Here is a 141,220-nt window from a genome sequence, read left to right as displayed (position 1 = left end):
AGCACAGTACCTCACACCTATAATCCCAGCACTTAGAAGGCAGAAGCAGGCAGAACTCAAGTTCAAGGTCACCTTGGTCTACATATCAAGTTCCAGGCCAACCAAGGTTAAAGTTGACTCTTTTTAAAAGACCAGAAAAGATGGTCCCACACCTTTGCACACATGGTCAGCACTAAATAGATCATTAAAAATGGTGGTAAGAGAAGATGCTGGAGAGGATTATCTAGGGAGTTGGAACATTGCATACACCCATTCAAGTATCGAAGAACAAAAACTCAAATACTACATTGATAGGATGTAACAGACAATTGTGCTTAAAAAGGTAGAAACCACCTACTGCACTCAGAGCACATGAGAAACTGATGAAGGGTACAGCAAGGGAGCTCCTCACTGTTTTCATTGTAATGACAGCATTCGGTTTTTATTACACAGAGTGTTCCTCGCCCCTCAGTAAAGAAGAGCCACAGAGCAAACACAAAGAAGACTGTCGTTTCAGCTCATGGATGTGCTGTTAACCAATACGAATGCTTCTGGAGTAAAACTGAATGCTGCCTGACTGGGTTTCCTTTTTGACTTTTTAAGAAGGTTTCTCTCTGTATCCTTCCCTGGCTGACCTGGAACTTGTTAGGCAGCCCAGGCTGGCCCCGAATTTACAGCTATCCTCTCCCTTAGCGTCCAGGGTACTGGGATCACAGGTGAGCCACTCCATTCACTTCATCCTCACTGGCTATCTGAGTCGTAATGCCCGGTCACGTCTGGAGTGACAAATCCTACTAGGCAGGATGAACCCACACTCAAGCAGGCAGGCACCAGCACTGTGACACCAACATTTTCAAACTCTGAGACACACTCCTCCAGAGAAACTGACAAGTGAAAGTCCTTCCAATGAAGTAGTTTTATTTATGCGGAGCGACAGAAAAGGCTATAGAAAAATCTCTTTCTAACTTCTCAACTCATCTTCCCTCACACATGGCAGATACTCTAACAGAAAACTTAAATTAAAAAAAAAAAAAAATGAAATCTAAGCCAAGCACACCTTTAATCCCAGCACAGGAGGATCTCAGTTAGTTGGAGGCCAGCCTGGTCTACAGACCCTCCAAAGCTAGAGAAACCCTGTCTCAAAAAGCCAAAAATCAGATCTAAAGTAATCTTCACATTTTTTTAATATAACGATTAGCACTTTGTGCTTCAATGTCAGTATGTAAATAACTAAAAACTAGTATAGCTCATTCCTTTATTACACAGGATTGAATAATTCAGTATTAAGAAAAATTACTGGTGAAGTATGCACTTGCTGAAAGCTCAAAGTCATTCTAGGCTCCACATAAGAGTATCTCAAAACACAAAAACTTAACAATTAAGAACACCTAAGAGCCAGGCAATGGTGGTGACACACACCTTTGATCCCAGCACTTGGGAGGCAGAGGCAGGCGGATCTCTGAGTTCCAAGGCCAGCCTGATCTACAGAGCTAGTTCCAGGACAGCCAGGGCTACACAGAGAAACCCTGTCTAAAAGTTAACAGAAGTAACTCATTAAAATCCTGTATGACATGCTTACATTTATTAAGATGGTACTCCAGTACAGAATGAGATTTCCACATTGAATACCTACTGTTGCACAGACTAGCATGAAAACCTCTCAGATGTGTACTTGGCTTTTAGAGTGTTTGGTGTGTTGTATGTATACACTCGGTACAGTGGCTGTGAGAGAGGTAGGAGCTGTGTCATCTCTTCAGCTCCTTAATCTAGCCAGCTTCTTAGGGACATGTAAGATCACATGTCCACACATAGAGGCAGGTGCCTGCAGGCCCAGCTCAGACAGCTGAGCATGAGGGTCTAAGTGGAGGCTAGCCTAAGCTTCCATACATAGCATAACCCTGTCTCAAAAACAAAACTTGCATCACTGCATCGTCATGGCACTAGTGATGGAGCTTGGTGGCCCAGTGCTTCCTGTTCAAGTATGAAACTCTGGGTTAATCTCCAGAGCTATAAAACAACACCCATCTGAAGGAAGCAAACCAAACCTACAACCTCTGATGCAGTTACACAAGTCTTACTGCACGACTTGCAAGTTTATTGTTGACTATTGAAAATCTCTTTTGAAATGACTTTACGTGTGTGTGTGTGTGTGTGTGTGTGTGTGTGTGTGTGTGTGTGTGTGTGTGTTCTGAGACAGTCTCATTATGTAGTTCAGGCTGGTCTCTTTACAAGAGATCTGCCTGCCTCTGCTTACTAAGTGCTAGGATTAAACTATGTGCCACCAGGTGGATCTCTGAATTAGAGGCCAGCCTAGTCTGCAAAGTGAGTTCCAGGGCAGACAGACCTACAGAGAAACCCTGTCTTGAAAAAAAGCGTGTGCCACTATGCCTGGTTATGTTAGCTGGGATTCAAGGTATGTACCATCATTGCCTGGTTCATGTTACCTTTTTTTGCTAATGATTTATTACTTCCTATTTTATATGTGTTTTTTTTTTTAAATACTTTATTTAATGTGCATTGGTGTAAGGATACCAGGTCCCCTGGAACTAACTGGAGTTACAGGCAGGTGTGAGCTGCCATGTAGTGCTGGAAATAGAACCCTGGTCCTCTGGAAGAGCAGCCACTGCTCTTTAACCACTGAGCCATCTCTCCAGCCCCTTATATGTGTTTTATAATACAGAACTTGCCGGGTGGTGGTGACACATGCCTTTAATCCCAGCTCTTGAGAGGCTGAGGCAAATGGATCTCTGAGTTTTGAGGCCAGACTGGTCTACAAAGCGAGTGCCTGGACAGGCTCAAGCTACCCTGTCTCGAAAAACCAAAAGTAATAATACAGACCTGGGGTTAGGCAAAAGCCAAGCTCACCCACCAATCATCTTCAGTTTGAAACAAGCTGTAAGCAGAGAAGACAATTCCTAACATCGATAGCACACTTCGACAAAAACTGCTAAGAATGCAAGTGTAGCAGGGTGAAGAAGTTTTGCAGTTGGAGAGATGGGTCAGCATCAGAAAGAACACTCACGGACTGTCTTGCTGAGGACCTGATTCGGTTCCCAGTACACACTGCTCTCAACAACTGCCTGTAACTCCAGTTCCCAGGAATCTGACACACTCTTCTGACCTCCAAAGATAGATACCAGGTATGCTCATGCTGCTCACATACATTCAGGCAAACCACTCCGACCCAGAACAAAATAAAAATACTAATAAAAAAAATTTTATCAGGGCTGGAGAGATGGCTCAGAAGTTAAGAGCACCGACTGCTCTTCCAGAGGTCCTGAGTTCAATTCCCAGAAACCACATGGTGGCTCACAACCATCTGTTATGGGATCTAGTGCCCTCTTCTGGTGTGCAGATATACATGTAAGCAGAATGTTGTATACATAATAAATAAATAAAATCTTAAAAAAAATTTTATCTTGTTTTGAAAAGGAAGCAAGAACCTTCACCTTCAGCCTTGAAATGAGTAAGTAGCACAGAGGCTGGCCATATTAAGTAGACAATGACCAACCCAGAGCAATCACGGTAGCTATCACACTTGACATACAACAGCAGTTGGCAAAGAACTCTATAGGCATTCAGGTGTTGGTGGTGCACGCCTTTAATCCCAGCACTCAGGAGGCAGAGGCAGGTGGATCTCTGTGATTTTGAGGCCAGCCTGGTCTACAGAGCCAGTTCCAGGACAGCCTCCAAAGCAATACAGAAACCCTGTCTCCAAAATCCAAAAAGAAAAGAAAAGAAAGGAAAAGGTTCCTGAGATAGTGCCTGGGATGGCCCTTTGAGCTGCTATCCGTACCCTCGTATCCTGAGTACAATGGACATCTCACGTGATCTGGGACCGGTGACAAGCAGCTCACTGGACGCATGAAGAAGCTTCAAAGTGAAACCTGCCCCAAAAGGCCATGCTCAGATGCTCAGTTTGGGGGTCTGCTGCCAGTCTGACTGACCTACAACAAACCACACATCTGAGAAGCCCAGAAAATGTATGAGATGCACAAAAATTCCAGTCTCAACTGACACTGACCAACAGAAAGGACCTAAGTCCCCATGACAACAACCTGGCAGCATCCTATGAGCTGAACACACTGGGCTGGGAGTTTGTCCTTGTCAACTCAACTTCACAACAACCAGCTACCGCTTTTCCAAGCATCTTAGCAGTCAACACTGGCTGCTCTTCTAGAGGACCCAGGTTCAATGCCCTGTACCCACAGGGTGGCTCACAACTACCCTTAACTACAGTCCCAGGGCATCTGACACCATCTTGTGAACTCTGTGGGCACTCTGAGGCTGAGGTAGAAGATGAGAGTTCCAGCCTGGTCTATATAGAGACTTTGACTCAAAATAAATAAACCTAAAAAAGGTTTGGTATTTTTGTTGTTATGGGGTTTTTGTTTGTTTGTTTGTTTTTTAAGTACACTGGCATTTGTCTGCATGTATGCCTGAGTCAGTGTGTCAGATCTGGAGTCACAGTTGTGAGCTTGAGTTGTGATGGGACTTGAACCAGGGTCCTCTGGAAGAGCAATCAGTGCTCTTAACGGCTGAGCCATCTCTCCAGCCTCCTAAAAATGTTTTTCATGTTTTAATCATAATGGTTCCTTAATAAAAGCAGTAAAGGGGCTGGAGAGATGGCTCAGTGGTTAAGAGCACTGACTGCTCTTCTAGAGGTCCTGAGTTCAATTCCCAGCAACCACATGGTGGCTCACAACCATCTGTAATGAGATCTGGTGCCCTCTTCTGGTGTGCAAGCATGCATGCAGATAACTGTATACATAATAAATAAAATCTTAAAAAAAAATAAAGGGAATAAAATGCTTGAATACATTTATGATGAGTAAAAATGACCTATATAAACACCCCTACATTGCTGGTGGGAGTGCAAACTCATACAGCCGCTTTGGAAATCAGTACGGCAGTTTCTCAAAAAATTGGAAATCAATCTACCTCAAAACCTAGCAATAACACTTTTGGGCATATACCCAAAGGAGGATCATTCACACCATAAGGACATTTGCTCAACTATGTTCATAGCAGGATTACTTATAATAGCCAGCACCTGGAAACGACCTAAATGCCCCTAAGGAAATACAATGGAATACTACTCAGCAGTAAAAAACAATGGTATCTTGAAATTTGCAGACAATGGATCAAACTAGAAAAAGCCATCCTGAATGAGGCAATCCAGACCTAGAAAGACAAATATAGTAACTACTCACTCATAAGTGGATATTAGGCATAAAGCAAAGGACAACCAGCCTACAGGCCACAACCCCAGAGAACCTGGGAACAAAGAGGACTCTAAGAGAGACATAAATGGATCCCCCTAAGAAGGGGAAAAAGACAAGATCTGAGTAAATTGGGAGCAGTGAGGGTAGAAAGGGAGAGGGAAGGAGGGAAGTAGAGGGGGGAATGTATAACTCGGTAAAAAAAAAAAAAAAAAAGATTTAAAAACAATGACCCACACATTACTTTAGTAATATCTGACCTAGGAGATCACCAGGCCTGGCTTTGACCCCAATATATTTCAATACATCTGAAATCAGCAACTGGGCCACAATGGTGGCTCACAGGCATCTCTGACTCCAGTGCCCTGTCTTTGTAGGCACATGTGGTGTATAGTTGTTGACAAATATTCACAAATCTAAATACAAAGTTTTTTAAACATTGTTTTTAAGGAATATAAACTGGGGGGTGGGGGGTAAGGCCTGGAGAGATGGCTCAGTAATTAAGATCACTGACTCTTCCAGAGGACCCAGGTTCAATTCCCAGCACCCACAAGGTAGCTCACAACAACTCCAGTTCCAGGGGACCCGACACTCATGGCAAAACCCCAATGCACATAAAAACGGGGGGGGGGGGGGCGGGGGGGGGGGGGAGCCAGGTGGTGGTTGTCCAAGCCTTTAATCCCAGCACTTGGGAGGCAGAGCCAAGTGGATCTGTGAATTTGAGCCCAGCCTGGTCTACTCCAGGACAGCCAGGGCTACACAGAGAAACCCTGTCTCAAGGGAAAAACAAATACACCAAAAAATAGTAGTAATACAATAGTAATTTAGGAATGTATAGATGTGTAGAATTCGCTAGAAAATACTCCAGGTAAGCCTAGCAAAAAAAAAATGCTTCAGTGAATAAAGGTGCCTGCTGCCTAGCCTAGCAACCTGGGTACAGTCCTAGCATCACTCACATGGTGCCTGTTGCCTAGCCTGTAACAGCCTGAGTACAGTCCTAGCATCACTCACATGGTGGAGCAACGGGCCCACAAACTGTCCTCTCAGGTGCAACTCATCCATTCAAATGCCTTCCCCCTCAACACACAACAAATAAATGTAATTCATAAAATAAATTACAGGAGCAGACCTCCTAGACCCTAGTTGTCCTCTGACTACCACACCCGCCAGGGCACTCCAGTGATGATCACACACACAATTCCAGCAGCTACAGAATTAATTGCTTAAAAGGCAACTCAATGTGGTCAGAGGGCACAGCAGCGCAGTTAATCACTGGTTAACAGGTAGTTCAATAGGGTGAGAATAGATAATTCTTCAACTAATCAATAGGTAACAAAGCAGCTGGTGAGTGTGTCAGCACTCCGTCCGTCTGTTGGAAATCTTCACTGATAGTAATAAAAATGCAATGTCTCACAGGGAAATTAACGTAGACACAGCAAACTGGTAAACTGCAATTGTCACTGTGTAGGGGATAATTCCAAATGTTGTGTATACCTGAAATAGCACAAACCTAAATGTTAAAAGAGAGAGAGAGAGAGAAAGAGAATATATGAAATCTAGATGCTACTACACATGTACCCTCCACAAAACAGTAACAACGTTCTAGGGCCAGTGGGGAACAGCACTTCCCTGGGTTCCAGTCTCAACTCCCACAGATGTCCTCTGACCCCACTCCTGTACCCCTTTCCCAACCACCAGGGGTGTAAGGTGGTGGGGGAAGGACACCCAGTCATCAGCAGACGTCTACCCTGACACATCCCCAGCTATTCAGCCACAGAAAATTTAGACACCAGTATCTGAAGTGGCTTTCAAACAATTCTTACTGGCAAAAGACAGAAAGAAAACTTTTCCCTGGGCTTTATCATGTGTGGCTGCCACAGAAGGCAGGCCCTATACTTGTTTCTTATTTCTCACCTCAGAACCAGTGTCAACAGTAACTCCATATTGGTTTTCCCCCTTCAAAGACTGTTTTATATTAACAGGAGTAAAACTATGAGACAAACTACCTACATGTGCCCTACATTTTCAAAAAGAACACCTGATGCCAGGCAGTGGTGACCCATGCCTTTAATTCCAGAGCTCGGGAGGCAGGACAGGAAGATCTCTGTGAATTCAAGGCCAGCCTGGTCTACAGAGTAAGTTCCAGGACAGCCAGGTCTACAGAGAAGCAGACACACTCTCATTCCTCCCTCCTTCCTCCTCTCTCTACAGGGCACCTGGAGATATCGAGGAAGGGGTGTGGCTCCAAAGCACAGCTCTGCCTGGCTGGAGCAGTACATCAGAATCCCAGCCCTCGTCTGGTGGAAAGGAGTGTGGTAAACCCCGCCTGTGGGAATAGCACCAGGAGAGGCCTTGGATTCACAGCACAGCAGGTACACTCTCACAAGGCTTAAAATATCAAACTAGAAAAACACAGTTGGTCCACTAGTTTAGACAGCTCTAGAAAATACTCACGTAGTGTTCGCTTTTTTAAGAGTTTATTGGGCATGTGTGCATGTGTCCACAAGTATGCTTGGGAGCGGAAGGCAGAGGTCCACTGCAGGAAGTAGGTTCTCTGCCTCCACCACATGGGTCCCCAGGATTAAATTCATGTTGTTAGGATTAGCAGGAAAGTGCTTTAAATTCAAAAGCTATCTCACCAGCCTGAAGCATCTGCTTTTTAAAATTAATCCTCAAAAAAGACAACTTAAACCAGCAGCCCTGTTTTATTCACCAGCTCCCGATGGGCATGGCTCACACCTGGCTCACCAAAGAACACGAGGGGAACCTCTAGAGCACGGAGCCAGCACTTCGGAGTATGTGGGTTAAATGCCCTGAACTGCTCACACTCAGACAAATCCCCTGGCCGACTTAGTAAGTACTCTAGGAATACGACTGCTCACGGGTCAGGCACATGGGGAAAGAAGCCAGTGTGATGGCACTCTTCTGTGATCCCGGCCCAGGATTGAGGCTTCAATGAAGCAAGACTTCGGAGTCAAGGCCAAATGGCCCTATGTAGCCAAAAATCAACCGTGGAGACTCAGAGGCCATTCCCAACGGTCTTCTGTATACAACATGCTCGATGTAGGCTAACAAATCAAATGTAAGACAAACTTTTCGTCTAAACTTAAAATTGTCAAAAAAAAGTTTGTTTGTTTTTTTTTTCTTGGCATGCTTCTGTTTACCGTGAACATAAACAAACCCTCAAAACGTTTGTTAACTGAAGAAAACTCAACTACACACCACACGGAACGACTAAGCAGGTGTAGGGAAGATAAAGGAAAGTAGCACACACGGCAGCACTCAAGAAAACTTAGAAAGCCAGGCATGAAGGCCTTTAGTCCCAGCTCTTGGAGGAAGAGGCAGGCAGATGTGAGTTCCAGGCCAACCTGGTCTTACCTACGAGTTGAGGCCGGCCAGAGATACATAGTAACTAACACCCAGTCTCAAAACACAGATGGCCGGATGAATGTCCGCTTAAACCCTGCACTACTACACACACGGCCTGGAGTGTCAGCCACTGCGGGGCTGGCAGAAGCGCAGGTACTATACACACCGGGGCGGGGCATCTTACCCTAACCCTGAGAAGGTAAAAGGGGGAGGGAAGGACGCAGCAGGGGGCCCTCCCTCCACCTTCCCTGACTGATGACTATTCCTAGGGAACGAGTGGTCTGAAGACCTGGGCGGTGGCAGGGGAGGAGAGGCCAGTGAGAGCTCGGGTTACAGGTCGGACCGGAGGGCGACCACAGCGCCCCTCTGAGCGGCTGGCGGTCGCACCTGGAGACCCAGCCGGGCCGCGAGCCAGGGGCGACCCTGCCTGTACCCCGCGCCACCCCCAGGGCCGTTTTCTGCCAAGTCTGCCACCAGCCGCCATCGCGAGCCCTCGGGGCGGGGGGGAGGTCAGGCCCATCGACCGCCCCGGGGCCACCGTGGACCCCCGAGAGCGGCCCCGCGGCGCCCGCACGGGAGGGGGAGGGGGCGAGCGGGCGAGCGCGCGGAGGACGCGGACCGGCTGGCCGGCTGGAGGGCGGGCGGTGCTCACCAATTCCTCGTAGCTCCTGTTGTGCTCGTTGCCCTCCCAGTCCAACCTCTTCGGCAACAGCTGGAAAGAGACACGAAAGTCGCCCGAGTGACCACCGCGGCCGGGGTGGGGGAGGGGGTGGGGGGAGCGGGGAACAGGGGACGGGGACGCGGGACAGGGACGCGGGGGTGGATGACCGACCTGGTACTGCTCCAGCTCCTGCACCAGCACCTGCGGCAGAGACGCTCGGTCAGACCCGGCTGCTGCGCGCCGCCCGCCCCCGCCCGCCCGCTCGCCCGCCGCTCGCCGCACTCACCTGCGCCGCTCGGCGACACGGGCCAGCCGAGAGGTAGCGGGCGATGAGGAAGTACAGCTCTGCGGGGACAAGACAGGGACGGTCAGCAGCGGCCGCGCGGGGCGCCGGGCAGGGGGCGGTGGAGGGAGACGGACGCGCGGCCGCGTCTTACCCGACTCGATGAGAGGCACCGGGCGCCGCGCTGGCGACGGCTCCGCCATGGCGGGGCGGGGAGCGGGCGAGCGGAGCGTGTAGGCCGCGCCGAGGCCTGAGCGGACCGGCGCACCCCCACCCCCAGCTGCTCAGGCGCGCGCCGCCGCCATGCCGTGCGCGCCGACGCGTCCGCCGCAGGAAGTAGCGCGGGGCCAGACGGGCCGGCGAGCCAAGTAGTCCCTCGGCGGGGAGCGCGCCCGGCGTGGCAGGACGCGGATGTGGCCGGCGCCCCTGGCTCGGGAGGCGGGACTCGCACCCGCGTCCTGTGTGTCGTGTCGTGTCGGGGCTGTCCGGCGAGCGGAGCCGAACGGGGCAGGAGTGGGGGCGCGCGCGGCCCGGATCCCTGCGCGCGGTGAGGCGGCCGCCGGCCTTTGTGCGGAGGGGGCGGGGCCAGCCAGTGCGGGGGCGGGGCAGGCGGGGACAGGGCGGGGCAGGCGGGGACGGGGCGGTGACTGGGAGCACCGTCACCTGGGCCCGGCCTGAAGACCCCGAGGCTAGGGAGGAGCCACGCAGGAGGACGGAGGGATCCAGGGCGGCCGAGCCGCCGCCTGCCCCGGCTCGCCCCCGGCTGCCCAGTGCGGATGAGTCGGCGGGACGCAGAGGGACGAGGGCGAGGGGGCTGGGGTCGCGTGTTGTCGGTGCTCCCGGGGCCCGAAGTTTGGAGAGTCGGTCCCCTTAAGGACCTCACCGTGTCCTGGGTGCGCCGACTGAGCTCTGACGTAGACTGGAGAACAGAACTGAACGGGGTCATTGTTGCTCGTCTCGGGCAGCGAGCAGGAAAAGACTGAGCCTGACCCCAACTGGACGTCTGTTCCAGAAGAGCGAAGGGAAGGGGGGCGGTGACTCCTTAGGGTGGGGTCACAGTGTGTGCGCCCGTAAAGGGTCCAGGGTGGGTTTGCTGAGTCTCTCTTCCCAGGCTTAGGATGCAGCCACCGGGTACCGCGGGGGAGGGGGCCTCCTCCGCTTTCCTTCCTTCCTTCCTTCCTTCCTTCCTTCCTTCCTTCCTTCCTTCCTCCCTTCCTTCCTGTCTGCGGCGATCCGCAGACCGCTCAAGGTCATTTGTAGGAATCCTGTCTGGTGACCCAGACCTTCTGTCAGCCATTCTCGTGCCTACCGGCGAGCATAACCTCCACTGCCTAAGGATAAGGAGTTGAGCCCGTGCAGGAGCCACTGCCTGGACCTTGGACTGGCTGCAACTCTCAGGTGTATGGTCTTAAGCAATTCACTTAGCCCATGACTCTGGATTGGCCTTACCCTGAGGGTTTAATGAGCTAACAGTGTTCCCATCGTCTGAGTTGGCTCTCGTTCATTACGTGGAAGACTGAAAGCACACGTAAATGCATTGATGACCCACACCTGCTAAGAAAGAGTACGGCTCCCTCAGCAGACACCCAGTGATAAGATATAATGTTGGAACCGTAAACTCCAGCCTTCCGGTCAAAACAGCTTGGGTGCCCTTTAGGGGAAATGTGAACTCTAATGATAAAGATTTGGGGCGCTGGTATAAAGAGCAGCTAGCTTGAAGGAAAAGGTACACAGGACCGTGGAAAGCCAAAGGACTCAAGTTTCAGGCTGAGGATGTCGCTCCGTGGGTTTGCCTAGGTTAGATCCAAGGCACCGCATAAACTGAGCACCTGCCAATACAGGACATGCTTAGCTACATGGCAAATTTGAAGACAGCCCCATTCCTGAGATCCTTAAAGACAAGTTTTTTTCCGAAGTATTCAGAGTGACCAGTAAAACCAGAAAATTCCAGTCATGGAGAGGTAGCAATTTGAGATCAATGTGCAGAAAAATATCATTTAGTAAACCTGAAGGGGGGGAGGGGTACACTGGAACTGTAGCCATAAGGATGAAGGGATGAGGTTGGGTGCAACAGCAAATGAAAGTCATAATCTCAGGTGAAATCTAGTGGCACTTTTGCCACCACCATTGCCAAGGTCAGAGTTAATTTTTTTTAAGATTTCATTTATTATGTATACAACATTCTGCTTCCATGTACATCTGCACACCAGAAGAGGGCACCAGATCTCATAACCGATGGTTGTGAGCCACCATGTGGTTGTTGGGAATTGAACTCAGGACCTCTGGAAGAGCAGTCAGTGCTCTTAACCCCTGAGCCATCTCTCCAGCCCCCCAGAGTTAAATTGTTAAAGATAGCTGCTGGAGAGGCGGCTCAGTGATTAAGGGTGCTTGCAGCTCCTGCAGAGAACCAGGCTTGGTTCCCAGCACCTGCGAAGTGTCTCACAACCATCTGTCACTCCAGTTCCAGGGAATCTGATGCCCTCTTCCAACCCCTTCAGATGCATGCAGGCAGAACAGTCATTCACATAAATTGAAAACTTACTAAAGATACATAACTTTGGAACACCTTATTTACATTCTGACTCAAATATTCCTTTGGATGCTACAACAATACAAAGTTCCCAAATGGCAGAGAAGAGGTTGGAGGAGGCGTTACACGGAAGCTTTAACTTTGCCTTCCTATGTGTATGTGTGTGAGAGCAAATGCCGCGTGTGCGTGTGCGTGTGCGTGTGTGTGTGTGTGCCTGAGAAGACCCAAAGAGGGCGTCACATTATCAGGAGCCGGGTCACAGGCAGTTTGAGGCATCCCAGGTGAGTCCTGGGAATTGAACTTGGGTCCTCTGGAAAATCAAATGTCCTTGAGTACTGAGCCACCCCTCCAATTCCTTTAAGTGTTTAGATTGACCAAGAGTTATATATTTCATTTCATGTCAGTATCATAAAGTAAAATGTAGTTCCCAAATGGATACTAGAGTTTCCTTCCCAAATGCTGGTCATTGTCTGGATAATAATTCTAATCTTGGGTAGGCAGCATGGTAACCCTCCCATGAGATCAGAGATGAGGACATGAAAGATGAAAGCTGTTACGTAACTCATTGGAAGAGCACGTATGCACGAGGCCTGGGATTGGTTCCAGCACCTACTGGAAAAGGAAGGAGGGGTAAAATAGCCCTGGTGGGAGAAAGACAATTTACAGGGGTTGGGTCTCCCCTTACTCACAGGTGCTGGGGATCCAACTCAGACTATCAGGCCTGGCAGCAAGCAGCTTTAACCACTGAGAGAGACACACACACACATTTTGTAACAAGGCAGAATGTCATCCCCATTCAACTCAGATCAGAGACTGGATGATTCATTGCATGCCTGCCAGAAGAAGAGGGAACAACGCACTCTCATCCAGTAATGCAGTCGTGCTACCTGCCAGACAGAAGTCTCTAAACAAAACTAAAACTGTGTGTGTCTAACACAAGTGAACACAAGCTATACTGGAATTGCCCCAACAGATTACATAAAGAACTGAATTATCAAAAGATGCTTGGTTAGCAACTGGAAAAAAATCCCAACAGCAGGTAACGTGGAGAGAGTGCTGCCACCCACCTCCACTTTGAGATACCATCTCGGAGCCCATTCCTTTCCTAGGCAAACACAGAGTCCAAGCAACTGCCTCAGCTGCACCAATCTGCCAACATCAGTGAGAGAGAGCAGAAGCCAGAGAACTGGAGAACAACCCTAGGGCAGTCACAACCCCAGTGAGTGGCAGGCGGGAAGCAAATGCAGGTGAACCAGCACTACTGTGGCACTGAATAAAGCGCCACAGAATCTCCATCTGCCACAGGGAAACAGATCTGAGGAGCAGGCTACATGAAATTGCTCAGCCAGCGCATGAGATCAACAATTTGAAAGACCCAGTGTTAAGTGCAAGCATGTCAGTTATCCCACATTAAGAATGAGGAAGCCGAGGCCTAGGAAGTTAAGAATTTCCCTAAGGGGTCAGTGAGATGGCTCAGCAGGTAATGGTGATTGCTACCAAGCCTGACAACCTGAGTTCAATCCTCAGGACTCACATGAAGATGGAAGGAGAAAACCAGCTTCTAAAGTTGTCCTCTGACCTGCAATCTACACACACGCACACACAGAGCACGTACGCACGCACACACGCCCTGGGCGTTGGTGGCGCACACCTTTAATCCCAGCACTCGGGAGACAGAGGCAGGCAGATCTCTGAGTTTGAGGCCAGCCTGGTCTACAGAGCGAGTGGAGGCAAATCCATCTGAGCACAGCAACCGCAACATGAGAGGTGCTCAGGAAACAAAGGTTCTATGGTAGAGCACTTGCCTAACGTGTGAATTCAACCCTAAAACTCCCTTAACCCACCAGCACCCCCTAAAAACACAAAGAGACAGTAGGTTGAGGGCTGGACATGCCACTACACGTTGTAATCCCTCACAAAACACTGAATGTGACAGAGTTCCAAAACAGGGGCCTTGGCTCAGTCAGTGACATACCGGCATATATGAACAAGGCCTGGAATCCAATTTCCAGGACTGGCATGAACTAGGTATGGTAACACACACCTGAACACCCAGAACTCGAGAAGAGGGGGCAGAAAGGGTCACAAGTTCAAAGTCATTCACAGCTGGTATAAGTGCTTACCATGAAAGCCTGACAACTGGGTTCAAGGCCCTGATCCAAACCCAACAGCAAAGAGAGGTCGTCTGACCCCTGTAAATGGACAATGGCATAAGCACACTCACGTGTGTACACCCAATGGTAATCTTTTTTTCTTTTGGTTTTTCAAGACAGGTTTTCTCTGTGGCTTTGGAGGTTGTCCTAGAACTAGCTCTTGTAGGCCAGGCTGGCCTCGAACTCACAGAGATCTGCCTGCCTATGCTTCCCAAGTGCCGGGACTAAAGGCATATGCTGCCACTGCCCGGCTCCCCAATGGTAATTTTTAAAACAGTGTTTCTGACTAGCAGGGACTCCCTCATAGGACTGTCTCAAAACCACAAAGGAGAAGTCAAATTTTGAAATACTAAAAAATGAGATACGGAAGTCTGTAAGCAGTAAAGATCATGCAAAGAAATTCTAGGTCTAATAATAGACTAATGGAAATTAATTGGTTGTTTGGTTTGCAACAGGGTCTGTCTGTGTAACTCTGGCTGTCCCAGAACTCACTCTGTAGATCAGGCTGTCCTCAAACTCACAGAGATCCTACCTCTGCCTTCTGCATGCTAGGATTAAAGGCACCACCATCCTAAGCAGAAATTGATGTTAACTGGGTATTTTATTTTTGAGACAGGGTCTCACTTTTTATCTGTGACTGGCCTGGAACTCTATATGTAAATCAGGCTTGGCCTTGAACTCACAGAAATTCTCCTGCCTCTGTGTCTAGGAGTGTTGAGATTAAAGGTGTAGTTATATTAACTGAACTTAGGTTCATATGGCAGGTGTTGGCAATAAGCTCACAAGGTCAGTGGAGTTCTGAGGGCCATGAAGTGGGAACCAAATCAGCCCCTGTAGGTGAATTCAAGTGCCCAGAAGCCTGGGTCATTACATTCTACTGTCTTGAAGGCCTCCTCCAAGGCAGGCACCCTGTGGTCAATGCAGGCCCAGGACTTATATTGTATAAATAATAAATCCCCTGGGGATGGGAGTTAATGTCCTAACAGATGTGTAGAAGACTGAAACGATGGCAGTATCTGATATTCTTAGAGACAGCCTCGCTTAGATGGGCCTAGATGGGCCTAGAATGCTCACTGTAGTTCAGACTGACCTTAAACTCACAAAGCTCTGCCCTTCTTAGTACAAGAAATGCTCCACCGAAACCCCGTGACCTGTCCTTAGGCCAGCCTCAGCTGCTCACAGACCTTGCAGCTATCCCTGAAGCCCCTCATCCACCCACTGGTGGTGTCATCTTTCCCTCAGAGTCTAAGCCAACCAGCTGTCCCTTCACGCTACTTGTTCCTGCCTCCCTCAGCAAATTGTTTCCACATTTAATCTCCCTCTCCAAATCCTGCCTCTCCCTAGTCACTGGCTCCTGTCCCCACTTGTTCCCACTTGCAGGCATTGGCCCATGTCTATCCCCAAGTCTTTGAAATGTCCCTCATAGCATTAGAACAAAGACAGGATGGTGGGATAAGACCTTGGGAATGGAGAAGCTGGGTCCAGAATGGGTATCTGTTTGCATGTCAGAGCTGAATGGCAGCTCTGTGGGCTTGGGGGCTTTTTGACGGTGCTTGAGATCAAACCCAGGGCCTCAAACGTGCCAAAGAACCACTCTACCACTAAGCTGCAGCCTCATCTATGGAGGAGTCTACTTTTGACTGGTTGTTTAATATTGTTTACCTTCATTTATGGAATCCTTGTATGTAATTTTCATAGTCAGTTCTCTCCTTCCACCATTTGGATCCCCCAGGCATCAAACTCAAGTCTTTACCAGCTGAGCCATCTCACTATGCCTGTTTAATGATCTTTAGCTAGGCTAGCACTGCCAGGCGGTTGTAGTGGTGCACACTTTTAGTCCCAGCACTCAGGAGGCAGAGGCAGGCAGATCTCTGTGAGTTTGAGACCAGCCTGGTCTACAAGAGCTAGTTCCAGGACAACTCCAAAGCCACAGAGAAACCCTGTCTCAAGAACAAACAAAAAATAAACAAAAAAAAATAGGCTAGCACTAACTATAAATTATTTAATTTTTATGTTCTGGATACTGCTGATCCATCTACACACCATTACTATTTAGTGCTCATGGCACAGCTACCTAGGCTGTGTGTACAGAGAGTATCTATGTGGGTACATTTGCCTACACAGTCCAGTTCATTCAGGAGGCTAAAGCATGATCGAGAGTCTGAGGCCAGCTATATAGCAAGACCTTGTTTGAAAGCAAACAAGCAGGGCTGATGAGAGGACAAGCAGTCAAAGTACTTGTTACCAGTCCCGAGAGCCTGAGTTCAACCCTGGGGCCCACATGGTGGAAGGCAAGAGCTGACCCCTGAAAGTTGTCCTATGACCTCCTCTACACCCAATCAATGGCACTTATTCACACACACACAGAAAAAAAATATTTTTTAAAACTTTAACAGCCTACTTTCAGCACCATGCTCTCCTCTCCTCTCCCTCTTACACACACACACACACACACACACACACACACACACACACACTCACACTCACACACACACACACACACTCACACACAGCACACACACACACTCACACTCACACACACACATTCACTCATACACACACACACACACACATTCACACACACATACACACACACCACACACACACACACACACACACATTCACTCACACACACACACACACAACATACATATAATATATATATTCCCTAGACTTGGGATGCAGCACATTTGCGAGACTGCTTGTCCAGCAAGCACAGGCCTTAGGTCCATCTCCAGCACCCCATAAAATTAGGTGTGGTAGAAAATGTCTGCAATCCCAGCAGTTGATAGGAGGAAGGTCAAAGTTCAAAATCATCTTGATTTTGTCACAAAAACCAACCAACAGCCAGGCATTGGTGGCACACGCCTTTAATCCCAGCACTCAGGAGACAGAGGCAGGCAGATCTCTGTGAGTTCTAAACCAGTCAAAGCTAGTCCCAGGACAGCTAGGGGTACACAGAGAAAACCTGTCTTGAAAAAACAAAACAAGCCAGGCAATGGTGGTACACGCCTTTAGTTCCAGCCCCCAGGTGGATCTCTGTGAGTTTGAGGCCAGCCCTGTCTACCAAGCGAGTTCCAAGACAGTCTCCAAGACTACAGAGAAACTGTCACAAAAACCAAAAGAAAAAAACAACCAACTAACTTACCAACAAACAAAATCTGTCTTAAAATCATGCCTGGGAGATAAATTTGCTGACAAAGTCCAAAAGGAGTTTCTAAGTGATATTTTTAAAATTATTTATTTGCCTCCAAGACTTTTTTGTCATTCTTTTTCAAGACAGCATTTCTCTGTGTCCTGGATGTCCTAGAAGTCTAAAGACTAGGCTGGCCTCAAACTCACAGAAATCCGAATGCCCCTGACTCATGAGCACTGAGATTAAAGGTATGCACGCCCGCTACCTCTAGGCTTCCTCCAAGACTTAATCATTCCTCAATACAATTGCACAAAATATACTTTAAAAAATAATGCTGGTGCCAGGTGGTAGTGGCACAAGCCTTTAATCCCAGAACTCGGGAAGCAGAGGCAGGCAGATCTTTATGAGTTTAAGACCTACCTGGTCCACAGAGCTAGATCCAGGACAGCCAGGGCTACACAGAGAAACCCTGTCTCGGAAAACTACAAATAAATAAATAATAACAATAACAACAATAAGACTGGCATATGGCAGAAAGTGTCCATACATCAATTAGGAAAAACTCTTGTTATTTATTTAGTTAGCTAGTTAGTTAGCTAGCTAGCTAGTTAATTAGTTAGCTAGTTAGTTAGCCAGTTAGTTTTTCAAGACAGGGTTTCTCTGTTTAACAGTCCTGGCTGTCCTCGAACTCACTGAGATCCACCTGCCCAACTAAAACTCTTATTTTTTCGTGGACCTGTGATTAACGAATATGTCGTATGCATGTGTTTGTGGGAATGTGTTATCTGTCTGTGTGTGGAGGTCAGAAGTTGACATTGGGTACTTTCTCCTATTTTTCTTTACCTTACTTTTATTCCACACATGGTTTCTCACTGAACTTGAAGTTTGACTTTTCAGCTACAATGGCCGGCCACTGAGCCCCAGTCCACTTGCTCCTGGCTGGGCTTCCTGAAACCCTGTCCCCAAACCTGAGATCCAACCTGGCACTGTCCATCTCCTGAGTCTGTATAAGCCTTTCTTATTTCCCACAACTTGATTGGTTTTTTTGTTTGTTTGGTTGGTTGGTTGGTTTTTCGAGACAGGGTTTCTCTGTGGCTTTGGAGCCTGTCCTGGAACTAGCTCTTGTAGACCAGGCTGGTCTCGAACTCACAGAGATCCACCTGCCTCTGCCTCCCGAGTGCTGGGATTAAAGGCGTGCACCACCAATGCCCAGCTTTCCCACAACTTGAAAATCAAATTCATTGATTGTTTTTGTTGTTGCTGCTCTTTTGTTTGTTTTGTTTTTTGTTTGCTTGGTTGGTTGGTTGGTTTTTGGTTTTTCGAGACAGGGTCTCACCGTGTAGCCCTGGCTGTCCTGGAACTCACTGTCTAAACCAGGCTGTGCTGAGCTCAGAGATCTACCTGCTTCTGCCTCCAAGTGCTGGGAACTAAAAGGCGGGTGCCACCACACCTGGATTTGGACTTCAAACTCTTCAACCCCTCCCATACTCTCTCTACACTTTGGAAAGCTGTGGGGCTCTCGTCATCCAACAGGGAGCTGATGTGGAGGTAGGAGGTGGGGGAGAGGCAGAGGTTCCCCGCACCCCTCCCACTCAGCGCAGCTGATCACTGCTCCTTTCCTGAGGTTGCAGTTCACCTGGTGGAAGTGGCAATCTCCTCTGTCCCTTAGGGACTTTGGCTTCTCACCTGGGCAGCTATCAAGCTTTGAGGGAACCTGGGTGCGGTCTGCCAGGCATTGCCCACATCCTCCTCAGCAGACTTCATGATCTCTCTTCAATCATGCTCACTTAGGTCTTCTTGATTCTTTGGAACTGTCACTCTTACTGACATGATCTCCATAAGTGATGCCTGCAACTATCCAAAGCAGCCAGTGCCGCCAGAATTCACTCTGTGCTCTTCCTGGCACTTCCCCCATACTCAGCAAGTTCTCAACTTGAAAGGAGCCACCCAGACCCCAAATAAAGCCTTGATAAAGACCCCTTCGCAAGGCTTCCCTTAGTCATTTCCCTCTGGTTAAGCTCAAAAAAAAAACCTTAGGGTCACCTCCCCACTCTCCGCCAAACACCACCTGGGCAAGTTATCATAAACCAGTCAAAGCTGGTCCCTCCGGCAGAGGGCTCCTGGCCTCCAAACCCCTTCACACCAGGATGAAAGCTGTCTACACGCAATCCTGTTTCTGTCTCCACAGACAGCTCCTTCCATGTGGTGTCGACCTGCTCAGTCTGCCCCTCTCAGAACCTTTCCGTCCTACAAGGCTCCCAGTAGCCTGGCCTCTCCTGCTTCTCTGGTCCCTTCCTGGTTCTCCTTCTCACCCTCCCTCTGCATTGGTAGCAAGAAGGCACAAAACCGCCTCGGGGCCTTTTACTTGCTGTTCCTTTTACAGGCAAGCAGTTTCCCCAGGAAAGCCTTATTCACAGTGAGGTCTTCCCTAACACACCCTTATCCCACACTCCAATTCCCCCCCTTTTTTTTCCCTCTTTCCTATTTTGGGTTTTTATTATTTTGTGGAGGCTTGTTTCTGTATTTTTTGGGGGGGTCTTGGGACCCAACTACTGAGCTTACATGTGTGTGCCAGCATGCCTAGATCCTATCCTGCAAAGTTTTCCCCCATGTCTCTTTTTCTTTCTTTTATATTTATTCTATTTTATGTGTATGGTTATGGAAATTTTGCCTCTGTGTGTGTGTGTGTGTGTGTGTGTGTGTGTGTGTGTGTGTGTGTGTGTGTGTGTGTGTCTGCCTGATGCCATGGATCCCCTGAAACAGGAGAGTTACAGAGAGTTGTGAGCTGCTGTGTGGATGCTGGGGATTGAACACAGATCCTATAGAAGTACCCAGGACTCTTAACTGCTGAGCCATTTCTCCAGCCCCTCCTGCACAGACTAGAGAAAGCATGGAGCTGAGGAGAGTGAGAGTACTCGGGTTATAAAGTGAACAGCTGGGGCAGGGAGGGTCAGGAGACTGGCATGGGGCCTCTGAAATGGGCAACAAGCACTTGTAAGTAGGGATTGAGGAGGCTGGCAGCTAGCACAGAACTTAGTATGCTGATGTGTCCCTTTTTCGTTTGGTTGAGGTTTTTTGTTTTTGTTTTTTTGGGTTTTGTTGGTAGTGGGGTTTTTTGTTTTGTTTTGGTTTGGTTTGGTTTGGTTTTTCAATACAGGGTTTCTCTATCTGTATTACTTTGGAGACTGTCCTGGAACTTGCTCTGTAGACCAGGGTGGTCTCGAACTCAGAGAGATCTGCCTGCCTCTGCATCCCGAGTGCTGGGATTAAAGGCATGCACCACCACTGCTTGGCCACTCTCTAGTCTTATGTTGTCTAAAAGCAGGATACCCACCAAGTGGTGGTGCATGCCTTTTACACAAGCACTTGGGAGGCAGATGCAGGCAGATGTCTGTGAGATCAAGGCCAGCCTGGTCTGTGTAGAGAATTCCAGGGCTACATAGACCCTGTCTCAAAAAAGTATTGGTAATGATCTGAAATTAAGATGTTTTTTGACTCAAGGATACAGAGTCTTGGGCTGTGGAAATTGCTTAGTCAGCAAGCCCCTAACCAGAGCCAGCTTGCGGAAGCGGGGGGGGGGGGGTGCAAAAGAAAGGTGAACAGCTGCCTGAGGAATGACACCAAAGTTCAGCTTGTGCCTTAAATGCATGTACACACAAGAATCCACAGTCTCAGGCTTGTCCTCTTCTTCACTCACTGCCTCCCTACAGACTTCAGGTGAAAAGTCCACACCCAGAAGACCTGAGGTGCAATATGCACTCGTCCATCCCGAAGCCTGTTCCCTGGTGATGGTAATGTCAGGCACAGAGACTGAGTTCTTCACAATCAGGCAGCCTCCAAACACTAAACCCAAATCAATCCAGGCATGGCATAGCTAAGCCAAAAGCCTGGCACCAGACAGAGATGATTCCCACAAGATGGTGTAGAGCCTGTGTCTACCCAGACTGGGACAGAATTGGTGGGTTTCTAATAGGCATTTAAGAGAGCAGAGACCAGCTAGCTCATTGATAAGCTAATCAGTGTAATCATGTTTAACACTGGAATGCCAGAGTAAAGTTCATGAAATCACGGGCAGCTAACTGTCACAAGAGAGTATGTTCCTGGGGCCAGTACGGTGGTTCTGCAGGAGGAAATCTGAGGACCTGAGTTCAACTTGTGGGACCCAGGATGGAAAGAGAGAGGCAGCTTCACCAGGTTCTCTGACCCACACACACTGTGCAATACAGCTTTTTATGTACTATTTATTATTTATGAGGGGGATGTTACAGCACTTGAGGAGGTGAGAGGGCAGCATGCCTCTCTATGGTAGAGTGATATCTACTATATCACTCTACTATGGGGCTCCCAGGAATCAAACTCAGGCTGTCAGGGCATGCGTCTTCACCCACTGAGCCTTCTGTGGGCCACAAAATAAGGTTAAAAAAAAATCAAGTATGCTCATTATAATTTGGGGGATGAATTTTCTTTTCTTTCTTTTTTTTTTTTCTTTTGGTTTTTTGAGACAGGGTTTCTCTGTGGCTTTGGAGGTTGTCTTAGAACTCACTCTGTAGACCAGGCTGGTCTCGAACTCACAGAGATCTGCCTGCCTCTGCCTCCCGAGTGTTGGAACTAAAGGCATGCACCACTACCACCGCCTGGCCAGGATAAATTTTCATAACAGATAAGAGATAAAATTTGCTAGAACAAACTTCAAAACAAGATTTGTCAAAAATCTCGACTTGTGCTTATTCCAGTGGACACAAAACCTGCAGATAGCAGGCTCCAGAAGGAGCTCGTTCTTTCCTTCCTATAAGTAAGCAATTTGGGGTCCCTGCCTCATGCTGGAAAAGATACAGCTTTACTTTGAACCAGATCTTGGTGCCCCATGGCTCAGCTTTCAACTTAATATTGGAATTACTAACAAGTTTTTCAGCATTAAGAAAATTTAGCTTTCTACCAAAAGGTAGATACTAAAAATCTGGCACTAGGGAAATGTACAAGGATGACCCCAACTAACAATCTAAGCAATAGTGGAGAAGCTACCTTATAAATGCCCTTCCCCTATAATGAGATTGGTGACTACCTTATATGCCATCCTAGAGCCTTCATCCAGTAGCTGATGGAAGCAGAAGCAGACACCCACAGATAAACACTGAGCAGCTGAACTCCTGGAGTCCAGTTGCAGAGAGGGAGGAGTGATGAGCAAAGGAGTCAAGACCAGGCTGGAGAAACCCACAGAAACAGCTGACCTGAACAAGGGGGAGCTCATGAACCAAGACTGATAGCTGGAAAACCAGCATAGGACTTTTCCAGACCCCCTGAATGAGGATGTCATTTAGGAGGCCTGGGCAATCTATGGGGCCTCTGGTAGTGGATCAGTATTTATCCCTAATACATGAATGGATTTTGGATGCCCACTCCACATAGAGGGATACTCTCTCAGCCTAGACACATGGGGGAGGGCCTAGACCCTGCTCCAAATGATGTGACAGACTCTGAAGATTCCCCCATGGAAGGCCTCACCCTCCCTGGGAGCAGAAAGGGGATGGGATAGGGGGTTGGTGGGGGGCAGAGGAAGAGGGGAGGAGGGAGAGGGAACTGGGATTGACATGTAAAAGAAGCTTGTGTCTAATTTAAATTTTTAAAAAGGAAGAAAAAGTAGATACTAAGCTACCGCTCCAAGTTATCTACCATCTTGCAGCTGCTCCATAAGAAGGATCTGGGTTGGGCTAAGACCATAAAAAGTCTCCAGTTTCGAAGAACACATGGCAGTTGACTACAGCAGGAGACACAGTAGTCTGTCTACTTGTTCTCAGGCTGATGCTTTCCAGGACCTCCTCACCGTCCTGCAAGAGCTGCAGCTGCAGTCAGCAGGCCCAGAGGTGGGACAGCAAGCCGCCCTTGCTCTTCTCTGTCTTTCCTCCCCGACTCCGCCTCTGTCTGTTTCCTCTCCCCCTCTCTCCACATTCTCTCTGTCTCCTTCCCTCTCTCCATCTCCACCTGTCCATCCAGTCTGGGGGTCTGTAACTCTCCCCACCGTTTCTCACAACGTCCCTTCTCTAGAGTGTTAATCATCTTCCAACAAGTACAAAACATCCCATCTTTCTGGAACACATCTGCTGCTAAAAATCCCTTCCCCTGGGGTGATATAAACAGTATATCTAACTCTCCTTCCACAGTCCCAGTGGCAAACCAAAGCTGGCGATGAAGGGTTACTTCGTGGCGGGGGACGGGTAGGAACTCCTCCCCCAAAGGCCACACTGCAAATTCTTTACCCAGCAGACATGGTTGCCTTGCCAAAGCCTAATCGATGAAGCTCCCTCTCCCGGTCCTCCCTGGATAGACCAGCATCCAGCAGGTGGTAGGAAGTGGCTGGAGACACAGGTGGGAGTCCTGTGACCCTCCCAGGTACATAAACAATGATGAAGCCCAGCTGGGATAATCTTTTTTGAACAGGCACAGCTGAACACCCCATGATGGTGGTTGTTTGGCTTGGAGGTCAGTCATGAACGACAGCATGAAAATCAAATGAAGCAATGAAATCAAACTTCGGTGATCTGACTTGGTATCACATCTTACTGGCCTCTACTTTTTTTGTTTTGTTTTTCAAGACAGGGTTTCTTTGTGTAGTACCGGCTGTCCTGGAACTCACTCTGTAGACCAGGCTGTCCTCGAACTCACAGAGATCTGCCTGCCTCTGCCTCAGGAGTGCTGAATTAAAGGTGTGTGCCACCAATGGCCAGCCCTAACTTCATATTTTTTTTAAGTTGTGGCTTACAATATTAATTAGCTCAGCCACAGTAAGTGGATTGCTAGGCACCAAACAGACACTTGACCTTATGGGACTGCGCAAGCTGGTTAGGTCTCCACAGCCATTTATCTTTTTTTGATGGTGGGACATGAGGGCCCAGGGCAGGCAGTTGGGAAGGGAGAGAGGACCATTTAGAGGTCACAGACACCTACAAGTGCTGGAAACAGTCTCTCCCCCTCCAGCATTGAGAATGCAGTGTCTCACCTGACCCAGAAGTTACCCAAGCCTCAGGAAAACCCAGGATAGGCAGCCATTTCAGAGCAAGTTTCCAGATGTGACCCAGGGACAAACAGTCCTGAACTTGCATCCCACCAGTGCCTGTGTGCCCTGCCCTGGGCTGCGGAGTGTGAAGTGCCACAGTCTCACTCTGCTTCTGGCTCTCCAGTCTGGTGTGAGTTGTGTGTCATCGCCCTCTGTGACTACCCCACATACACAAGACAGGGCGCTCTAGGAAACAGCACCAGCTCCCGGGAATGAATGTGCCAGCCCTCGCCCTGACTGACTAGCTGTGGCGCCTCCCTCACTTAACCTCACAACTGTAGGTGATGATAGCTACTCATCAATATTCATGAGAATTACATGAAATATGCTCTGGTTACTGCGTCTAGGATTTACCGAACACTGGCCTTACATGCACACGCCACCATGCCCTGCGGAATTGTCACTTGATCACTTTATTAGAGGTTCAAAGAATGAGCTTTTGGCTGAAACTAATAAAGAGCATCACTCTGAAATGTTGATAATTATTGTAAGCCAGGCTCCATAGTAAGTGTCTGTAGTAATGCTAGCATCTGGAAATGTCAAAGCCCCAGACTCAAAAAATACAACAAAAGCAAATTAGTTGGGCATTGGTGGTGCACACCTTTAATTCCAGTGCTCAGGAGGCAGAGGCAGGCAGATCTCTGTGAGTTCGAAGCCAGCCTGCTCTACAGAGTGAGTTCCAGGACAGCCAAGACTATTACACAGAGAAACCCTGTCACTAAAACAAAAACAAAGCTCTTACAGAAGGGAGACTCTTTTCTCAGTGGTGTGGTTGCTGGTTAAGTCGCCCACCTCTCTGTAATCAAACCCTCATAGGGATACACATACACACACTGAGAGAGATAAAACTAGGAGGAGTGGTCAATTCAGCTAGGTATGATGGCTGACACATTTAGCCCCAGCACTCTGGAGGCAGAGACACATAAACCTGTGTTTCCAGGCCAGCCAGGGCTTCAGAGTTGAGATCCTGTCCTTAGTAGTTTGGATGTAATTGGCTCCCATAACTTCACACAGAGTGGCACTATTAGGAGGTGTGGTTGTGTTGGAGTGGGTATGGCCTTGTTGGAGGTAGGATTTCACTGTGGGGGTGGGCTTTGAGGTCTCATATGTGCCTAAACCACACCCAGTATTTCAGTTTACTTCCTGTTGCCTGCATGCTAAGATGTAGGGCACTGAGGCTACTTCTCCAGCACCATGTCTGTCTGAAAGCAGCCATGTTCCACCATGATTATAGTGGGCTGAACCTCTGAACTGTAAACGAGCCACCCCAATTACATGTTTTCCTTTATATGCATTGCTGTGGTCATGGTGTCTCTTCACATCAATAGAAACCCTAACTAAGACAGTGTCTCAAATCATAATTGTTTATGAAAGACCCCTGCCCCTTAGCCCTTTCTTTCTCAAGTTTGTCTCCTCCTCCTCCTGTCGGCGGCTTCCCCGATCCCCACCCCCGGCGGCCTCCACTTCCCCTGCCACCCGCCGCACGCCCGGCCCGAGAACGAGCACCAGGTGGGCCGGCACGAGGGCGAGCACCAGGTGGGCCGGCACGAGAATGAACACCAAGTGAGCCGGCCTGGAGCTCTGCCCCTGAGCCCCCGCCCAATGGGGAACACTCCGTCCCAAGGTCTCCGCCCCCAAGGTCAGCCATCTGGACGCTGAGGGGGAGGGAATTGAGTCTGTTGTACCAGACACCAGACCTTGAGAATATGCTGATCTGGAATGGCTCTGTGTCTCATTTGAACCATCCAATGGAAATGATTCTGTATTTCGCCTCATTTGAAAGACTCTATGTTTCACCTCATTTGAATAACTCTGTACTTCGCCTCATTTGAATAACCCTGTATAGCGCCTCATTTACATTGACCAATGGGAATAGCTCTGTACAATGCCTCATTAGAATTATCCAATAGAATCCCTGCTTCTAGCTTGCGCCTTTTTCCCTATATAAGGACCCCTTTCCCTTGGCTCGGCGCGCTTGGCCTCACAGAAGCTAAGTCGCCCGGGTACCCGTATCTCCAATAAAGCCTCTTGCAGTTTGCATCCAAGTCCGTGGTCTCGCTGATTCCTGGGTGCGGGTCTCCTTCTACGAAAGTACCTCTTCGGGGGTCTTTCATTTAGAGTCCCCTCCCCAGCTGCAGCCCCATGAATAGAGTTTCGGTCATAGGGAACAAGAGTTCAGCTCCTCCCCAACCTTACAAAGTCTTTTCTTTCAGCCCACTGAAAGTCTCTCTGCATGTGACCCTATTGCTTCTGTACATACGAATACATATTTAAGGAAGGTGTCCTGCCTGAGTCCCAGGATGGAGCACACATCTCCATATCATTTGTTTTCATCCTCTATTTCTGTCTTCATCTCAGTCCTTCATTTCACAAGAGTGACAGTTCTGCCCTGCTCCCTGAGTAATGGCTAACCTCTCCTAAATAGTTGTTCTGTGAGATTCCACTATGAGGAATTAGCAGGAGGGGGGCACATTTTCTTCTGACCAGTAGGTGAGGAATACTCTGCCAAAAGGAACCCTGTTCTGTCGACATCTCATTCATGGAACAAACATTTCTCCGTGGTTAAACTGTCATCTAAATTTAAACACCCGAGCCCAAGCTGGTCCAAGCCTTTACAATATTTATTTCAGAACTCCAGATGGACACAGGTCCAGCATAGCAGTGCTCTGAGAACCAATAAGTACTGTACTTTTCATCATTGCTTTGCCTTTTCTGCCCCAGTTTAACTTTGAGTGTTCTCCAGCTTGTAGATAAGCTGGGAGGATGGTACAAAGGAGTCCATATACTTTTAGATACATTTGCATATATATATATATATACATATATATATCACATACATACATACATATGTATAATAAATCAACATTTTATTGAATCACCTGGAATTGCGGGTTTTTTATTTACATTTTTGTTTGTGTGCGTGTGTGAGAGTCATGTACCACAGTGTGCATGTGGAAGTCAGACAACTCTTGGGAGTTGATTCTCTCCTTCCAATATGTGGGTCGGTCCCAGGGTTTGAACTCAGTCATCGGACTCGATGGCAAGTATCTTTACTCCTGGGTCATTTCACCAGCCCTATATTTCTTTTATCAAGACAGGGTTTCTCCACCACCTGGCTATTTTCTTTCATTAACTGATTTTGAAATGAGTCTCTCTGTGCTGTCTAGGCTGACAGCAAACTCCTAAGGCTGAAGTGATTCTCCTGTTTCAGTCTCCCTAACGGTGAGGAGCATGGACTCGTGTTATTTCTGATTCTACAGCCCAGCCTCTCAAATGCTAGGATCACGGTCCTGTGCCAACATACACATCCTGTTGTGGGGATCAAGCCCAGGGCTTCACAAATGCTGGGTAACTGCTCAGCCCACTGAGCTACATCCACAGTCACAAACTGCTACACTCCTCAGTTAAGCAGACTCCCTGAACATAAAATCAGAAACACAGCCAGGCATTGATGGCGCATGCCTTTAATCCCAGCACTCGGAAGGCAGAGATAGGCAGATCTCTGTGAGTTCCAGGCCAGCCTGGTACAGAGTGAGTGCCAGGACAGGTTCCAAAATTACACAGAGAAACTCTGTCTCAAAAAGGCAAAAAAAAAAGTTGTCATGAACTGGCAAGATGGTACATGTCTTGTTTTGTTTTGTTTTTTCAAGGTCCTGAGTTCAATTCCCAGCAACCATGTGGTGGTTCACAACCATCTAGAATGAGATCTGATGCCCTCTTCTGGCCTGCAGGGATACATGCAGACAGAACACTGTATATACTTAATAACTAAATAAATCTTAAAAAAAAGAAAAGGGGAGGGGAGCTGGAGAGATGGCTCAGAGGTTAAGAGCACTGACTGCTCTTCCAGAGATTCTGAGTTCAATTCCCAGCAACCACATGGTGGCTCACAACCATCCATGATGAGATCTGGTGCCCTCTTCTGATGTGCAGATATATATGGAAGCAGAATGTTGTACACATAATAAATAAATAAAATCTTTAAAAAAGAAAAAAGAAAAACCAAACCAAAAAAAAAAAGAAGAGAGAAAGAAAGAAAGGAAGGGAGAGGAGAGAGAGAGAGAGAGAGAGAGAGAGAGAGAGAGAGAGAGAGAAATAGAAAGGAAAGCAGGTTAGAGCTATGATGGTAATCTCAACACGCAGGAGACTAGGACTGGTGGGCTGGTGGGCAGATCAGAAGTTCAGGGCCAGTCTCATCTACATAGAGAGTTTGAGGCTAACCAGGGATGGTGGATGGCTCAGGAAAGGTGCCATGGTAAATGGTAAATGTGTTCGTTGACTGACGACCTGAGTTCAACCCCTGGGGCCCACACAGTAGATGGAGAGAACTGACTCCCCAAAGTTTTCTTACTTCCACGTGCTCACTGTGGCATTTGCAATCACACATACATACACTAAATAAATGCATAAATAAATATAATTAAAAAGACCAAGGGAAAAAAACAACACCCAGACTTAATAAGTGCATCCAGGTGGGATTTAAGTGCACTGTGTTCTGTAGGTCTCTCACTCAGATCTCGAGTACTTCCAGGTCTGAAAGCTGGCCCCTTCTAGATGTCCAGCTTCTAGGAGGTACATTTGAGATCTTGATTTCGCCTGCCTGGTAACATCATGTAAGTTACCAGGGAGCTAAAGTCAGTCACTCAGGAAAGATGCATGCTCACATGACCAACTCTACCTACTCAGCCAAACTGGGTCTGCAGGGCTAGGGTGAGATTTCCTGGATGAAGACATGCTAGAAGTCACAGGAAGAGGACATCCAGAAACCTGTGCCCAGACTCTCCAGGACTCCACCCTGAGTGAAAGCTTTTGTCTTTGCTGATTTTAATCTGTGCCTTGTCAGTTTGATGGGATTTAAAGTCACCAGGGGAGCACACACACACGGGGGGTGGGGGTGGTGTCTGTTGTGAGAATTTTCAGGGCAGCTGTGTGTGTGGTGGGACCATTCCCTGGGCTGGAGCCCCAGGAGAGCTGAGTGCCAGCATGCAGCCTCTGTTTTTAGGAGTGGTTGAGGGTGACCAGCTGCCTCATGCTCCTGCTGCTGTGCCCTCCTACCTAACTCCATAGCTCCCCTTAAGCAATTAAGTACCTTGTTACCAGGTAGTTGGTTCACCACAATGGGAAAAGTAACCTAAAAACATTGTAATAAAACATAATCTCAGCCGGATGCCTTTAATCCCAGCACTCAGGAGGCAGAGGCAGGAGGATCTCTGTGAGTTCGAGGCCAGCCTGGTCTCCAGAGCGAGTGCCAGGATAGGCTCCAAAGCTACACAGAGAAACCCTGTCTCGAAAACCAAAACAAACAAACAAAACAAAACAAAACATAATCTCAACAGAATCCTATGAGTCTTTCTGATAAATTGTCAAGCCTAAATGTTGCCTTGGGACTCCCCCCCCCAACCCAAAGGCACTTCACTCATGTAGGCAGATGGTACTTTCTCCATGAAATAGGACTCATGTTCGACTCCTATGTGAGAAAATATGGAGTGTAGAGCTTGTAACAAAACCATATGTATGTCTGAGTATCTTGGTCATGAAATCATGAGAAAATGGAAAGAACCAAGATGGCCTTCAAGTTAGAAAAGCAAAGTTGGAACCAGGGATAACTCAGTGGTAGAGTCCCTGGTTTATCCCATGTGAGGCCCTGGGCTCACCCTCAGATTCCCAGCATTGACAAAAAGAGAATGGCCTACTGATCGATGGTGGCTAAACGAGAGCTTTAGGAGGGAGGACAAGGTGTGTGCTCTGTGTTCACACCTAAGGGAGAGAACAGGTGCAGTGACAAACAGGAAGAAGCCTAAACTGGAATGTTTCACTAGATGCAAATTTTACCTCACAGGAAAAAAAAAGTAACACCATAAGCAAATATTGAACTTTAATTGAAACATGGTGCAGAAGCTGTAGGGGAAAGTGCTCTGAAACAAGGAGAGAGACAACGTTCAGCAACGGAGGAGAGAGGCAAGGCATGGCCCGGCAAGCAGGAATCCTCAGAAACACACACTTGTAAACCAGGCAATGGAGCCAGGCAGTGGTGGCGCACGCCTTTATCCCAGCACTCAGGAGGCAGAGGCAGACAGATGTCAGTGAGTTCAAGGTCAGCCTGGTCTGAGTTCCATGACAGCCAGGGCTTCACAGTGAGACCCTGTCTCAAAACGAACAAAAACAAAATTGAAGACTCTAGTTAAGGGGTATGGAGTGAGCTCTACAAAATCTTCCAACATCACTGTTTATTTGGAAATTCCGTAAGGAGTCAGGAGACGAACGCTGCCATGCAGGTTGGGGACACTTGGCGACTCTTTCCTAGAAACTTAAAGCAGGCTGTGCTGCCACGCTGCTTTATGAGTCTGACCGGTTTTCTGAATTATTCTGAAAGGCATCCCTTCCCTTCTTTCTAGCCGGCTTTCCCTAATGCTTGCAGCCTCACTCTTTCCCCAGAGCCCCGCCCTCATCCACCCTGCCATGTGGCTGAAGTCCACAACAGAGTAACTCAAATGGCATGCCCCCCACCCCACCCAGGGCCCTCTTTCCTCTCTGGGCAGCTGACAGAATTTATAGGCTCCTGCTCTGGGGAGTTTTCTTTTAAACTTCAGTAAAAATTGTCCTTGAGCTTTGAGAAGAAAGAAACTTAAATTTCAGGCAGTTTAAACTCATTTCACATTCTAGCTATGCAGCTTTCCATGTACAACAGGACCATGGTACTCTTTTTGTCCAAGAAGCAAAGTCAGAATGCACCCAAGGAGCCTGCATCACACAAGGGCATACTCTTTAGCCCAGGCTGGCCTCAAAACTCATAGTAGTCCTCCTGCCTCACCTTCCTGAATGCTGGGCTTACAGGCATGAAACAGCAAGTCTGTCACCACAGAGATCTCCGGGATCACACTGAGGACATCAGCTTGGGCTGACAGACCTGTGCCACCGGGGCCAGTTCTCAAAACTCTCTTACCTTCTGTGGTATGTTCTATATCCTAATCCTTCAGCCTGTGAAGATGTCACTACACATGGCAAAATCACAGGCATGATTAAAAACAGCATTTGGAGCAGGGAGATGTTCTCCCATGATGTGTGTGAGCCTGTGTCTTTAACGTGAGACAAGGAGCAGTAGGGTAGAGGAGACTTGGAAGAAGCCCACAAGCCAAGGAATGCAAGCCATTCCGAAAAAGGGAGAGAGGATCTGCTTAATTCTTCGTAGTGATCCAGTGAGTCGTGTTCTGCATGGTCTGAAGAATGCGCCCGTGGTTTTGAGTGTTTATTTAGCATGTGGCAAGCACAAGGAAATCAACAAAGAGCGACAGACAAGTAGCAAAACACCATCACACCCAGCACCCACAGAACCGGTACTGGCGACTGCTGCAGCAGCTACTGACCAAGAGCAAATGGGTAACATCACCAAGAGTGGGCCTCCAACGTCAGCAGAGATCAGCAGAGACGGAGACACAGGGGTGGGGGGGACGTCAGCTGCAGCTCCAGCAGGCGTTTCTATGCCACCAGATCAGCAATGGTAGCCTCTGTTGGGAAGGTCTCTGCCACCAGCTGTCCCCTTAAGGGCACAATGCTATTTTTAAATCTCTTGGGCTGCTTTCCCTCACTCCTGGTCAAGGGGTCATGGAGGACACTTCACACATGCAAGTTTGTCAGCAATCTTAGTCAGCAAGCACATGATAATTTACAATAGACAGCATATTAACAGACCAGACCTATTTTGGATTATGGACCTCCAGAACTGCTGGGCAGTGGTAGCACACGCCTTTAATCCCAGTACTGTGGAGGCAGAAGCAGGCGGAGCTCTGTGAGTTCCAGGCCAACCTGGTCTACTGAGCGAGTTCCAGGACAGCCTCCTAAGCTACAGAGAAACCCTGTCTCGAAAAACCAAAAATAAATAGGTAAATAAATAAAATGTGTTCATATTCCTTTCCTCGTCAAATCTAAGTTTCTCTTATCTTTCCGCTGTTTGTTGCTCTCTCGTCGTAGACCTGGGAAAGGGCAGTAACCAGTGACTTCGACACAGCCTGAAGGCCATGTCTGGAAATATCCTCTTACTGAGCACATTGGTCTATTACTTGGGAACTCAGCCTCATCCAAGTTCTCAGGAAATGGGCAGAACAGAGATTCTTTTCCAGAGTTAATAGGAATGTTCTAGTTGAGGTCCCAAGCCTATCCGAACCATGGGCGGTGGGACTTCCATGTGCACTTTGTGCCAGCCGCCCGCCTGAGTTAGGCCCAAATGAATACACAGAAACTTGTATTAGGTTCAAAGCTGCTTGGCCAATGACTAGGATTCTCATCTGTTAGCTCAGTCTTAATTATCATGAATCTATATAGTTTATAAGACTTATCTTATCGGCTGCCTTATTGGCATCCTTCCTTGCTGGTGGATCACATCCTGCCTCTGGAGGAGGAAGGGGAAAAGGGGCCCTTCCTGTTTCTCCTTTGCTTAAATATGAGTCTCCTTGCTATGTCACTTCCTGCTTGGAACACCACTTCTCTACTACATTTCCCAGAATCCTCTTTGACTCCTAGTTCCATCTAACTTGCTGTCTCATTGGCCAAACAGTATTTTATTTAACAATCAATAAGATAAACATACACAGTACATTCCCCATCACTGTGTGGGAGCTGGGAATTGAATCAGGACCTCTGGTAGGGAAGCCAGGGCTCTTAACTGCTGAGCTGTTGTCTCTCCAGCACCATGGTGTTGATTTTTTTTTTTCCGGGGGTGGAGTGGTGTTCGAGATAGGGTTTCTCTGTGGCTTTGGAGGCTGTCCTGGAACTAGCTCTTGTAGACCAGGCTGGTCTCAAACTCACAGAGATCTGCCTGCCTCTGCCTCCTGAGTGCTGGGACTAAAGTCGTGCACCACCACTGCCTGGCTATGGTGTTGACTTTTAAATTCTTCTGCCTCAGGTCTCAAAGCACTGAGAGTACAGGCTTGTAGCATTAAGCCAGGCCTTTTGAGTGGGAAGTTTTAGAAAACATCTTACTACATTTTTATTTTTGGGGAGGTGTGTATGTGTATCTGCGTGCTACAGAGTACATGTGCAGGGCAGAGGGAAATTTATAGACATAGGTTTTCTCCTACTATGTGGGTTTTGGGACTCAAACTCAGGCTGTGAGGTTTGGAGATGAGCATCTTCACCTAGGGAACATCTGTCACCTCACTCTTCCACACAGCACTGAAATGTCACCCTAATTATAGACGCAGTTTGTTTTTGGCTGAGCCTGTGTGGTTAGTCATTTCTTCTCTCACTGCTGTAGGGGATATAGGGGGTATAAGGAGATCCCCTTTACACCACAATTTAAAAGGTCTTTTGGAATGTGGCTGGTGAGTCTCCTCCCAGTTGTATGCTTCCATCTAAAGTTCTGAGAACCAGAAAGATGGCTCAGAGGCTGCTGCTCAACCATGAGGACTGGAGTTTGGATCCCAGCACCCACGTGACAAGCCAGGTGTTTTGCACACACCTGTAACCTCAGCTCTGATGTGAGCAGAGACTGAAGAGATCACTGGGGCTTGCTGGTTTTCCAGCCCAGCCAAGACAACACAGGCCTATCCCAAAGAAATTGTTGGACATGATAGAGAAGACACCTGACATCCTCTCTGGCTTCTGTACATGCATACAGGCACATGTAACCAACACATAAACATACAGATAAACGAATCTTTGAAGATTATTTATATACACTTACATGTGTCTGTGTGGATGTATGTGTGTATGAGTACAACAGGTGCCCCTGCAGGCCAGAGGCATGAGACTCCCCAGAACTGGAGCTATAGGCAGTTGCAAGCCACCTGACATGAGTGCCAGGAATCTGACTCTAACTCCAGTTCCAGCGAACAGGCACATTGTTCTGACCTCCAAGGGCACTAGGCATGCTTGTGGTACACACACACACACACACACACACACACACACACACACGTAAGAACACTTACACCATATAATAATCATTATTGCATTATTGGTGTTATACTTTAAATTTGGGGAGTTTGGGCTCTAGCTGGAGGGGGGGTCACTGGGGAAGCCTTTTGAGGGTTAGGGTTAATTTTAGCACAAACTCTCTGCTTTCTCATCCCCAACATGTCAGCCAACAAACAGTGCTTCTTTCTGGTTCCTGCCACCACAGCTGCCATGCCTTCCTCATCATGGTGGACTGAGGCTCTGGCTGTGAGCCCAAGTAAGCTCAGAGATCCACCTGCCTCTGCCTCCACGGCTCGGATTAAAGATGTGTGCCACCACTAGCGACTCTTCTTAAGGTAACACCTCCTTTTATAGCAAAGACTCTAGCTATGGCATACTTTTCTTTGTAAACTGTTTGGTTTTGATGATGACTAATATTAAGACCTAGCCATATGAGGGCAGGGCTTACCTCAGTAGCTATGAGGCCACGTCACCACACAGACACATTCAATTAGCTTTATTGAACTTAATATCCAGTTCACATTGGTTTCAAATAAGAAGTAAAGCAGAAAGTGAAAAGTCATAAACAATAGTTAAGGCTTAAGTACATTTCTTTTGGAACACTTACACTGGTAACAATCCTGCATATTTAAAACATTTTTGTGTCTTTAGTGTATGTGCGAGCGCGCGCGCGCGTGTGCGCGCGTGCGCGCACACGCGCATTCGTGTTTGTGTGTTTGGTATCTAGAGAGTCCAAAAGAAGTTAGGATCTCTACTTGTCATTGCTTTTCCTTGTCTGTCATTCCTCACACTGCATCTCCAGACCCTCAACACTACCCCAGCACTTACTGGGATCACAAGTTTATGCCACCAACACCTAATTCAAACAGACAAGTTAAAAACAAAAACAGAGCTTGTTAAATTGACTTTGACAAGATGTTTACTTCAAAGGTAAGTGAACATTACTATTGTAAATTTGCTGATTTTGTCTCTACAGATATTTAACCACATGCACACAAAGACTGGTTGTGTAGCTCAGGTTGGCCTCATCTGCAGCCCTCCTGGGTGCTGGGATGATGAAGGTGTGCACCTGGGTGCTGGGATGATGGTATGCACCATGTCAGGTTTATGTGCATGTCAGGTTTTGTTGTTTTGGGTCATCTAGAAGTGACACACTAGTGATGCTGATGGCTGTTGAAGTGACTGGTACACACAGGTTTTCCTTATGCTGGGCTGCTTTGGGGGATAGACGATCTAGTAAAGAGCAACTTAAAATATTGCCTGAATGTGTATATGTACCATGGGCAGCTCAGAGATGGGCATGATCACCCGAACTGCATTTGAATTCATGCCATTCTGTAATCCCGGCACTTGAGAGGCACAGTGGGTGAGGCCAGCATGGTTTACATAGTAAGTTCTAGGATAACTGAGGCTGTGCAATGAGAAGCATGAGGAACTTAGCTCGGATACCCACAACTCCCTGACTGGACAGCTTCACTGAGAAACTCATCTTTCAGGCATCTTCAGCCTCAACTCTAAGGTAGCCAGGCTATATGCTATTTGACCCAGCTGTAGGATTTCTTCCCCGACTCATTCCGTGGTGTTGGGAAGACTCCAAGGCAGTTCAGATGTTGGGCAGTCCCAGCCCAGGTATTTTCCTGTGTTCTTGCCCAGGAACATACATCTAACAACTGGAAGAGAGAACTTCCCTAGCATGCCAGGCAAGAAAAATCAAAGTCATCTATGGCTAGTAAACAAGTTTATAGAGGCCAGCCTGTTACACAAGACAGACCATCTCAATCTGTCAAGTGAGGAGCTTGTACTAATCCAAAGACCCAGTTGATCAATAACCCTAAATTTCCTAGTCATCAGCAAGTTCAACAAACATAAGTCAGATGCAGGTACAGCTGTAGACCCTGGAACTCAAGGGTCTACATCTCAAACCAAGTATGTCAATCTTAAGAATTAGAAGTCATGTGTGACTTTAGCATCCTTTTAGTTCCAGCACTTGGGAGGCAGAGGCAGGTGGATCTCTGTGAGTTTGAGGCCAGCCTGGTCTCCAGAGAGTTCCAGGCTAGCCAGGCTATACAAAGAGTTCACCATTAATTAAACCAATCAGGCACTTCCAAACTTTCACAACTGCGATTTATTGGTTGAGGAGCAGAGTACACAGACATTTCAATTCTTAACACATGCACCCCATCTCTGAAGAGTCATACATTGTGTTCTCGTACCCACGTGTTGTTTCTCTTTGAACTTATTTCAGTGATGTTCCAGCCTCACATGTGTCAAGTTTTCCCTAAGACCTCACATAAAACCCAAATGCTCACAATCCTCAATTCCACTGACTCACAATTTTATGCCACATACAGCACATACTCAAAATGTCCACCTTTCACAGCATTATTATCACAATTGTTAGGAAAATGGATGGCCATGACCATCAGAGACAGTTCTGACAGGGCAAGGACCGAGGAGTGTTTTTTTTTTGTTTTTGTTTTTTTAGGAAACAGTTCTACTAGAAACACGAGACCAGATGTAACTGAAAATACTGCAGACACAAATGCACGACCAAGACCCCAAACACTTAGTACGCTTTATGCTGTAGGATATAAAACTAGCCCCCTCTACGGAATGTTATGGTGACCCCCGAGACAGTCACAGCCTCTCCTGATTGAGCATTCTATTTTCTGGTTGTACCAAAAAATAAACAACCAGCAAATGATTTAACCTCTTAAAAAAATCATTTACACTTAAAAAATGGGATGAGGTGAGATTTCCTCCCACTTTTTAAAAATGTTTCTAGAGCTACTAAAAAACTCGCATTTACAAAATAGTTGATAAAAATATTCCTCTGGATTGTACACGAAGGGAGGCAGGAACCACTGACAGACATGACGAATGGTTAGTCGGACTTGGCTTCTTTCTCTTCTACCTCAGAGGCTGGACTCTGCAAACAAACCACAGGATACACAAACATCAAGTAGGCCATATGCCACAGCCAGTCTCCACCACTCAATACAGCATGGACGCACTTAAACATGTGCCGTCTCTCTTCTTCCTCAAGACAGTCTCTCCACATAGCCCAGGCTAGTCCCAAACCCAGATGCACCTTCCTCTGTTCCCACAGTACAGGGATTGAAGGTGTGTCACCATGTCTGCTTTTTTTTTTTTTTTAATTTAAAGACAGATAGCCCTAGCTATCCTGGAACTGGATTTGTAGACCAGGCTGGCCTTGAACTCATGGAGATCTGGTCTGGGATTAAAGACTTATACCACCACCACCCAGCTAAACTTTCTAATCAAGTATCTGACAAGACAGTCAATGCTATGTACTACAACCAGCCAAAAGAATACTACTACAGGGACTGGAGAGATGGCTCAGGGGTTAAGTTCTTCCAGAGGTCCTGAGTTCAATTCCCAGCACCACATGGTGGCTCACAACCATCTGTAGTGAGATCTGGTGGCCCTCTTCTGGCATGCACTGTATACATGATAAATAAATAGAATACTAATTCAGCTGGAGGCTGGCTTGGTGGGTAATCCTCAGCACCCACACAAGGGCCAGATGGGTGCTGCAGTCCACCTGTAATCCCATCAAAACACAAAAAATGGAGAATAACATCCACACTGACCTCTGGCCTCTATGCATACAGGGCAAATACGTATGTACGTACACAATAGTTAACATTCCAATTTGCCTTCCTAAGCTAAGCAAATATAACACAAAGTTAGAAAACCAAGAACCATATGCTTCGCTGGGCAGTGTTGGCGCACACCTTTAATTCCAGCATTTGGGAGGCAGAAGCAAGCGGATCTTTTGAGTTCAAGTCCAGTCTGTTCTATGGAGTGCCAGGACAGGCTCCAAAGCTACACAGAGAAACTCTTGTCTCCAAAACCAAGACAAAACAAAAAGAACCCTACGCTTAACAAAACCGAGTTGTTGTCAGGCACGGTGGACCATCTCAAAAGGACAAAAGAGCCAGGCTGTGGTGGTTCATGCCTTTAATCCCAGCACTTCAGAGGCAGAGACAGGTGGATCTCTGTGAGTTCCAGGCCAGCCTGGTCTACAGAGCAAGTTGAGGATAGGCTCCAAAGCTGCAGAGAAACCTTGTCTCGAAACCAAAAGGGACAAAATAATCTGTTATCAAATCTTGTATTGCAATCTGAGTCTTCCTCACAACTCATGAAAAGACTGATATCAACCTATTTTTCTGGACTGAGTTATCACTTAGCCCTAGATAAGCAGGTATTCTTCAGAAAAATGAAAACAAAACCCTCATTTTTTTCTTTTGAGACAGGGTTTCTCTGTGTTATAGCCCTGGCTGTCTTTGAACTCAAGAGATCCACATACCTCTACCTCCCAGAGTGCTAGAAATAAAAGCGACTGCCACCACTCCCTGCCCTAAAAACCATTTTTTTTTGGTCACAAGGGGAATGAATCTAATAATTTATGTACCCAGAATATGCAAACAAGGATTCCAGCACAGACCACGAAGGTGTAAAGGCAGAGAAAACCAGTCCATTTGTTCCAAGAAAGCCTTACAAAGTCATTTGGGAAAACCATTATGATCTCTGCATTCTAATCAAAATTGGCATAATCAAATCTCTAATTTACACATTGAAACGTACATTTAAATAAACCTCAACTCACTAAAAAAAAAAAAAATGTTACCTATTCATCATGGAAAACTGCATGAAATAGTTCATAAAAAAAAAAAAAAAAAAAAAAAAAAAAAAAAAAAAAAAAAAAAAAAAAAACTAATCTGAGCCACAGGTTGGTGGTGCACAACTTTAATCCCAGCACTAGGGAAGGAGAGGTAGGCAGATCTCTGAGTTCCAAGCTAGCCTGGTCTACAGAGTGAGTTCCAGAACAACCAGGGCTACACAGAGAAACCCTATCTCAAAAAAAAAGAAAAAGAAAAAAGAAAAAAAAAAAAGTAATCTGCTACATAAAAAATCCAATCTAACATGCACACAGTGCACTCTTCTGACCTGGTTCTCCGTCTCTCCGTTCTCTGCAGGCAGATCTGTAGTCTGCTGGTCAGCCGCTTCAGCCTGTTTGCCCTTTGCTCCCCTCTTCCCTTTTGTTTGCACTTTTTTGTCTGATGATTTATCCTAAAACAAGAGTAAGAGAGGATTTTAGTACACTTTGCATTCAATTTTGACCTGATACAGACTGTCCACAATGGACAGATATCATAACATACACCAGCAGGAGCCAACCTCACTCAAATAGCCCTGGTATTGGACAACTTGAGAGTCACTCCAAGTAGGAGACAAAGATCCCTAAGACTTGCCATCATACCTCATTAGCTAAGATTAAACCTAAAGCCTGTGCTGTGGTCTCCACAGCACCACGGCTCATTACCACGTGAGATTAAATGCAAAAGGCCTTGTAACCTTTGCCAACCCTGCAATTTCTTTTAAGCATGAATAATGCAAGTTCCACACAACCACTGTCCTCACAAGACTGGAACCCACAAATGTAGACCATTCACCTCAACACACAACGTTGTAAGGCCATGTTGTCTCTCCCGCTACACAGTCCCTTGCTCATACCATACAGTGAGTAGTTAAAAAGATCAACTCTGAGTTATCATTGTCACTTTGGTGTTTGCACAATCTGAAAAGCAAACCTTTACCAGTGTAAAAAAGTATTTCTGGACCCCACCTGGCTTATAGGGAAGAAGCTTAGCAATGAAACACCTAAAAACACAATAAGCAAAACAAAACTGCATTCAGGTGCAGGACCCTTTAAAAGACAGACCCTGCCCACTGATGGCAGACAAAAAAAACAAAAAAAAAAAAAACCATACATAAAACAATACATCCACTCATTATTGGGAAAACAGTTCAATAATCATTCAGGTCTACAAAATATCTTGGAAAAGAGACTCAGGGTGGTGGCAGCACACGTCTTTAATTCCAGCACTTGGGAGGCAGAGGCAGGAGGATCTCAGTGAGTTCGAGACCAGCCTGGTTTACAGGACAGCCAAGACTATTACACACAGAAACCATATCTTGTAAGAAATACGTGCACGCGTGTGTGTCTGTGCATGTTCGAACTGTGCCTGCAGAGGCTGGAGATTATCACACCTTCATATTCATCCCCTAGGGCGATCTGTCACTCAAACAGACCCCAGTGTGTACGCTTAACCAGTGAGTCATCGATCCAGCTCACCAGATTCTTTTGGGTTTCTAAAAGGGGCCTGCATTTGTGTATGTGTAGGTGCATGGCGTGTACCTGGTGCTGGGAACCAAACTCTGGTCCTCTGCAAATCCAAACGCTCCTAACTGCCTGGGATGTATCCAGCCGCCCCACAACCTTCCAGAGACCACGCAAACACTTGGAACTTCACCTAGGCGGCCTGCCTGGGCTTCCCTTCGGAACCTACCTTTCCCGCGGCCTTTTTCGGCTTCGCGTCCACCTTGGCAGGGGCGGGCTTCTAGGGAGAAGGAAAAAAAACAAATGTAAGAGATGGTGAGCAGCCCTGCTGACCCCGGCTCGCCCTCCCGCTCCCGCGCCTGCTGACCCCGGCTCGCCCGCCCTCCCTCCCGCGCCTGCTGATCCCGGCCCGCCCGCCCGCTCCCGCCCCTGCTGACCCCGGCTCGCCCGCCCGCTCCCGCTGACCCCCAGCCCGCTCGCTCGCCCGCCCGCTCCCGCGCCTGCTGATCCCGACTCGCTCGCGGTACTTACGGCCGACAGCCTCGCGGAGCGGCGCTTGGGCTGCGGGAGGAAAAGGAGCGTGAACGACGCGGTGAGCGCCCCCCCCCCGTCCCGCCCTCCCGCCCGCCCACCCCGGCTCGCCCGGGTCCCGCGCTCACCTCCGCCTTGGCCGCTCCATCCGCGCTGACCTGAGGGAGAAGCACCCGGGAGAACAATGCGGTCGCGTGACGTCACGCCCCGCCGCGCGCCCGCCCGCACCCGCGAAGGTTCCAGACCCCGCACCCGGGCCCGACCCCCGGGCCCCGCCGTCCCGCCGCGCTCACCTTCCTCTTGGGCATCGTGGCGGCGCTGGGAGGGAGGCGCGTGCGATGTCGAACCCCGTCACGGAGCTGCGCTGCCAGCCGCCACCGCACGGAATGCTGCGACCCGCCGGCGGGGCGGTGGGAGAACCGGATTGGATTGGCCCGCCCCCTCCTTCTCCCGCACCTCCCCGCCAGCCCGGCCGCCCCGACCCCCATTGGCTGCGAGGCCCGCCGCGCCTCTGATAGGCCCGCCCGCCTGTCACTCCGCCAGCTAGCCCCGCCCCCGCGCCCCCCACTCCACGGGCGCGACCCCGGCCGAGGGGCGGGGCCCGAGCCGCCCGACCCCGCTAGGTAGTTTGTTTGAAGCCGACGGCCAAAGTGCGGTCTGCGCGCTGATTGGCGGGGATTGTGTCACGTGGCCGCGGCGTCGCTTTCCCACAATGCCCCGCACGCCAGGCGCTCTCCGGGCGAGCCTTCCCCCCGGAGCGCCCGCCCGTGGAATCTGCTAGAAGATGGCTGGGGTTCGGGAATGCCTAGCAGGGATTTGGCCTCAGCCTGCGGCGGCGCAGGCACGGGCTGGGGAGGAAGCCGCGTGGCGGCTGGTGCAGAGGCGGGAGGGGAGGGGAGGAGGGGAGGGCGAGCGCGGGAGGGCGAGCCGGCGGTCAGGGCGCGCAGGCGCAGCTCCTCCCGCGCCTTTGCCGATGCCCCGGCCCGCCTGTTGTGTGACTTTGTTGAGTTGCGGCGCTTGCACCCGTTTGCGTCTCGGGCTGGATTTCCCGCTCGCCCTTATCATCCCCCAAGAAGTCGCCGACTGCAGCCTGCTGTGCTCCCCGCCGTGCTAAGGGCGTGCAGGAGTCGCGCCTGCCCCTTCCGAAGCCGGGGTGATCGCCCGCAACCGTTCTTTGTTTAAGGAGAGCAGTTAGTACTGACTACCCTGCGAGAAGGCTGGTAGTGGAGCCCTGCCTGCAGCCACAGTACTCGATTATAAGGAAAACCTACCGTATATGACTTTACCTACGGTAAAGCGTGTGTGTAGTACAGGGATTTCGAATCTTTTCATTTCTTGCAACTTTTAAGGTGTTTATGCAAGTGTCTTAGTCCTCCTACCCAGTAAAACCCTGTTTTCTCCAAGGGCCGCTGCTGTATTCCACAGATTAGAAGGCCTGAAGCCGTGGGCCAAATCTTTTCAGGCTAGCTAACTGATAAGACTGAGGTCCAGCTGGGAGGAGATGGTGGCGCGCGCCTGTAATCCCAGCACTGGGGATGCAGAGGCAGGTGGATCTCTGTCTACAAAGCGAGTTCCTGGACAGCCTGGAATGTAAGAGAAAGTCTGTCTCCAAAAAGCAAAATCTAAACAAAAAGACTGTGAGGTTGGAGTCCAGCCAATGTTGAAACGACACTGTCACCACCTGAGTTAGAATAGAAACCAAATGCACTTTTGTCTGTTCTATCTTCCAGCTGTACCGTCTTGATTTGTGCCTCCTGAGTTTGAGGCTAACCTGGTTTACTGAGCAGGTTCCAGGGCAGCCAAAGCTACATAGAGAAAACCTGTCTCAAGAAAAAAAAAAAAATGAAGTTTGCCTGTGACTGGAGGCCCCTTCAGAAAGACCATTCGGACGCAGTTTATAGCCAATTCAAAGACTTCGTTCCAAACAGCTAGGACTACACTCAAGTAGTGAGGAGCCAAGTGTAGCCCAGAGCATTTAGACCAAGGGCCTTTTTTGGTTTGTTTGGTTTTGTTTTTCTTTTAAGATTTTATTTATTATGTATACAACATTCTGCTTCCATGTATATCTGCACCAGAAGAGGGCACCAGATTTCATTACGGATGGTTGTGAGCCACCATGTGGTTGCTGGGAATTGAACTCAGGACCTCTAGAGGAGCAGTCAGTGGTCTTAACCTCTGAGCCATCTCTCCAGCCCCTTGGTTTTGTCTGTCCTGGAACTGTAGACCAGGCTGGCCTTGGACTCGCTGAGATCCACCTGCCTCTGCCTCCTAAGTGCTGGACGAAAGGCAGGTATGTGCCACCACTGCCCAGCGACCAAGGGGCTTTTAAAGGCAAAAACTACATCCTGGTATCTTGCTCTGCTACTGCAGGGGGATGTTTTCATAAGCCATCAGTTTAACAGGAGCTAAGTTGGCTGGGACATCTTGGCCTTCTAGAATATAGAGTTGGGTTAATTTCCCACTGGGCTCTCCATCAAGGAGATCAAATTCTATCTAAATCCAAAATGGTCTGAGCAAGAATACAAGATAGAGGAACCTCTGCACTGCCTTGCCTTGTCATACCCCCTACCATGGGCACGAATCAAAAATCATTAACTAGTTCTGTTCTAGGGGGCACAGTTGGTTCTAAGGATCAGTAGCTTAACTGAGATCATTCTTGATGGCCTTGCAGTTGAGGCTGCAGGGTCCCCGAGTTAGCCCGATCAGAGTAAGAGTCAACAGTCTAGCTAATGTTGACAGTAAGGTGGTCAGCCATGACTGATACCAATGATCTAATTTATGTCTCTTTCCTTTCTTTGAGGTCTTCTCTGACCATGGCAAGGTTTTCACTAATTACCCCTGGTCAGTTGGCATGGAAACAAATTTCTCCTAAGGCCATGCAAAGTCCCTGTAACTCCCCCCCCCCCCAGGTTTCATAAAAAGAGGATACAGCCTCCTTCAGTTCTGTAGGACTACCTCTGTGAGGAAGTTTACTTGTCTCTCCAGCCTGGAAATAGAATTCTCCAAATGACCTAAGTCTTTAGTCTGTCTGGGAACTGAGTTCCCCAAGGTTTTGATTCCCAGTAGTCAAGGCTAAGGTGCCTGTGACAGTTTTACTGGCCATTCCCGCCCCTGCTAGAATCAGAACTGGAACTGGGGGTCCGTGTGACCTTTATTAACATTTATCCAAGGCCAATATGAGTTCCTCTCTCTTCTCCGTTATAGGTATACACCTGGAGAAGAACAGACTAGAGTGGGGGTGTGGCTTTCCATTGAATGGAGGGGGTTTGTTTAGGCAATCCATTAGTACAAACAAGGCAGTAATTTGAAGATGTGATGTAGGCACCGTGTCCTTGGTAGAGGACACATAAAATTGTAATTCCTGAAGGCCTTTTTTTTAGCCAGGCTTCTCTACTGACCCCTGTCCCTTCCAGGGACATAAGACAGCAGAGATGGACTCAAAAGATAGTTTCCCTGTCTGGTTTTTCTGAATTCCTGTGTCCAGGTTTGGGGCTGATAGGGAGTGTGTCTCCTAGGTTAGTAAACTCTGGGCATTTTCATCTTTACCTTTAAGAGGTCTGAGTCCAAGCCCATCTGCCCTTGTCCTTAGTCACCTTCCCAGACTCAAGAAAAGGATGAGTCTGCCATCTGGCAGCATCTATTATCCTTGTTATCTATCCTGTTTGGCCAGTTTTTATTTCTCCAGTTGATCTTGCCCTAGGGTGTATTCTCTGCAGCCCAGTAAACTGGGTTAGCAGGACTGGGGAGAGGCCTCATGTTAGACCTGAGGGAAAAAAAAACAAAAACATTTTCATGACTGTCTGATTAAAGCAAGCTGCATTCAGAAGTGCACACAGGACTGGCCAGAAGACTGCCTTCTCCTAAGTCGGGGTTTCAGAGAGCAGCCCCTCACTGTCTTTTGAGGCCCCTTTTTATGGGGATGGGTTAGGATAAAAAACAGCTGCTGAGATCATTGGCTGTTAGCCCTGGACAGAAGAGTAGGGGACTCAGGGCCCAAGGCTGCCTTTGGGATAGAAAAGTGCAAGAACACATCGTGTGGAAGGGGTGTCTTCAGGTATCTGGGAAGACACATTTTCTTCCACACAGCAAGAGCTCAGCAGAGGTGGGAAAACAGTTTCTCAGGATGCGTTAGGCTTATTCTTGTAAGGTCTGGGAACAACAGTGTGGCTTCCTAACAGCAATGTGGTTCCTGTTTTGGTTTCACACACTTTGGTTCTAGGGCCACATCCTCTGCGGTTCTATTGCCTCTGGCTTCCGGGGAATCCCCTTTTTAGTGGCTGTATACTTGGGAAGGCTCACTCTCCCTTCCAGTTCAGATCTGTTTCTCCAACCAACAGAACTGACAGAAACACACATAGAGAAACACACTCCCTGTATAGAAAGCCACAGTCATACAGAGAGAAACACATTAAGACAAACAGCAGCGGCCACCACACATTCAGACACCAGAACAGACCAGGGGAATCGGGAGATGTCTCATACAGGATCGATGGTGAGGTCTTACCTCCCTTCTTGTTTCCTAGCCAGATATAATAGACCAGACTTAATTCCAGAGGTATCAAGTCAGATGACGTTTTTAAATATGTATAATTGTAATTAGACCCATTTAAAATTAGAAACAAGCTTCTTTTACATGTCAATCCCAGTTCCCTCTCCCTTCCCTCCTCCCCTGCCCCCCCCCAAATATGTGTTGGCCTCAGGCTGGCCTCGAAGTTGTGATCCTCCTGCCTCTGCCTCCTTCAGCAAATCCTACCAGCGTGCGCCACCACAACCAGCCAGATGACCTTCTTTCTTTTTTGGGGGTGGGGTGGGGTGGGGTTTGAGGCAGAGTTTCTCTGTGTAACTTTGGAGGCTGTCCTGGCACTTGCTCTGGAGACCAGGCTGGCTTTGAACTCACAGAGCTCCACCTGCCTATGCCTCCCAAGTGCTGGGATTAAAGGCGTGAGCCACCAATGCCTGGCTGGCCAAATGACTTTCAATTTTCTTTCTTTCTTTTTTTTTTTTTCCTCTTCTGGGTGGCAGAGAGGATTTTCTTGGGGCCCTGGAACATGTCAGGGTGCACACTCCCTAAGAGTTTTCCCCAGCCTGTGCACTCTTTCCTACTCCTTGGGATCCAGAGACCCCTAAGTGTCTAGGTCCAGTCTCTGGGGATCTTACTGGGGCCTCCAAAATGTTATGGGGAGCCCACCAGAGAAGACCACTCAGACACAGTTTATAGTTAATTAAAAGTCTATATTCCAGGCCAGGCATTGGTGGCTCACGCCTTTAATCCCAGCACTCGGGAGGCAGAGGCAGGTGGATCTCTGTGAGTTCGAAGCCAGCCTGGTCTCCAGAGCGAATGCCAGGACAGCCTCCAAAGCTACACAGAGAAACCCTGTCTCAAAAAACCAAAAAAAAAAAAAAAAAGTCTATATTCCAGCAGGCTGAGATGATTACATTCAGGCAGTCAGGACTTAAGTATGGCATCAAGCATTTAGACCAAGGGGTTTTAAAAGGCAAAACCCACACCCTGGTATCTGGCTCTGCAGCTGCAAGGAGAGATTTGTACCAGCAAGCAGTTTAACAGGAGCTCAGATAAGTTAGCTGGGACGTGTTGGCCTCAGGTCCTAACAGAGTTGAGTAATCTTCCACAGGATTCTCCATCGAGAAGATCAAATTCTGGTTAAACCTGAAATGGCCTGAGCGAGAGTACAGATGGAGGAACCCCTGCACTGCTTTGCCTGTCACATACCTTGCCCAGAGATGTTAGTTGCAGTAATAATGTCTTTCTTCATGACCCCTAACAAATTAAGTGGGGTTCTATAGAAAAAACGTTTTAGTGAAATTTGATCTGCTGGAACTGTGGGGGAGATGTTATGTTTTTGTTTAAATTAGATAAATAAGAAAAGAGGAGGCACAGGCTCCAAAGCTACATAGAGAAACCCTGTCTCGAAAAACCAAAAGAAAAAAAAAGAAAAAGAAAAGAGGAGGTGCAAGATGAGACATTAACCAGTTTATTATAAGCCCAGCAGAGTAGGGAGACTAAAGGGGAGGAAGCAGGGTAAATGGCTGACTGCCATGGCTGGTCGTCATAGAGAGAGAGAGAAGAGAAGCAGAAGCAAACAGAGAGGAGGAGAAGAGTAGAGAGTAGAGGGAAGAAGCAGCAGAGACAGCAGCAGGGAAGTTGGAACTTTTAAAGGGAAGACTGTGCATGCCCACTGAGGTTCCACGCATGCCCAGAGTCCTCACACAGGCTGTAAATGCGTGGTGGGTGATGTGGTGATGGCACGTCCCTGTGCGTGTCCTGACTGTTGTCAGGGGGCCTGGTCTTAAAGAGGTAGAGCCCATCAGCATTAAAGCCTGAACCTTTCAGGAGGAAAAGTGACGAAGCTCTTGGAGTGAAAGGTTGGAAGCAGGCCCACTAGCTATGGTTTAGGGCAAGATGCCTTGAAATTCAGCAGCTGCATAGAAAATAATGAGTGACTGTCACTCAGGAGGCAGAGGCAGGCAGATCTCTGATTTCAAGGCCGGCCTGGTCTACAGAGTGAGTGCCAGGATAGGCTCCATAGCTACACAGAGAAACCCTGTCTCGAGAGTGACTCTTTAGAACCTCAACCATGTGACTCCAAGTAAAACAAAGGCTTCTGCCTCCCATTTTTCCTCACAAAATTCTAACATTTTTAGGGTGTCTGTACTTTCATCTTCCTGGCCTCAGTGGTGTCCACCATTTTCTGCTATCTCACGTTTTGTTCCTCCAGTCGGCTGGGCAACCCTCACTTCATGGCCGTGTCAATTGCCATCTTCTTTCTAGCTGGTGTAACGAATACATTCCCTAACCTAAATCTTTGGGTAAAGCCACCCTCCCAGCAAGGCTTCCCTTGCAATGCCTCATCTGTCCCTGTCTTATCTGTGCACTGCAAATGGCCTTTTGAAGGGTCTCTAGCAGGCATGTGTAGGGCACACATGGCTCCCACAGACCTTCCTCTCCCTCTATTCCCTCTGCCTTGCTAAAAATAGACAAATCACATTCCTAAAGCTAGACACCAAGATCCATTCCTTTCTTTGGCCACTTCCTCCGCGCTGAGGCTGACCGACAAGGTCCAACTATCAGAGTATTGAAGTCCAGCAATTAAAAGACTCCTTTTGGCCACCCTAATTAACATTCCCAATCAAAATCAAACACCTCATCCTAACATGAAGTGTCTCCTTTTTCGTTTATAAGCTGCCATTTGCCTACAGGCCACATCTGTCTCTTCCCTACCCAGAGGCAGGCCTTTGTCCCTCTGGGGCAAATATCCCTTCACCTTCCCCCTTCTCCCTCTATCTGCTGTCTTTGTTGCTTACTCCTTGCCTTTTGTCCCTCTGGGGCAAATAAATCTCCTTTGTGCTGAGAACTTGGTCTTGGGGTATCTTGTGCAGATACCACTCCTTCAGCAGTTCTTTGCATGTTCAGTATCTCGGGAAGAATCAGAAAGAACACGGAGCCAGTGGTCACCTGTGGGGAGTACAACTTGGCAGGACAAGAATGAAACTTAGCTTTTCTCTTGTTTGGTAGTTTTTTAGAAGGTAATCCTTGCCAGGTGGCATACACTTTAATCCCAGCACTCTGGAGGCGGAGGCAGAGACAGGCAGATCTCTTGAGTTTGAGACCAGTCTGGTCTACAGAGCGAGTTCCAGGACAGCCTGGAGAAACCCTGTCTTGAAACACACAGGACAAACAAGCAGCAGAAACAAAGGGGGCGGGGAGGAGAGAAAGAAAGAAAAAACAAAAGGAAGGAAGGGAGGAAAGAAGGTTAGAAAATCTAATTCTATGGTGAACTTTTTCTCCATAGCATTTATGGTTATTTTAGAAGAACACTTCTGTCAAATCAGTCTGTCCCACCACCACATATGGGCAGGAAGGATTACTTTCATTCCTTGTTTGTCCCCAGCATGGCTCAGAGGACAATCACTCCCTCAAGGAACAGCTATTTAATGCTCAAAAAACCTTCTGATGTTAAGGGAGCTTGTTCTCCTGCTTCCTGAGAGCCTGTGAACAAGTGTGGGTTTGCTGGCTCCTGCAAACTAACTGTACAGACAGAGGCTGTGGTATAGATGGCACACTTGCCTGGTGGGGTTTGAAGGATGATGGTCTGGGCAGTCCTAGAGCAGGAGCTGGTTTAAGTTCGATTAACCCACAACTGTGATCTTCAGCTTTGACCAGAATAACAATCAAAAAGTGGAATTATGTTGTTGTTGTTTTGAGACAGGGTCTAAGGTAGCCCACCATGGCTTCTAAGTCAGTGTCTCCTGTCTCAGTCTGCCCGCTCAATGCTGGGATTCTAGGCACGCACCACTATGTCTAGCAGCCAAATGTTCTACTAACAATACTCTCACCTTTATACAATGAAAAGGCAAAGGACCCAGGTTCAGTGCCCAACACTCACACCAGGTGGATCACAACTTCCTGTAACTCCACAACTTCTCTGGCCTCAGCTGGCACCTGTACAAATGGAATTCACACATACTGTTGAAGAATATTACTGTGGTGATATCTTGCTTGTACAAATAAAGTCTGTGTGAAGATCAGAGGATGGGACTAGCTGACCGTGGCAGTCTGGAGTCCTGGAGAGACAGACAGGAAGTTAGATGACTGGGCAGAGGAAGGGGGTGGAGGAAGGAACAGGAACTCCCTCTCTTTTCCACTGGGAAGCTAATCTTGCTTCCTTTGCATCTGGCTGGCTACTGCATGTCTGTCTATCCTCTTCCCAGAATTCTCCTAGCCTGGTAGCCCTCCCTATACTTTCTGCCTGGCTACAGGCCAATCAGCATTTTATTAAACCAACATGAGTGATAAATCTTTACAGTGAACAAGAGCATTATCCAACATCATTTCCCCCTTTTTCTTAAAAAAAAAAAAGAACCCTGAATCTAATCTCCTTTGTTTAGCTTTTTTCCTGACCATTATCTCCTAACAAGTTGTAACCAACACGTTAAACAAAGATAAACATCCATAATCCATTTTTTGGGGAATGTGGGTGTAGTTTTTTTTTTATTTTATTTATTTATTATGTATACAATATTCTGCTTCTATATATATCTGCACACCAGAAGAGGGCACCAGATCTCATTACGGATGGTTGTGAGCCACCATGTGGTTGCTGGGACTTGAACTCAGAACCTCTGGGAGAGCAGTTGGTGCTCTTAACCTCTGAGCCATCTCTCCAGCCCCTGTAGTTTTCTTTTTTAAAGATTTATTTATTTAGTATACAGTATTCTGCCTGCACACCAGAATAGGGCACCAGATCTCATTACAGATGGTTGTGTGCCACCCTGTGGTTTCTGGAAATTGAACTCAGGACCTCAGGAAGAGCAGCCAGTGCTCTTAACCTCTGATCCATCTCTCCAGCCCATGAGTGTAGTTTTCTAGACTACTTCCTGGTGACTGGGGATGCTCGCAATCTTATGGAGACCCAAAGAAAATTTAGGATTATGGTCAAGTTTTGACTGGAGTATTCTGTGAGGCTGGATCACCTCAGCCAGCAGCCTTGAAGCTATTCTGGATGAAGAACTCAGAAGAAACTGCAACAGAGGTGCTCTGAAATGTTGGATCATCTGGGCCGTCTGTTCCCATCAGAGATTTTTCATGGGGTCTTCCTCATTCAAACCTGATTTTTCTTAACCCAGAATAAACCCACAACTCTCATTTCCTGTGGGGAAAAAAAGCAAAACCTCTTCTCCAAAGTAATATATCTTTTGACTTAAATTTTGAAGTTAAGACATTTTAAAAATGTGTAGGTTGGATTAATCCAACAGCATTTATAATCAAATGGCTTTTAGCAGCTGTTACTCCTTCCTCAGCAGTCAAACAATTCAAAGATAGCACAACATACAGTACCCAGATTCTCTGTGTACTTTTTTCATCTTTATGTGTTTTTTTTTTTTTTTTTGGCTCTGTCCCGTCCCCTCCATCCCTCCCCCCTTTGGTTTTTCAAGACAGGGTTTCTCTGTGGCTTTGGAGTCTGTCCTGGAACTTGCTTTGTAGACCAGGCTGGTCTGGAACTCACAGAGATTCACCTGCCTCTGCCTCCCAAGTGCTGGGATTAAAGGCGTGCGCCACCACCGCCTGGTGTCTACCTATATTTTAAACACACTGTAAACCATTTAGAGGTTTTTTTTTTCCCATCTGAATCAGTATTTAATGTATATCTCTATATTTTCTGACCAATTGAGTCTTTAATCTACCAAACAGCTTGGCTAGGAATAATGGCTTTGGTGGCTGGCCCCACCCCATTCCTTGGCTTCCTCAGTGTCTAGCTTCATAGCAGAGGTACTTGTGGGGAGCCAGGTTTATTGCCACAACTCTTCGGAGTTTGTAGGTTCATGTCTCCACCATGAAGCATGCTGCCAGCTGCTTGTAAACATACTTAATTGTTTGGTAGCAGGGCCTCTTAAAAGAGCCTTGTGGGTTTTTGCCTCTAATGCCGAGTCAGGATTTCTCTCTTAAAGGAGCCTTGAGCCTCTGCCTGCCTTTAGCAAACAGCCCATCTGAGAAAATGCTGCTACCAAGAAGCCGTGCTTGTCTCTGTTATTTTGTGTTTAGAATCCCCTTTTAAGCATTTGTCAGGTTTTATGTGGAATTTCTTGCCAAACATTTAGGTAAGCGGAAGTTTCTGTCCTGCCCTGTCCTGCAGTCGCTCAGTGCCAAATAAACACACAAAGGCTTATATTAATTATAAACTGGCTGATGGCACAGGCTTATTACTAACAAGATCTTATTTATGTTTAGCCATGTTGCTTGGTAACTTTTCTCAGTATAGCGTTCTCACTTTGCTCCCTCCTCATCTGGCTCCCTCGAATCTGCCTGCTGATATGAAGTGGTGACTAATTGGGCTGAGACCCTGGAGGCCTGAGTTTTCCGGGGTCTAACAGAAGAACATCAGGATGAATGTTTGTCTCTGATTGGACCTGGTGGGAAAAACTTAAGTGGCTGTAAATCCTGATTCGGGCTATCTAATGCAAACCCATAGCTTATTCCCTAGCAAGCATTATTTAAAGCTTGCTTCAAATTTGACTTTAAATTGTTGTAGTGGTCTTATTCTAGATGGGAGGATTAGCAGTAGATAGCTGTGTGTCCTGTGTTTCCTTGCAACTAAAATGTGTAAAACTGGAGGCTGAGGCAGGCAGATCTCTGTGACTTAGAGACCAGCCTGGTCTACAGAACAAGACAGGCTCCAAAGTTGTAGAGAAACCCTGTCTTGAAAAGCCAAAATGCAGAGGGAGGAGGGATATAAATATAACAGCCAGCTTGCGTTCCTGATTCTACAGAATAGATCGGAAGAGAGCGGTGTAGGGGAACAGTGTGAATCTCGGGGGTGGCAAAAAAAAAAAAAAAAAGAAAAGAAAAAAAAAAGAACACAGCCATTATATCATCAGTAACTCGTTTTCAGAATCTAACAAGGCAGAAAAAACATCACTTTATTCACCATATATAAGTGGATCGGGTTCTTTTGTTATAAACATTCATTATTGTCTAATTTAGGTTCGTTTTACTCATGATAAAACTTTTTTTTTTCTTTTTGTAAAGCGTGCTGATGGGAACAAAGACACAGCGGGCAAGTCTCAACCAGTCACTAAGTGGTCTCTTTTGATCAATGATACAATTTTGTACGTTGTTCGTGTTTATTAGTGTTTAGTGTTATAAATGTAGACAAGTCATTTTACATGCAACAACTGTTTAGAAAACACTTTTTTTTAGTTATCTGTTACCATGAAGTAGGTTTCTATACATGCCAAGGTTTATCCTAAAATAAACTTATTGAAGAATAAAAGTGAGTTGCCTGGTGGTAGCGCACGCCTTTAATCCCAGCACTTGGGAGGCAGAGGCAAACGGATCTCAGTGAGTTCGAGGCCAGCCTGGTCTACAGAGCGAGTGCCAGGACAGCCAGAGACACACAGAGAAACCCTGTGTCGAAAAACCCAAATAAATAAGTAAATAAATAAACAAATGGTGAATAAATGAATAAATAAATAAACGTGAGCTAACTCGGTAAGAAATAATTTCCAGACACTACAAACACTGCAATCCCTTTTGCTAACCCCCCCACCAGTGGTGTGGGTACCACGTGGCTACGGCTACGGAAGCCGGGAAGGCGAAAGGCGAAGAGCCCTAAGGAAAGCCGGCTCAGTCCCACAGAGGAGGTGTAATGAGCAGGCGCAGGAGCGGCTGGCTGCTCGGTTGCCATGGTGCTGTGGGGGGTCCGTAGTGAGCCGGCGCAGTTGGAGACGCTGTCTCCCAGGCGCCGCCGCCGAGGGGCGGGGCGACTGTGCGCAGGCGCAGTTGACGACGCCGTCTCCCAGGAGCCGCCGCAGCGGGGCGTGGCGTCTGTGCGCAGGCGCAGGCGCAGGCGCAGGCGGGCCCGGCGCCTTGGTCCCCATGGCGCTGCAGTAGCGGAGCTGGTGCGTGGGAGCCAGGATGAGCGCTGCCGAGGCGGACCGCGGGGCGTGGCTGCTGGTGCTGAGCTTCGTGTTCGGGTGTAACGTGCTGCGGATCCTCCTGCCGTCCCTGTCCTCCTTCGTGAGTCTGCCGGCCGGCCGGCGGGCGGGCGGGAGGGCGGGCGGCGAGGCCGGGGCGCCGGGCCCTGCCCCGGGTGTGCTGCAAGGCTTCTGCCTTCACCAGGTCGCGAGGTTAAAACAACCAGCGCCCTTACTGCACCCTTACTGGAGGGTGGGGACGGGGACGTGCTGTCTGTCCTGCTTGCACGAAGCAGCCCGGCCGTGCATCCTCACAGGTGCCTGATCCCGGAGCGGCAGAGCCCCGGCTGCAGAGAGACCCGTACCCGTCCTGCTCACTCGCGTTCCTTTTTGACGTGCGTGCGTGTGTGTGTGTGTGTTTTGCCTGCATGCATGTAAGTGCTTCACTTGTGCGCAGTGTCTTTGAGGCCAGAAGAAGGCGTTAGATCTCTGGTACTGGAATCATACTTGTGAGCCACCATGTGGGTGCTGGGAACTGAACTGAATGAACCCAGGTCCTCTGCAAGAGCAGCCAGTGCTTTTAGCCACTGGGCTGTCTCTCCAGCCCCTTAATCTGTAGCTATTAAAAATTTACTTACTTTTATTATATTATGTGTGCCGGGTGTGTATATGTGTGCCGTGTGAATGCAGTTGCCTGCGGAGGCCAGAAGAGATTGTTCACATCCTCTGGAACTGAGTTACAGATGGCGTGAGTTGCCACGTGGGTGTTGGGAACTGAACCCCGACTCCTCTGCAAGAGCAGCCTGTGTGCTTAAGTGTTGAGCCATCTCGTGTTGAGCCATCTCGCCAGCCTTGGGAAACATTCTTTGTAATAAACTAGTGAACAAGAGCGTTTCCCAGAGTTTTGTGAGCTGGTCTAGCAAATCAGTGGAGCTGGAAGAAGAAAGACCATAGAAACTTTTCTTTTTAACTTACTAATTTTTATTTTGTATGCATTGGTGCTTTGCCATGGGTGTCAAGTCCTCTGGAACAGGAATTACACAGTTGTGAGCTGCCATGTGGGTGCTGGGAACTGAACCCTGGTCCTTTGAAAGAGCAGTCAGTGCTCTTAACCACCGGGCCATCTCTCCAGCCCCCAGACCATAGGAATTTAACTTGTAGCTGGGCTGTGTGACTAGTATGACTGATATGAAGTGGTGACTGGGAATTGATGCTGCCTGCAGGTTGGAGTGCAGAGCACCTAGTTGGTGAGCCTACACATTTGGGATCACAGCAGCCGTCTGTGTGTGGGCATCTGGTAGGAGACACTGAACCTCTGTCTTTCTGGAGAAGCCTCTAGTCTTTCCTCAGTGTAATCCATTTGTTTGTTTCGGTGGTTAGAGTTCCTCATGTGTCAGGACAGCAACCCCTTGTGGGGTTCATGCCTGAGTGCCCAGGGTGCATAGGCAGCGTTGTTTGCAGGAAGCACCTGCACTGGACCTGGGCCTGCACAGATCTCTGTGTTTCCTGCAGGCTGTGTAGCCTCTGCCTTGAATCCACTGAGCTAAACCCTTCAGTAGTGACACCTGAGTGGTTGCTGGGTCCAGAAGGATAGCGTATGCGTAGAACAGGGGTGCATTATTGGTGTTCAGAAAAGGGAAGAGGAGTGAGAGACCCCATTTGTCTGGGTGCTGGGTTTCCAGTGAGGGAGCTATTGGGAATACCCTGGTGCAAGGGGGTCAAAATACTGCTCCCCACAATGTTTAGAGTATCCTTTTAGCATGAAGCATAAAAGACCCTAAGACAGATATGGGATTGAGCTTCAAGCTGAAGATCAGAAAAGCAAAGCAGCTGGCCACTTGCTCTTACCTCTACCTCAGACTGAAAGGCGATCCTGGCTCCACCCAACCTCAAACTGCTGTCTCTCCTCAGTGTGGCTGAAGAATCCTGAGACTTCAATGTCTTCCTGTCCTCAATGTGGCTGGAGAATGGATGTCTTAAATACCTCCCTAATGCTGGGATTAAAGGTGCTGAGATCATCTTTGTGTGTGCTGTTTCTCTTTAGGCCTGGATCAGTTTCTGGTAGGTCAAGTGTGGCCTTGAACTAACAGAGATCTGTCTGCCTCTGCCTCCCAAGTGGTGGGATTAAAAGTGAGTACCACCACTGCCTGATCTCTATAGCTTGTGGCTGACTTTGCTTTCTGAATCCTTAGGCACCCTTTAATAAATCAAATAATATATCACCACACATTACCCCCCATTTGAAGGACCAAGTGTGACAAACTGATGACAAGATGGTTGTGTTGGGAGTGCAGCACCATTATGTTCAGGTGTTGAGAGTGTAGCCTTCTTCACTGATTCTGACTGGTTGGCTTTCCTCATGGTGTTCTGGGCATCATTGCAAATCAGGAGGGTGAACACCCTCCATACTGCAAGAGAGCCACTGCTGGGGTGGGGCTGGTGCTTGGCCTGGTTGGGATTTTTCTGAGGATCCTTCCCTTTAGGTTGGTTACAGTATGCATAGTTGAGACTGTCTAATTCATAAAGTTAGGGGATCCAGTCTTGATTTAAGAGAAGGGGACAGCCGGGCGGTGTTGGTGCACACCTTTAATCCCAGTACTCGGGAGGCAGAGGCAGAGGCAGAGGCAGAGGCAGAGGCAGAGGCAGAGGCAGATGGATCTCTGTGAGTTCCAGAACAGCCAGGATGGTTTTGCAGAGAAACCCTGTCTTGAAAACACGGGGTGGGGGTGGGGGTGAGAGGAGGGGGGAAAAGAGGGAGGGAGGGGAGGGGACATGGGGCACATTGTGTACACACATGGGAGGTATCCTACTCAGGTGCCCTTGCCTGAACTGACATGTTCAGATGGGGTGAGGCTCTTCTGATATGCACAAACTACACACTTCTCCAGGCCTGGCATGTCAGACATGTGGCGAGGGCCTGAGAGTAGCAGTGTGCCGGTGCCCATGTGGACTTCCTGACAGAACCTGCTTTGCTGGCAGTAGCATGTTGCACACAAACCCCTGGGGCCTGGCTAGTGTAGCCTACCTCTCTCTCAGTGTATAGTCAGCAGTTTTGCTTTTTTGCTCCAAGCCTTGGCCAGCTCCTTCCAGGAACCTGTCTGGAGCATCTTCCTTAGGCAGTCCCTTTCTTTGGGATTTTTGTTTTTATTTATGTATTATTAGTTTTTTTTTTTTTTTGGTTTTGGTTTTGGTTTTTCAAGACAGGGTTTCTCTGTGGCTTTGGAGGCTGACTGGAACTCATTCTGTAGACCAGGCTGGCCTTGAACTCACAGAGATCCGCCTGCCTCTGCCTCCTGAGTGCTGGGTTAAAGGCGTGTGCCACAATGATTGGTTGGGACAGGATTTTGTGACTTCCAAGTGTCAGGATGACTTTAGCAACCTAACAAGATCTACTCCTGGAGCCTTGACTGAGAAGTGTGTTCCAGGGGGTGATGAGTAGAGTGCTCGGCTGATAGGGCCCTCCAGGTGCACAGCTGGGGAACCAGCATCCCAGGAGGAGGTTAGCCCAGCCCAAGGAATGCCCTAGATGGTACCAGTTGAGAATAGTAGGCCTCTGGACTTTCTGTATTTGGGTCTTGGTCCCTTCACAAGATGAGGTGAATATTGGAGACAACACCTGAGCTGGTGACCCAGGTTGGTCATTTTTGTGCTTACCTGTGGAATTCCAGGAGAAAGGAGCTGGGCTGTGCAGTTCATGCCACCAGCTCTCAGATCTGTCTGGCCGTTGGGTGGTCAGTGATAGAGTAGGATTTGGACCCTTCCCAGAGTGACTCCAAGTTCAGTCTTGGACAAGCAGAGTGTATCCTGGCTAGATGGGATTGTAGCAGGAGCCTCGTATACTTGCCCACAGGCATCTAGCCTCTGCCTGCAGGGTGAGAAGAAGGAAGCCCAGCTTCTGTCCTTGGTGCCTCTTGATATCTACCTCCTGAGAGTCATCTTGTTTTTTTTTTTTTTTTTTTAAGATTTATTTATTTAAGCCAGGCGTTGGTGGCGCACGCCTTTAATCCCAGCACTCGGGAGGCAGAGGCAGGCGGATCTCTGTGAGTTTCAGACCAGCCTGGTCTACAAGAGCTAGTTCCAGGACAGCCTCCAAAGCCACAGAGAAACCCTGTCTCGAAACCCCCCCCCCAAAAAAAAAAGATTTATTTACTGTGTATACAGTGATCTGCTTGCACACCAGAAGAAGGCACCAGATCTCATTACAAATGGTTGTAGCCACCTTGTAGTTGCTGGGAACTGAACTCAGGACCTCTGGAAGAGCAGGCAGTGCTCTTAACCTCTGAGCCATCTCTCCAGCTCTCCTGAGTCATCTTGTTAAAAACTTCAAACTTACATAATGCCTCAGATTCTCAGTGGGTCTGGCTCCTGGGCATTTGTGAGTCTGGATCATCTAAAAGATGGCTTGTTTTTCTTTTGAGATAGGCCCCAGTGGGTAGCTCGTGTTGGTGTGGAGGTGGCTTGCACTCCTGCTGCTGCAGCTCCCCAGTGATGGGGCAATGGGGGATGCACCTCCAGGCCCAGCAGTGCCCCCGTTTTCTGTTTACAGAGTCCCTAATGTTGAATGACAGCTCTGTGACTCTAAAAATAAATGGTGTATGGGAGCCGGAGAGACGGCTCCCAGAGGACCCAGGTTCAATTTACAGCACCCACCTGGCAGCTTACAACTGTCTCTAACTCCAGTTCCAGGGGACTGGACAACCAATGCCCAAACACCGATACACATGAAATAAAAATAAATTTTAAAAAACCCACAAAAAATTAGTGTATGGCCTTTAAAATTATTTTATGTGTGTATGGGTGTTTGGCCTGCATGTTTGGTGTATGTCTGTCTGTACATCACCTGCATGCCTGATGCCCATGGATCCAGAAGAGGGCTCTGGATCCCCTAGAACTGGAGTTACAAATGGTTGTGAGCCACCATAAGGGTGCTAGAAACTGAACCCCGGGGGCTGGAGAGATGGCTCAGAGGTTAAGAGCACTTGCTGCTCTTCCAGAGGTCCTGAGTTCAATTCCTAGCAACCACATGGTGGCTCACAACCATCCATTATGAGATCTGGTGCCCTCTTCTGGTGTGCAGATGTACATGGAAGCAGAATGTTGTATACATAATAAATAAAATTTAAAAAAAAAAAAGACTCATTCTGTAAAAAAAAAAAAAAAAAGAAAGAGACTGAACCCCGGTCAATCCTCTATTAGAAAAAAAAAAAGTGCTCTTAACCACTGAGTGTCCCTGCTGTCCGCCTCTGTGACTTTCAGAGACTTTGGTCCATTCTTGTTTTCATCTCCAGGGTGGACCAGGTTGGAGTAACTCTCCATTTGAGTGGTGGACAGTGGGCAGCAAAGAGAGGCTGTTTTGCATACCTGTTCCTTGTACCAGCCTTAGGCATGGCACAGTAGTGAGCTCACTGTGTAGCCCTCGGCCCCAGGCTAAGGCCTTTATGTGCTGGTTCATGAGGGGGCTTCAGCTTGTGTACCTGGACTGTGTGTGCACACTGGAGTTAAGGGTTTGGTTCTGGCTGTAACTGCAGTTTCCCTTTTGTGCTGCAAGCACTTCTACTTTTCATTTAAACAAACAAACAAACAAAAAAACAGAGCTATTCTTAGAAAGTTTGGGCAAACCTGCACATGCAGGAGTTAGTCATAACAGTTTAAAAAGCACCCCCCCCCAAACCCTTGAACGTAAGTTGACAGCCCTTTGGTGAGTGAGCAAGGGTCTTGGCTGTAGCACCAGTGGCAAACGTGTTAAAAATGTCCGGTCTGAAGCCTAGCCTGCCTCCAGCGTCACTGTGTTTGTGGCGATCTCTTCTGGGTCTGGCAGGGGTTCTGCAGAGCAGCTGCTGTGTTTGGAGGGGTACTGGACGATGGATGCTGTCTGTGTTCCTGCATCTCACCCACTGGCACAGCTCTTCCTTTGCCACTGGCCTGGCCTGTACCTTTCTGTACTCCACCTTCCCGCACAAGCTCTGCTAGTTGGTGGGTGCCACCTGGTGGCGGCTGCTGTCTTGATCTGGCTTGGCTCAGGGGCTGTTCTGCAGCACCTAAACAGAGTAGTAGCTGGGTCTGTTGGAAGGCCGGTCTTGGATTCAAGCTCATAGGGAATACATCATTGGCTAGGTCTTGCTGAGCACATACAGTTTCCTCTTTAGAGCTGAGGGACCCCAGTCTTCTCTGCATGGAAGGACACTGACGCCGGCCTCCTCCCTGCCAGGTTTCCAGGGTGCTGCAGAAGGATGCAGAGCAGGAGTCGCAGATGAGGGCAGAGATCCAGGACATGAAGCAGGAGCTGTCCACTGTCAGTATGATGGACGAGTTCGCCAGATATGCTAGGCTGGAAAGGAAGATCAACAAAGTGACTGACAAGCTCAAGACTCACGGTACTTGTCTTGTAGTGGCTCGTAACCTGGCAGGGTCATGAGGGCCGATCAAGGGAGGGCCTTTGTGTATGGACTTGAGGTACATGCTTTGCTTCCTAGATGGCTAAATGAAAAGACCTCCCACAATAACTCTGCTTCTCCTTATTTGCTGGTAAACACTTTCTTTCTAGATCTAGAAATCATTGTAGATTTTTTCTTTATCCTCTGTAGATTTTCATTTTCAAGTTTGGCCCTTTACTGAGGGAAGTCCTGATGAAGATCACACAGTGGGTCCTCAGGGCACTTTGCCCCACTCACAGGAGCATGCCCACAGTGTGTAGACGTCAAGGAGCAGCTCTTGTGCCAAGGATGGTGCACACTTGAGCCCCAGTGCTCTGAGGCAGAGTCAGGCAGGTCTCTTTGAGTTCAAGGCCAGCCTGGTCTACACTGTGAGTTTCAGGCTAGCCAGGGCTAATTAGTGAGACATACACAAATACATGCACATATGTGCATGCTCTCTCTCTCTCTCTCTCTCTCTCTCTCTCTCTCTCTCTCTCTCTCTCTCTCTCTCTCTCTCTCTCTCTCTCTCTCTCTCTCTCTCCTCTCCCCCCCCCTCTCTCCTCTCTTTCATGCATGTATGCACACACACGTGTCTCTGGAGAGCAGTCTGCCTGAGAAGCCCTGGTGGGCTTGTAAGGTAGAGCAGGCTGCACACTGTAGAACAGGCCTGTGCAGGTCTGGGAGACCTGGACTCTGGTGGAGGTTCAGTGATGGCTTGGGTTAGAAAATGGAGATGACGTTTAGTCCTGTTGGTGGGTGGTAAGTGTGGTAAAAAGAGTCTCTGATGAATAGCAGTCTGAGTAGGCTTGTACATAAATAATAGCATAGTGATACAGCTTTTTAAATTTTGTGAGTCAGCATACAGAATAAGGAGTTTCATCATGGTATTTCATACTTAAAGTACTTTGTCGTATTTGATATTTTTAAGTATATTGATTATTTTGTTTAAAAATAGAAGGTGTTTTATAAGGGAAAATAGCATTTTTGTGTATTTAGTTATTTTCTCTATTTTGCAGGACTAGTTCATGTTTCACCTTCTTTTCCTTTCAGTGAAAGCGCGGACAGCACAGTTGGCCAAGATCAAATGGTTTATAAGCGTCGCTTTCTACATTCTGCAAGTGAGTGTGTGGTGTTGCCCGGGCTCTGGACAGCGGTTCATTCCTTTCTTTTTTCTGCTTGTGTGCGTGTGCGTATGTGGGTGTATGCCAGTGTTTTACGTCGTGTACGGAGGCCAGAGGTGGATGGATGTTGGGTGTCTTCCTCGAGTGCACTGCTCTCCAGCTTATATATAGAGGCAGGTTCTTTCCCTGAACCTGATTTAGCTAATCCAGTCAGCTTCTTAGAGACTCCTTGTCTCCATGAGCTCTGAAATATAGACACTGGGCTGCTTTGCTCTCAACATCTATGTGGGTGCTGGGGATCAAAGCTGCATGGCAAGCTCTTTACCTGCTGGGCCATTTATACAGCTCCCTGCTGTGAATTTCTGAGACTGAAGAAATATGTTGGAGACCTAGGTTCTCAGAGCTGGTTTGCCTTGCTCTACCCAGAAGCTCCTTGCTGGCTGGTGGGTGTAAATAGTGTTCCCATCCTCCAGGTAGGAAACCAACTTTTTTCTTTTCTTTTTCAGATTTATTCTTTTTGTTTTTTTTATGTAAATTAACCTATTTATTTCTGGTGGCTAGGCAGGTCTCAGGCATTAGCACTTGTCCTGGTCTTTCAGTTCCTTCCGTCTTCTGATGGCAGACTTCACTGTGACCGCAGTAGTGTCGTAGGTCCAGGCCCCAACAGGCACCGTTTTCATGCAGGAACTACAGTGCCAGATGCCAACGGCTCATCTATTCATCTTGGTCTTGCCACAGAAGGAGCAAGTATACTTGGCGTGCTGGCTGATTTCAATTTTCTTTACCATTTTCCGGAGGGAGGCACCATAGTGGGTCCAGTATTTCCCAACGATCCTGACCTTCTTGGTGCGTTTAGCCATGTCTCCAGAACCTAAGCCCATGCCCGGAGAGCTGGTTTTTTTGTTTTAAAGATTTTATTTATTATGTATACATAATAAAGCCTCCATGTATGCCTGCAGGCCAGAAGAGGGCACCAGATCTCATTACAGATGGTTGTGAGCCACCATTTGGTTGCTAGGAATTGAACTCAGGACCTCTGGAAGAGCAGCAAGTGCTCTTAACCTCTGAGCCATCTCTCCAGTCCCTTTTTGGTTTTTTTTTGAGACAGGGTTTCTCTGTGGCTTTGGAGGCTGTCCTGGAACTCGTTCTGTAGACCAGGCTGATCTCCAACTCACAGAGATCCGCCTGCCTCTGCCTCCCAATTGCTGGAATTAAAGTAAAGGTGTGCACCACCACTGCCTGGCATTTTTTTTTTAAATTTATTTTTATGTGTGTGGGTGTTTTGCATGCAACTATGTCTGTATACTATGTGTGTGCCTGGTGTCCTTAGAGGTCAGAAGATGGCATCAGATCTACTGGGACTGGATTTAGAGATAGTTGTAAGCAACCCTTTGGGTGCTGGGAATTAACCCAGATCTCCTGCAAGAGTAGGCAGTGCTCTTTTTTTTTTTTTTTGGTTTTTGGTTTTTGGTTTTTCAAGACAGGGTTTCTCTGTGTAGCTTTGGAGCCTGTCCTGGAACTCACTCTGGAGACCAGGCTGGCATCAAACTCACAGAGATCTGCCTGCCTCTGCCTCCCAAGTGCTGGGATTAAAGGCGTGTGCCACCAATGCCCGGCTGGGTAGGTAGGCAGTGCTCTTAAATGCTGCCAACCAGTTTTTCTCATTACTTGGCCCCTGGTACTCTTACCTTCCTGGGAGACTGTTGGTGCTGCTGGTACGTGGCTGTACAACTGACTAACTCATCACATGTCAGCAGCTGCCGTGAGTGACCTGGGGTTTTAGTGCTCTGTGTGGGGGTCTTTCCCAAGGTAAACACTCGTGCCAGTTTCCCTAAAGATGAGGTGTGGACAAAGGCTGAGGTGAGTTGGCTCAAGGCATTCTTACTTGATAAGCTTGTGTTCCACAGAGAGGCATCTGGCAGGCACCCTCTTCAGCCTGCTCATTTGATCAGAGCGTTTGGGGCAACAGAAGTTGCTTCTGGGAAAGGATAAGAAGTAAAACAATTTTCACCAGCTTGGAACTGGTGGGGGTGGCAGAGGGATGACCTCTGCACAGAGGACCACACTGTGTAGGGAGGAATGTGCTTATTAGGATCTTGGAGTCATGGCTGCTTTTATATGGCATGCAGATCAGCTGCTGAGAATAGACATTGTGGGCGGGCTCAGCTCATTTAAATAGTGAATTATGGCTTCTGTGTGGAAGGATAAAATGCCAGTTCCCACCAGAAGGCCCACCCACCTGTTACCAGTGTGTGATGTTCCATCTCAAGTCCTGTGTGTGTGTGTGTGCTTGCTTGCTTGCATGCATGTATGTCTGTCTGTGCGTGTGTGTCTACATGTCACTTCGAGGACTGGCTGGGGTGTGAGGCCTCCACTCACCAAGTCTTCCTCCAGGCAGCACTGATGATCTCGCTCATTTGGAAATATTACTCCGTCCCTGTGGCTGTGGTGCCCAGCAAGTGGATCACCCCGCTAGACCGCCTGGTAGCCTTTCCTACTCGAGTAGCAGGTAGGCGGTAGAGGTTCATAAATGGAGGGTTCATAAATACTCAAGGGTCCTTGGGTAGGAGGAGGAAATGTTAGACTCACTGTGTGAGCTTCTTCCTAAGGCTGCCCTGTGACCTCAGCCTCTCCCGAAGGCCCCACCTAATGCTATCCCCAGGGTCAGGACCTGAGTATATTAGGGTGCAAACATGCAAGTCATAGCACTCTGTCAGTAAATTTCTTTGCCAAACAATCTTCTTGTTACTTGAATTTTCTGGTTGGGACACTTTCTCAGGTCCTGATTTTTGCGAATAGAGATGTTACTTCTGGATGTGGTGGGTCGTGCCTGTAATCCCAGCCTCTGAGAGGCCCAAGTGTGTGGATTGCTGCAGGTTCAAGGCCATCGGGGACTACACTGTAAGAGCCTGTAAAAAACAAGGTGTATATTGTTGCCAGTGATGGGTTCTGATGTGTGATCATACTGCAGTGAAACACATGATTGAAAGGAGGCAGTTTCAAGGACCTTCAGTTTAGTTGTGCTCTGTTCCCCCTCCTCCCTCTCTGCTTCCATTGCTGGGCTCAGGTCTAAGGAGCCCAGGCTGCCCGCCCTTGCTGGCACTCTGCTGAGTTGCTGTCTTTGCAGCCTGGGGAGGGAGGATGAAGACGACTTCACTTTAGGCCTGAAAAACCATAATTTGGTTTACAGTGCTTTTTTTTGTTGTTGTTGTTTTAATAATGTTATTCTTGTTTGTTTTTTTGGTTTTTTTTTTAGATTTTGTTTATTTATTATGTATACAACATTCTGCTTCCATGTATATCTGCACACCAGAAGAGGGCACCAAATCTCATAACGATGTTTGTGAGCCACCATGTGGTTGCTGGGAATTGAACTCAGGACCTCTAAAAGAACAGCCGGTGCTCTAAACCTGTGAGCTATCTCTCCAGCCCGTTGTTTGTTTTTTCAAGACAGGGTTTCTCTGTGTGGCCCTGGCTGTCCTGGAACTTACTCTGTAGACCAGGCTGGCCTCTAACTCAGAGATCCGCCTGCCTCTGCCTCCCTAGTGCTGGGATTACAGGTGTGAGTCACTACTGACCAGCTTTATAATGCTTTTTTGAGAAGTGAAAAAGAAATAGTGGCATAGGGTGTTCTGACATGGCTGGCAGGAAAGGGACGGTAACACAGCACCTACCCACTGTTTGGGGTGGTCCAGCTTGGTGCACAGTGCACCCTGGCTGTCATCTGTAGTTTGATGAGCCCCTTCACTTACTCCTCAACAGTCGGAATTGGTGCCTTCCTCCCTGTGGGTTGGGTTGATGGTCACAAAGGTGTTGCCGCTGCATCCTCTGACGTGTGCTTCTGTCGCTTTAGGTGGAATTGGAATCACCTGTTGGATTTTAGTCTGTAATAAAGTTGTGGCTATTGTACTCCACCCTTTCAGCTGAGGAGAAAGAAACGCAGCTACAAGACTTTGCAGAATGGATTTCACAGGGTAAAGAGCTGATCGGTCGATCGCACAGAAGCCCAAGGGTTCTGGCTTGTTCGCGTTGGAATATGTTTGCTTTGTTCATCACCGGGGAGGCTTGTTCAAGTCAGGATCTTCTATACTTGTCATTGAGCCAGAAAAAGACCAGTTATGACACACATGTCCCGTTGACATAGATTTGGATCCACCGAGTGGCATTTGCATGCTGGCACTTGGGCTGGGTATAGTTTGGTTCTGTCAACAGCTGTAAAGACTTCCCTAACAACTCCAATAGTGCTGTTTTTAATTTTAGAAAAAAAAAAACACTTTTTTTTTTTTAAAGAAAAAATACCACTACTAGAACTCTGCTTTCTATTTCATGAAGTTCAGCTGAAAGCAACACTATTGGATGTTGCTTATACTTGTCCTTCAGTTTGAAATGTCATGTTAGACCAGGTTCAGTGTGTAAATGTGTGAAAAGTATCTTCATGTATTCAAGCCTACTAACTTTTCATAGTGGTTCCTACGTGTGTTCATATGATACCACATTATATTATTTTTATTTAAAGCATTTCAAATGAAGTATGTCTTTAAAGCATTGAGTGTGTATGCCGTGTAGAGTGGAATGGAATTAAGCAAGTTCTAGTTCATTTGAACTGAGACTTGTTTGGCTCATGAAGTTTCAAGGCAGAGTTCTGCCAAGTCTGGGTGTTTTTGTTTTTGTTTTGAGACAGTCTCTCAATGTGGTCTTGGCTGTCCCAGGACTCTGTATGTAGACCAGGCTGACCTGGAACCCACAGAGATCCACCTGCCTCTGCCTCCCAAATACTGGGATTAAAGGTGTGTGCTGCTACACCTGGCTCTAAGTCTGTTTTTGAAGCACTTTCCCTAGTTACAGTATTTGCCAGTCCTGACAGCCTTATTGCAGGAGCAGTGCCTCAGGGCCTGGAGTGTAGGCTGTGGTCTTTGGCCCTGGGGAACCATAGCACAGAAAAGCTATATGCTATTACTATCATGTGTCTCTGCACACTCTGGCTGTCCTGGAACTCACTATGTAGACCAGGCTGGACTGGAACTTACAGAGATCCTGTCTGCTTCCCAGCTGCTGGGATCAAAGCATAGCACTGGGTTTTGAAGGATCATATTTATATTCTATGTCTCCTTATCATCTGTCTCATAAAAAGTTTGTTTTTTTGACTGAATGTACTGTGAATAGGCCGAGTGCACGGCCCTTTGGTTTGTTGTCAGATGGAATAGGAATACCCCCAGAGCAGGCTTGGGAGTCCATGGATTTAAACTCAGCAGACACTGCAGACTTAGATGGCACCAGGGTTACTTGGCGTATTTATAAAGGGCACAAATGGAGTGTAGCGGTAGGGTAGCCAGCATTGCCAGGAAGACCTGTTGAGCAGCTCCAGCATTCTCACCACTCAGGAAACACGAGGGAGGACCTGAGGAGTTTGGGACAGCACTGGAAGATGGAAGAATCTGGGCTCCCTCCAGGGACTTGGCCCCCGGGGTCCGGGTTGGACGTGTACCTTGTCCTTTTTGTGGTGAGCTGCAATCTGGAGTGGTGCTTAAGCCTTCACCATTTACTGGGGTTGAGACCATGAGCATCTCAAAGTATGTGTAATTCCAGCTGACCCTGCAGGGAAAAGTGACAGGAGGGTTAGTTTGTTCCCAAATGTTAGTGCCCCCACATGCATAATGTGTGTAAGACTGAGCGGGGGTCGTCACTGTGTCTTTCCCCCCAATATTGTATTTGTTTAAAACTGGGTAATAAACATTGAATTAACAAGGGAAAGGGTGCAGTGGGAAGCGTGCTCTGTCCTGGCTGTCACGGTTTCGCAGGCTCTACTGTTAACCTGCTTCTCAGAGTTTCCAAGGACACGGTCCGTGTTTACGAATGTTGGTGCATTCACTTAAAGCCTTTTAAAAAAGTATAAAAGGAAAAAAACCCTGAAAAATCAGAATTATTAACTTCTTAAAATATTTTAACTTTTTGAGGCAGGGTCTTACTGTGCAGCCCCGGCTGGCTTAGAACTCACCCTGAAGACCAGGCTGGCCCAGACTCAGATCACCCTGCCTCCTCCTCCTGAGTGTTGAGATGTAGGTGAGAGCAGCCACAGCCAGCATCATTACCCCATCAGAAGGCAGTGTTCGCAGTTTCTAAAAGTGTTGATATTCACTAGCCCGTGAACATCTGGAGACTGTGGCCAGTTCCAGATTAGGAGTAAGTTGTAGCAAATGAAGGCAAGTCACACAGTACAGGCTGGGAATACAGGTCCTTTATAGCTCCAACCAAAATGTTAGACCTGAGCAGCTGGCTTGAGCATACAGTTGTTTTAGGACAAGAATAAGAGAAAAGGACATTATGTAACAAAATAATAAATCTCCACAACAAAAATACAGACTTCTGTGCAGGCACAGAGGGGACTCTTAAAGGCAGGCACTTAGATGCTCTCAGCTCTGCTGAGCAAGAGACCAGTGACTCATGACTCATGAGGCCAAGCTTGAATCCCATACTGTCTTTTTTTTTTTTTTTTTTTTTTTGAGTCTGCTGGCCATCTTGCTGGCCACTGCCTCTTCCATGCAGCTTTGACAACAGTCCTGCTGACAGAATTTGTGTGCCTTAGGCTGACCCAGAGTCACTGTGAGTCCTGGATCTCCAAGCTCAGTAATAAACCAGTCTTCTTGAAAAGAGTGGACACGTCCCACCTTTACAATAAAGATGTAAGTTTGTATTTAAATGTTACCATTGATTAAGGTACAGTGGATTATTTTATTAGATAGCAATAAAGCAAATTACCCAAATAACCCTAGGTCCATCCAAGTATTAAAACAGATACTATGTAAGCCCTCACACAGTAAGATTAAAGGCACGTAACTGGCATATAAACCAGAATGTATTAGGCTACTGTTGTATTTAAATAACTGTTTTCTTGTTTCCTTCTGCGGGTGAGGTCTGGAGGGACCGCACCACCGTGGCTCTAGAGTCCCCGAAGGCGTTGCTGGCGGAGGCCTGGCCGGGCCCGAGCTGCTGGGCCTTGCTGGCCGCCTCGCCACCGGTGGTGGGGCCAACCCTGCCCGCGAAGCCTGAGCCGAACAGCTCCTCCATGAGGCTGTTCTTCTTGTCCCGGAACGCCGTCTCTTTGGCCTTGGCCCTGGCGGCCTTGCCGAACGAGGGCTCGTAGCCGGCAGGCTCCAGCTGCAGGTCCTGGTCGCTGCGGTACTTGCCCGTGCCCATGCTGTGGCGGCAGCGTGGGCTGCCTGAGGCCAGCCCGCAGGACGTGGGCAGCCCGTGGTGCAGGTTCTCGGTGGCCTCGGTGAAGGAGTAGTGCTTCCGCTGCCGCGGGGTCTTGCGCGGGTACGGCCCGTGCTCCACATCCTCGGCCGCCCGGGCCTCGAGCATGCCACCCACTTCAGCCACTGCCTTGGCCGGGACCTCAGCCTCTGTGACCTCGGGGGCCTCGCTTCCCCTTGGGATTGGCTCTACTTCTGGTGGGATGACTTTCTTCTCTTGATCTTCCCTTTTCTCCTCTTGCATCCTAATAGTTTCCACACAGGCTGGTGGTTTTGGGTGTTCGACCTCCATTGGTAAATCTGCATTGGAAAGATGAAGATTAAATGCTCTCAGACAGGAAACAGAAGCACCCCGTCCCCGTCCCTGTCCCCGTACCCATCTCCGTCCCCGATTGCTCAGTGGCTCAGGGTGCAAGCTGAGGGCCTGAGTAATCCATCCTGTCCCTGGCATTCACTAGAAAGCAGAATCCCAAAGCTGGGGCATGGCTGTGCCCGACTGTATGCCCAGCACCGTGGGGCTGAGACAGGCAGATCCTGCACTAGGCTAGCGGGGAGCTTCGTTCAGTGGTGGCCCTGCCTCAAAGCGGCAGGCCGAGAGTACTGGAGGCAGTGGACATGGTGGCCTGCCCCGGTCCCCACCGGTGTACTTGGGGCTGAGGGTGTGGCTTAGTGATGGAGCACTTGCCTAGCATGCCACGGTGCCAGGTTTCATGCCCCAGCCTGTAAAACCAACCAGCCCCAGACAGAAAATCTCAGTGGGTTTCCATTTCAGAATGGCATGTCAGCACACCGCTCTAGACTTGCAGACAAGCCACTGAAAGGACACAAGGTGAACACGGACACTGACACACGGAAGAGGGCATTGCTGATAGGGTTTCCTAGACTGTCCCAAATACATGGGGATTAAGAAAAAAAGATTATTCATGCATAAAAAAAGATTAATACTAAGAAGCTTGGCCGGGTGTTGGTGGCGCACACCTTTAATCCCAGCACTTGGGAGGCAGAGGCAGGTGGGTCTCTGTGAGTTCCAGGCCAGCCTGGTCTCCAGAGCGAGCGCCAGGACAGGCTCCAAAGCTACACAGAGAAACTCTGTCTTGAAGAACCAAAAAACAAACAAAACAAAACAAAAAACAAAAAAAGAAGCTCTGTTCTCTGAGGATATTAAGATATGTTAAACATGAATTAACACAAGACCCTTTTCTACTCATCAAACAGGACTCATTTCCATCAGAAGCTGAGGGAATGGCCCACTGAGGGGGTGTGTAAATTGACTGTTTCTAGTGGAATTTAAGTGAATACATCTTAGGCCCAGCACTTTCATATCTAAGAACAAGCCCACACAACCAGATGGCTGCAGGACTGTGTATGCAGCAAGCATGCTTTAGTTCAGTCAAACGCTGCAAATATGCCAGAGGAACAGTTGGTGAAGGGCAGACATCAGGGTGCAGTTGGGGTTCTGGGCAGCTATGGGCAAGCGGCTTTATGGGAATGACGATTCTACACAACAACGTGAGCTACAGGCATTTTGCATTTGTTCCTGTTGGTGTGTTTGTGTGCGCACACCTCACCATAGTATATTATCAAACAATTTATCACATGAACAAATTCCCCAACTTGGCTTAAAAATAAGTGGAAAGGGCTGGTGAGATGGCTCAGTGGCTAAGAGCACCAGCTGCTCTTCCAGAGGACTGAGTTTCAATTCCCAGCACCCACATGGCAGCTCAGTTGTCTGTAACTCTAGTTCCAGGGGATCCATCAAGCTAGGCATGCATGTGGTACACATATCTCTGCATGCAGGCACAATACCCATATGTAAACACATTTAAAAAATAAGTGGAAAAGTCAAGTGAACACTGACCTCGGGGAATGCATCAGCCTTATGAAGGAATGCTACCAAAGTTGTTAATTTAAACTTTGGTTGACTTCACAGCAAAGGCATGGCCCTGCCAGGTCCTCTACTCAGCTCTCCTCTCAGGCTTGAGGAAATGCTCACTTTCTGCTCAACTTTTCTAAGGAAAATGACAATCTAAAATTTTAACTATGTGATTATCAGTCATCTGTCTGGGTGCAAGAGCTACATGTCAGATCAAAGGTGCAGATCTGCCCAATGGCCACCTGTCCCCAAGAAGCTCTAGGAGGCAGTGTGCTCTTCAGACAATGAGATTTGCTATGCAAAGATGAGGACAGGGGCTGGGCGTTGGTGGCACACGCCTTTAATCCCAGCACTGGGGAGGCAGAGACAGGTGGATCTCTGTGAGTTCGAGGCCAGCCTGGTCTCCAGAATGAGTGCCAGGATAGGCTCCAAAACTACACAGAGAAACCCTGTCTTGAAAACAAACAAACAAACAAAACAACAACAAAAGGATGAGGACAGGGTTTAACAAACAGAAGATTCAGTGGGGAGGCAGGTGGTCATGGGAACCTGAGGGAATTCTGGGAGATCCCAGCTGCATCCCTGCAGCAGCCAGGCCAGGACCCACCCATGCATCCTCACTCCCTTTTCCTCCAGGCTCCCTGCTACCAGGAGAGCCAGGGCTCTGCCCCGCCCCGTGACCTTGGGGACTGACTTGACTCTGCCTGCAGGCTGGTTGGCTGAGGCTCCTTACACCCACAGGGGCATCGTGCTCTGAGTGGCTCTCCAGAGCTTGACACTAGTGATCTGAGGTCTGGACACTCGTTCTCTGACCTCTTCCTGTCTTGGATCTACCCACAGGAGTATGTTTTCCAAGGTAATTCATGACCCTGTCCACTGAGTGGGTCTGAACTTGGCTGTGAGGCCCATTGTGCCTGGTAGGAGACCCTTTAAAGCTGTTCAGTTACCTTCATATTTTCTCTTAGGCTCCTCTTGCTTTGGAAGTTTACACACACAGTAAGAAATTTCATGGTTTATTTCAGTTGATTTTTCTTTATGGCCAATGCTTCCAATTGTCTTTTTACCCTATAATTTAGAAAAGCAGTAAAAAAGCATGTATTTGGTATATAGAAATATAATTTTGAATTACATTTTAAAATAAATATCCATGCTTTTTGTATACAACGAATGACTGCTTTTAGTTGTCCTCCCCCCCCCCTTCCGAGTTTCTTGTCAAACAGTCCTGGCTGTCCTGGAACTCAGGCTAGTCTTGAACTCAAGAGTTCCACCTGCCTCTACCTCCTTGTGTTGGGATTAAAGGTGTGAGCCACCACATCCACAGCTAGTCTGTTTTTGTTAAGACAGTTTTTAGACAAAGCAAGATTTCAGAGTTCTCATACCTTCGCTGTCCATGACGGGACATCTGACTTTTGAGTTTCCTGGTGTCTCATATTTACAAATGGTAAACTTTTTCTGTCTGCTTGTACTGATTTTGTTGAAGAAACTATAAAATAGGTAGGTAAGATATGAGAAATGTTTTATATTCAGAAGCTTTACTGCTTTTGAATATGAAGTAGCTCTTAAGCATGCAATATAACCATACCATATAATATTATAGGACACGTTTAGTAAATAGGCAACATGTGGGGGTGTTTTCCTCTTTTCCCACCTTCCTTTTGTCTTATTTTAGGCCTCAGAGGTTATGAGCACCATGCTGTTTTGTTCTTCTGGTAAGGGGATTGTGGGAGGCCAAGCCACTGCCACACCATGCCAGAGCACCTGAGGCCTGGTGAGTGGCTTGTCCACGGTATTGAACACTGAAACTTCCTCATGTTGACAGCAGACACACCATCTTTTCCCGTAGGCATTACTCAGACTACAGGTTACAATCCTGGGTGAGGGCTGGAGAGATGGCTCAGCGGTTAAGAACACTGACTGTTCTTCCAGAGGTCCTGAGTTCAATTCCCAGCAACCATGTGGTGACTCACAGCCTCCTTAAATGAGATCTGGTGCCTTCTGCTGGCATGCAGGCAGGATAAATAAAATCTTAAAAACAAACAAACAAACAAAAAAACAATCCTGGGTGAATGGAGGCCAAGAAATGAGAGGTTGCTGCCTTTGAAGGCAAACCTGGCTGCTACTGCTCTAGAGGTGAGGTGAGGCTTCCACAGTGCCTTCTCTGAGCCGAACTTGAGGCTGGGAGGGGTGCACATACTGTTTTACACAGCGTGTGTGTGTGTGTGTGTGTGTGTGTGTGTGTGTGTGTGTGTGTGTGTGTGTGTGTGTGTGCATAAGCGTGCCCGTGCGTGTGCACTTGTGTGATACTGACCAGTGATGGTTACACGGCTGTAAGCATTTGCTCACACCACAGGTACATGCTATAAAATGTCCTCAAACAGCTTCGTGTCCAGAAGCTGCACACTGGCTTCTACATCTCCTTAGAGGGCTCTGTTTGGCTTGTTTTGCTCCTGTTTTGTCGGGGGGGGGGGAAGGAGGGGCAGAAGGCACTGAGCCCAGTGGGAACACGAGCATTGCTGTTTCTTTGACGGTATCGCAGCTCCATTTCTACGATCACAGAGTGCATTCCATTGCAGACTCAAGCGGCTGTTGAAGGGTTCCTATATAAACCTGGAAAATATTAGCCACTTAAATTAGTTTTTGAGCAAAAGAGACCAAGACATACCTTTTGGGTAGTCTTCCTTTTCATGTAAATTTTTAAATATCCGATTAGTGTAGATGTTTTTAATTTCCAGCTCACGATCCTTCTCCTGAAAAGAGCCACAGTGTCAGTTTCCCGTGAACACTTGCTTTATAAACCTTGATTTAAAAGGGCAGTTTAAGAGAAAAGCTCTGCTGGGTATGGCAGCCACTGGTTACACACTGTCATTTAAAAGTGAAATAAAGCTGGGCAGTGGTAGCGCATGCCTTTAATCCCACCACTCCGGAGGCAGAGACAGGCGGATCTCTGTGAGTTCGAGGCCAGCCTGGTCTACAGAGCAAGTTCTAGGAAATGCTCCAAAGTTACAGAGAAACGCTGTCTTGAAAAACAAAGAAAAAAAGTGAAATAAAATAAAAATTCAGCCTTCAGTCCCTCTCCCCATACTTAGTGACCACGGTATTGCACAGCAGATATAAAGCCCTTCATCCCAGCTTATGTTGGACTGTGCACATGGGTGTGCAGTGGGTAAGCCCTACAACAGGAAACCATAGTTTTAAACGAAACAATGCTTTTGAATCATAGCACAACAAAAGCTTTCTCAGTCTTTTTTTTTTTTTAAGATTTTATTATGTATACAACATTCTGCTTCCATGTATATCTGCACACCAGAAGAGGGCACCAAATCTCATAACGATGGTTGTGAGCCACCATGTGGTTGCTGGGAATTGAACTCAGGACCTCTGGAAGAGCAGTCAGTGCTCTTAACCTCTGAGCCATCTCTCCAGCCCCGCTTTCTCAGTCTTAACCTGTTGGGGGTAATAAAAGAACTAAGAACCTAATGTACCTCCTGATGTTATATATTGAGACAAGCCTGCCTGAATCCATCTCCATTCTACCTCTGACCATGAAAAAATGTCAGTGAGGGAAATATGACAGACCCCTGTCTGTCTGACCTATAGCGTATAGGCTTTATACTCTTACAAGTTTTTTAAAGTTGTTTTTGGAAGGTTTTGTCAGAATGCATATATGTGCGCCATGTGTGAGCCTGGTGTCTGCAGAGGCCCAGAGAGGGGATTAGATCCTCTGGAACGAAAGCTGTAGTGAGCTGCCTTGTGGCTCCTAGGCTGAACTTGGGTCCTCTGGAAGAGCAGCCAATGCCTTTTTTTTTTTTCCCCCCTTCCGAGACAGGGTTTCTCTGTGTAGCTTTGGAGGCTGTCCTGGAACTCACTCTGTAGACCAGGCTGGCCTCCAACTCACAGAGATCCTCCTGCCTCTGCCTCCCAAGTGCTGAAATTAAAAGGCATGTGCACCACCAACGCCCAGTCAGACAATGATTCTAACCTCTTACACATTGCTTGTCCTTTATTCTTATGCTCTATTAGTCATAAAATTTTATTTTGATATGTATGTAAGTGGGTAAGAAGTAATATCTTTTCTAGAGTGTATACTTCTAGAAGCGAAGTATTATGGGCCATCTCCCCAGTTCCTGCTCCCTCATGATTTGACAGTTAGCTCAGAGACTGGAAATGCCAACAGTGATGGCTGTGACAGCCTAAGCCTATGGAGGCCAGAGGAAGGTGCTGGATCTCCTGGAACTAGTTAAGACAGTTGGAAGCTGCCATGTGAGTGCTGGGAGCCAAACCCAAGTCTTCTGCAAGAACAGCAAGTCCTCATAACTGATGAGCCATGTTCCAGCCCAGAGTGCTTTCACTCACACTGCTTTTGATATAGGTTTCAGTGTTTATAGGGGCACACATTTTGGTATTGGGAGAGCTCAGTCCTGTCTTTTGGTTTGATATGAACGTAATCAGCTGACAGATTGACTGCTGATGAGCTGATTCGGGGTTGGGTACAGTCAGAAGGAAGCAACATGAGGGATAGTCCTTAGAAGAGAGAGAGGACCTGTGACAGAGCTGGGCCACACTAAGACAACAGTTTTGGTACACCACGCAGGACACTTGTGTGACAGTCAGCAGAAGAAGATGGACCACAGATGAGAACAAATGTCACAAATGCTGTGGGAGCATGAGAGGAGGCGGCAGCGTTTTGGTAGGTGCTCCCTGGGGCTCACCTGCAAGCCCAGGCCACAGCATCTCACTGGGATCTGTGGAAGGCTGACACCCATTGAGTGTGTTGTATTCTTCATTGGCTTTCTGTTGGAAGTTCTCAGACATGGTTTTTATGATGTGTTTTTATTATAGCCACTTGAACATGTGCTCCTCACCTGTAATCAGATGTTTCTCTCCCACCCACCAGTTCCCAAATAAGGACACGGAGGCTTATATTAATTGTAAATGCTTGGCCAATAGCTCAGGCTTATTATAAACTAGCTCTTACATTTTAAGTTAACCCCTATTCCTTATTTATGCTCTGCCATGTGGTGGTACATAGTGGTGCCATTAACCTGGCATATTCATCTCCTGCTCTGTGTCTGGCTGGCAACTCCTCTGACTCCACCCTTCGCCATCTCATCATTCTCAGTTTGGGGTTCCTGCCTAACTTTATCCTGTTCAGCTATTGGCCAATTAGCTTGTTTATTAAACCAACCATTTGACATTTATTCACACAGTGTACAGAGGATTATTCCACAGCACTTACCTATAATTTATTTGTGAGAATAATATCAGTTGGTTCATGAAAGTTCCTGCTCAACTTTTGCTTGGTAAAGTGGAGTCACCCAGTATGAAGCACAACCTGAAGCCAATGTGCTATACAACAAAGGGTGGCTTAGAGCCAGGCACAGTCTGAACTCCATACCCAGTAGTGAACAACTCAGACTTAACTACTTTCCTTTACACACCCACCGTCTCTGACACCACTTTCCAGCCCCAGAGTATTGTAATCAAATCCTAGTTTTAATTTATCCTGTCAGTATTTCAGGGTCTACAATAGAAAGGAGTGTGTCTCTTAGAAACCTGAGGACAACACTGGGCAGTGCTGGTGCATGCTTTCAATCCCAGCACTCAGGAGGCAGAGGCAGGCGGATCTCTGTGAGTTCCAGGACAGACAGGGCTGTTACACAGAGAGAAACTGTGTTTGGAAAAAACAAAAAACAAAACAACCCCCCCCAAAAAAACTCACCAAAATTAAAAACAAACAACCCCCCCAAACCTGAGCACAATAAAATTATACCTATCCTAAAATTAAAATAAAGTATCAATGCCATCAAATCTATTTTTTCACATTTTTTTGCAATTGTCTTTCAATATTTTTAGAGTTTGTTTGAAATGAGGTCCAAAGTCTTTGTTGTGAATTACCTAGTGGATCCCCCCCCCCCATTTTTTCGCGACAGAGTTTCTCTTTATTGTTTTGGAGCCTGTCCTGGAACTTGCTCTGTAGGCCAGGCTGGCCTGGAACTCACAGAGATTCACCTGCTTCTGCCTCCTGAGTGCTGGAATTAAAGGCGTGCGCCACCAACGCCCGGCTACCTAGTGTTCTTTCACTGAGGAGCTGCACACATACCTTATTGGTGTGCTTTGCTGCTTGTATGTGGAAGGCATGGGCAGATGAGTGTTGATTACTGCTAACAGCTTCTCTGGGAGCCTTTTCTGTACTCATCTGAGCTGTGTGTGGTCTGAATCAGGGTGGTTCTTTGGCATGAATTCTCCAGGGGGTGGGGGGGGGAGAGACAGGGATAAGACGGGACACTGCCTTTTGGATTCTCTTTTGTCATGTTACTGGCAATTAATAGCCATTGATTAGAAATATTGGTTCATTGGGAATTAAAAACTAATGATATTCTCTGGCCCTATTGCTCCTCCTTCTTTATTAAATGGAATGATTTGTAAGGAGAAATGGCCCCCTTCACACCTTTGGGTCACTTGGACACAGTTCACGCAGGAAAGTTAAAAAAAAAAAGCGTTATCTTTTAAAAATGTTTTAAAATGCTGGTTCCCTAGCATTCTCCACAGACAGCAGTCACCGAGTCACTGGTGTGCACGCTGTTTGAGTGTACCACACACCTGTGCAAATGTGCGTGCCCAGTAGGTGATGCACAGAGGACAGAAGAGGGCACTGGCTGGCCCTCCGACAGTCTGTGTATTTCTCGCTGAACCTGAGGTGCCTGATGTCTGGGCTAAGCTGGAAGCTAGCAAGTCCCAGCAATCCTCCTGTCTCTGTCTCCCTCAGAGCTGAGGGTAGGTTATAGGTGTGCATGGGTCACCCAACTTGTTACATGTTTTAAACTCGTCTTAATGATTGCACAGCAAATGCTCCTAATTGTAGAGCTTTCTCTCCAGACCTAGAGTTTTGTTTAAGAATGGTGGACTCTTGGATTTCATCATTTTCAACTGTTCAATTATTATTTTTCCTTTATATAAAATGCTATTCTTTGATAATTCTCATATATATATATATATATATATTATATATATATAGTATTCTGAGCACCAATTCATCCCATTCTAATCTCATACCTCACTTCCTTTTGTTTTTTTAAATTAATTTTTGAGTCAGGGTCTTGCTGTATAGCCTAGGCTGCCTTTGTCTTGAATTCTCCTGTTTCAGCCTCTTGAGTGCTGGGATGCCAAGTGTATATATCATGCCTGACTATCTTTTTTGCTTGTCCCCTACAAGGTGACAGTTTCTCTGTGTGACAAGCCTTGTACATTTCACGTACAGTTCTAGACTTCTTTAAGATGTTCTCATTCTCTTTGAACCAGTGGACATTAGTGGTGTCCTCTGTTACTCAGTCTCATTGGGGACATGCAGCTTCTAAAATAATACACTGGGAAGTTGTACTTATACTTCAGATCAAAACCAGGACTGTGGACTTTTATTTAACTTTTTCTTTTTCCAGTGTTTTCTTTTTTCCATTCCCTAGAACCCTATTTAGAAGGGCACCAACATTATTTACAATGTTTCCAAAGCATCACACCATCCCCAAAACACACACACACACACACACACACACACACACACACACACACACACACACACACACACACTATGTTACTTCTGAAACCATTCACATTTGTGTGTGAAGTTATCCCAACTATGTCTGGCTAGAGTTCATTAAAATTTCTGTGCTACGTCACCTGGAATGGCATTTCCCCATGTAATACATAGTTGGTGTGGATTTTCAGTGACAGCTTTTCAGGTTTTTATACTTATCTCTGTGTTGTGGCTGTACTGTTGTTTATGTTACAAAATGACAATGAAGACAAGTCTTAGGAGAGTGAGTGAGTTTCTCTCACCACAATGCATAGTGATCTGACTGCTCACTCTCTCTGCTCATAACTGTCTAAAGAACAACTTGAGGACATCATCGGTCTAAGTTACTGTGGTGATTGAGACACTGTTTTGGAAGGAATACCTTAAGCTTCTGATGCAGCTGTCTCACTTCCCCCTGCAGGGTCTTTGTCGCTGTTTGAGCTGCTAGCGTCTTCCGGTTTTCTTTGGCCAACTGCCGACTAAAGGATCGATTGTTCAGCCTCAGCTGCTTTTCCAAGTTCTGAAAACAGTATATATTTCAACTACTCTGTAGCCAGCGTGGTGTCATGAAACTTGACTGCAATGAAACGGGCTACATTTATGACAGGTGCACATTCAACACAACTTTAGTCACTGGCTTAAGGGACAAACATTAGAACAAACAAAACCAAAGTCCCAGATCTCGGGTCTAGACAATAAATATATCTCCTCAGCCCAGTGCCCAAATGGTCAAACACACCCTGAAGAACCAGCAAGTACAGCCAGAGTCAAACCTAACAGTGGGACCCAAATGCGTTATTCTGCTGTCCTTGCAGATGGTGGCCTTGGCTCCTTTCCCTACAAGGTGCAGCCCCAGTGCAGGACAGGTGCAGCCCCAGTGATGGACAGGACTCCTAGAGATCAGGCGTGAAGGCTGTAATGGGCTCCATGCCACCCTCCACAGTGCCGGACTGTCCGACGGGGGAGGGGGCGACAACAGACACCTGCTAGGGGTGGCCCCCAGATGCACTTGCCCCCAGATGCTAACCTAGGTGTAGCAGAGTGACAGGGAGTACTGAGAGGTGTTGGTGCCCAACACCCATTCCATGAAAGACAGTCTTCTTTGAAAGAAAACCTTTCCAGCAGGACAGTACCATGAAGATGTGGGTGATTATCATAGAAAGCAGTCGTCTTTTGACAGCCAGGGCCTGTTGAAAATCTGTCATCTCTTCAGTTACTTCAACTCCATTCCTCCCCTTCTCCCTTCCCTCTCTCCTGTCTCTCTTCCCTTCTCTTCTCCTCCTCTCTCTCTCTTCCCTTCCCGTCCTCTCTCTCTCTCTTCCCTTCCCGTCCTCTCTCTTCCCTTCCGTCCTCTCTCTCTCTCTTCCCTTCCCGTCCTCTCTCTCTCTCTTCCCTTCCCGTCCTCTCTCTTCCCTTCCCGTCCTCTCTCTCTCTCTTCCCTTCCCGTCCTCTCTCTCTCTCTTCCCTTCCCGTCCTCTCTCTCTCTCTTCCCTTCCCGTCCTCTCTCTCTCTCTTCCCTTCCCGTCCTCTCTCTCTCTCTTCCCTTCCCGTCCTCTCTCTCTCTCTTCCCTTCCCGTCCTCTCTCTTCCCTTCTCGTCCTCTCTCTCTCTCTTCCCTTCCCGTCCTCTCTCTCTCTCTTCCCTTCCCGTCCTCTCTCTCTCTCTTCCCTTCCCGTCCTCTCTCTCTCTCTTCCCTTCCCGTCCTCTCTCTTCCCTTCCCGTCCTCTCTCTCTCTCTTCCCTTCCCATCCTCTCTCTCTCTCTTCCCTTCCCGTCCTCTCTCTCTCTCTTCCCTTCCCGTCCTCTCTCTCTCTCTTCCCTTCCCGTCCTCTCTCTTCCCTTCTCGTCCTCTCTCTCTCTCTTCCCTTCCCGTCCTCTCTCTCTCTCTTCCCTTCCCGTCCTCTCTCTCTCTCTTCCCTTCCCGTCCTCTCTCTCTCTCTTCCCTTCCCGTCCTCTCTCTCTCTCTTCCCTTCTCGTCCTCTCTCTCTCTCTTCCCTTCCCGTCCTCTCTCTCTCTCTTCCCTTCCCGTCCTCTCTCTCTCTCTTCCCTTCCTGTCCTCTCTCTCTCTCTTCCCTTCCCTCTTCTCTCTTCCCTTCTCCTCCTTCTGTTTCTCCTCCCTTCCCTTTTCCCTTCTTCCCTGAGAAACATTATTTTGAAATAACTAAACTGTGTGGACACAAGTCTGTCATCGTCAGACTGAGGGAGACAAGAAAAGCAAAGGGGGGTGAACAGACAGACAGTAATACTCTGGCAAGGGGCGGCAGCCTTCAGTAGGAGCTGAAAGCAGGTGTTCACTTCAAAGGGTGAGTCCCACTGCACACAGAGGGCCTGTGGTCCACAGGAGATGTCCTGTGAGGCCATCAGACCAGCTGCTTCCAGACAGACACCATCAGGCTGGAGCGAGTGCCTGCTCACTCAGGAGCAGACAGCAGCTCTGCGGCTTGAGCTCCTCCTTCCAGCCCCTTCCTTCCTTCCCCACATGTGGGGCTCACAGCCCTTGGGTGTGACTTAAGTTTACCCCCTCTCTCAATACTGGAACTTCTGAGATACAGACCTGTATTTTTTTGTCATTTGTCTCCATTTTCGCTGTAAGAACAGTCAGCCTGCGAGTCAGGTCTTCTCTTTCTGCAAGGTTTTTGTCTTCTGAAAGTTTCTGTAGGGCCTGCAAGGCGTCTTTGGTCCTCAGCAACTCACTGTCGGTTTCTCGGAGTTTCCTTGACACAATTCGCTCCTTCTCCTGGGACTTCCGAAGAAGCTGCCGTAGGTTCTTCACCTCATTCTGGTGCTTCGCTGTGATCTGAGGCAGATTGTTCTGTGAGTTCACATATTTCCCGATAGCTTTCAAGTGCCTAAGCTGAAGCTGTTTCAAAAACTGGTTCTCTATGACAGTGGCTTCCAGCTTGCGATGTATGTCGGCTAGCTCATTCTTCAGCTCTTTAATCTTATGAAGCCTGGCTGACAGTATCCGATGTGTCATGGCATCTCTTCTTTTGGCAATCGTTTGAATTTGAGAATTGAAAACTGAAGCATTCCAGATGTGCTTTTTCTCAGCTGTGATGTCCTTCTGGCCTGTGTGAGCAGACAGTGCAGATGGTTAGCAGCAGTGCACAACTGTGGCAACCCCCAAACACACATCAGTGCCACGGCACTAGGTGGCCAGAGAAGGCTCACTGAGTCTGCCTGCTGCTGGCTGGGCACTTTCTTTACACACACGTTTCTAACTGACACAACCCTTCAGTCCAGGTGCATCTATCTTGTTTCTGCAGGTTTATTTGAAGTCATCCAAGGTTATTTAGTCATGAAGTGACAGAGAATGGACTGAAAACTACATCTCGGAGTCTAAAGCCTGTGTTTAGGTATCTGCTGTAAAAGTTACTCAAAAATCCTGCCAGGTGTGGAGGCCCATTCCTGTATCCCAGCACTGGGAAAGCAGAGGCAGAATGATTGCCTGAGCTAAATGAGATGCCATTTCAAACAGAACACAAAGTATATTAAAAACTATTGTGCTGGATGGTTTTATGTCAACAGCACAAGCTGAAGTCATTTGAGAAGAGAGCCTCAATTAACAATATATCTCCACAAGATAAGGGTAGAGGCAATCCTGTAGGCCATTTTCTTAATTAGTGATTGATGGGGGAAGGCCCAGCCCTCCCCGGGTGGGTGGTTCTGGATTCTATAGGAAGGCAGGCTGAGTAAGCCAGGAGAAGCAAACTAGTAAGCAGTCTCTGCATCAGCTCCTGCTTCCAGGTCCCTGTCCTACTGAGTTCCTGTCCTGACTTCTTTGGATGATGAACAGTGCTGTGGAAGTGTACCTGAATAAACTTTCCTCCCCAACTTGCTTTTTGGTCATGGTGTTTAGAGACCAGTTCAGTGTGACATATGTCAGACATTTAAGCCACCACACAGTTCTCGAAGTAGGTTCTGAGATGACCCCCTTCAGTCAAATGTTTTTGTTTTTATTTTATGTGTATGGATGTTTTGCCTGTGCACCACATATGTGCCTGCACGATTCCTACAACTGGAGTTATGGATGGTTGTGCGTCACCACGAGTCCTGAGAATCAAACCAGGTCTTATACAAGGACAACAAGTGCTCTTAACTGCAAAGCCACCTCTCCAGCCCCTAGTCCAGGATGCTTTCCTCCTGTTAAGTCAATTCAGGTTCCAGAGGACGGGTGTTCAAAGGCTTCTACATGAGGTTCTGTAACTCCAGGGCCTGTCTAACCATGACGTCATGTGCTAAGATCATGTACATGAGGGCTGTGTAACTCCAGGGCCCGTCTAACCATGACGTCATGTGCTAAGATCATGTACATGAGGGCTGTGTAACTCCAGGGCCCGTCTAACCATGACGTCATGTGCTAAGATCATGTACATGAGGGCTGTGTAACTCCAGGGTCTGTCTAACCATGACGTCATGTGCTAAGATCATGTACATGAGGGCTGTGTAACTCCAGGGCCCGCCTAACCGTGATGAGGTCTGTCCTTCCCTACTATAAAGGGGTCTTTAGCTCTTTGACACCCTGGTGAAAGCTATGGGTATTTCCCTCTGGAAAGCTCAGAATACATACAAACCTCCCCAAATTCATAAGTGCACAAACACACCCATATTAGAAGAATGATCCCTCCCCCAGGGTAGACGGAGAACTGATGAGCCTCCATATCCTGAAGTGGCACAGAGCATCCTGGACACATCTGGTAGCATCAGGCTGGGGAAAGCAGTCAGTAAACACAGCAGAGGAGACCCACAGACAGCAGGCTCCCCATCAGTTCCTTCCAGATACCATCCTAAGGAGTCCATATTAGCGCCCATTGCCTAAAAGAGCTCTGCTGGACAAGGCTACAGCTTCTTATTATATAATTATCCTTAATTTATGTTTCCCAATTCCTTCTGTAACAGCTCACCCATTGTGGTGGTTTGAAAGAAAATAGCCCCCAAAGGGAGTGGCACTATTAGGAGTTGTGACCTTGTTGGAGGAAGTGTGTCACTGTGGGGGTGGGCTTTGAGGTCTCTTTTGCTAAAGCTTCCCTCAGTGTGACAGCCATTTGACTTCCTGTTGCCTGCAAGATGTAGGACTCAGCTCCAGCACCTTGTCTGTTTATATACCATCATGCTTCCTGCCATGATGACAATGGACTGAACCTCTAAAACTGTAAGCCAGCCATCCCAACTAAGTGTTTTCTTTTTTAAAAAGATTTTATTTATTTATTATGTACACTGCTTCCATGTATATCTGCACACCAGAAGAGGGCACCAGGTCTCATTAAGGATGGTTGTGAGCCACCATGTGGTTGCTGGGAATTGAACTCAGGACCTCTGGAAGAGCAGTCGGAGCTCTTCACCTCTGAGCCATCTCTCCAGCTCCTTTTCTTTATAAGAGTTGCTGTGGTCATGGTGTCTCTTTATAGCAGGAGAGACCCTAACTATGACAGCTGTATGGAATATTCAGGAACATGCCCCTGTAACTGACTGTGGACCATCGTGGCAGGGCTGCAGCCTGGCATGGCCGTCTGACTGCTTACCTTTAAGCTGGGGGATTTTAGAAGAGTTAAACTTCCTTTTCTCCATCTTCCCCAGAGGCTGCTGTAGCTGATGTCTGTTGGCTTCCGAGCACTCGGAAAGAAAACCTTCTGAGTAGTCATAGTGGGAAGCCAGGCTTCTGTAGGAGCACTGCGACCTGCTGTAATCCACACTCCCATTGGAAGCCCCGCTGTTCTGGGACAGGTTGTCAGCTTTGTCAGGGCTACTTCTGCCTTCTGCAGACCTCCTGTTGCCTCCTAGTGCCAGGCTGGGGAAGTGCTCAGTCGTGTGTGCTTTTGTTGTGTCAGCCAGAGACATAGTCCACAACCTAGTGTGAGAAAAGGGTGCTTCAGTTTGTGAGCACTGGCACTAAAACGGGCCCATGCTTCAGTGCACTTTCTTTTAATACAATGAGTAATCAGGAATGTCAAACAGCACTATTTATTTATTTAGAGACATGTGTTCATTGTGCAGTCCTGGCTGGCCTGGAGCTTGCTATGTAGAACAGGCCAGCCTCAGAGTCACAGAGATCTGCCTTTCTCTGTCTCCCAAGACTAGGATTAAAGGCTGTGCCACAATCTCCAGCTCAGAACAATGCATTATTAAACAGCATTTTCTGGAACAGTCTCAATTTGGTCTTATATTATTTCTACATGAAATACAGGGCCTTAGGACCAGACATAAAACTATATCTGATAACAACACTGGTAACTTTTTGATTTATTTCTGTGTATGTGAGTGTTTGCGCGCGCACGTGTGTGTGTGTGTGTGTGTGTGTGTGTGTATGGATGCAGTACCTGTGTGTGTGTGTGTGTGTGTGTGTGTGTGTGTGTGTGTGTGTGTGTATGGATGCAGTACCTGTGGAGGCCAGAAGAGGGCGTCAGATCCTCTGGAGTCACACATGGTTATTGTCTGCTGTGTGGGTGCTGGGAAGCCACTGCCCCTTTTAAAGGTGTAGCCCAGAATGGCCACGATTTATGTTTTAAAAAAGGAAAGCAAAAGCAATGAGTCCCCTTTGTTCACTGGCTCTTCCTTCTGAAGGGATCTGGAACCCAGCCCAGTATTATAAACATGTTTTTAAAATCTATTTATTTATGAGGTTGAGGTGCACATATGTGGAGGTCAGAGGACAACTTGCCAGAACCAGTTCATCTGGGCATCTTCAAGTCAGGCTTGGTAGCAAGCTTCTTTAGCTACTGAATATGCTACCCCTGACCAGGCTGGCCTCAAAGTCTAATCCCCCTGTCTCTGCTTCCCCACCACTAGGGTTATAGGCATGCTTTCATGATCAGCTAAGTCTACACGGCTTGTTAAGAGCTGTTGAGTGACCTCAGAGGTAGACTCAGTGTCATCCAAGGAAGAAACATTAGGATTCTCTTGGCGTGTGCTATTCGAACTGAGCATCTGAAACGGATATGATAGGAAGTCACACACAACAGTTAGAGCCCCCAAGTCATACACTGAGCACAGTTAACTTGAGTTGGAGTGCAGAGGCTCAACACTTCTTTATGAGGCTCTGTAGGACGACAATCAGGCTCCTGAAAGCGCTTGCCTAGTAGCCTACCTCATTACTAGGATGAAACAAACCAATCCATCGCAGGCGTCTCTAAAATCATGGCTTTTTCATTCAGTTCTCAATTCTGTCAAGAAATTGAGAAAGCAAGAAAGCAAAAGAGATATTAGCTGGTGTAATATTCTTTGCAACAGGAACGCAAAACTCTCTAGTGGGAGCTTTGAGTTCCCTAAGTTGGTTTCTGCCTTTTGCTGCATATGTTTAATGCTTTAAGCCTTCTTGGTTGATTAGAAGTATTATGCAATTCGTGTTTCCCCACTAAGAATCTCAGCCATATGGCCTGACTAACAATACTAGTGTTTTGATGAGCTGCTGTCTTTATGATGTACAGACCATGTGTGCATCCACAAAGGGAGGCTCCCACAGGTCAAAGGGGAGGTGACCACTCAAGCTTTGCAGCTCAGGCCTGGGTCCTTTTCTGCTTTCATGATGTGTACAGATAATAGAATTTCACATAATCCCAGCACAGAGAATTCTCTTTTATGGGTAGCAGTGGGCAGTATTCCAGGCAAAGGTCCTGCTTTGTGAACTGCTGCCTCTGGATTAAGAATCCCAGATGGGCTGGGCAGTAGTGGTGCATGCATTTAGTCCCAGCACTCGTGAGGCAGAGGCAGGTGGATCTCTGTGAGTTCGAGACCAGCCTGGTCTACGAGAGCGAGTTCCAGGACAGGCTGCAAAGCCACAGAGAAACCCTGTCTCAAAAAACAAACAAACAAAAAAAAAGATTCTCAGATGTTGGTGCTGGAGAGATGGCTGCATTTCTAGAGGACCAGGGTTCAGTTCTTAGTATCCACACTGCAGCTTCCAACAGTCTGTAACTCCAGTTCCAGGGGACCCAACACCCTCATCTGGCCTCCACAGGCACCAGTCATGTATGAGGTACACAAGCAAACGTTTAGGCAAAGCGCCCATGCACAAGGAAAAAAAAAAAAAAAAAAGGAATCCCAGATGTTGAAGCAGGACACTCTAAAGGGCTAAAACTAATCTGTGGTGTTGAATAATATTTTAACTAGGCAAAGGTGTGTTACATTTGTTTATGCTGCAGATTATTACTTTAACTGTGCGAAGGTGTTACTTTTGTTTATGAAAAGGTGTGTTACATTTGTTTCACCTTGCCCACCTAAGGCACCTGATTGGTCTGAAAAAGCTGAAAAGCCAGTAGCTAGGCAGGAGAGGGATAGGTGGGGCTACCAGGCAGTAATAGGCGGAGAAATCTCCGCTCAAACAGGGAGAACAAGAGAGAAGAGGGAGAATGAGGGAGACATCAACCAGGCAGACAGAGGAGCAGTGAAAGTAAAACACACAGAAGGAAGAAAGGTAAGAAGCCCTGAGGCAAAAGGTAGATAAAGAGAAACAGGTTAATTTAAGGTAAAAGAGCTAGCCAGAAATATGCCTAAGATAGGCTGGGCCTTCAAAACCATAAGTCTCTGTGTCATGATTTGGGAGCTGGTCGGTGGCCCAGAAGAAAAGGCCTGGTGTACCGTAGCTGTTCCTCCCTGTCCCTTACAGCTTAGTCCCTCACTTCCTCTTGCTTGGTAAAATCCAATTCCCTCAACAGTGGCCACAGGTCTGCAGGGTTCCCATGCCAGCCAGAAGCCCCTCTGACCCCATGGATATGGTGTCTTTTGTCTGTAATTCCCCGACTAGGAAGCTGAGGCAGAAGAATTGCTATGAGGTCAAGACCAATAGGGGCCGAATATGAGTAATAAACCAGCCTGAGCTACAGAGTGTCTGCCTGTCTTTCACTCAAAAAAAAAAAAATCCCCAATTTAGAACACTCTTTCAAGAGGTCCTGAACTTGGGATGTAGCTCAGAGGTCTTGAATACATACTTAGTATTCAAGAGGCCCTCAGGTCTACAAAAGGAAATGAAAGTGGTGATATTTGTTTATGATCTAGCAAATAAAGTTTGCCTGAAGATCAGAGTGCAAAGCCAGCCACAGTAGCCAGCCATAGAGGCCAGGCAGTGGTGGCACACATTTTTAATCTCAGCAGCCACACTAGTCAGCCATGGTGGTGGTGCATGCCTTTAATACCAGCACTAGACAGGAATGTAAGGCTGGAGGAGACTGGAGTCAGTCAGTCTGCAGTCACACTGAGGACAGGATCACCCCTTTGGTGTGAGCCCTGGTAGAGGTAAGAACTCTCTAGTGGTTGGCTGTTTTGCTTTTCTGATCTTCAGCTTGAACCCCAATATCTGTCTCTGGGATTTTATTATTCGTGATACAAAAGTCTTTTCATACCAGCATGGTTACACAAAGAATTAACTCAAGAGTGTTTCTCTTCTGAAATTTTTTACTTTTAAAACAATTTTTTTTGTTTTTTGTTTTGTTTTGTTTTTTGAGACAGGGTTTCTCTGTGTAGCTTTGGAGCCTATCCTGGCACTCACTCTGTAGACCAAGTTGGCTTCGAACTCACAGATATCCGCCTGCCTCTGCTGGGATTAAAGGCGTGTGCCACCAACGCCTGGCCTTAAAACAAATTTTGTGAGTGCAATTGTGTGTATGTGTGATTGAGTGCTCACATGTGAGTAGACACTTTTATGGAGATGCTTCTCCTCCTGTCCTGACATGGGCTCTTAGGATAGAACTCAGTTGTCTAGGTTTACCTGGAAAGCACTTTTACCCACTGAACCATTGGGCTGGTTTGTTTTTTGTTTTGTCTTTTTCTTTAGAGACAAGGTCATGTTGAGCCCAGGCTGGCATTCAGCTACGTAGCTGAGGATGACCTTGAACTCTGGATCCTCTCTGGATCCTCCCTTTCTCCTCTCTCTCTCCCCCCCTCTCTCTCTCCCTCCCTTTTTCCCTCCCTCCCTCCCCCTCTCTCTCTTTGTCTCCCAGAGCTGAGATCACAGGTCAGCACCAGTACGCAGGGCTGCAAAGTGCTTTTCATGCTGCTGCACTTTGAAATGATGGCAGGGAGTGTTGGTACGATGCATGATAGATGAGATTGAAGTAGACAGAGCTACACCTGGCCGTCTGTACAACCTGACAGACACCAGCAATGGACTGGATTTATGAATGTGTACAGGTGTTTTGCCTGGAGTATAGTGCCTGCACAGGTTAGCACAGGGCATGGAATCTCTCAGAACTGGAGTTACACATGGATGTGACCTGACATGTGGGTGTTTGGAGAGCTTCCTGCTCTTAGCCACTGTGCAATCTCTCCAGCTCAGCCTCTCTGGCTTTCTCCATGGTGACTGTGCAGCCTGTGCACAAAGGAAGCTGCGTTCTTTCACTGTATGGGGCTCTTTCATTGTATGGGGGTATTTCTTTTCCTTGCTTGGGTGCACAGGACAGAACCTCTGAGGATGGTGAGACTGCATGTTTTGTTGTGAATTTTAGGAGGAAAACATCCAATCTCTCACATTTGATACTGTATCAGCTACTTTGAAAAAACAAACATATGTCCTTTATCCTGTGGTGGACAGGACTTTCCCTTCCAGTTACTGTTTGTTTAAGGAACTAAGGTGAGTGCTAGGGAAAGCGGAAATAGACAGTGGAGGGAGGGAGAGAGTGGGCAGCACAGACACAGACACACTAAGAGGCCAGCACTCACCTGGCTGGTGTGAGGCGCAGACTCAATGGCGATGGCGTTAGGAGTGAGAGTCATGTGGTTGCCTGCCAAAGGCCTAGAAAGTGTCCACTGGGAAACCACTCTCACACAGGGCATGGCATGGCTATCCCACTGGACACTCGGAGATGCCACAAGGAAAGCAGCGCTGCTTCTCCCTCCTTGAGCTCAGCCTGAGCTGGGCCTGAGTTTTCACAGGGTGGTGAGGTACTGCCTAGGAGGCCAGGAATGCTCCAAATTAACCCAAAGCTTGCTAATAATGTTGGGGGTGTTCTCTTCCCTTTTCTTCTTCTCTTTTGAGACAGGGTTTCTCTGCGTAACTACCCTGGCTGGCCTGGAACTCACTCTGTAGACCAGGCTTGCAACCTGCCTGCCTTTGTCTCCCAAGTGCTGGGACTAAAGGCGTGTGCCAGCTTGAATGTTAGGATTTTAACTTGGGCACCCATTTATGGACTGAGCAGCAACCAGCTGTTGTTTGTGATGTCCAGGCGCTGTGGGAAGGACTTAACGGCTCTTATTAGGCGAGTGAAGAAACTGGGTAACCTTATAATCAATGCTTTTGACTTGGATGTCTAGTTCTGGATTGTGGCCACTTGTTAGCTGTTTTAATAGGACACCCTTACTGTCCACTATTGGCTGCTGAGGATCACTGGAATCTGTTACCAACCGATTTGGAGAAACAGACAAGTGATTTCTTTGACAAATCATCACATCCCTTCCTTGAAGTAGGGAGCAGGGATAAAGAAGGGGATTGCAGCCAGGCATAGTGAAATGTGCTTTAATCCTAGTGCTGGGGAGACAGAAGCAGGTGGATCTCTAATTTCAAGACCAGCCTGGTCTTTGCGTTTTTGAGACTGGGTCTCTATGTGGCTCTGGCTGTTCAGAACTTGCTGTATACAGACCAGGCTGGCCTTGAACTTGATGAGATCCACTTGCTTCTGCCTGTGCTACCACTCCTGGCTGCTGTGGGGGTCAGTGTCGCTTCTCTGCTATCTTTATGTGGGTTTGGGGGATTGAACTCAGGTCACCAAGCTTATGTGGTATGTGTATGTGCACCACGTGTGTGCCTGGTGCCCTCAGGGGCTAGACGTGGGCATCAGATCACCTGGAACTGCAGTTACAGGCAACTGTGACCTGCTGTGGTGCTGAAATCAAACGTTCGTCCTCTACAAGACCCGCCAGTGCGCTGAACCACTACGCCATCTCTCTAGCCCCCACCAAACCTATTTTGTGTTAAGTTTACATGAACATAGGCCTACTGTTGGTTAGAGGAGTACCCATACTTAGCATAAACACCACCCACCACAGAGGTGGAACATTGGTATTCTGGAATTCCCAGGACCCTAGAACTGTGCTGAAATTTCTACCTGTTGCTGAACATGGCTGTTTGGGTTCACCTGTGCTGGCAGACTGAGTTAAGACCCATCATTGGCAATGTAAACCAAAGAGTGAGAGTTTTGACTCTTGCAGGTCACTGTGGCCAGCAGGGAGATGTGCCCTGCTCTCTGGAGTTGACAATCTGCTAGATTCCAGTTTCATCATTGACCTGTTATAAATTCAGTGATGACTAATATGAGCAGGAGTGCATTTTTAACTTATCAAACTGTTCTAGAGTGTCTGTGAACTAACATGACTAGGCTGCATCTCACAGTTCCCAACAAATACTAATGCTGTCTCCACATGGGAATTTCTGATTACATGGCACATTACGTCCTGGCTCAGACCCCAGGGTGCTTCACTAATCAGCACATCCAGAGAGTATTTGTTTAGTGCTTGTTAGGTGCGGGTTAGAAGAGCAAACTGTCTTCAGGGTGCTGAAATAAGCAAGTCAGTAAATGCTGCCCAGTGCCCGGCCTTCTTTGCTGTGGTGACTCAGGAACACAAAACAAATGGTACCGGCTGTTACCATGGAGACTCGAAGGTATCTGTTCAGGGACTGCATCAGACCAAAGGGGCCACTACTCATGACAGCAGGAGACCTTTGCATTGTGTCTGTCTATTATGGGGAATCTTCTAGATCAAGGTGTACACATGAATTATGGTTATACACTGTTTTTTCAATCCTGATTTTGCAGTAAGGCAGATTAAACACACACACACTGAAGTATTTAAGGAGGAGTTACTGCATACCTGTTCCTCTTTTTTCAGACTCATCTGGAGATGACCCGTATGCCTCATTCGGAGCACTCTTTACCACAGGACTTATCACGTTTCCAAGGTAGGACCTTGGACATGTTCTTGTCTCTTTTGAAAATAAAGACGATTTCAGGAAACCCTAAAATATTACAAAAGAGAAATGTTAATCTTACTGTTGTTAGAGTTTCTTGTCCTGCCAGGTCCCACCGCTGCTTCAGCCCCAAAGAAGCACACAAAGACTTAGATTAATTATTAAACTGTTGGTCGAATGGCTAGGGCTTCTTATTGGCTAGCTCTGTCTTAATTATTAACCCATAATTACTACTCTATATATTTCTACATGGCCTTATCTTACCAGAGAACGCCTGGTGTGTTCTATCCTCCAGGTCCCTTCGTGCTGTCTCCTCACTGCCTCTCTGCTTACCTTTCTTAGAATTTTCCTCATCTCCTAGGTGTGGCGGCCTCATTGGCCACACAGTGTGTTTTATTCATCAACCAATAAGAGAAACACACACAGAAGGACGGCCTCATTAGTCTCACAGACACATTTGTCTAGGAATAGCATCCATCTATCCTCTACCTGGGGTGGCTTGAACGAGAATGCTCATCTTCAGGCTCCTATGCGAATGCTTGGTCTGCAGATGGCAGAACTGTTTGGGGAGGACTTGGAGGTGTGGCCTTTACTGAGGTGGGCTTTGAGATTTCTCTGCCTCAGGCTTCTGGATGAGATGTGAGAGCTCGGCTACTGTGTCAGTGGCAGGACTGTCTGTGGACATGCTCCTTACTGTGGTGGTCTTGGGTTCTAGTCCCCTGGAACTGTAAGCCCCAAAATTAAATGCTTTCTTTTATAAGTTGCTTTGGTCATGGTGTCTCTTCATAGCCACAGTAAAGTAACTAAGATACTGTCTATGTTCGTCTGTACTATAGATTACTGTATATATCATACATTGGGGCCTCTTGTATTCCCCAAAGAGAAATCAGTTATTGGCAGTTGTAGTTACACTTCTTTTTAAAATTTATTTTGTGTATGGGTGTTCTGCCTGCATCACACATACACCTGCTGCCTGGAGAAGAGGGAGTTGGATCCCCTGGAACTGGATTACAGATGGTTGTGAACCACCATGTGGGTGCTGAGAATTGAACCTAGGTCCTTTTCTGGAGCAGCCAGTGCTCTTAACCATTTCCCTAGTCCCCAACTGCAATTATTTGTGACTGTCAACTTGACAGGATCTAGAGTCACGTAGCTGACACCTAGCTGGGCATGACTGGTGAGGGTTCTTTTACATAGGTTCACTGAGGTAGAAAGACCTGCCCTAGAGTGGGCGGCACCATCCGCACAAGTTAGGGCTTTGGTGGGTAAAAAGGAGAAAGTGAGTTGAACACTAGAACTCACTCTCTCTGCTTCCTGACTGGATGTGATGTGACCAGGCAGGGCTTCATGCTCCTGCTGCCATACCTTCCCCAACAATGATTTCCCTCAGACTGTGAGCCACAACAATCCTCTCTCTAAGTTGCTTGGTCAGGAACATGGCACTGACTGGGAAATGCCTGGCTGTGCCATCAGACAGCTGTGTGGAAGTAAGATCTGCAAGAGTCATACAAGAGCCTGTATTTTAGCTGCCGGCTCGTTTTTTCTGGTGTTCAACAAAAGGCTATTATGTGTTAATATAAATGACAATGTCAAAGAAAAGGCCTCTTGGCATGACTGGTAGGGTCTTGGTGTTATTTTAAAAGCAGTGATTATTACATATGGTTCTTCTCAGTGGGTTTCATGACTTACAAGCTTTCTGACCATTAGAATTACGACCATAGCTCCTCCCTGCTCCCCCAGTTCTTGGGATTCACCTATGACCCTGTGAGAAAAATCTGAATACTGTATACTGAAGTGACTACTAATTCATACGTATAGTTTAAATGGTAATGACTATATTTCTTCCTCACATTATCCTATGGTGAGGTTAACTGTCATGCCCTTTCTTCAGATCCCTGTATCATAGGCCCTTGCAGGCAAGGTCATGGGAGCAATAAGTAACTGTGGACAAAGTGACAAGAAGTCCACCACGGGGGGCCGGGCGTTGGTGGCGCGCTCCTTTAATCCTAGCACTCGGGAGGCAGGGGCAGGTGGATCTCTGTGAGTTCAAGGCCAGCCTGCTCTACAGAGTGAGTGCCAGGATAGGCTCCAAAGCTACACAGAGAAACCCTGTCTCGAAAAACAAAACAAAAAAAAGTCCACCACGGGCTAGATGTTATCTACAAATCCCAAGTGAATTCTTTTTTAAAAATATTTATTATGTATACACAGTGTTTTGCCTACATGTGTCCCTACAGGCCAGAAGAGGGCACCAGATCTCATCACAGATGGTTGTGAGCCACCATGTGGTTGCTGGGAATTGAACTCAGGACCTCTGGAAGAGCAGTCAGTGCTCAACCTGTGAACCATCTCTCCAAAGTGAATTCTTACTGCATTCCTTACCCTAAAATAATTACTTGATGGGTTTAACATATACATGTTAAGAAAAACATCTTAAATGAAAACACAAGATTTTGGCTGGGTGATGGTGGTACACACCTTTAACCCAGCACTCAGGAGGCAGATCTCTGTGAGTTTGAGGGCAGCCTGGTCTATAAAATGAGTTCCAGGACAGCCAGAACCATTACACAGAGAAACCCTGTCTTGAAAAACCAAAACCAACCAACCAAACAAAACCCCCACAAGATTTGGCAAGGCATAAAGCCTAGGCTGAAATGGAAACGATCAATAAAACTGATGACAAATAAATGACAACTAATTTCCCTAATTTATAAAGAACTTTTAAAGCAACCCTTTAGTAAATGAGGCAGAGGACAGTGAATGGCCAGAAAAGCTCTTCCTTTAGCTGATACATGGCACTGAACAGGTGAGGAGGGTCAGGTGAGGAGGTTAGGATTTTAAAGAAAGCTGTTCCAAACACAGTATCTTCTAATATTGTATCTAATTTTTGATACAGAATTTCGAGGACTCTAAACAATAACAAAGTTGCTAAGGCAAGAAATTAGCTGATTTTTCAATGACTTCTAAGGCCCAACTCTAAAATCTACAAGTGAGCCAGGCATAGTGCAGCACACCTTTAAACCCAGCACTCTGCAAGTGGAAGGGGGGTGGGTCATCTCTGAATCTGAGGCCAGCTTGGTCTACACTGTGAGTTTCAGGCCAGCCTCATCTACACTGTGAGTTTCAGGCCAGTCAGAATTGCATATTGAGGTCCTGTCTCAAAAAAAAAAAAATCCATCAGTGAAACACATTTTTCTCTCTCCTCTTTCAGATAGACAGGCAGACACACACTTCTTCAAGAGTTGCAAGGTGAGAAGTATCAAGTTCCAACCTTTGGATGGTTATACATTGGTTTTGTGGGTTTGACATTTAACAATTGCATGCGTTTAGTTTTGAATTCATGGACACAGCAAACTCTTGCCTTCAGGACTGGAAGGCCAGCCTCTCTGCTTCCTCCAAGTGGTGGCAAATCATATTTCAATGAAATTGTATTAGAACACCTAGCAGTTAACATCGATCTTGTATGTACTGGACGTTCACACGTCGTGTGTCAGAACTATGTGATGTGTCAGGAAGTCACGCTGAGCACAAAGGTAAATGAGCATACTTTGCGGGAATCCCATGTTGGCAATAAACTAGTCTCAGGGTTCTGTTTTGTTTTATAGGAAAGAGATAACACCTCTGTGAGGATTATATAAATGGAGGGTTTAGGTCTCTGGAACATCCCTTCAGTAGGGACTGTGGTCCTCACCACAGGGTCAACTGACCACTGACTGAGACCTCTGATCTTTATAAATCGACTGTCTTCAGAATTTGTCACAGCTATGGAAAACTGACTGACATGAGCCTCAACCAAGGTGCGTGCGCGCAACACCAGGAAAAGTGCGCAGGACTCGCCACCAAGGCTGGGTGGCTTACAGGGTGTTGTGCGGAGGGGCGAGTCTCCGGCAACTGGGTGGATGACGAGTGTGGAAGCAGCCTGGCTGCAGGGTGGTCAGGCTGCGGCCCTGACCGCACCCACCCCACCCCACCCGCCTGACGTTCCGAGAAGGCGCCGGGCTGCAGGTTCACATTTCGGGCTCCCTGGCCTTCACGTGCGCTTGGCGTCTCTGGAGCTGGATGCATGCGCCCAAGCGGTGGTGTGGACGGAGAGCAGATTCAAGGTCGTGTCTCGTGGGGCCGGCCTGAAGCGAACTACGTGCTGGGAGGCCCCGGGGGAGGCCGGGCTGTGACACGCGGCCCCACCGACAGGCCCGGGCGATGCCGGCGCTCGGGCTGCAAGGAGAAGCAGCAGGCCGGCGGGGTGGCGAGTGCACGGCGGAGGCTCGGGAGTCCGAAGCCAGCCAGCCCCCGGGGGCGCCGCCGAGGCCAGGCGAGCCGCGACGCCGGACCCCCGCGGGGAGCTGGTCGGGCGGCTCCCCGGAGGCGGGCGCCGCGGACCTGACCACGACTGCGGGGGCGGCGGCGGCGGCGGGGCCGTTACCTGTTCCGCGCTGCTCCCGCAGGGGCCTCCACCCGGGTCCTAGGGAAGCGCCGGCGTCCGTCGCCATGGAAACTACGCGGGGCCTCCTGGGGCCGGAAGTAAGGACCCCGCGAGGTGTGCGCATGCGTGTTTGGCGTCGTGAGGCCTCGACAAGGCGTGCTGCGCATGCGTGCTCTGAGCCTGGATGCAGCCGGCCTGAGAGCGGCGGCGGCGGCAGGAAGCAGGAAGTCTGTAGGTGAGCCCGCCCCTGGCGGGGAAGCGAGAGGACCGGCGACAGCGTGTCCCTGCTAACTTGATTTTATACATGACAGGCTTCTTGCTAGAACTAAACCCGAGCTCTAAAAGGACGAGTTTGGTGCAGGAGGATTTCCGGGCTGAGCACGGGTCGAGGCGGAAAGTCGCTGGGAGGGTAGAGCTCTGAGCTTTGGTCGTCACAACTGGCATCTTTAACCGATAAGTTCCCTGTTGGTAAGAAGGGAAGGTGTTTTAATAGTTTTATCGGTGCCATGCAAACCACTACCACCAACAAACTAGGGTCCCCACCTTCCAGGGAACTAAATGTGAGTGACCATGACCTGGGCACACAGATGTATTTATCTTACCTCAAATGATCATGTTCCAACACGGTAAAAGCGTCTGGTAAAGTTTAATAGTTACAGAGCAAAATGAGGCCTAAGCCACTTGTAAAATACCAGATACCAAGCCGGTTACTGCAAACCAGGAGAATCTGGGCCTCAGGTATCTGTGGGGTTGTGGAAGCCAGGGGTCTGCCTGTACTTTCCAACACGGTTTATCTGGCGGTTATAAAAGTGCATGTCGATCAGGCCGTGTGCAGTGACAGTCAACTGTTAAGTGACACTAAAGATAGCCCGAGGTGCTTTGGTTCCAAACCTGTCTTAGTCCAGCTAGTAACAGTTGTATGATCTAATTAGCCGATCAGAGGATTGGGGAGGCGGGGCACAGTTCACAGTGCCCCTTATCCTTTATTTGTAGCCCCCCCCCACCTCCCTTTTGTTTTGGCGGCTCTAAAGACGGAACCCAGTGCATTAGGATTTTGATTTTTAATTTTCACCGCATGATCCAGTCTGGTTTCCAACTTACTGGTTAAGTGGTCTTAACCCAGCCTCCCAAGTGGCCTGGTCTACCTGGGTAAACCTGGCCTTTTAGTTGACAGGCCAGACATCAGATTTTGTCATAGATGGTTGTGAGTCACCATGTAGTTGCTGGGAACTGAACTCAAGACTTCTGGAAGAGCAGCCAGTGCTTTCAACCGCTGAGCCATCTCTCCAGCCCCTATTTACTTATTTTGAGACAGGGTATTACCTGGCTGGTCTGGAACCATTAAAGCAGACCAAGCTATTTTGAACTCAGAGATCTGCCTGTCTCTGTCTCCTGAATGCTGGGATTAAAGGTGCGTGCCACCATGTCCAGCTAAATTTTATTTTATTTTTAATTATTTGTATGTGTGTGTCCTGCAGGCACAGGTGCCTGTGGATTCAGATCCCCTGGAGCTGGAGTTACAGGTGGTTGTAAGCCATCCCCAGTTGGGTGCTGGCAACTGAACTCTGGACCTCTGAAAAAGTAGGACATTGTCTTCACTGCTGAACTGTTCTCCAGCCAGAAGCAGAGTTGGAGATCTCGTTAAAGATAGGTTTTATAGGTTCAAACAGGGGGACTGGGAGAAAAAGAGGTCCCCAGAAAAGTCAGGGGTACCCAGGGATTCGTAATGGCTCCTCAATACAGAGTTCTTTCTCTCTTTAAAGAATACTTTTATCTTCTCTGGGAATTGTGGCACATGCCTTTAATCCCAGCACTCCAGAGGCAGATGAGGCTGCTCTTGGCCACTAAGTCTGAGTATTGGGTGAAAGCCTGGAGATTTGGGTGAACCACAAAACTCCTGGTCCTTTTCTGAGAGAATGTCTCCCACCTTTATTGTGGAGCAGCCTTATATACAAACTTACAAAAACCCCAGGTCAAAGGGTTCACAACAGGATATTGATCCCAGTGGGGTGAGTCAGGAAGACAGGAGGTACCTGTGGTTATGCTGGAAAACAACTCTTAGAGACCCCATGGGGGCTGGGTTCCAACATCTTCCCCCTTCTTTATATATAACAAAACAGTTATCAAGTAAGAACCATAAGATTTTAACCACTCTTGGTGTGTTACTATAACTATCTTCAACTCCATCAAAGACCATAGAAGGATAATATATAAACTCTAGAACTGACAGAGACACCTTGCTTCCTAGACAGTCACCCAAAGTTTCTTGGTAACCTTGAGGCATCCATCTTTAGCCTACAGGCCAATGTGTCTGGCAGACTTCTCAGCAAAGCAGGAAATTCTCCACCTGCATTGGCAGTTTGTGTGTCATCTTTTTTCTGTGTCCTGTAGAATGTCTGGCAGACTCTTTCATGAAGCAGAAAATTCTAAACTGTCCTGCATTGGAAATGGTTTAGGCAAGAGTAGCTTCTTGCCCAAATGGCTGGTCTTGCCATGTCCAAGTCAAACTCTATAATGAATTTCTTGGATGCCCATCTTCCTCTCAGATATAATTGGTGTGCTAGGAGCAGTTGTGTCTCACTGTCAAGAAAAACCCTAAACCATTTAAATGCCATATATTCCATTGGTCTTTGAATGGTATGAAGAATATATATCTAGAAAACCTAACTAGCATCAACAAATGAAGATCCATCCCAATACAAAGTATCAACAAATGAGGATCCGTTCAATACAAAGTATTATTTCTATATCATATTCCTCCTTTTTCCTTTTAAAAGTGATTGACTGTGACCACTACCATTTCTAACTGATCAAATTTAAATGAAAACAAATATTCAGACCACCTGGGCCACTGCTTCAGGGGGTCCTGCTCCATGAAACCATACCAGTCTGGGAGAAATCCACGCTCTTCACCTTCCATGGAAAAAAACCAGAATTTCCCTTCCAAGTAACCTGTACTTTAACAACTGTTGCTCCTTCCCCAGCAATTAAACGATTCAAAGACAACACAATAGCATTTTTTGTTAACAGTCACACATTTACAATCACACTTCATACACACATGTGTGGCCACACCATACATACAGAACATACATCTTTTGAACAAAAGTCACAAAGGAGAGGAGGTGTCAGGGATGGCCATCCTTACCATAGCTTGGCATCTCTGGAGGGCCTTGAGGACTCTCGCATCTTTGTCCATTCTTGAATGGTCTTTTGTAGGGCCTGGGTCTTTTCTTCATCTATTTGGGCATATTCTCCTTTCTCATCTGATGTGACAGATGATGGGGATGGCTCGCGATGAGGGCTCTGGGAGACCGGCTGAAAGTCCAGGGCTATGTAATTCACATTGCCAGTACTCTTTTTTTGGAGCTTGGCTGTTAGTGCCACTGGATACAGGGGATGAAGACCTTGGGTTCTGCATAGGGACACGGTTCTCCTCACTGTCTCTGGAGTCTGTTTTGGAGATGGAATGGCAGTACTGAGAGGAGTTGGAGTTAAAGGTGTGGTTGACTGTGGACAAAGACTTGGTGACAGGTGTCTTGAAAGGGAGCTCACTGATGACAGTGTTGTTACTCAGGTCAAGGGGTACTGGCTTTGCTTTTCGGCCAGGCTTGAGGTGGATATTGACCAGGGGTGGCTGGATTTCGCTTCCTCGGCTGGCAAAGTGATGGGGCATTGTGCTCATGGGGATGTCAGAAATTGAACATCCCAATGGGTTTATGGGCACATAGTTGTCATCAGACCTGGCAGTGTCTGATCGACCCACAACAGTCTTTTCTAGAGACTTAGCAGACCAGCAGGCAGTTTCTTCACCTCGTGTTGGATACTTGTAGTCACTGGCTGGAGGTCTCTGTTGAGGGCTGCCCCACAGAGGTGTCTGTGGTGCTGTGGTGGGGGAGCTATGGCTGACTCCACTAGGAGGTCTCCAAATTCCATACACAAGGGTGTTGCTGGGTGCCTTGAAGATGTGCACATCCTCACTATCTGCCACAGATCCTGCTCTGAGCAGGGGCTGACTGGAGCTGCTGAATTCAGCTGGAGAAGAGCAGAGATTATGACTGACTGAAGAAAGGTTTCTCAGGGTGTCAGTGCTCTCTTTAGTTTGACTGAAGCCGAAGATCTGGCAGATGCTCTGGACCCACCTATTCCTGTCAGCATCTGTCTCAGCCACCAGGTAGAAAGTGTGCTCATTGATAATAGCAAACATGAACCTCCTTTGGAGCTCTTGTTTGTTGAAGGTCAGGGCTACATCCAACTGCATACAGAAGTTTAGGCTGATGATCCCCAGGGGTTTCTTGCAGTGTTCATTCTTATAGTATTCTAGAACATCTGGGTCACCACACATCTTACCGCTCCGCAGGATGAACCAGTGTTTCTTCTAAGCATATTGCCCAAACTTTTTCTCAGGGGGCAATTTCTCCAGCCAGCCTGTGCACACAACATCGTTGCTGGCTGACTGGAGCCCGCAGCAGACTCAAGCAGACAAAAGCATAGGCTGCTGGGTCAGCTGGCTGCTGGTGGGTAGCTCATGGAGGAGGGATTCCTCAGTGGCAGATTTCCGGCATTTCTTTAATAATCTTCTTAGCATTATTGCTTAGTTCAAAGTTAAAATTAAATCTTACCAGTACCTTGTCTCTTTAAACTTTCTCTGTGTGATTGATTGTGATCTACATTCTAATCCAACTCTCTTAGGAGTTGAGGTACCTATTTTCTAGTACCTTTTGCAATCCACCCTCACAACTCCTTACTTGCTTTCCAGCCTTCTGAGGGTGATCTCTCAGGGTTCCCTTTCTTTCCTGATCTCGGTAGGACCTCCACTTGGCCACTAAGTCTGAGTATTGGGTGAAAGCCTGGAGATTTGGATGAACCACAAGACTCCTGGTCCTTTTCTGAGAGAATGTCTCCCACCTTTATTGTGGAGCAGCCTTATATACAAACTTACAAAAACCCCAGGTCAAAGGGTTCCAACAGGATATTGATCCCAGTGGGGTGAGGTCAGGAAGACAGGAGGTACCTGTGGTTATGCTGGAAAACATCTCTTTTTACCCCTTGGGGGCTGGGTTCCAACAGGCAGAGACAGGCAGATCTCAAGGCCAGCCTGGTTTACAAAGAGAGTTCTAGGACAGTCAGGACTACAACAACAACAACCAAAACCAACAGCCAATTTTGTAGTTGTATACAATTACCACCCTCTAGAAATTAAATCCTTGGTCTCCTTTTCCTACTTCTCAAAATGTTAGAATTATAGGCCTGTGTCACTGTCTGAGTTACTTTTGTACTGCCATTATGATGGCTAAAGAAACTCCATTTTAGGCTAGGCGTCCATCTTGGTGGCCACAGGCTGTTTGTCTCTGGCTCCAGTCCCTGGAAAATAAGTGCCCAGTAACACTGATTAGGTGACCTCCCCAACCCCAAAATGTACAGCCATGACCACCTACTTGTTACTGTATGACTAACTGCTTTTTGACTTCTGTAACCTGCAGGCATTCAGGGACTTTTTTTTATTTATTATGTATACAGTGTTTTGCCTGCATGTATGCCTGCAGACCAGAAGAAGGTACCAGATCTCATTACAGATGGTTGTGAGCCAACATGTGGTTGCTGGCTCTTAACTACTGAGCCATCTCTCCAGTCCCATTCAGGGACTTTTGAGGTTGCCTTGGCTACCTAATCTCGCTAGAGCGCATAGCCGTAGGTTGCTTGTGCAGATATTCAAGGTTTTTGCCTTTCAAAATCCTTCCCTCACTGCCCTTTGCATGGAACTCTCAACTTTGGCCCCAAGACTGTTGTCCTGCTAGCAGTAATCAATAAATATTTTAATTATAATTGGATTGACTCTATGGTCTTTTCCCTGTGGTCAGGAACTCTATTAACACCATGACCATGACCAAGGAAAGTTATGGAAGAGTTAATTGGGGGCTTACAGTTTCAAAGGGTTAGTTGATGATTGTCATGGCAGGGAGCATGGTAGCATGAAGGGAGGCATGGTCACTGGTGCAGCAGCTGAGAGCTTGTGTGTGAGTGTGTGTGTGTGTGTGTGTGTGTGAGAGAGAGAGAAAGAGAGAGAGAGAGAGAGAGAGAGAGAGAGAGGAGAGTGCTAACTGAGCTGGCTGTGGGTTTGAAACCTCACAGAACATGAGAATGCAGCCACGGTTTATATTTCTAACGTACACAGCCATTAGAAAATATGCCTAGCTTATTACTGTCTTACACAGTCCTCAGAGGGGGAAAATAGCATGTTCATATAACGGACTTAAGATATGAAAAGTATTTTTGTGTATATGGAAAAATAGTATATAAACAATGTGGATATTTTGAAAACAAAATTGTAGCACAAATAATAAAAACCTAGAGACAGATATTGGGGTTCAATCTGAAGATCAGAAAAGGAAAGCAGTCAAGCCACTAAAGAGTTCTTTGTCGGGGGCCCAAAAACATCGATTATGATATTTTGGGGTGCAAACCTCAGCTGGATTCCAGGAGCTTGAAATCTCCCATTGTCTTTCAGATGCTGGCTGGTTACCTCCAGATGCCTGTCCTTGGTGGGGAATGGTTGCTAGTTTGTGTAACAATGGACAACTTTGCAAGTTGAAGTCTAAGCTCATTTAAAATCTTAAACGTAAAGTTTTATACATGAAAATTTTATACATGTATGTAAAGTATCCTGATTATATACACCCTCCTCCTAGGACTTCACCATCACGCACCCCTCCCACTTTAATTATGATTATTTACTTACTTGGCTTTCTGAATCCAGTTAGTACTCAGTGTGGAATCATCCACTAGGACATGGGGAATTTTCTAGTGCCCACACTCATAAAGTGACTATCCCTTTGCCAGCAGCCATGCTCTCCAGTAGCTTCTTAGCTAAGGACAGTCTTCATGCGGATGACCACAGCTGACTCCCTGTGGCTCTTGTAGCCTCTGGGTTGGAGGGGAGGAGGGCTGGGGGCTAAGCCTTGCAACAGCCGCCAACCCCAACCTGGCACCGGCTCCCCGAGCCTTGGCAAGAGCGTTGATATAAATGTTTATGGTTGAACCTTCCCAGTTGCTCATTTTCAATACTTTTAATGGTAATGGGTCTAGTACCCATTGAAATAAGCTTATATATGACAGGAAAAAATGGGGTGAACACTGGCAACTAAGTAAGAGGGTAGGTGGGAATAGGAGGGTGGGGAGAAGGAGGGTAGGGAATGATTATTCTAGAGATGTATAAAGTAGCCTTATGAAACCCCATTTGTTTGTAATCGAATTAAAAATATAATTGTGAAAGAGTTTGAACATTAGTGACAGGTGCTGCTCCTTGAAGACTCTGAACACTCAATGAAAACCTCAGTACCAGACACGGGTTACCTCCCTGTGAGTCAGAGAGACCCCAGAAGCCCCACCCCCACCCACCCAACAACACAGGCTATTGCCATTGCTCTTGCTGCCCACTAGAAATACCCGGTGAGAACCTGTTGCTCCAGACAGCACATAGGTTGGTTACAGAGAAATCAATCTTGAACTGGCCATGAAGCTCTACATTCTGCTTCTGGATAGCTTTCACAGTACTGGAAGGTGCTATTCAGGGTTCTGCCAGGAGAAAAGACATCTGTGGTCTATCCAGCATTGGGTCCTTCGTGCTACAACACAAACAAGCCAGGCAAGACACACTCACGTGCCCAATAGTGGCAAGACTATCCATCGGGGCAACTCTGTCCTCCTGATGGGATTTGAGATCTGCCGCACAGGAAGGAGTTCCAATCCAGGCCTCAGGAAGTCCCCTGTCCCAGGGGAGAAATCATTGATGCTGTTTCTCTAAATGGTCACGTTGTCACTCTGCCTTCTAAATTACTTATGTCTACACCCATAGATTCATGGTGCTCCAAAGTTAAATTTTGACTTGTGAATTTGTTGACTTTGAGCTGTATTCTAGGGACCAGAGTATCATTTCTCATCATTGACACCCACCTGAGGGACAGGGACAGATCTCAGGATCTCTGAGACACTGGTGAAAGGAGTAGGTTCAGAAGCCAAAGAGGTCCCACCCTGCTCCAGATCTCCAGTGTCCCCTCCTTTGTGATGAGTGGCCAGGGAAGGAGAAGGTCTGGGACCAGATGGACGCAAACGCTCACAGCATTTCTTAAGTGACAGGCCTTTGCCACTAATGCCCTTGAACAGGATTTTTCAATGTGTGTGTGCAAGCGCACGCTCGAGAGTATGTGTGTATGAGTGTGTGTGCCTGTGTGTATGAGTGTGTATGTATGTATTTGCGTGTGTCTGTATGAGTGTGTATTGTGTGTGCCTGTGTGTATAAATGTGTATATTTGTTTTTTTCCTTCCACTATGAGGTTCCAGGGATGAAGCTCAGGTAGGTCACAAGCTTGGAGGCAAGTGACTTTAGTCAGTGAGCCATCAAAAGAGTCTGGGCTGGTACCACTTGGGCTTCTTTACTGGTTTTGTATTCAGATTTTTTTTTAATGCTCTTCAAATCATCTATATAAGTAAGATGCATCAGAGCTTGATATAAACACTCCCATCCCCAAACACCTTTAAATAGGAAAGATGATTTGCCAGTTGCAGTCATCCGGGTAGCCTCGTCTATTTCTCAGCCTCTGAGGTGTCAGTGAAGTTTTACAGCGCCCGACAGTTGGTAGAGAAAGCAAGAAACAGGCCACTCATAAAGGGATCTCTGTCCTATGACAGTTCACTGGGTTTAAAAAATAATAACCTTCTAGAAAACTTTAAACAGGAGCTGCTCTTTAAACGGCCACTGCGGCCGTTTCAGTCAACTCTGTTGTTTGTCCAAAGCCCTCCTGGATGAGCCTGGGCTTTTCCCTAGGCTGCGGATTTTTTTCTACGCCCCCGCCCCCCCAGGCCCCGCCTCGCTCGCCTGCCCCAGGCGTCTCTCTATAGGTCTGTGATTGGTGCGCTGGCTCTCCAGCTCAGCCTGGCCTTTTACGGACTGTTGTCAGGGCTCTAAAGTGATTAGGGAAAGGGTCCAGCGGCTGCTTTTATCAGCCAATCATTTCCCTGACATCTCAGACGGAGGGGGAAACCCAGGATGCCTCCCTGTGGCTCTTCAGCCTCTGGGTTGGAGGGGAGGAGGGCTGGGAGTCAGGCCTTGGAACAGCCGCCAACCCCGACCTGGCACCGGATCCCTGAGCCAGCGGGCGAGCGAGCGTCACTTCGGGATTTGTCTGGTGACTTCCCTAGCAGCAGGCAGGGGTGTGTTAGGGGGGAGTCCTCTTCCCGACTGTCGAAATGGTTATCAAAGTGTTTGTTGCCACATCTTCTGGGTCCATAGCGGTAGGTGTCTGGGGCGCTGTGGGCTTTTCTTGCTGTGCTACTTTTCTGGAGGAGCAGTGGGTATGTCCGGGCTTCCGTCTTGAATTCTGTTTTTGTTTTTTGTTTTGTTTTTTTGTTTTTTGCGTGTGAGTCAACTTCACACCGCTCGCTCGCAGCGCAGCGAGCATGAGTGCCCTTGGCTTCTCTCTTTTGTCTTGTTGGAAGAAGTGTGTGATGTGTGTGATCCAACAGGTGGGCCTGAAAGGTGACTGGAGAGAGGAGTGTTCCATGCTCGGCTTCAACCTGTGCTCTGTGTCCTGTTGGTAGTGCGGTGTGGCATTTATTATTCACCGGCCTTTGGTTTTTTAAGTGCTTTACCTTTCATTCTGTAAGGTGCAGACTAAAACTTGGAAAAAAGACGACAGGCCGGGCAGAGCTGAATCAACCGCCAAAATGACCTCAGGGCGTAATTCCTCCTATATTCGAAATGGCTGGAAGCATAAAGATAGTGGATGTGATTTTATTATTTGTGGAAAGTGATGTCACAAGGACAATAGCAAACCCATCCGAGGCCACAGTTTTAAATGCTCTGGGAATTGAGGGCACCCAGAGTGTGAGGTAGAAGCCCAGTTCCACACCATGGCTTTGCCTGGGTTTCTTGAGACCACTGGCCTCCTGATTCTGGCCTTGGTTCTGTGCTGTCTAGACCCACCTGCCAAAGAAAGGGTACCCAGGGACCCAGTTCTAGGAACGAATCACAGATTGGCTTCAGGCTGGAATTTAATTTGTCTGGAGTGAAGTTTTGGCCAGTGTTTGAGGAGAAACTAGGAAGGCTGTGGGAAGAAAAGAGTATATTAATTGTGAGCATTAGAGACCAGAGAGGGGGCTGCTTCCTTTTATAGCTACTTCCTAGAGGGTCTCAGGTTGCAGCTGGAATTCTGACAGTTTCCAGGTCCTGGCTAGGTGCCAGTCCCAACCACAGCTTGCCTAGGGCCAGCACTCCCAGATCTAAACATTCAGGAGTGTTTCAGAGAGAGCGAGCAGAAAACAAAGAGTTTGGCAGTTCCACCCACCTGTCCAGCATGGTTTCTGTGATTCTACTCATTCTGTAGGACCTAGACTTGGAGAAAGATGACATGTCATGTTAATCCCCTAATGACCTCAGACCCAGAATAGGACAAAAAGAGGAGCACACATCTTGAACGGAGAATTCCAGACCCAGAGACTACAAATGTAAATCCTTTGTGGCTGTTGACAACTATGGATATAAATAATATATGGATATAAATAGTGAGGGCTTCTTTGTTTCTGCAGTGCTGGGTTTAAACCTCACACATGCTATGCAAACATGCTAACTTACTGCTACACTGCATACATCCTGAGAGTGCATTTTTGGGTTTTTTAGGTTGAAAATATTTTTTTCAAGAATAATGGCTTCGGTGGGCTCTTTTTGGAGCGGGTTTTATTTTTATTTATTTATTTATTTATTGGTTTTTCGAGACAGGGTTTCTCTGTGTAGCTTTGGAGCCTATCCTGGCACTCGCTCTGGAGACCAGGCTGGCCTCAAACTCACAGAGTTTCACCTGCCTCTGCCTCCCGAGTGCTGGGATTAAAGGTGTGTGCCACCAACGCCCAGCTTATTTTTATTTTTTTAAAGATTTAAAAATAATTTTTATTTTGTGTGCATTAGTATTTGACCTGCATGTATGTCTGTGTGTGGGGGTTAGAACCACTAGAACTTAACTTACAGACAGTTGTGAGCTGCCATGTGGGTGCTGAGAATTAAACCTGGGTCCTTTGGAACAACCACTCAGCTCAGCCTTTTATCTCTTCTGACGGTGTGGTTGTTTATATTCTTTAGACAACAGGATAAACCCACAGACTTCTTTGTTTTGTTTATTGTCCTGCATTCTTGAAGCCCAGGAGTCTGTTTTGTCCTTGGAGACGCTGGGGGCAGGGTGTGGGGGTGGGGGGGTGGGGGGTGGGGGGAGGTGTCTCCCTTCACTTGGGTCTCTAGGAGTTGCTGAATTAATTGTGACTCCCTAGGCAAATGTTTCAGTGCAGCTCGTAACTGTGTAACCTTGGAGGAGGTATTTCTCCTCCCTAAGCCTCAATTTCCTTGTCTGTAAAATGAGGATAAGAATAGTGTTCACCTCACAGTTCTGTCACGAGGACTTCCTACGCACCACACTCGGGTGCCCAGCACCGTGCCAGGGCCTCACTTGGAAAGTTTTGTGTAGCCACCAGTAGCTGTTTGTTCATGTTAGTTGCTGTTCTAATTTTTATTAGCCACCATGAATTGATACTAATGAGCATTGTGGTTGGCATCATTATTAGTTACTGTGATCATTGGCAACAGTTTTCAGTAGCTCTAGGGCTATGATCGTTATGTATTAGAAGAACCGTTCAAAACCAAGGAAGGGGAAGGGCACATGCCTTAAACATTCAGATGGAGAGCTCATCACTCCATGTCTGTGCCACCTGGGGAGTTTCACCCAACAGCTCCGTGACAGGAAAACTGTGCAGGGGCTACTCATGTTCCGGCTACACGTGTGTCGGGTGGTCTGCGAGGTCACATGTTTAGAAAACGAATTCTGGCCCAGCAGAATAGCCAACACTCTCATTGACAGGAACTGAATACATGCTATGCACGGCCCCATTTTAACCATCACATTCAAAGATCTGGGCCACGCTGTGCTGTACCGTGTTTGAGAGGATTCTGGCCTAAGGGGACAAGGGAAGCAGGGAAGGGTAAGTGTCCTCTCCCATGGCCCCCTTCCTTTCTAGAAGGCTGTGGCTGCAGTGGGTCATGGGGACAAAGAGGAGAGAGGATAGTCTTTACTGTTTCCAAGGTGTTCATTCCCTGCCGTGGCAACCCCTATGACAGGGGATGGGGACTCCCAGGTGCCTTCTCCGTCCCTTCTCCCACTAGACTGATGGTGTAAATGTGTGCATGTATGTTTGCCAGTACAGTGTATGGGCAAGTGTGTGCACATATGCACGTATCTGCACCCCGTGTCCAGTGTCCTGTTCTATCGTTGCCTGCCTTATTCAATTGAGACAGGGTCTCTCACTGAGGCCAGGAATGAGGCTAGCAGCCTGCAAGCCCCAGGAGTCATCCTCTCTCTGCTCCCCACAGACTATAGATACTTGTAGGCATGTGACCACAGACAGCTGTTTATGTGGGTTCTCAGTAAGCACTCATCCATTGAACGCTCTCTCCAGCCAGCCCCCTCACCGGAAAAAACAAAAAAAAACAAACAAACAAACAAACAAAAAACCGGAAAAAGGACCTATTTGATCTGGGTGTCAGTCTTGGAAAACCCACCAATTCATTGGAATGATAGCACACCTGTAATCCCAGCACTTAGGAGGCCAAAGCAGAAAGAGCATGTGTTTTTTGTTTTTTGTTTTTTTTTGCCAGCCTGGGCTACATAGATAGCTCTAGGACAACCTGGACTGTGTAGTGAGACCCTGTCCCAAACAATACCCCATCAGTGAAATCCCCACCTGCTGGCATGGCCAGCCTAACTGGGAAAGAAGGGTGTGTGCTGGGTTTCTAGCAGTGCAGGTTCTCTGCTATAACACAGAACACATTGCCACACCTGGTCTCACTCAGTTGTCACAGCACCCCAGAGGAAGGAGTCTTTGTTTCTACTTTGCAGGTGAGGGAATCAAAGCCCCAAGCCCTTGCTGGAGCGCACCCTTGGAGCTGGGACATAAATGAAGGTCATCTGTGACTTCCATCCAGCAGGGTTCACACTACAGTGTGGTGGCCTCACTTGGAAAGTCTCCTCACTGTACCCACAATAAACAAGAGGTGTCAAGTAAAGGGCTTTGAGAGGTGTGGCTCTGGATCCTCAGTCACACAGGAGTGGCCAACAGTGACTGGGTGACTTGAAGACAGAAATGGCACAGAATAGGGAAAGAGCTCTCCTAGCCTCCACCAAGGTCCCCAAAGCTCCAAACAGTGACCCAGCCTCCAGGGATCTCCAAGCCCTGCAGACCCGTCCCTCAGGACAGCCAGCTAGTTTGGCCTGTGGAAACAGCAGGGCCTTTGACATCTGAGGATAGGGAAGGGACTCCGGGAAAGACATGGAATGAGTCTTGAGGAGAGCTGCTGGGGTGCCAGGAGCACCGCTCTCTCTGTCACAAAGGGGAGGATCCCTCTGATGGCTGATGCTGTGTACATGGGGGTCAGCTCGGGAGACTGCCTGGAGAAGAGCAGCCCTTTGGGAGGAAGACCCAATCAGAGTACTTGAGCAAGGTCCCACCAGGTGTGGGGAGGATGGGGGGGGTGAAGGTATCCACCAGAGAGGGAGGGCACCCGCCCCCTACTTCTTCCTCTGGGCTTGACTCTAGGACCCTTCCTTCTCTCAGGCTCCCAGGCCAGGCCTCCTTACTTGTTCCAGTCAGTCCAAGGAGCCCATTTTAAGTGGTCCTTGGTGAGTCCAAGGGCAAACATTTCTTCTATTTCTTTTCTGGGGGCAGGTGCTGGTAATAGCACTTAGCATAGTGTCAGGACCAACAAACAGGTCCATTGCCCCTCTGCTGATCCTTTCTAACAGAAAGGTGTGATTTTATTGTTTTCTTTGTTTTAATGCTGCAAATATATATTTGTACTGTGCAGTACAGCTAAAGAAAATGAAGCTGTGTAAACGTCAGCAAAGCATGATTCAAAACTAGCTGTAATACAGTGTTATAATACAGTAATGATTATTTTTCTCTGCTCTTAACCAGATAAGGAAGAAACAGCAAGAAGTGGTGGGCTTTTTGGAAGCCAATAAAATAGACTTTAAGGAACTGGACATAGCTGGGGATGAAGACAACCGCAAGTGGATGAGAGAGAATGTTCCCGGGGAAAAGAAGCCTCAGAATGGGATCCCTTTGCCTCCTCAGATCTTCAACGAAGAGCAATACTGCGGGGTGAGTATTCAGCGTTCTTTTGTGCATCTATCAGAATTATTAATTAATTAATTAGTTAATTAATTAATGTGTGTGGTTTGCATGTGTATGTACCCATGCATATGTTGTGTGTGTGAGAGAGAGACAGAGAGAGACAGAGAGAGACAGAGAGACAGACAGAGAGAGAGAGAGAGAGAGAGAGAGTGTGTGTGTGTGTGTGAGAGAGAGAAAGAGACAGAGAGAGAGAGAGAAAGAGAGAGAGAGAGAGAGAGAGAGAGAGTGTGTGTGTGTGTGTGTAGGCCAGAGGTTGACATTGGGTGTCTTCTTCAATCACCTTCTACTTTGTTTTTTTGAGGCAGGGTCTCTCACTGGACCTGGAGCTCATAGACTCAGCTAGGCGGGCAGAGTTGTGTGAGTCAGCCTGTCTCTGTCCTCTGTTCCCTGGCCAGCACCAGGTGGACATAGGTGTGCTGCTGTGCTCTGCTTCTGCATGGGTGCTGGGGACCTGAACTCAGCGCCCCATGTTTGCATGGAAGGCACTTTATACTTTATCCACTGATCCATCTTGTCAGCCCCTGTTTGTCAGAAATTGTTTAAAGCAGATTGGTTTTGAGACACTGTTTGAAATCGTTCACACCTGCCGGGCCGTGATCTCTTTCTTCTATCCAACCAACATTTAAGAGTGAGAAGATGATGGAGCCAGTTGTACGACGATCCAGCAGATTTGGGGTAATTTTAGGTTCTGTATTTTCAAGGATAGAAGTCACTTGTTTACACAAAATCTGCATTTTGCGTAGAAAGGGACGGATTTTACTTAGCCTTGTGAAGTGCACACTCAGCGGATATGTGATAAATTCTTAAGGATTGACTAGCAGCCGTGTAGTCCTTATGCCAGAAACAGGTGAATATGCCCAAATTCACCCAGTTAGTTTAAATGTGTTCTGAGCATTTGATGATAATGGCAATTTTATTTATATATTTAATTTTTTTTATCACCTTTAATTTTTGTATGTGTGTGTGCCTGTGTGCAAGTGTATGGGTGCATGCAAGCCACAGCATATGGGTGTGGAGGTCAGATAAAAATTTTGGGCGTCAGTTCTCTCTCTATCCCCCATGGGTTCTGCAGATTGACCTCACATTGTCATCCATGGCAGACTTAACACACTGAGACAGCGTGCTGGCCTGACAACTTCATTTGAAGGACTTCAGAGTTTATTTCAACATAAAGCTGCCTTCCTCAGAGTTTACAGGTTTTGCATAGGAAAGCAAATTGCTGAAAGGAAACATTAAAAAAAAAAACCCATGGACTTTAGTTATGAGAAGTGGACATACGGTGGGGTCATTCCTCCTGGGGGGAAGAGGGTGCTGGCAAGCACCACTACCAGAGGCCCCATAGACTTCCCAGGCCTCCTAACTGACACCCACCTTCAGGGGGTCTGGAACTGATACTGGTTTCCCAGCTATCAGTCTGGGGACCATGAGCAACCCCTTGTTTCTGTGGGTTTCTCCAGCCTGGTCTTGACCCCTTTGCTCATCACTCCTCCCTGTCTGCAACTGGATTCCAGGAGTTCAGCTCAGTGTTTAGCTGTCAGTGTCTGTTTCTGCTTCCATCAGCTCTGGACAAAGGCTCTAGGATGGCATATAAGAGAGTCATCAATCTCATTATCAGGGGAGGGTGAGGTAGTTTCTCCAGTTTTGCTTAGATTGTTAGTTGGTGTCATCCTTGTAGATCTCTGGACATTTCCCTAGTGCCTGATTTCTCTTTAAGCCTATAATGGCCCCCTCTATTACGGTGTCTCTTTTCTTGCTCTGCTCTATTCTTCCCCTGACTCAATCTTCCTGCTCCCTCATATCTTCCTCTTTCCTTCTCTTCTCCCCTTCTCATTCTCCTAGCTCCCTCCCCCCTCCCCCCATGCTCCCAATTTTCTCAGGAGATCTTGTCCCTTTCCCCTTTTCCGGGGAACCATGTATGTCTCTCTTAGAGTCCTCCTTGTTTCCTAGCTTCTCTGGAAGTGTGGATTGTAGGCTGGTAATCCTTTTTTTATGTCTAATGTCCATATATGAGTGAGTACATACCATGTTTGTCTTTTTGTGACTGGGTTACCTCACTCAGGATGGTTTCTTCTAGTTCCATCCATTTGCCTGCGAATTTCAGGATTCCATTGTTTTTTTTTCTGCTGAGTGGTACTCCATTGTGTAAATGTACCACATTTTCTTATTCCATTCTTCAGTTGAGGGACATCTAGGTTGCTTCCAGGTTCTGGCTATTACAAATAATGCTGCCATGAACATCATTGAACAGATGTCCTTGTATGAATGTGCTTCTTTTTGGTATATATGCCTAAGAGTGGAATTGCTGGATCTTGTGGTAGACTAATTCTCATCTTTCTGAGGAACTGCCATACTGATTTGGAACTTTCTGGAAATTCATAAGGAGAGCCTGTTCCATTCCTCCCAGTTGCTCAGGTTTGCCAGCAGTCCTTGGCTTGTAGAAGTATTCCAGATGTGGCTGGCTTCTGGGGTTCACCCTGTGCTTACCAGTGCCTCCACAGGACCTTCCTGTAAGGATAACAGCCACTGAAAAAGACCACTCTAACTCGGCATGGTCTTATCACAACCACTATAGCCGCAAATATCTTACTTCCAAATAAGGTCACTTTCTGGGGTTCCAGGTGGACAAGGGCCTATGGGGGAGGCACTTGAGCCTGGCATGTGTTGCACGAATTTGCAAGGCAGGATTAGCTTTTTGAGAGGCTCTTTTGGGGGCCCAGCACCCAGCTCCCAAATAATTACACATGGAGACTTATTCTTTCTTATGAATGCCTGGCCTTAGCTTGGCTTATTTCTGGCCAGATTTCCTTAACTTAAGTTATCCCATCTGCCTTTTGCCTCTGGGCTTTTCCCTTTTCTTACATCTATATATCTGTCACTCTTACTCTGTGGCTTGCTGTGTGGCTGAGTGGCTGTGTGGCTGAGTGGCTGTGTGGCTGAGTGGCTGTGTGACTGAGTGGCTGTGTGGCTGTGTGGCTGAGTGGCTGTGTGGCTGTGTGGCTGGCCCCTAGTGTCTTCTTCTCCTTGTTTGCTTGCTCCTCTTTGACGCCCCCCAACCCCCCACTCCTGCAGATTTCTCCATCTTTTTATTCCCTCTGCCTGCCAGCCCCGCCTGTCCTTTCTCCTGCCTCTTTATTGGCCATTCAGCTCTTTATTAGATCAATCAGGTGTTTTAGACAGGGGCACAATAACACATCATTACAGAGCTAAACAAATGCAACATAAAAGAATGCAACACATCTTTGCATCTTTAAGCAAATGTTTCACAGCATAAACAAATGTAACACATCTTAAATTAATATTCCTCAACAAAGCACCCCCTGCCAAGCCTGATGACCCGAGCCCCATCTCTGCATCTCACGTGGTGGAAGAGGACTCCCAGAAGTTATCTGGGACCTCCATACATGCACAGTGGCATGCTCACCTCCCACAGTAAATAAATGTAATCAAAATAACAAAAGCCACAAGAATCCATTCTCCACCCTTCTCCCACCCCTCCTACGCATCTTACTAGACAAGGAGAAAGCTAACACAGGAGCGAGCTATGGCAAGGAATTTTGCTTTTGCTTTTTCTGTAATAGGTCCTTTAAAATATAACAAGATTCATTTAATTTTATTTTTGAAATTTATCTGTGGGTGCTTGCATGTGTGCGCTCCCCCATGCACCTGATTGTGTGCACACACGTGTGTAGGTATGAAGTACCCACGGAGGCCAAAAGAGGGCATCAGATCCCCGGGAGCTGATTTGGATGCCGGGGACTGAATTCAAGTCTACTTGAGCAGCAAACACTCTCAACCGCTGAGCCGTCTCTCTAGCAACCCTTCCTTTCAATATTAGAAAAATTAGAGAAAGTCATACTTGCACACGCTGAAAGATAAAACTATTTCAAAGGGTTTTTGTCGTGAATCACTGCCATCCCAATTCCTGCTCATAGTTAACTATAGTTCCCCGAGCTGAATTAGCTCCAGGCTCCCATTTGGGAGGTCACAGGACCTTTCTCTCTGAAGGGCCCTGTACTCCGTCTAATTCTCTGCTGCCATGTGTTAATTTTCAGCCAAGTTTAAACCAAGGGCCGGGTGGATCTGCTTTGTTCTGGCCTCAAACATAATGCAGGCATTCCTATCTGGAGGCAACCAGTGTTGGTAACTTCTTATTTGAAATGTTCTGTGTGTGCTTGCTGTCTCTAAATATAGGAACCAGGACCAGGGCCAGAGGGTGACAGCAGTCTGACTACATAACTTTTTCTATTATTATATTTTAAGAAACCATTTGTTCACTCGGCTTTGTGAAACCCTTAAAGACATTAGGGTGGCGAGAGAGATGGCTCTGCAGTTAAAAGCACTGGCTGTTCTTACAAAGCACCTGGGTTTAGTTCCCAGCGCCTGCTTGGTAGCTACAACCCAGCTGTAACTCCAGTTCCAGGGGATCTGATACACTCTTCTGGCCCCTGCAGATACCTGACCTGTACACAGTGTACAGACAGACATGCAGGCAAAGCACTCATGAAATAAAAATAAAATGGCATAAACTAAAGCGTCTGTCTGTGCTGGCTAGTTTTATGTCAGCTTGACACAGGCTAGAGTCATTTGGGAAGAAAGGACATCAATTAAGAAAATGCCCCACCAGATTGGTCCATGGGCAAACCTGCGATGCACTTTCTTGGTTGATGACTGTTACGAGTGGGCCCAGCTCACTGTGGGTGGTACCACCCCTGGGCAGGTGGTCCTGGGTTCTACAAGAAAGCAGGTTGAGCAAAGCCATGGAGAAAAAGCTGTAAGCAGCACTTCTCCATGGCATTAGCTCCTGCTTCCAGGTTTCTGCCATGTTTGAGTCCCTGACCTGACTTCCCTCTAAGAGATTGAAAGTGTAAGCAGAAGAAACCCTTTCCTCTCCAAGTAGCTTCTGGTCATGGTGTTTCATCACAGCAGTAGAAACTCTAAGATACAATCGCCATATCCTCCAGGACTGGAATGAAAATGTGGCCATTTAGGCGTTCTCACTGGTTCATGTGGACTCTTTCTTGGTCAGCCGTGTCCTGGGCCCTGTGGGCAGGGGCAAGTAGTGGATGTTTGTGCACCAGGAGGTGTCCTCGAGCCCTGCGCATCTGCTGTGCAGAGCAGATGAAGTCGTCCTGAGCTGTCATGGCAGACAGTATCAAAGAAAGGCAACAGCAGGTGGGGAGCCAGGCATAGTCACGGCCAGGTACCCCCCCCCCCCGAGGGAATTCCTGCCGGAAGCAGCTGAGGACCCAGGCAGCTTAGGCTTGGGCACAACCAAAGATCATCTTTATTAATCTAGATGTGGGCGTCCCTGGTATTCAGGGACATGGGGAAGGACAGACCGCAAAACCAGTGAGTGGGTACGGAAAAGGCTTCTCTACATCTTGTCATTACAGGCACCGAGTACCTGTCCCTAATCATCTCCTGCCCCTCCCAACAGTCTTCCCTCCAGTCCCCCCTCCCCCCGTGTGTATATGTGTGTGTGTGTGTGTGTGTGTGTGTGTGTGTGTGTGTTCTTGTCTATTTTATAGCATTACAGTTTAGTTATCAGTTAACAGGATGTTTTGCATTTGATGACTGACATGATAAGGGTACTGGGATCACTACATATACCAGCTCCCAAGTATATAACGGTTTTAAGTATTCTCTTTCTTTGCTTCAAGGATTTTGACTCTTTCTTCTCTGCAAAAGAAGAAAATATTATTTATTCATTCCTTGGTTTGGCTCCCCCTCCAGGGTCAAAGGTAAGCTTGAACACCCTGTGTGGTCCAGTACAGGCTGTAATAAAGGATGACAGAAGCCGGCAAACATTAGTGCTCATCAGTGGTGCTCTAAGCCAACATGCTGAATTTATAGGAGGCTCAGTGAATTTATATATCACCCTTCTATGGGACTCTGCTTATCTCTATACCATTTCAGTGTGTGTGTGTGTGTGTGTGTGTGTGTTGCTTCAGCATTGACACAATTTTAATATATTCTTCATCCAGGAATTATATGCAGAGATATAATACAAAGGTTTTTTTTTAAAGATTTATTTATTTATTTATTTATTTATTTATTTATTATGTATACCACATTCTGCCTCCACGTATGCTTGCACACCAGAAGAGGGCACTAGGTCTCATAACGCATGGTTGTGTGCCACCATGTGGTTGCTGGGAATTGAACTCAGGACCTCTGGAAGAGCAGCCAGTGCTCTTAACCTCTGAGCCATCTCTTTAGCCCTAATACAAAGGTTTTAACCAGACAATTTTTCAGTTATGCTTTCATCTTGTTCTCATAAATTTCATAATATTTAAGAAACTTGACCACTGCACTCCTTACCTTGACTTCCTCCCAGGATGGACTTGGTTCTGGTGCTTCGTCACAGCAATAGAAACCCTGACTAGGACAAATAGAAAGTGGGAAACACTATAAACCCCCAATGGCCATCCCAGTGACTACTTCCTTCACCAAGGCTCCACACCCTAAAGGTTCCCTAACCTTCGCACACAGGGGGTTTATGGGGGCACATTTCTTATACAGACCACCACATGGACATTGACTTTAAATTTAAAAAAAATTAAAAAGTTGTATTCAGGATTGAACCTAGGGCTCATTCATACTAGGCAAATATTCTTTTATGAGCTGTAACCACAGCCCCAACTGGTTATTTTATGTCACATATAAAATTAAATTATAGATGGATTAAAAGGCTAGATTTTAATAACTATGAAGGTACAGAACTAGTAATATATTCTATAGAAAAATTAAGATAAATCTGTCTCTCCAAAAGCTAAAATTGTGCTTGCTTCGGCAGCACATACACTACAACTGGAAGGATGCAGAGTTCCTTAGCATGGCACTGCACAAGGATGACACAGGAATTGGTGAAGCTGGGTTACATCGTGAGACCCCTCTCAAAAATCCACCCAAAATCTTCAGAAATAACTCAAGGAAAATGGTCACGACACAAACGAAATTAACTGAAAAGACAAAGCAAGTGATTGAAAGTATGTATGCCCTTCCTTTCTAGTAACCAGAGAGATGGAAATAAAGACAGAAATGGTTCCACTTCCATGAACACACTCACAGCCATTAAAAAGCACAACTGTGTTACCTGGTCACAAGGCTAAAGAAAGGTAGGGTGTTCATGCATTACAGAGGATGTGGCACCTTTCAAAAAGAAACCCTGATAAAAATATCCCCACCACTTAATTTTCCAAATTATCTGTTAGCCATAGAGTCACAAACACGGGGACATGTTGATGATCCATCAATGAGGATATATATGAACAAATTATCATGCACTTAATATTAAGCAGATGCTACAAAGGATGAATGAGAAGGGTTTTACTTCACCTGGATAAATATTCACGATGTATTTCAAGCTAAAAAATCACGAGACATAGCCTGTCTTTGTTTTTGTTTCAAAGCCCACAAAACAGGAAAATAACAAATCCCTCCAATAGCTAATATGTATCAGAATGGCGTTAGGTACGTAGCAAATATTAAAGATTAATTGTTATAGGAGGATGGCAATGGAGGGCGTGTTTGGAGAGTGTGTCTCATGAAGATAACCTGATGTTTTAGAAAGTGGGGGACCATTTCATGAGACCATCACATGGGGCCTTTGATGTGGCTCTGCCCGAGCTTGTGTTATGATGCTTTCTGTTTTTAGGCTCTTAAAATTATCTTAATTTTAATTTTATTTTAAGTGTATGGGTGTTTTGTGTTGGGAGAGATGTTGGGCCCCAGCCCCCACGGGATCCCCGTGGGTTGATAACCACAGATGCATCCTATTTTCTAGTCTGACATTACAGCCAGTGGGGTTTTCCCACTGTGCTGTAAGTCTGTATATAAGGCTGCTCCCTCCCTGCAATAGAGAGACACACACACACATTCTCTTAGCGCAAATGACTGGACATCGCTGCTTTTAACTAAATCTCCAGGCTTTCGCCTGATACTCAGACTTAGTCGTGGTGCAGGCACCACAGTTTGGCCTGCATGTATGTCTGCACATAAAGTACATGCCTGGTGCCTGCAGAGTCCAGAACAGGGCATTGAATGACCCCTGCAATTGGAGTGATGGATGGCTGTGGGCCACCCTGAAACTGAACCCATGTCCTCCGAGAGGGCAGCCAGTGTTCCCAACCCCTGAGCCTTCTCCCCAGCCGCAGCTTTCATGTTCTTGCTACTGCAGTGCTGGTGGTGATGACGTCATCCCTAAGTGGGACCCACTGTTGCACGTTGTGAATAAAATGAAGCCCAAAGATAAGAATAATTCAATTAGTTAAAAGACAATGAATTGTGAGTCATGGTCCCAAGACAATTTTCAAGTGTTTTTAACTCTTTGGTATAGGTGACAAAGTCTGAGGAAGCTTCTTCCCTTCCCAATGGAGATGTGGCCGGAGAGGCAGAAGGCGCTGCAGAGGTAAGGGCTGGCTGGTGCTGCCAGAGTCCTCAGGGTGGGTGCACAGGCCTAGCATTTCTTCTTTTGTCTACCTATGTCTCTCTCTCTCTCTCTCTCTCTCTCTCTCTCTCTCTCTCTCTGTGTGTGTCTATCATTTATTCTCTTATCTACATATCATCTATCAATCGCCATTTCTCTTTATCATCTATCTTCCACCTACCTATTATCTGTATTGTATCTATCCACATACCTATCATCATCATTATCTATTATGCCTTTTATCTATTGTCCGTCTGTCCGTCCATCCATCCATCCATCCATCCATATTACCTTATTCACTTAAATCCATCCATCTATGCATCTGTTACCTTCATCAACCTTAAATGGGTGACTCAACACCCTTCACTGTAGGGAGACAACATAACCACACCTCCTAAGGCCTGGCTACAGGTGTGCCCGACCACGCCCATCAGGGTGATGTGTGAGAGGTTTAAAGGGATAGACAAGACAGATGGTAGCTCTCTTTCCTTGCTGCTTTGGCACGCTCTGTCTTCCCGTTGGTTGGCATTTACCTATTAAAAAAGATACCCTGACCTTACTGGCTACGCATCGGTTATTCATCGTAGTATTTCACCCAGTAGTTTATGGCTGCAGCCTACAGGCAGTCTGTTAGAAGCTTGGGGACTTTGGGAGTTTGTGTCAGCATCTAAGTGACCTCATATACAGGAGGTGCCTTCTAGCTTCACTTAGGTGCCAGAACTGAAACGGGAAGGCCACAGCAAGCGTGGCCTGCTGTTTCCTTGAGAGCTTACCGAAGGCCAGTGATTCTTTGGAGTTTCTTTTCCAAACAGGGAACAGAGCAGGCCGAAGGAAGTGGGGAAAACAAGTCACACAAAGAGGACGACGTGTCCCAAGAGAAGAATGTGAGTGTTTGCTGTGTTCACAGTGGTTTTGTTTCGTCTGTTAGTGACTGAACTCCTGTAAGGTGCTGGGAAATGTGCCGAGTTCACAGCAGCGAGGAAGAAGAAAGTGGACGATGAGAGAGTAACTGGGAGGGACCAGGTGCTGAGAAGGCCAGAGGGAGGACCCTGAACCGGGCCTGGTGGGAAGCGGTCAGTGCAGGCTTCAGCCATTCATCATGTATCCAGGGAGAAGTCACATGCACATTCTTGCTCAGACACGAGTCCTGACTCCTTGACTTGAGTGATGAGTAACTCCTACATGTAGCTCCCTGTGAACCTCCTGGGGAAAAGTGTCCTTGGGAAGGAAACTTGCTGAGTTCCGAGTTCAGGGGACCCACAAGTCCCAGCAAGTCTGAGGCATGCATGGGACCTGCTCCTAAAGAGATTTGCTGTTCAGGGACAGCAAGATGATAAATGATGTGGGGATTATGTAAGCAGCAAGAGCAATGGGTGTGCGGACTCCTTAAGGAATGGGGGAATGTGGCTGACAAGGCCTGGGGTGGCATTGGCTGCTCAGGAGCCTTGTGGATTGGGGTGGGCTACAGGCCTCTGGCCCAGGCTCCCTATGGGAGAGTTTCAGCGTGAACATTATGAGAACTTCATAAGATGGTGGAAACATTATAACTGGCTCATGTTTGTGCTGGTTCTTATCCAGGTAAAGTTATCTTATGGAAAAGTCCAAATGGTTTTGAGGCGTGTTTGTTGCCAGCTGGTGGTCTTCATCTGAAAATCTCCAAGCCCTGGGCTTGGTGACACATGGCTGAAGTCTCACCACTTTGGCTCCTCCCCTAACAAGTCCTCACAAAAGTGACTTCCGTGAAGGCCAGCATGGACGTAGCTCCAAAAGCTTGCAGGCCCAAGACTGGGCTAAGGGCCAAAGACTCAAGGGACACCCCCAAGCTCTCTCCTGCCAGTTCTAGGGCTAGCTGTCCTTTCAGGTCACGCTGGCAGGCCTCAGCACCATCATCACCACCCATGTCTGACAGTCGTCACCACTGACACCTGTCCTTGGTTCTGTCCCGGTGCCATGTCAGTGGCCCAAGCCTTGGCTAAGTTCCCAACAAAAAAATAGCTGCTGTGTCTAAGACATCTCATTCCCCATGTCTGCTCCTGGTGGTTCCTATGGAGAGCTGCACTGTGTTGCTCATCTGCAGGACGGTTAGCCCCAAATAAACACACAAAGACTTAATTTATAAACTGTTGGCTGATGGTTAGGGATTCTTACTGGCTAGCTCTCTCTTAATTATTAACCCATAACTATTAATGTATGTTTACATGGCTTTATCTTACCAGAGAATGCCTGGTGTGTCCTATCTTCCCAGTCTCTACCTGTCATCTCTTCCTCGAGGCTTCTCTCTCTGTCTTCCTCTCCTCAGCCTTCTCCTGGTCTCATAGCCCCGCCTATCTTCCTCCCTGGTTATTGACCAATCAGTGTTTTATTCATCAACCAATAAAAGAAACACACACACACACACACACACACACACACACACACACACACACACACGGACATCCCCCATCAGCACCGTGACATCCTTTGGGTTGTATGACACTTTTGGTGCTGGTTCCCGCCCTGTTTGCAGTCCTGTGATCCCTACCCTGTTTTCTGCAGTCCCGGGAGCATTTGACTTCATTGACCCAGCACCTACAGCTTTCTTTGTAATGCTTTTGCCTATGTATTTATTTTCTAACCATAAAATTGAGTTCAGGCATTGTGCGTAGTTGGCTTTTTAACAGCTGCCTAGTTGAGATACTGTTTAGTTCTGAGAGCTTATGCTGGAAAGCCTTTGAAACTAATGTCAAGTACCTCCACTTAGGAAGCAGGAGTGGTATTTGATAAATGTATTCAGTTTTATTGGTCGATTGAGTCACTGTCCCATGCCAGGCAGAACCTCAGTGATTAGGAGGAAGCAATGGGAAGGCAAAGCCCCGCCCACCCTGATGAGGAGCCTTATTTTGACTGCTAGGATGACAATATCTAGGGCCCTTTGAAACTACTTTAGAGACTATTTATTATTATTGTTACTATAATATAAACATATATATATATATATTTGTTTTTTAAGGCAGGGTTTCTGGTGTAGCCCTTGCTGTCCTGGAGCTTGCTCTGTAGACCAGGCTGGTCTCCAACTTACCGAGATCCACCCACCTCTGCCTCCCAGAGTGCTGGGATTAAAGGTGTTTGCGCCACCACCCCCTGGCTTTAGAGGCTATTTCTATGAGAGTTTTTGGTAGATGACTTTCTCCAGTGAGTATATTGTCCAAGGATCTAAGGTCATTTTAAATATTATAAGGAGGGCTAGGTCTCTCTTCTGTTACTGACAGTCACCTAAGGTTGAGACCAGCAGTTACTGTGGTAAAACCTCCCCCACTGCCGTCCAGGCTGACTCTGTGGTTGCCCCATTTTTAACGGTACCTTGTTTCACTCGGATATGAAAGGTTCTTGGATTTATGAAAATGTAAAACTACAGAATTGATAGCCCTATGATCATATGATGACATTTAACCTGATGGCACAAGGATGAGGAGGAAATGAAAGTTCCCCAAGAGGCTTCATGTGTTCCTGCTCCCAGCCACTTAACTTGTGTTTATCGAATGAACCACTCAGTTCCACCAGCAGCAGGATCTTAGAGATCCTGAAAATAAAAAGGGACAGATCACACGCTCAGGGAACAAGCACAGCAGCCAGAGAGATAGACAACTCAGTGACAGCTTGGGAGCCAATCTGAGGACTGCAGCTTGAGTCTTCTGGGTTAGGAAATGTCTTCCCCAAAAACCTGATTTTGAGCGGCTGCTGATGTCAGAGAATCTCATAGGGTTCAGTTTTGCTGAGCAAGGAGTGAGGAGGAGGGAAGCCAGAGGGTAGGCAGGGACCAGACAGCTGTCAGCCACTGTTTTAAACCGTAAAGGAGACGTTGTGAGTTTAATAGGAACTCAAGGAGAGAGTTATCAAGAGAACAACGGCCTCTGGGGTCTCCAGGTGGGAGAATGCTTGATGTATGGAACAAAGGGTTCTCATAGGTTCCTGGGGATGGGTTGGAAGGGTAGCGGGTTCCACACCACGTGATCCAGCCTGTGGGCCGAGAGCCAGAAGGCCAGAAGGAGTTAAATAAGAGTAAAGTCATCCTGGAGTCTGGCATCAGGGAGATGGGCTCATCTCAGCTGCGGGAGGGAGGGAGGGAGGCTGTGTAAGTCCACACTGGTGTTGCTCATGGCTCCAACTGAAGGTGGACCTGTGACATCCAAGGTTGCCACACCCATTTCTCTTAAAGTGGCAGTGTCCTTCAAGGTCTGTAAGCTAACAGCTAGCCAAGACCATGAGTTTGAATGAGAGCAAACAGGGGAGGGCATAGGAGTTGGAGAGAAGAGAAGGGGGAGATGATGTAATTTTAATCTCAATTATTATCGCTGTGCCTCCGTGCACATTTGGAGGTCCAAGGATCAGTTCTCTCACTCCACCTTTCTGTGGGACTCGGGCCTTGAACTCAGGCTGTTTTGTGGCTGCAGTGAACGCACACTTACAAGGCTATGAAGGCAGAAAGGACAGTTTTATTTCTGGTTGAAAAGCTTAACTGCTTGCATCTCTGGCTGAACGGTGCTGGATCATCACAGCTTTGCTGTGTGCACGCCCTGCGGATGAGCAACGAGCTTCCATCTTATCACGGCTTGTCTGCCCTAGAAATTCACCTTAAACCTTACTCCAGACTCTCTTTCTTTGCGGACCTAAGGAAGAAGAGGGAGAAGAGGGAGAGAGAACAACAGAAGAGGTAGGGTCTGCCGTCTTTAGCCGCGGTTTAATCGGCTTAGTGAAAACATCCGTTGATGAGCCAGTGTTTGTGTTTGTGTGTGTATTTGTGTGAATGTGTCTGTGTGTGTGTGTGTATGTATGTGTGTGTGTCTGTTTGTATGTCTGTGTGTATATGTATGTGTCTGTGTGTGTTCATGTGTGAGTGCATGTGTCTGTGTGTATGTGTGTGTATGTGTGTGTGTGTACGTGTGTGTGTGTGTGTATGTCTGTGTATGTCTGTGTATGTGTGTGTATGTGTATGTATGTGTGTATGTGTATTTATGTATGTGTGTGTGTGTGTGTGTGATGTGTGTGTGTATCTGTGTGTGTATGTGTGTGTGTGTGTGTGATGTGTGTGATGTGTGTGTATGTATGTGTGTGTCTGTGTGTATGTGTGTGTGTCTGTGTCTGTGTGTATGTGTGTATCTGTGTGTGTGTGTACGTGTGTGTGTGTATGTCTGTGTATGTCTGTGTATGTGTATTTATGTATGTGTGTGTGTGTGTGTGTGTGTGTGTGTGTGTGTGTGTGATGTGTGTGTGTATCTGTGTGTGTGTGTATGTGTGGTGTGTATGTCTGTGTGATGTGTGTGCCTGTGTGAAGTGTGTGTTCATGTGTGGTGTGTAAGTGTGTGTGGTAACCGGAGGGCAGTGTCAGATGTCCTCTTCTGTGTGGCAGGTGTCACCATGAGCCCTCAGCTCTAGTGTGGCATCTTGTTCCCACTGTGTCCTGAAGCTTCTCGGTAATGACGTGGTTTTGTGAAAACTAGACGGAAGAGGCAGCAGAGGAAGCAGCAGAGGGAGAGGCCGAAGAAGAGGAAGCCGAGGAAGAAGCAGGACAAGGGGAAGACTCTTAGGCCTTTCAGGCCGGTTTTGCAACTTTCCCAGGTAGGAGCAGAATTCTGGGGCTGAGTTTTGTGTCCCTGTGCAGGTCTGTGTGACCTCTCACGCACATCTCTCCTGCCCAGCTCTGGATCTGCAGGCCTTCAGACTACCGTGTCCACGACTCGGCACTAGAGCATGATGGGAAAGGAGCACTCTGACAAAGAAGGGTTAGCGAGCATACATTTCCTCCTCTACATTGTGCTGTAACGACAACACATTTGCAAATGCCAGCCTGCTGCTCCCAGTGTTGTCCTTGTGACCCAGTCTGAGGCACAGTGGATCTTCCTCACAGTTTTTCTGCCACAACTTTAAAACAAAACAAAAACAAGCAAACGAAAAAACTAAAAAGTGTTTTACTCTCCTTCCTGTCCATATTGCGCGATCTCTCTCTCTCTCTCTCTCTCTCTCTCTCTCTCTCTCTCTCTCTTGTGCGCGTGCGCGCGTGTGTTTGTGTGTGTGTGTGTGTGTTCAGCATGGGCATTCTTCCTCAACATTCTCACGGACAAGACTCCGATATCAAGATGGTGAATATGGCCAGGCAGTGGTGGTGCACACCTTTGATCCCAGCACTTGGGAGGCAGAGACGAGCAGATCTCTGTGAGTTAGAGACCACTTTGGTCTACAGAGTGAGTTCCAGGAGAGCCAGAGCTACACAGAGAAAGACGATGACTAATATGTTTTCTTGGAGTTGATGGGAATTTCTGTCCCAATTTGTTATTAGACCTTAAACTATTATACTCTGTTTATGTCACAAAGTAGATCTAGGCCATGGCTTCATGTTTCCCCACCACTTTCTTTCACGCTGTTGACATACAGACCTCTACTTTAAGGTCAACTGTCCATCCTCTGCTGAGGAGTGAATTTGGACTCATATTTAAGAAAGGAGGAAATTGGCAGTTTTATGAAATTCCATCTGAAGAATTGGGAAACACACGCAAAAGTGATGGTATTTATCATTGAACCAGCAGCCAAACAAATGGCTACAGAACCACAGCCTCCCGTGCACTATGCAAATCCACGGATACTCTCGCTACTTGCAGAGTTCCGTAAAAACTATGCAGCTTTAACCTGATGATTATAAAGATACTGAATGTGAAATGGCACAGCAGAGAGAGACGTCTTTGTGCTCGGATGCTGTCCAGGTCCAATTCCAAAGCTAAAATAAAAATGAAAGAGCAGTGTAGGGCTGTGGCAGAGCATTTTATCTGTTTCTTCTGAGGGTGCTAGGTCAGAACTCAGCCCATAGTAGTCTGTTAGGTACCTGGGCATGACGGAGTGAACCAGGTAGCACCCTGCTTCATTCACCCTTGGCTCCCGCTGATTCAAGTGTGTCATGGTTGGCAGCAGGATCAGAGTCTCTCAGCTCCCAGAGGCAAACCTGTCCCTTGCCTAAGGAGCTCATACTCACTCAGTTTGAAAACCCGATCTGCTGGAGACCAGGGCAGTGAATAGAACAGCGAAGGCTTGTCTCCTGTCCAATTTAGAGTGAGAATCCAAACTGATGCTTGAGTCTGAGGAGCAAATAGTGTACAGTGTTCAGATTCAGTTTTGTTGTTATTTGCTTATTTCTTTGTCTTTTGCTGCAGAGTCTTGCTCTGTCACACTTACTGACTTGAAACTCCCTATTTATATCAGGCTGGCCTAGAACTCATGAACTCACAGAGATCCTCCTGCTTCTGCCTCCTAAATGCTGTAATTAAAGGCAGGTACCACAATGCCCAGCACAGTGTTCCGATACTGAATACTACTTCCCGAGGCTGGAGAGATGGCTCAGTGGTAAAGAGTACTTGCTGCTCTTACTGAGGACCCAAGTTTGGTTCCTAGGATCGACACCGCCTGTAACTCCAGCTCCAAGGGACTTGATGTCCTCTTCTGGCGTCCACGGGCACCCTCATATGTGCATGACACACACGCATTCACACACACATAAAAATAAATCAATAAATAGACACTACTTCCCAATGATTGTTGCTCAATGCCGCCTCCTAATGTAACCTTACATTGTTGAAATTCCCTTTTAGGGACTCTTGTAGGTGCAGCCTCTCTGCTTTCCATGAACAAAAATACCAAGGAAGCTATAGTTAGAGGTGCCTTTCTTCTGGTATTTTAGATATGTTAACTCTGACAGCCAGTTCAAACCTGGCTTGGTTTTCATGAAAGAAATTTATTCTATCTTCCCTGCTTTGGGGCCAGAATTGGTAAACTGGTCATGCCTTCCCGGATTGTGTGTTGAATAGCAAAGGTTACAGTAAACACTCCTGTCTTTAACAGTCTTCCCCTGATGTTTTCTTTCTTTTAGAATATTGGAGCCACAAGGCCACATTTCAACTCTCTCTCCACTAACTTGATGTAATCTTTGGCTTGAAGCCAGCACCCTTCCCTCAGCGTACCTGGGTTCACCGAGGACTTATGCACTTATGTACTCACTTCACTGTATCAGCGTGAGGCTAAGTGTGAAGACGGCACACGTACTGTGCCCGCAATTCTTGGTCTTTGCTTAGTTTTTATTTCTTTTGCTGCGCACAAGTAGACCTTCCTTTAGTTCTCTGTGAACAGGAGCTTACTGCGAAGCAGCGGGAGTAGTGTGTACTCTGTGTACTTCTTGTTTTAGGCTTGGCTTTCAAAACAAAACACTTCCCAGAGAGCAATCACAAATAAAGATTGATAGCAATAATCTATCTAGTCTTACCGTTTTTCTTCCTTTCCCTTTCCCCTGTGGACTTGAACTTGCTCTGTCTGTTCAGACTAAGTCCTGGGTACCCTGAGGTAGATTTGTTGCACTAATTGGTTCAGGTTTTCAAATGGCAGTGACTGTCTTGTATCGCATCACATCTTGTGTTGCACAAAGTGCTGTGTGCACCCTGTCTGTGGAGCCTGACTGAACTGTCACACTTCCACCCACTCAGGCAGGGATGCAGCTAGGACCAGACAGCTGCAGCCTCATGGCCTGTACATTTCTTAGATACAGGAACAAACACCTCTGCTTAGTTGGCTGCTGACTGATTTCAACCATTCTGTCTCACTGGGAGCCATAGCCTGGGGTGTGGGTCAGGGACAGCTACTGCAGTCACCTGGGTGTGCTCTGGGTAGATTGGACAGCAGCATAATACTTACTGCCCATGTTACTTTTCCAGAGACATTTTTCTTCCCCATGACGTCCTGTGACTCCCCCTTCTCCCTGCTGTTCCCTGCAGTTCTTGCTGTCTCTGTCTTCTGGGGGGGGGGATGGTTCTGTCTTTTCTGTGCTGTCCCCTCCTGTCACAGTGACTGTCAGTGTCCCATGGAGTGATGTGGACTTTCCCCTGTGCTGTTTAGGAATGTCTTATGTGGTTACAGCAGTCACGGGGATCCTGGAAACTCTGGGGAATAGCTTGTTAGACCCCCGAAAACTCAAGTATCCGGGGTCCCAGGACACGTTCGCAGTCACCCCAATCACCAGGCGGATTCGAGAGCTTGCTGCAAACTGCACGAGGCTTTATTGTAATTTAACGAGCTAACCCCATGTTAGCTCGGGTCTTTTCACCCATCCGCCATGGTGGATGGCTTGCAAAAGACCGCTCCTAGGGGCTCCCGAGAGATCTTATAGGACAGCTTAAGGGGAGTATCTGGGGTACGCACAGGCTCACGATTGGTGTGCCTCCAGGCTTGGAGGGCTTACCCTGTGTTGATTGGTCAACTGGTTGTTATGGCCCATAGGCCCTCCCAGGGTGGTTGCTATGCTCTCTACGTCATTGCTGTGCGCTTGTCCGTAAAGCACACCCAGGGTGGTAAAGCATAGTGCCACCAGCTAACTTCTGATTGGTTCCTTGTCACGAGGCAGGCATCTGACTTTCTAGTGTCTAGGACAAGGTCATAGAAGCATTATGGCCGTTATGGCTGCCAAAAGGGAAGCTGGTCCCTTCATAGCTCTTTTCTTATTACCTTGGAAACAAAGAAGAGATGTTTCGAAGAGAAAATTATTCTTCCCCAGATCATTGAAGTAACTTCCTTTAAAAACATTCCTCCCAGCCCGCAGTGGTGGCACACACCTTTAGTCCCAGCACTTGGGAGGCAGCGGCAGGCGGATCTCTGTGAGTTCGAGACCAGCCTGGCCTACAAGAGTTAGTTCCAGGACAGCCTCCAAAGCCACAGAGAAACCCTGTCTCAAAATCTCCCCCGCCAAAAAACAAAACAAAACAAAAACCAATAACCCCCCCCCAAAAAAACCAAAAAAACCCCCCAAACCAAAAAACATTTCTCCCTTTGCTAAAAGTAAGGCGAGAGACTGGTGAAATGGAAACTCCGATGATTAAAAGTTAATTCCTCCTTCTTTTCTTTTTTGCACTGAATTGAGTTCTAGTAGCATTTTAAAAAGCAGCACTTCTTGCTGGTACTTAGGATTGGCGTTCAGTCCTTCCTCAGCCGAGTAAGAGTGAGGGAAACTAGGCTCACTGACATTTACCTCTTAGTCCACAATTTTTTTATTTGAATTAGAAACAAGATTGTTTTACATGACAATCTCAGTTCCCTTCTCCCTCCCTTCCTCCCCTACCACCACCCCCCAACTAAAACCCTACCTATCACATATCCTTTCTGCTCCCCAGGGAGGGTGATGCCTTCCATAGGGGGTCATCAGAGTCTATCATATCCTTCGGGATAGGGCCTAGGCCCTGAGCCAAGACCCCAGTGTGTCTTGGCTCAGGGAGTATCCCTCTATGAGTCCACAAATTTTTAAGCAGGAGGTGAAGGTGGGAGTGAATCCCCCTCCCAGTGAGGGGTCATGTCTTGAGGAACAGCAGCAGAGGTTGGCCTCTTGTCTCCATAAGCACATGCATGGTGTACCCCCAATAACTCAAAATCCCACATTAAAACAAAACAACAAAACACAAAACCAAACCAAACCAAGCCAGAAACCCCTCTCAAGACATTGACTGGATTTTATGGCAATCTGATGGGGCTAGAAGATTAACGAGTTTGATTAATCTAAAGAAGGCCCGAGCATTCAAAGTAAGATTTCTAATTAGAAAATCAATGACACAAAGGCCTCTTAGACGCCTTTTTCAGCCCCTTTCACGCCTCTTCCCAGAGAGGTGCCCTCCGTTCCTTCTGTTCAAGAATCTACCTCATGCACTAAGGACAGCTCGTTCTTGTGTTCCAGATTAAGGTAGAACAGGGAGCGGGTGAGATGTTGTGTCTGCAAAGCATCTTGGGGAATCTGAATATTTTCGGAGTCCTCCAGTCCTGAAACCTCTGACAAAGCGGCAAGTGGCCCGATCTGTAATAACAGAGAATTACCCTTAGGTGGCGACAAAAGACCAGCTTCTTGGGCTGGTGTCGCAGCCCCTAGGGCCCACTGCCTGTTTGTCCACTGCCGGCTGCTGCGGGATGAAATCTGAGGTGTCTCAACCAGGAGGAGGAAGAGAGCAGACAAGATTAAAATTTGTGAGCTAACAAGCACATCGTTTACAAAGCTTTTATCCGATTTGCTTTGCTCAAGATGTTGTGCAGGTCTAAAATTAATACATGTGTGCATTAATATTAATAATAATAATAATGTGTGTATTAATATTATATGTAAACACACATATCCTGAAATAATGGGTTTCATTATGGCCTTTTCATACATACGTATCATGCATTTTTGCTGCTGTTCAGCCCTTATTGCAACTCCTCCCTCTGCTGCTTCCCACATGAACCCTTTTTCGTTTCCTCCTCCTCCTCCTCCTCCTCCTCCTCCTCCTCCTCCTCCTCCTCCTTCTCTCTCTTTCTCTCTCTCTCTCTCTCTCTCTCTCTCTCTCTCTCTCTCTCTCTCTTTGTTTGCTTTCTGAGACACGGCTTCTGTGTAGCTTTGGAGCCTGACCTGGAACTCGATTTGTAGACCAGGCTGGCCTCGAACTCACAGAGATCCACCTGTCTTTTGTCTCCTGAGTGCTGGAATCAAAGGCATGCACCACCACTGCCCGACTAAATTTTATTTTTCTTTAAATGTGCATGGCTGTTTTGCCTTCCTGTATGACTGTGCATCACATTGGTGCCTGGTTCAGGGAAGCTAGAAGAGGGAGTCAGATCTCCTGGGACTGAAGTTTCAGACAGTTATGAGCCACCATGGGGGTGCTGGGAATCAACTCCTGGTCCTTTGGAAGAGCAGCCAGGGCTTTTAACCAGCCATCTCCCCAGCCCCACCCCTTTTCCAGCCCAGTTGTACCTGGGTGTGTCCTGCAGAAGGGGCTCATTTAATGCTTAGTGGCTGGCCTGAACAGTTGCCATGAGTTCCTGGTGGCAATTTTTAGCAGGGAGAACAATTTCTGCCTGGGAATAACTCAGGGAGGTGACAGGTGTATAAATCTTGGGTTATCTTTAGTTGGTAGTGTAGCAGGTCAGTTTTCTTTGTGGGTCCTTGCTAAAATATTTATCTAGGGGCCCTGACAACCCAAACAAGCTAGATTTATCCACCTATCCTCAGTAGCCAATTAGAGGCAAAGAAGGGGCTGGAGATATGGCTCAGCCAGTTAAGAGCCCTGTGTGCTCTTCCAGACTATCCACAGGTTTGCTCACAGCTGTCTAACTCCATTCCCAGGCGATCTGACATCCTTATCTGGCCTCCACAGGCACTGGGCACACTCTACATGTCTGGTGCACAGACATACATGCAGACAAAGCACATGCTACAATAAAAATAAGTAAATGTAAGAAATAAAAGTAAGAGTACAGTGACAGGGCCAAGCAGAGCATTCGAGGTGCCAGGATGCAGACCAGACGCTGCACAAGATCCCTGGGGGAAATTCCAGTTCCTTCGGGGATAAAGGGACACAAGTCTCTCTGGAATATCTTGATATCTGCCAGGACAGTTGCAGGGAACTGGAGTCAGAATCCAGTTCACCTAAGTCTTCACAGCTAAGGCCTGGGAAAGGACACCAGACTTCCTGGCTTCAAAGAGCTGTCTTCTCACAGCTTGAATATACTTTTATGTCCCTCCAAACACCACACACAGTTCTCTGCTCTGGGATGGGCTAACTGCCCTGGAGCTCACACAGTTCTCTGCTCTGGGATGGGCTAACTGCCCTGGAGCTCACACAGTTCTCTGCTCTGGGATGGGCTAACTGCCCTGGAGCTTGTGTTGTAGAGTGTGCCTCTCTGAGTAAAACAGCCACAATCTTGGTGGGATCCACAGGGCCTGCTTGTAAAGTCACCACAGTTGTGTTTTTCTACTGTTGACATTCCCTATAGACAAAGGGACTGGGGGTAGTCATTGGACATTCTCTTGAAATTCTGTCCTCTTCTCCAAGCCATCTGTGTGCAATTCTGCCCCAGCTGAGCAGGGCTTCCCGAGTCTGCACAAGTATTTAGTTTATGGGCTGGGGGAAGACTTCCATATACAGTGACTTGAGGAAGCCATTATCCACGCTGGGGTTGTTGCCTTCTAAGGGTCTTGATCAGGTTCCTTCCTTTTCTGTGACAATTAAGGGTTTAAAAGGTAGGAAATCTTGAGCTCATCAGGCAACAGTAGGGAAAATCTCAGACTCAGCAGATAGGATCAGCCAGTAAAGAAAGGCTTTTACTGGGGGTGAGAAAACACACAGGCACAGACACACAGAGATACACTAGAGATAACCACAGAGAAACACAGACACACAGACACACACAGACACACACACAGACACAGAGATACACAGTAGAGATAACCACAGAGAAACACACACATAGACACACACACACACACACACAGAGAGATACACAGAGATACCCACAGAGAAACACAGAGACACACACAGACACACATACACAGACAGAGATACACATAGAGATACCCACAGAGAAACACAGACACACATAGACACATACACACACACACACATACATACACAGAGACACAGAGATACACAGAGATACCCACAGAGAAACACAGACACACATAGACACACACACAGACAGACACAGAAAGACACACACATGGGGACACACACACAGAGGGAGGGAGTGTTCAAAAAAGGGAGTCACAAATAAACAAAGGAACTAAAATCAGAGGGGGGAAAAAGAATTGACTCTCACACAATTACTCATCTGCATGCTCCTTTCTTTTTCCCCCTCTTTTCTCTCCCCAGTTCTTGAGGGTACTGGTATGTATACATTTGCAACAGTAATTCTAGTTTCTCAGTGTCAGCAAGGCAGATAAGATTTACACACAGAGCAATAAACTAAAACTGTCAGGAGAAACTTTTAGCACCAATTGCTTAGGGCTGTGGGTCAAGGAGAATGTCTAAGTTTAATTTGCACAAGAAACAAAACTTGGCACCTTCCAGTGCTCTGGCCTCCGTGGTGGCACAGGCCTTCAGGAAAGTTTACCTTTCCCTGAGGATGAGCAAATGGGCTGACCACCTTTGTCTTTATCTTCTCAGGGGAAATAGGAGGGAGTAGTAAATCTCCGAGTTAAAATCCAGAGTTACTAAAACAAGTTATTTTTCAGTACAGGGTTAATTTAGGTCATTGCTTCTCTATCTGCCAGTGAGGTAAAGCCAGGGCATGCCCTCAGAAAGGGGGGGGTTCTATTCACCAGTCCAACGGGGTGGGGGCCGTGTCCCTGGGGTCTGCAGCACTCTTGGTGAGGTCTTAATTGTAGCCGAGGACTACAGGGGTCTTCTTTCTGTACCCCTGGGGAAGCTTGGTCTCTCTATGGACAGTTTCTGACAAGTGATGCCTCTATCCCTGGGTGTATTTGTATATCTGCTTTTTTTTTGATCCCCTAAGGGCGTCAAGTATGGAAAACTTTAAAATGCCTGCTTCTAAAATTTTCGTTCAGGGTTCAGAAAAAAGGAGCCACAAATAAGGAACTAAAATCTGAGGGGACAAAAAGATTGACTCACAATTGCTCCTCTGCATCTCTCTCTTTCTTTCGTAAGGACCCCCCCCCCCCGGAAAGCTCAGACATCCAGGATCTCAGCCCAGGACTGCAGTCACCCCAATCACCAGGCGGATTCGAAAGCTTGATGCAAACTGCACGAGGCTTTATTGTTGTTTAACGAGCTAACCCCATGTTAGCTGGGCCTTTCATCCATCCACCATGGTGGATAGCTAGAAAAGACAGCCCGAAGGGGCTGCATAGAGATCTTATAGGGCAGCGTAAGGGGAGAGTCTAGGGGTACGCACAGGCTCAGGATTGGTGTGCCTCCAGGATTGGAGGGCTTGCCCTGTGTTGATTGGCTAACTGGTTGTTATGGCCCTTGTAGCGCCTATCTCGACCCGCAAGAAGGACACGACCATGACTCTTCTTCAAGCAGTTTATTCAGGAACCTTGTACATCAGCTTCTCCTTTTACTTCTACCTCAGCTTCTCTCTCTGCTTCTTCTCTCCCAGCCCCTGGCAAGCCCTTAAAAGCAAGCTCATTACCCACTTAGCTCACGCCACCTGGGGATCCCGGATAGGTCACAGCTGGAGGAGGCACACCAGATCCACTAAGCGCTTCCAAATAAGGCTTTACAGCTAAGCTCCGTCTCCCTGGCATCCAGCCAGGTGCCATCTTGGGGCTGTGGCTCCCCACAGTTCCCCCTTTTTTATTTAAAAATAACACAACAGGCAAGGGTAGAGGTCTAATCCCTGAAATCAAGGGACTTTGTAATGACGCCACGCCCAGTTATCAGCCGGGCTGGTGCCACACCTGTCCGGTATCTTTTCTCAGAGATGGGAGTACGATACCAACCCATATGCAATCAGACATGCCCTTCATGAAGCCTCGGAACGCTGACTTCAAGTGCAGTACTTCGTCTCGAAGCCTGAGTGGGATGACTGCTTAGCTCTTTAGTACTGTTAGCCAAGCCTGAGGTGACTGCCCTGCCTCCAGGGCTGCGAAGGCTTGTGCAATCGTGGCATTACTTCTCTGCTGTGTGACCCTCATCCTGCAGATACACCATAAGGCTATGAAACTAACTAGGATAAGCATTCCTCCCAGGGCACCCATTCCCGCCCACTGTTTCAGATGATTCATGGCTTGAGTGATCCATGCAGACAGTCCTTCCGCAACCGAGATGTCGACCCTGGTGGAATTCACGTGCACTATGGAGAGTCTCAGCTCCTGCATCAGCTTGTCAAAATCCCCAGACCAGTTGCCTAGAAGATACTGTGAAGGTTGTTTAGACATGTTTGCTGCTAAGGAATAATTCTGATAGGAAACAGCTGTTACACACAAACCAGGCATTCTCCATTCACATCCCAACTGTGCCAATTGCCATAAAGTATCCAATTGTTCCTGTACTAGATCAATGCGTTGATTCAAAACCATAATGCCACCTTTCAATTGAGCATTAAGGGTAGATTGGATATCCAACGCAGTGGCCACATTACAAACACAAAGGGAGGCCAGACACACACAGGAGTAGGAGCAAAGAATATATTCCTACCAGGAGCTAACAAACTAACTGTACTTTCAAAGATCTGAGAGGTATTCCAATGAAAAGAGGCATTTCCTGGGGCTATGTAGAATCCCTTCCTCTCCCAGGTCTTTACCAAATCTCCATATGCTAAGTGCAGCAATTTCAACTCCTTACTAGTTAACAGAATGTCATCCATATAGTGGACACATCTCACAGCAGGGTATTTCTCTCTAATAGGAGCAATAGCATGACACACAAAAAGCTGACACATAGTGGGGCTATTGGCCATACCCTGGGGTAAAACCACCCACTCATATAATGGTATGGAGAATAGAAGGTAAAGTAAAAGCAAACCTAACACTATCCTGCACACATCACAAATCAGGTTCTTCATGATTGGGTAGGGCTGACAGCAATGGTAAACCACGCTGCACAGGCCCCATGACTTGCATCTATTTATTTCCTTCAGCTGTTCTAACGTCTCCTGCCCCTCTTCTACAGCCTTGCGGCATCTTTGATCCTCTAGACAGCTGCGAACCATTTTCCAAATAGGCCGAGTCCCTGGCTTTAGCGTTCCCTGTGCCCAGGCAAAATTTAGATCTTTTCCAAGCTTGTCCCAGCAACTGGTGGTTAAATTACCGGAATCAGCAAACCAGGGGGCTACCACATCAACCTCTTGGATAAATCTCTCTAAAGTACTTTTCTTTAATTTCAATCCCTTAGACCGTAACAGCTCTTGAAGAGCAATGAAAATTGGTTGTGATGTTGTAGTTCCCATACTTTCACTTTTGGTTTCCTCTGCTTTGTCCGTTCCCGGAACTTTATCGCTCCTTACCGGAGACCTTATTGCCTCTTTACCGAGACCCTTATTGCTCCTTACCGGAGACCTTATTGCCTCTTTACCGAGGTCCTTAACTTGGTCCCGACTTACCTGGGACTTACCAGCCGACTGCCCTGACTGCAGGAAGTTCTGAGCCGTTCACCCTCGGAGGTCCCCGTATGGGCCACCATTTGTCACGCCTATCTCGACCAGCAAGAAGGACACAACCACGACTCTTCTTCAAGCAGTTTATTCAGGAACCTTGTACATCAGCTTCTCCTTCTCTCTGCTTCTTCTCTCTCTCCCAGCCCCTGGCAAGCCCTTAAAAGCAAGCTCTTTACCCACTTAGCTCACGCCACCTGGGGATCCCGGATAGGTCACAGCTGGAGGAGGCACACCAGATCCACTAAGCGCTTCCAAATAAGGCTTGTTTACAGCTAAGCTCCATCTCCCTGGCATCCAGCCAGGTGCCATCTTGGGGCTGTGGCTCCCCACAATGGCCCATAGGCCCTCCCAGGGTGGTTGCTATGCTCTGCATCGTTGCTGTGCACTTGTCCGTAAAGCACATCCAGAGCCATAAAGCATAGCACTACCAGCTAACTTCTGATTGGTTCCTTGTCACAAGGCAGGCATCTGACCTCCTAGTGACCAAGACAAGGTCAGACAAGCACATGTTCGGCTGTTATGGCTGCCGAAATGGGGAGCTGGTCCCTTCACTTTCTTTCTCCTCCTCCTCCTCCTCTTCCTCCTCTTCCTCCCCCCTCCTCCCCCTCTCTCTCCCTCCTCCTCCTCTCCCTCCTCCTCCTCCTCTCCCTCCTCCTCCTCTCCCTCCTCCTCCTCTTCCTCCTCCTCTCTCTCCGTGGAAGAAGCCAGGACCTGTCTTTGGCTGCTCTCCAGATCCGTCTCCTTCCAGGGATCTGTCTAACTCCTAGTCCCTCAAGGTCTCCCATTCTCCTTCCTGGAACTCTTCACTCAAGCTGCATAAGTCGGCCGGGTGAACTTGTTGGTTCCCCAGGGTGGAATTGTGGCTTTGGTTTGTCTCTGGGGCCTTCTGAGGAGTGGGTAGAAGCTGTTTGCGTCTCCCCAAGGAACAGACTCTTATCTTTTGACAGTGTTCTAGGATTCCAAGGTAGATAATGGTCGGGAATTGCTTGTGTTTTCACCAAATAGGTTGAGGAGACAAATTTATTCAAGTCCGACGCTGGAAGGATACAGTTTAGATGTCTCAAAAGCCCCACTGTTGACGAGGGAAGGTCTTAGGAGTTTTACGGAGTGACCCCTGGGATATCCTCATTCATGTCTTTGCAGCTTGCGAGGTGAACGTGTGACAAACCGAGTTGTGGGACCATGGTGGACTCCACGGCAGGCAAGGGTGACCGAGGTGAGGGACAAACACCAGGCAGATAGAGCTTAGTGAGAAGTTTTATTAGAAAGGGAGGGGGGGAAGGAAAGAGAAAAGAGGTGAAGAGACACAGAGACAGAGAGAAGACAGAAGAGAAGAGGGAGACAGGAAAAGTCCAGTCTGCCCCAGGGGAACAGCGGGAAAGAGAGAGGGAAAGAGAGCATAAGTGGGCGGGGGTCTGCCCTTTAAAGGTGTCCTTTGCACCTGTGTGCTGATGCACCTGTGTGCTGACTCACAACCATGGAACCCCGGGCCGACCAGGCTACTGCCTGAGTGCATTCTGACAGGTCACAGGGGCAGCCAGCACAATGCCTGAGTCCTTACAGCGGAGCCCTTCGGTCTCCTCCCACGGTACTGGGGTGCCTGCTAAGTGGACTACTCTGCAAGGGAAGGGGTGCTGGGGTTGGGAGTGCGGCAGGCGCCACCACTGTCTGCCTCCTGAGCACAAGTGAAAAGGACGGATTGCTGTACATTAAAAGACAAGTGTGTGTGTGTGTGTGTGTGTGTGTGTGTGTGTGTGTGTGTGTGTGTATCAGGTCTTGGCTTACACTGAATACTAAAGCCTTCGAAGTGCAAGATCAGTCATTTTCTTCCAGGCAAAGCACTCCTCAGATGGCTTATTTATTCCTAAAAAACGGCCTCTGGGTTTCAGGTAAACACCATAAGCTCATACTTCAGCCTGTCACAGTGTGGTGTGGTTTCATTGTGCATATGGACCATGTCTATTTGGGTGACTCTGGGTTTCTGATGGCAGTCTGCTGCACACAGGCTCTTAGGTTACATCCTGTGGGCTCAGTACCACTGGGTTCCTCAGGGCTCAGCAGGCCTCATCCCTGATGCCTGTCCCTACAAGGTCCCCTGGGGCTTCTTAATGGATGGTAGGTGTCTGGTCTGTGACCCTCTAACGGTGGCCACACCCCTTTGGGAAGGGTTGAGGCGTGGTTTTCCTTCCCTCTGTCTTTCTGGTGGGTCAGCTGATCTGATAGGAAGGGCAGGGAAATGCTCCCGTGGTGTTTTGTACTTTTCTGTGTAATTGTTCCCCAACAAACATCCATTTATCATTTATCTTTGGTTTAGCGAAGTCATTGCATGAAGTAGACATGACGTTGATGTCAGTGACTATGCCACAGACACAGCACCTAGGGGTCTTCAGCGTCAAAGATGGAGCCCAACAGAAAGTATGTGACTAAAACAAAAGGTAAACTTGCTTTGTACAGGATCTCAAACTGGGAAGCACCCCATATTGTGCTTGCTCAATTGGAAACTCATATGGTGAGCAATTACAGATGGCTTTGCAAAGCCCTATTTCCATATATCTTTTGTGTACGGATGTATGTGTATGTGTATGTAAGTATGTGTGTATGGATGTGTGTGTATGTGTGTATATATGTATGTGTGTATGTGTGTGTATATATGTATGTGTGTATGTGTGTGTATATATGTGTGTGTGTATGTGTGTGTATATATGTATGTGTGTGTATCTGTGTGTGTGTGTGTGTGTGTGTGTGTATGTGTGTGTGTATGTGTGTATCTCTGTCTATGTGTGTGTATCTCTGTGTGTGTGTGTGTGTTATGGATGTGTGTATGTGTGTGTATGTGTGTATATATGTATGCATGTGTGTGTATATATGTATGTGTGTGTGTATATATGTATGTGTGTGTGTGTATCTCTGTGTGTGTCTATGTTCATGTATGTGTGTGTGGTTGCTTGCTTGTGTCTGGGCACACACATGTTTAGAGATGTGAGCATATGTGTATATATGGGGTGGGTGTGTGTGAAGGCTGGAGGTTGATGGTGGGTTTTTTCCTTGCTTGCTCTCCACCCTATCTACTGAGGCAGAGTCTCCCACTACCACCCAGAGCTCACCAGTTTGGCTCGTCTAGCTATCCATTTTGTCCCAGGGATCCGGTCTCTACCTTCTGAGTGTGGTATTATAGGTGGGCCACCACACCTGACTGGTATTTACCTGGGTGCTGGGGATACAAACTCCATACTTTAGGCTTACACTGCAAGCACTTTACCCACTGAGCCCTCTCCCGGGTCCCCTGACAAATCATTGTTGTGTATTTGACACCAACAACCAGGCAAAGAAGCTAATTTAGTAGCCTTCAGTTCAATTTGAATTTTATTTTACTTTTCCTGAAGATTTTGTGTCAAGGTTTAGGGACCCACTGTGGAGGGCAAGCCTGGTAACCATGGCAACACCATTGCCATCCACAAAGTAGCTCCCAGAACTCAAGGTTCTCGGGCTGTGGGGTTAATTCCTACAACAAAGGGTTTTCTGTTCCAGTGGGCACAGGAAGGCTCCTGTTGGTGATGGTGGCCGGGACCAGCCTTCAGGCTGAAGACTCCAGAGGGGAAAAATGTAAGTCCATAGCTTCCCACCCTTGCTTGTTTATGAGCAGACAAGTGAAAATGCTAGCCAGCAGAGTATGTTCCTGAGGGACCCAGGCATCTACCTTCTCAGCAGTCACAGACTCTCCCTCACATTGGTGCAGTCAGTGGTCTCAAGCTGTGTGTGTGTAGTGCGGTCAGCACCCTGGCTTAAAACAACCCCAATGGCCAGGAGTAGTCCCACTAGCTGCTTTGCTGTCTGCTTCTCACAGACATGAAGCTGCCTTAAAATTGGGTTCTGAGGTTGCCCTCTGCAGCTGCATCATCAAGGACATTAAATGTCCTTTGATAACTACCCGAAGGACCCAAACTCAAGACAGAACACAACCCCAGTTAATGAAATGCCCCTCATGGAGAGTATCTAGGCTGAGACACAGCATTTTCTCAGAAAAAAGAGGAGAGTGTGATTTGAAAAGATTTAGTGATGTGAAAATGTGTCTGAATTCCAGTTTGTTTTGCTCCAGGACAGTAGTGGTTGCAACAGAGGTGACAGTGCTGAGATCAGAGACTTTGTAGTTAAGAGTATGGCTTTCTTTTACCCCCTACATATTTACTTACTGTTTTGTTTATTGTCTACCTATTGTTCATTTTTTTTTTTTTGGTTTTCTTATCTTCTGTACACGTCCAACCATGTTTTGGAGGAAGGAGACCACTCTCCATTTTAAAAATGGAAATGACAGTGATCTTAGGAAGTGAGAATTGGACTAGGCACAGAGCAATGACTCAGGGCTCTGCTTACGTAAGCATGGTTGTGACTGCTGGTCGGTGGTGGTGGTGGTGGTGGTGGTGGTGGTGGTGGTGGTGGTCTTCTGGGCTGGATGTTTTCAAGGATGATTCAAGATTGCAAAGTAGCAAGAGTGCTTAATTCAAAGCAAAGTGGTAGTGCGGATGGGGGCAATGTATTTTATATTATTGCTCAGGCTTTGTTTTATGGGAGTCAGAGAAGGAGTTTGATTGCCAAGGGCATGGCAGAGGCAGTTTGGTTTTGATTGACAAGTTTGGATTATGTAAGCCTTCACTCCCTTTTCAAAATACCTCTGGTTTTAATCTTATGAGCATCAACTTTTGCATAGGCATAAAACCGTAAATAGGGGACTCCCCTAACGGTTCACTCAAAGGATACTCCAAGCCAGTAGAGGCCGCATTGGCTCATTTTCTGTGGTTCTGGCAGGTGGGAGGTAGGAACTTATTTCAGGGTGTGTTTGAATAGAAACAAGGCAGGTACACACACAGCTGAGTGCAGATGGAGGCTGTAGGTTGCTAGTAGTATTGTTCCGACAGGACTGTGTGTGGTCCGTGGAGTTAAAGAGTCCCAGGGGCATAGAAACTCCTTGAAGGGCAGAGGCTTACTCAGATCTTTCTCTGGAGGTTTTCAGGCCCCAAGGGGCATCTTGTGTCCATTAACATACTATGTGTAGACCCACTAGTAAGCAGGCTGGTGAGGGATGAGTCCGAGGAGAGCAGTAGTCTTCACTCACCTTCAGTGGCTAAGGAAAGAGGTTGCTCTCAATAAGCCAAATCTTCATAAATGTGCTATTTTCTTTCAGCTTCTAGGCACACCTTGGTCCTGACCCTTGGGAACCTGGTACAGTGTTCTGGCTCTGTAAACAGATGCAAAGGTCGCTTTAAGAGACAAGCTCTGCCTACTTTCTCCCTCTGTCTCTGAAGAGACAGGTCACTGTCTCTGTTTCCCTCCCTCTCCTTCCCTCTCTCTCTCCCCTTTCCCACGCAAGTCCTGCCTGATGGTGTATTTGTCTTTCACCCAACATGGGATCTGCAGTCCCTCCTCAAGCTGCATTCATAACATTTTCTGTATAATATTTAGCTTGTTCTGCTATAAACTCACTATTCATTTAACCTTGAACATCTGATTTTTTTTTTTTTTTTTGAGACAGGGTTTCTCTGTGTGACAACAGCCCTGTCTATCCTGAAACTCATTCTGTAGATTAAGTTGGCCTCAAACTCAGAGATCTGCCTGCCTCTGTTCCCTGAGTGCTAGAATTAAAGGTGTGTGCCACCACTGCCTGGCTTGATATTTTATTATTTTTAGAAGCGATTACACACTGTGAGGTTTATTTTTATGTATATAGGTGTTTCATGTAAGCACATGTTTGTGTACTGTGTATCACGGATGCCAGAAGAGGGCTCGGATTCCCTGGTGCTGCAGCTACAGACTGGCGTGAGTCATGTGGGTGCTAGAAATCGAACTTGGGTCTTCTGGAGGAGAGGCCATTGAGTGCCTCCCGCCACTGAGCCATTTCTACAGACCGCCGCTGACACTTTCGTCTTTTCCTTCCAAGTGCTGGGATTGCAGGGCTGTAAGAATGCACCTGGGTTCTCCATCAGGTACATTTTTAAAAGATTTATTTATTTATTTACTTATTTATTTATCATGTATACAGTGTGTTCTGACTGCATGTTTGCCTGCATGCCAGAAGAGGGCATCAGATCTCATTATAGACGGTTGTGGGTCCATGTGGGTGCTGGAATTTGAACCCGGGTCCTCTGGAAGATCGGTCAGTGCTCCCAACTGCTGAAACATCTCTCCAGCCCCCAGCCTTCTTCTCTTTTTGAGATAGGGTCTCTCACTAAGCCTGGAGCTCGCTGTTTCAGCTAGACTGGCTGGTCAGTGAGCCCTTGGGATTTTCTGCCTCTACTCCATCATAGAAGTGGGGTTACAGATGCCTGGTGCCATGCCAGGCTCTCACGTGGGCCTGGAGCCCTGGTTCTTGAGTAGCAGCACTTAACCAGCTTCGAGTTACCTTTTACAACTTTAATTTCTTCCTTGGCTGATGGTTGGATCCTTGATCCTGAAATGTTCTTTGTATAGTGAAAATAACAAAACCAAAGCTCTTACCTACACTTGCTTGAATATCCAAACAAGCTTAATCATCCCTTATGCTATGTTCTCTGTCCTGTTTGGCTTTATCAACTCGACACAGCCTAGAGTCACCTGAGAAGAGCCCTGGATTGAGAGATTCCGTAGACCAGGCTGGCCTGTGGGCTGGTCTGCGTGGCGTGGTTGTCTTGATTATTAATTGATACAGAAGGGCCTAGGCCACTG

At 47.4% G+C, this 141,220-nt stretch overlaps 5 protein-coding genes, 1 non-coding gene and 1 pseudogene across 15 annotated transcripts in view; 3 read left to right on the top strand and 4 right to left on the bottom strand.

Annotated features, from left to right (window-relative positions):
* The window catches only part of Brwd1 (bromodomain and WD repeat domain containing 1), an 82,403-nt gene extending 72,577 nt beyond the window's left edge, over positions 1-9,826 (bottom strand). For all 3 annotated transcript variants that reach the window (XM_027415685.2, XM_027415683.2, XM_027415684.2), the window contains exons 1-4: positions 9,669-9,826; positions 9,518-9,576; positions 9,403-9,432; positions 9,223-9,282 (exon numbers count right to left, since the gene is read on the bottom strand). In XM_027415685.2, coding sequence (XP_027271486.1) covers positions 9,223-9,282; positions 9,403-9,432; positions 9,518-9,576; positions 9,669-9,717 — 198 coding nt within the window. In that variant the 5' untranslated portion in view covers positions 9,718-9,826. The remainder of the gene's footprint in view (positions 1-9,222; positions 9,283-9,402; positions 9,433-9,517; positions 9,577-9,668) is intronic.
* Positions 9,827-36,401: 26,575 nt separating this feature from the next.
* LOC100754560 (non-histone chromosomal protein HMG-14) lies at positions 36,402-41,398 on the bottom strand. The gene is made up of 6 exons (XM_027415687.2): positions 41,269-41,398; positions 41,104-41,133; positions 40,976-41,005; positions 40,674-40,724; positions 39,271-39,393; positions 36,402-37,225 (listed from the first exon to the last, which is right to left on the bottom strand). The coding sequence occupies exons 1-6, from the start codon at positions 41,281-41,283 to the stop codon at positions 37,181-37,183; spliced, it is 294 nt and encodes a 97-aa protein (XP_027271488.1). The 5' UTR covers positions 41,284-41,398; the 3' UTR covers positions 36,402-37,180.
* An 11,930-nt stretch (positions 41,399-53,328) lies between these two features.
* On the top strand, positions 53,329-66,692 carry Get1 (guided entry of tail-anchored proteins factor 1). Of its 2 annotated transcripts, XM_035444273.1 has the most exons (6): positions 53,329-53,510; positions 59,616-59,781; positions 60,871-60,938; positions 63,336-63,450; positions 64,795-64,915; positions 66,323-66,692. In XM_035444273.1, the coding sequence occupies exons 1-5, from the start codon at positions 53,409-53,411 to the stop codon at positions 64,866-64,868; spliced, it is 525 nt and encodes a 174-aa protein (XP_035300164.1). In that variant the 5' UTR covers positions 53,329-53,408; the 3' UTR covers positions 64,869-64,915; positions 66,323-66,692. The 2 variants fall into 2 exon arrangements, with proteins under 2 accessions (XP_035300164.1, XP_027271505.1); XM_027415704.2 differs by lacking the exon at positions 66,323-66,692 and having other exon boundaries at positions 64,795-65,490.
* Positions 61,517-61,880, bottom strand: LOC103163262 (annotated as a pseudogene).
* Positions 66,693-67,700: 1,008 nt separating the features above from the next.
* On the bottom strand, positions 67,701-95,055 carry Lca5l (lebercilin LCA5 like). 2 transcript variants are annotated; one of them, XM_027415688.2, is made up of 10 exons: positions 94,948-95,055; positions 90,428-90,572; positions 84,717-84,792; positions 83,155-83,480; positions 80,187-80,701; positions 78,017-78,154; positions 72,727-72,811; positions 71,444-71,547; positions 71,012-71,129; positions 67,701-68,491 (listed from the first exon to the last, which is right to left on the bottom strand). In XM_027415688.2, exons 3-10 carry the CDS (start codon positions 84,719-84,721, stop codon positions 67,815-67,817), a joined length of 1,968 nt encoding a protein of 655 aa, XP_027271489.1. In that variant the 5' UTR covers positions 84,722-84,792; positions 90,428-90,572; positions 94,948-95,055; the 3' UTR covers positions 67,701-67,814. The 2 variants fall into 2 exon arrangements, with proteins under 2 accessions (XP_027271489.1, XP_035300162.1); XM_035444271.1 differs by lacking the exon at positions 71,012-71,129 and having other exon boundaries at positions 68,253-68,491.
* On the top strand, positions 90,449-125,874 carry Get1 (guided entry of tail-anchored proteins factor 1). Of its 6 annotated transcripts, none has more exons than XM_027415696.2 (10): positions 90,449-90,515; positions 93,736-93,773; positions 108,958-109,143; positions 109,804-109,851; positions 114,837-114,917; positions 117,515-117,586; positions 118,417-118,488; positions 122,232-122,294; positions 123,082-123,199; positions 125,496-125,874. In XM_027415696.2, exons 1-9 carry the CDS (start codon positions 90,458-90,460, stop codon positions 123,166-123,168), a joined length of 705 nt encoding a protein of 234 aa, XP_027271497.1. In that variant the 5' UTR covers positions 90,449-90,457; the 3' UTR covers positions 123,169-123,199; positions 125,496-125,874. The 6 variants fall into 6 exon arrangements, 5 of the variants coding, with proteins under 5 accessions (XP_027271497.1, XP_027271495.2, XP_027271490.2 ...); XR_004769818.1 differs by lacking the exons at positions 90,449-90,515; positions 93,736-93,773 and adding exons at positions 93,904-94,057; positions 123,280-123,363; XM_027415694.2 differs by lacking the exons at positions 90,449-90,515; positions 93,736-93,773 and adding an exon at positions 93,905-94,057 and having other exon boundaries at positions 122,256-122,294.
* Positions 115,957-116,062, top strand: LOC113831172. The gene has a single exon (XR_003485346.1). It is a non-coding gene; the product is annotated as a U6 spliceosomal RNA (small nuclear RNA).
* Positions 125,875-141,220: the final 15,346 nt, after the last annotated feature.

This window comes from Cricetulus griseus, chromosome 4 (assembly GCF_003668045.3).
Source record: "Cricetulus griseus strain 17A/GY chromosome 4, alternate assembly CriGri-PICRH-1.0, whole genome shotgun sequence".
Lineage (NCBI taxonomy): Eukaryota > Metazoa > Chordata > Mammalia > Rodentia > Cricetidae > Cricetulus > Cricetulus griseus.
Note: the sequence above shows the minus strand (reverse complement) of the source record. Positions and strands in the feature narration are given on the sequence as shown.

Excerpts from the sequence above, each read along its gene's own strand:
- Lca5l (XM_027415688.2), bottom strand. Across the intron at positions 72,812-78,016 it reads AGCTGCATCAGAAGCTTAAG|GAGAAGGATCGTGAGCTGGA; the intron begins GTATTCCTTCCA and ends GGCTCTTTTCAG. Across the intron at positions 68,492-71,011 it reads GCCTAAGAGAAAATATGAAG|ATTTACCAATGGAGGTCGAA; the intron begins GTAACTGAACAG and ends TTTCCAATGCAG.
- LOC100754560 (XM_027415687.2), bottom strand. Across the intron at positions 41,006-41,103 it reads ATGGAGCGGCCAAGGCGGAG|CCCAAGCGCCGCTCCGCGAG; the intron begins GTGAGCGCGGGA and ends TTCCTCCCGCAG. Across the intron at positions 39,394-40,673 it reads CGAAAAAGGCCGCGGGAAAG|GATAAATCATCAGACAAAAA; the intron begins GTAGGTTCCGAA and ends CTCTTGTTTTAG.
- Get1 (XM_027415692.2), top strand. The coding sequence starts at position 94,424 with ATGACGAGTGTGGAAGCAGCCTGGCTGCAGGGTGGTCAGGCTGCGGCC. Across the intron at positions 94,628-108,957 it reads GGACGGAGAGCAGATTCAAG|ATAAGGAAGAAACAGCAAGA; the intron begins GTCGTGTCTCGT and ends GCTCTTAACCAG. Across the intron at positions 117,587-118,416 it reads AGGCAGAAGGCGCTGCAGAG|GGAACAGAGCAGGCCGAAGG; the intron begins GTAAGGGCTGGC and ends TTTTCCAAACAG.
- Get1 (XM_035444273.1), top strand. The coding sequence starts at position 53,409 with ATGAGCGCTGCCGAGGCGGACCGCGGGGCGTGGCTGCTGGTGCTGAGC. Across the intron at positions 59,782-60,870 it reads TGACAAGCTCAAGACTCACG|TGAAAGCGCGGACAGCACAG; the intron begins GTACTTGTCTTG and ends TTTTCCTTTCAG. Across the intron at positions 60,939-63,335 it reads TCGCTTTCTACATTCTGCAA|GCAGCACTGATGATCTCGCT; the intron begins GTGAGTGTGTGG and ends GTCTTCCTCCAG.